Raw genomic sequence first — 103,211 nt, 5'->3', positions numbered from 1 at the left:
ATTATTGTAGTTGTTGTTGTTTTTATTCATGATTACATGTCCATCAGTTACCAAGTTTGTGTCTTCCAATATGAGGTGCATCATCCTTACTGACAAATAACTATTATAATTCATCATTAATCCATGACTGATCCTTCCAGTATTTACCATTTCACCTTTATGGACACTGTTATTACTGGTAATCCATCATTACCTCGTGATTAGTTTACCAAAACATCTCATTTGAGTCCACCCCTTATGTTAATTAGTGCATAACCTTATAAAATAAAAAGGAACCTACCTGTCCTCACCATTAACAATACAATTAAATTCTGTTAAATGTGAGCTGACTATAATTGGGACTACTTGGCTACTAAATGATTACTATACAACAGCAATTGTGATGTGTAACTGAACAGACAAAGACACAAGTAATCCAAAGTATAGGTATCATTGGTGACACATCACATCAATATGACCAACCACTCAATATGAGTAACCATTCAGTATGATGCACCGCTTTACTTGAGGGACACAAAATGGGTAAATCGGTAACTACTCAAAAGTTTGTGTACCGTATTGTAAAGACTTACTATTGATCCCTTTTAACACCCCACCCTCTGTCATATCGTCATATTCATTCACAGTCACAGGCAGCTTTCTATCTCTCCAAATTAGGATTCCATCCTAATGAAGAAGCATAAACAGAGAGCAGAGTGAGTCATGGATGAAACTTGATTTCCTGCTGCAGTCAGTACATCTGTCAACACTGCACCAGCTGGGTTAACACACAGAAACCACACTTAATCCTTCACTCATATAATATTTCACATTATAAATGGACTCCTCTTTAAACTTTTAATGTTTATTTGTTTGTGTTCTCTGCAGCAGTTTAGTGTTTGATTGAATGCAGCTGATAAAAGTAAAGCTGCTTGCAAACGATCAAAATAAAAGAAGAGAGTGACTCAGTTGTTTATTTGAAGCTGTCAAACAAAAGTGGCATAGATGAATTTGTCATAAAAAGGTATAACAGTGATGATGATGATGATGATGATGATGATGATGATGATGATGATGATGATGATGAAGGCTGTCAGTGAGGTGTGTCATGTTGAAAGTGATGCTGGTCTATGTTGCCCTCTTCTGTTCTCTGTTGTCATGGCAACACAGCTGTCCAGTTCTGGGGAGCTCATGTGCTATGTCTGCAATACAGAGTTTAAATTTCACCTTGTTGTTGATTTCATGTCTAGGATCTTGAGCTGTGTTGAAAATCACTAGAAATTTAAATCTTTTCTCAAGCAAAAGTCCAGCATTGTTTATTTTTCTTTGAATGTTGTACTGCACCTGCTTTGCCATTATGAAAATTATCTTGTTTTGGAAAGCTGAACTCAAGTATTTAACAGAACATTGTGGTCGCCCAACAAGTTCTTTCAGAACCAGATCGTAACATGCTAAGACTTGTATTGTATGATAAAGTTCCCACTGTTGGGCTGTCCAAGGATCTCCCTATGTCCTCTAAAGGCCAAGTTGCAAGTCGCCAGAGTGATTGTAACATTGACATTACATTCAAGTACGTGTATCCAGTATTGGCAACGTTTCTTGTATCCCTCTCCATGTTTGTATCAATTCTCCTGTTTCTCTTCCACTGTTCATATATGACACACACTCCAACATGAACCTGAGACTGTGCATGTGAGTCAGCTTTAATATAGCTCTGTAGATCTTGGCGTCAGGTGGCACAGTACTGTCATAGAGTCCACTATCTTCCTTCCTTCACAGGATCCAGGTCCTGAACTGGGACATAGTCCGTGTTACTGTGTAATTTTCTATGGACTCATGTCATACCAAATCTGACCACTGAGTGTCCCCAATGAGCCTCTCTCCTCTGCAAATCACCTGTCAGGAACATCAGGAGAAGAGTTTTATTTGCTGTGGTTTGAAGTTGTTCCTACATATTACCTGTTGGTAAGCATTGTTCCAAATGTCTGTTTCCATGTTGATTTTCCAATTTCTCAGTTTTCAATGTCTCTCTGTGGTGAAGCTGCAGACAGAAAGGTTCTTATAACTGACCTGTATACCAGTGACTATGCTATGACACAGCAGTGTGCCCTCAAACCTTCCCAGGTGTACTGTAAAAATTGAAATCAAAGTATGAAATCCTGGGGAAAAAACAGGAAATTATGTAGTTTCCACCTTTCTCAAGGCTGTCTCACAAAAAAAAATGGAGAAAAAAAACCCTATACATGGTAGGGGAGTGGTACAACTATTGGCAGAGAATAAGACTGAAAACAATGCATGTTAAAACGATCGAAGTGACAGAGAGGTTTAAAGACTCACCAAAAAAACTGCACAACAGTTTTTGTAATATTCTTATACACATGTTAATGTGCGTGATATGGTTTTTATTTTTTTTGTAAAGTATAATTGCCAGGTTAAAATCCTTAAAATGGCATCTTCTCCTTCTCCCTCAAACATTTCAGAATCTATAAATATGTAAATACTGTATATTTTATTTAAAAGTTGAACTGCTGCGCACATGTCTCCTACTTCATTGTAAAGTCCATTCTCTGTATGTGCACTGGAGACACATTAAAATCAGATTTTTGATGAGCTCAGAAAAGATGTCCATAAAACAATGTGAAAACAGCCCTCTAGTGTCAAACTCTGCACATACATCATTCTGCACAATGAAGCTCAAACATCCAACTGTTTGAACAAGAAGAAAAACATATTTTTGAGTGAATGGGGACTTTAATCTTTTGTTATGATGATTGCATGGTAAACAGTAGAAAAACAGTGTTCACATTACAATCTACCAGAAATGTGGGCTTTCATGTATGATTGGCCAGCGCAGAACCTGGCTGGATGATGTCATGTTGCAGCAAATATGAGCCTCGTTCAACATCACATACACACAAAAATGTTTGTGTATTTCTTTGTTTAAAGGACCTAAAAGCCTGTTTTCTCAATCAGCTTCTTACTATGACCCATTATGTCTTACATGAAAACACAATTTTCTGGTTTTATAGTTTCACATGAGAGATTTCTGTATGTGTTTTTGTCATTGTGTTTCTCACCGTTTGTGAGTGGGTGGAGCTCACCAATCAGTTACATTTGAATCAAAACATGACAGTTGTTGGATTAATTACTGAGGCTGCCAATCAAATCTCAAACCACACTCACCCAATCCTGATTAAGCAGATTTGCTGAGTTCTCATTCTTACACTCTTAATAAATAATAACTAAGGATGTTTTTTCCAAACTTGAGCTTTCAGTGTTATTAATTTAGTTATGGATATTCAATGTTATTTTTTTTAGGTATGTTTAAGTAAGATTATGAAAATCATTTGCATTAATACATGTCCATTTTTATTTGTTTGTTTTTTTAATCAATAATATTCTGACATGACTGTATTTTGCTGGTAGAGTGAAGAAGTACACACTACACATGCAAATGTTTAATACCCTTTAATCAAAATACAGCAAATGGGATTAAACTCACTTTCATTAACACAAGACTGTACTTCCATTGGTCCTCCCATTTTCTACTAAAATTCCCAAACTTTTCAACATCACAGTTCAAACCTCAACATACAGTTGCCCTCTTCAAACAGTCTCATCTTATTTTTTGTTTTATTTTCCTTAGATCATCAGTAACAATTCTGATTATTACAGTAACAGCAACCAGCAGGTTTAAATCTTACATCAGTCAGAGTGTGATGTAAGAGTATCGTAGCACTCTTTTAAACCTTTAAACTCAGAGGAATATCTTTACTCATTATGTTCCAAATGATGATGGTTGCCTTTGAGTGTTAAATTGAACATTAGCACTCAAAATGTACATGATGATTTTGAATGTACATTTAACTGGCTTGAGGCACTAGACAGGATGTTTACTTTTTCAATATTTGGCCAAAACCACAATCTTTCCCAATGTGTTTAAGTAGCCTAAACCCCAGGGTGCAAACTCCAGTCTGGTATCAATAGTCCCCACAACTAGTGTACGATGCAACAATATCACACTTCTCAGACTGGAAAAAATGTCGCCAATTAACATAATCTGAGCAGAAATTACATTTACTTCTCAATTTGTTTGACAAAACCATTTAGTAGTATATAAAGGATATTTTAGGAAACACGGTTGCATATTGTCTGAAAAAAAGGTCTTTCCAAATCAGACGTTAGATTAAAATCGCAAAGCTGTTATGCCAACTCATAACTGTTGCATACCAGGCCGTGCCATTTATATTATCAACCTATGGGGAATGCTGGTACTTAGTAGAAGAAAAACAACAAGAAGTAAAGCATGCAATTTTTTATTTGTTGGCAGATTTGTATGTGCTCAGCTTGGCCTTGGGTGATTCAGAGTCTAGTAAGGTGGAAGGAGGAACTTCCATGACTCATCCCAACCTAAAAGTGACTTGATAGTCATCTGCTTTTTCAGACCATTGGGCTGGACCGAAAACCTCCAAGATTCTTCCCACTCTTCAAAGAACTTGTCTTGGGTTTCATCCTCTATGTTAATCTTCTTTACTGAGGCAGAGCCTTTCTTTGGACGTGGTTGAGTTTTACCCAACAAGTGGCATCCTGCCCATGTCCTCTCTGATTGTTTCTCCTTCTCGATGTTGGAGTACAAATGCCTTCTTATGTTGGTCTTTTTCGTTATAATCACCCTAGGGTCAACAGGATTCTTAGACTTACTTTTGTCTTTGATATGTGCACTGGTGTCCTGCAGGAACTGATGGGATTTTTCCCAAAGCTTTAAGGTCATAGGGTTGTTGCTAAAGTTGGTGTTGATGTTATGTTGTATGTTCTTTCCTCTTGACCATGTGATTGCATAGTGACATGGGCTGGGAGAGGACTCCACCCAGGGTTGTTCCACATGGGGCATGGGGTTGGCGAGCCTGAATGACATTCCCCACTTAGATCCATGCTCATTGACAGTGGTATGTTGCTGAGGAGCAGTGCTGCTCTCTGACGGTCCATAATGACTTGGTTGATGGTTCAGAAGTGGCCCAGCTCTCCATGAATCACTCCACTCTTTCTCAGGGTATCTTTCCCTAAAGATCAGGTTGTCAAAAGAGCAGCTCATTTTAGCTTTGGCTCTTTGTGAGGAAATCTTCTCTCTCTGGGACTTAATTTCCATACAGTTCTCCCTAGACACCTGCTCAGTGCAGTGCTCTGTGTGGAAGGCAAACCTCCAGGCTTCCATCCACTGGGTTAGGGAGGGTTTGTCATGGTGGAACTCAGTTTCTGAGACCATCCAGGCTACCTGCCAGTCAGAAAGAGACCTAAAGTACTTCTTGTGTGCCTGTGAAGCTTCAGGATGGTGCGAAGCTGCTGTTTGTGCTTTACCCTGCCCATGTTCTGATTTTTCCTGGTTTCTTGAGAACCTCCAGGATTCTCCCCAACTCTGCTCCCCCGTTTGCCCAGTCTGAAGGAGTTCTACAGATGCAAAGTGATTCTGGTCCCTCACCCGATCTGCTCTGATTTGGGGTGTGGTTGACCAACCCTGCTGCCAAAGTTCAGGCTCCTGATGCATGGGCTGGCAGGTGAATTTCCATGAGTCTTTCCACTCTGAGGCCTCAGGCTTCATGTCTCCTCCCTTCTCTGACTCTCTGAAAGTCCTTGAAGGGTCAGGTCTCATTCTTCTCCTTTCCATCCTCATTCTATGTTTCAGTGTCTTCCAGGATTCCCTCCATTCTGGGGCATCCTGGACATTTTCCAAGTGTTTCTCATGAAGTAACTTATAGTGGATGAATTCTCTCTTTGGGTGGTAAATCACAGTATGTTTTAGTTGCTCATAGCATGGGTCTGCCTTCTCTGATGTTGAATATGGCCCCTTTAGGTTCTCCTCCACCTTCTGAGTCTTCATCTTTGATGGTAATGTCTTTAGGACTTTCTCTATTTCTTCACATGGTTTGGAGTTGTTTTTGGTTACCTGCCAAGACTCGTTCCACTCATCAAGAGCCTTAAATTCATTGTAGAGATGCAAGTACAGATCTCTGCATTTCTGCTCATAAGACACAAGCGTGACATTATGGAGATTTGACTCTTTCTGTGGGCTCCGATCATCATAGGTATCACTGTGATCTTGCCTCATAGACAGATCAGAATTCTTGTGGTTGTTGGAGACCACCATGGCTGCTCTCCATGCATTGGCCCACTCTGGACTATGATATTTTTGTGACGACTTAGATTTGTTGCAATCATGGTGGTTGATAAACTTCCAAGATTCTTCCCACTTTGAACTTATCTCTTTATCCTTATCCTGCTTTTTAGCAATGGACTCATTCATAAGCACATCATCTGGAACAGTAGAATGATCCTGCTGATCTGCTGGTTTGGTGGATCTCCATGACTCGCTCCACTCTGATGAGCACAAGGCTTCATTGTGGCGCTGAGTCTCCACCAAGAAGGTAAATAATCCAGATTTGAGGACATTCTCTCCATTTACAGAAGATGTATCCTCCTTCTTATTCTTTTTGTCAGGCTTTCTCCAGGACATCTGCCACTCCTCAGTGCGAAGACACAAGTCTAGCTCTTGTGATTCCACCACCCTGTAGTCAGGTTTCTTCCAGAGATGAAGGTTGTGAGGATCCACCATGTTGGGCTCATTTGGCCAAGGCTTGCCTGCCTCAGTGTAGGGCTGCTGAGTAGCAAACATCCAGCACTGGCCCCAGTTTGTTGTAGCTGTGGAGCCCTCTGCTGATGATGGCAAGGATTTGTTGTACTTCCATGACTTCCCCCACGCCATAGCAGAAGGTTGAGTCTGGGTGATGCACATGAGCAATTGTAGCCTGTTAAACTTCTTGTCCTGCCCCTTTTTGTCCTTGAAGTTGGGGACTGGAGTGGAGAAGCCTCTGCTCTGGCTTCCTGTTTTGCCCAGTGGAGCTGAACCTGCACCACGAGGAAGATCAGGAGGAATCTGTGGTTGCTTGCTCTTCAAAAGGTTGTAGTTTTCCATCTGAGTCTCAGCGGGTTTAGTTTTCCTCTCCACTTTTTTGTAGGTTCCCAGTCTAGCAGATAAACGGTCCTCCCAGTCCTGCTTAATACTGAGGAAGCAAATAAATAGGAAAAATATAATGTATATATAAGGAAAAAAAATGCCATGCAGAAAATATGACTACATACAAAGACAATATGGCAAATAGAAATCTTTTAAAGATGGAATGAAACAGACACTTTAACTTCCTGGAAAACTGTAAATATTTAAAGGTGACCTAATTCTTCCAGTAATAACAACACTTCTCTCCTTAAAGGACAGGTTCACAATTTTTCAAGTCTGTCTTAAAACAATAGTCAGGTGCCCAAATGAAAATTTAAATAGGTTTCTTGCCATAATCATTCCTCCTGTTCATACTGGCCATTAAAATATCCTTTAATAATGCATTTACATCACTGAGTGATTGGGGCCAAAATCCACAAGCCTTCTTCTGTGCAAAAATGCATTGAAAAGTTTATCTGAAGCTAACATTCAATTAGATATCTTTCAGTGTTAGTCTTTTTTGTGTCAAAGTCCCTCTTTTTGTTACTGTACTTCCACCGCAGTTCAACAGGGAAACACTGTCCGAGGAAACACAAAGAGTGAATTTGATGCTAAAAAGACTAAATGTGGCAGATATCCAGCTGATTTGACTAACTCAGACTGATTAAGCCACATATTACCTTCAGATAAACTTTTTTTCAATACTTTACTATTATTATCATCATAGCATTTTGTACACCTTACCCATGTTATATAACCTCTGTAGCGATGACAACATTTTTTGTGACATACATAAATGACGTGGGTAGGTGTGTCACCAAGTGATACATTATAATAATCAATATGACATTAAATTAAGATAGATAATGACTATATTTACAGTACAGGTTTAAATTATACAGTATGTTAGAGTAATTCTGAATTCATACAAAAACATCTTGGATCCTATTTCATATTTGAAAATCTGCCTGCAGTATTCCATAAATCCATAAGTTTTTCTTCTATCAACATTTCCCACCCTCCTCCTTAAAAGAGGAGGGAGAAGAAAAAAAAATCCAAAACAAAATACACAGTGACAGAAAGCTTCAGATAAACTTTTAAACGCATTTTTCCACAAAATGACTGTGAGGACACACTGTGGATTTAGGCCCCCATCACTTACTTTGAAAGTACTTTTGAAGGGGATCGTTTGATAGTCGGTATGGAGGAATGAATTCAGCGAGGAAACCCTCTTTCAGTGTTTATATGGGCAAATGACTGTGTTTTAAGACAGACATGAAAAACTGTGAACCTACCTCCAAGTGATTATCATCTCATCTTAAGGTCACATCACCAATGGAAAATATATTGGGTTCAGTCTTGGCTTTCATTTGTTATTATTGGTCACACCGTCATATATCATGATGTTGGGTGATGTAACAGCTGTACAATAAAGTAGGGGTGGGAATCACAGATGAACTCACAATACAATACTATCACGATATTTTCCCATGATAACGATATCTGTAACTGAAGAAAAAAGAAAAAATATTTCAAAGAGCAGGAACTAGTCAGATAATGTACGATGTTTATTAACAGTACATTAGTTTCACAGTAAAGAAATGCCGCCAAGTATAAATATCAGAACACTGCTAACTGTAGTTTGTGCCACTCACACAGAGCTGCTGAGAGCATTAACAAGTCTGATAAGAGACAACAAAGAGACAACGTTGTGCTTCTGTGGCAGTAAACACGACACATGACCTGCAGATACCTAACTGTGTTAACTAGAGCTTTATAATATATTCAGGGCTGACGAGTGATGATGACGGTAGGCTAAACGTTGACATGATAAACAGCAGTGTCACAGCTATGTACTGACACTCCTCCACAGATACACACACCATAGAGCGTCTCATAGTATAGCCGTTAGCTGAGCTACAACAAAGGTACCACACAGAGACTTTTACAAAAGGGCCATGAATGTGCTTCTAGTGACTGTCAAAGCTCCAGCAGACTCTCTATGTTTGCAGCACAGACATGTACAGTCTGACAGCAGTTGCTCATGGCTGATTATTTTGCTTGCATTTCATCATCGTTGTCACCTATGATTGCCATCCTTCTCAGTGTCACTAGTCTGTTCAGTGCCTCCATAATGAAGCGGAAGGTAGTGGTGCGCTGGTAGTGGTAAGCCAATGTAGCTGAATCAATTCTGAGCGGTCCTGTGTTTAAAAAAATGTAGCAATACTTGGCGCCAGTATATCGATAATGTATTGCAAGTGGAATATGTTGCAATATCAATTTTTTTGTGAAGTCTAAAGGTGTAAGGATAGCAGTATATCTGACTGTACTGTTAAGATTTAGACCTGTAGAGAAACTCTGTGCAGGATGAGATGATGTGACTGAGTGATGCACAGATACTCCACAGGGAAAAAATACTAGCTGCCAGCCCCTCAATAAAACTACAGTTTATATACAGGAAACAGGGACTGTTGTGCTGTTAGGTTATTGGACCATGTTGTGAAGAATGTAATACCACTACTCATGTAGATGTAATATTACCGTACTGATATTTTACTCAAGCAGATGTAAAAGTACTAGTTTAAACTTATGTAAATAAAAGTATGAACTTCTCATTTAAAATGTACCATAAAATATATGTGATTTGATATTTTCAACTTCATATCACTGAGAGGAAACTTATTTTAACTTTTTTGGCAGGGAACCTTGTATTGGCTCTCTGGTGTGCAGTAACTCCCTCCCTCAGTGTTCAGTTTCGACTGTAAAAACACTATTCGTGTCACTTTGTTCAGGTATTCATTACTCCTCCCAGTAAATCTGTTTAAGTGCCTAAAGAGCATTGACATACAATCCATTTTAGTACATGTAGCTACTGTCTGAGCTCTGGTGTCGCAGTCAGCTGCTAACCTTTAAGTGTGCTAATGGATCAAATTTTCCTCACAGGATGCCTTAATTTTTACATTTTTTGAGTGTAAGACAGTTATTTGTTAGCAGAATAAAGCAATTGTGGAGATATTTCCATTCTTATATGATGAAGGTTAGATCAGTCAATAACCTCTTCTGTCATTTCAGAACCTGCCATTACCTTCCTGCCCAGCAGATTGTTGCCTGTATGCTGGATTTTTCCCCTTTTGACTTGGTTGCCTGTTTTGATTGCCTGCCTGTTGAGTAAACTTTGCTCCTGCGTCTCAGTTGTTCATTTGAGTCTGCACCTTGCTTACCTTAATTGTTGCATGTCTACATAAATTAGGGGTGGACCAAACCCAGGTTCAGCGTTCAATCTGTACAGTTTATCAGTCAAGCTCACAAAGACAGTCATCAGATAGTTGAATTACTTTAATATAGATTATTAGTAGTTAGTAGTTGGTGGTTTTTACCCTTTCAAGACCAATATAATATGTAGTGTGATAAATTGCATTAGCTTACATTTGCACACATGCAATTAAATATTTGGATTGCTTTGTATTTATCTCTGCAGGACAGGACAATATAAAGAGATCTGGGTTCATCTTTTAACACATCAGGTAAATATATAAATGTCAGTATCAAGTTCAGTCTAATTGGAAGTGTTAGGTCTATCATAAAAATGTACTCTGCTGCTGAAAATATTCAATCATTCTGAATCACTATATAAATAGTAGATTGAAATAAATAAAGTATGATAAAAATGTTTATGCTGCGGCATCATGTTGGTGTCAGGGTATGAGACACAGACAATATAAAAACATGATCTCTCTCCACATTTCCTGTCCTCTACTAGTACTACTGGTTACTATCCCATTAAGGCAAAATGCCAAAAAAAATCTTTATGTGGAAATTAGACGCCATAAATACCATGTATTTCTTTTTATAGACTTTTTAAGGACCTGCAGACAGCCTGTGAAGAGACAGACAAACAGTTTCAATCCTTACGAGATCAAAGCGCTCTTCTCCACTCGTTCCTGCTCCAGCTGCATCTTCTGCCCATACTCTCGTTCTCTGATCTCCCAGACGTTCTTCATGATGGAGGCATCGCAGGCGACCACCTCAGGGTTCCTGTCACTAGACATCTTCAAACTGCTTCAAACTCCCTGCAAACAGAGAGAAAAGGGTGAATAAACCTCTGAAGAATCATTATTATATCCACATTTTTTCTCTTTTTTTATAATAATTGTGGCATCCTGAGCCCTGCAGAGGTGGAGGTGATGTACCTTATAGTGCTGATCTTCTGTTTACTATTCTGTGCAAAGAAGCTGCAGACAGCTCTCCTATATACTGTCACTCTGCGAGCCATTAACCTGCTGTTAGATGTTTTAGGGGCTGTCCTGACTAAAAATAACACCCTCCAACACACACACGCAGAAGATTCACTGCCCTGATACATTCTTGGAATAATACAGTAAAATATTGCTTACACGTTGAGGCATCAGTATTGATAATGTACTTTATTGTAAGATATAGTTTATATATCAGTCACAGCGGCTGATTTTCTGCAAAAGAAATACTTTTAATACTTAAATAAGTAAATTCAGCTGATAATATATAAAATATTTACTTTACTTTTACATTGCAATATTGATTATTTTATTTTAAGTAAAACATCCAAGGATTTCTTCCACCACTGGAGACACTTTTATCATTCAGTGGGGGTTTAAAGTGGATACATGTTCCTGACAAATTATCTTTACATCATAAAAAGGTACAAATACTGTAAAAATATGACGTGAAAGCAAAAATAGCTGTAAAAGACTTAAGACTTATCACTTATGGTAAGGATAATACCTTTATCTTGATAGTGGTTCTTGAGAAAAAGGGGCTGTCAACAAAATCATCAGAATTCATCCAAATCAGCAAGGAAATCTGATCAGCAGTTTTTTCTGAACAAAATTGAAACAGACATCTTTATTCTAGGGCTTTACTGCCAGCATCACTGCACAGGTCTAAAATCAGCATCGCTATGTGCCATATCATGTGTTATTTGTGGTTTAAGTTTTATGGAGCACATATCCAGCTCAAACCCTATAGCCTACACTTCCTACATGTGCAGTACGGTATGTGCAGTACATGCTTACCATACCAGTGTGTCCCACAGAATGATGTGGTAAGCCGGGGGGTTTGGTTGGGTCTTGATTGAGAAAAAAATAAATAAATTGAAAAATTGAATTCTTTCACCTACCTGGGAGGGTCTTAATCTACCTGGGTGGGCCGCCCCAGTAATGCCTATTTATGGGAAATTCTGCGTACATACTGTACTGTACATACTGTACTGTACTGTACATACATGTACAGACTATACATACATGTACAGTAAGTCCTGCAGAATGGTATGCTGGGAATGTCAACCCTCCTGAAACACAGACACGCTCAGCTCTGCCAAAAACATTTACTGCAAACATGCATTTGTTTCATTAAAAGAAAATAAATTTGGAACATTCTTTTTTGGGCTGCTTATAAGCAAATGTGCACAAGTGTTTGGAAACAGACAGATGACTGTATCTGTGTTAACAGAGATTTGAATTGTCCTTTCTGGTTGTTCCGTGTGTCTCTGAGGGATCGCAAAAACATTTGTTCCACCTCCTGTCAGGGTGCTGTGACCCTGACCCCCTCCACCCCCAACCCCCCATTGCAAATACATAAGTACAGCTTTCAGATTCAGATTCAGATTCAGACCACTTTATTTCTCCCGAAAGGGCAATTCAGTTTGGCAGTGTACCCAGACCATGCATAAGAAAAACAAAAAACAAACAAACAAAAAACAGACAGATCTATGCCAGAGACAGTCAGTACACAGATTCTCACAGACATGTAAATAAATGAACAATAAATGTTTTTTTAAAATGTTCAAGTGGAATTAGAGAGTGTAACTTCACATTTTTTTCTAGCTCATTATGTTTGTATGCATAATATTTAAATCCACTTTTTCCAAGTTCAGTATGAACAAGAGGTTCATGTTAAAATGTCCTGTGATCTAACATTGTCAGTACTGTAGTTAAATGTAACCAGAGAGCAGAGGTAATGAGGCACTTTTGCAGGAGGGTATTATAAATAAACAACATACAATGCTTGTGTTTGTTAAGGAGGATAATCCCCCCTTTTCATATAAAATGCAATGGGGAGTGAGGAATTTCTCACCTGTGATGAAATGCAGTGTGCACTGTGTTACACAGAGTAAAGAGGCTTTAAGGTGGGAGGAGAAGCATTGCTTTCCCAATTATCACTGCCTGGATTATATTCACGGACAACATTTTTTTTTAATGAAAGAAGCAGTACATTAGATATCGCTCTGAAGTCTGAGAGAGGAGGTAGGAGTGGATAGGGGGGCATACAAGATGCAGGACTCTGGCACCAGAGAGAGACTAGGGGTTGCATTCTGATTGGTAAGGTTTAGGCAACAAAATCATTTTGGTTAAGGTTATACTATGCTTTAAACTTTCTTCTGTATTAAACCAAGACCATGATTTCCCTAGCTTTATCCAAATGCTGCCAGTACCTAAATATACTCAGAAAAAAGAAAGGGAGCCATGAAATGCAAAAAAGTGAGAGAATGCTGCAGGAAATCAATGCGAGGTACACAGTCACCTATCCAGCTGTTCTACACTTTACATGGAAAAGAAAAAACAAGATCTTTTGGTGACTGATGTTGCTCTCTCTGATCATTTCTGTGTTTTCTTTGAGAGTGCTATCTCCATGCACACAAATGTTCAAACAGAGGTAATCACAAAATAGTATATCACTGAAAACACCAGTGAAATATTTATTCAGGCCTTCTCTGTCATACCCGCCCTCTATTGGGTCTCGGTCAATGAGCTTGTAGATAATTTCAGTTCTAAAATTACAAATGTTATTGATGCCATTGCACCCACTAAGGTGAAGGCTGTCACTGGTAAGAAAAGATCTCCATGGAGAAATGCCATGTTGGTCAGAATGGAAAAAAGAGAGGAAAAGCTGAGCCCCCGTGGCGAAAAACAAATCTCCAGGTTCATTATGACATCTATAAAGAGAGACTTCACATTTATAATTTAGAAATGAGAAATGCAAGGTGGTCCTTCTTCTCTGACATCATTGCCAAAAATAATAATAATGCATGTGCCTTATTTGCAACTGTCGACAGGCTAACAAACCCTCCTGTGTCAGTAGCCCCTGAACCTCTATCCACCAAGGCTTGCAATGAATTTGCCTCCTTCTTCACTGACAAAATTCAGAAAATTAGACAAGCAGTCAGTGCTTCCATATCATTTGCAGGATATGCGTTGTCCCTGTGTCCACTTAAAATCAATTTGAGTAATATGACACTATTCCAATCAACCATAAAAACCTGGAGGACATTATACAATATCTGAAATCCTCCTCTTGCTGCCTTGATATTCTGCCTACAGGCTTTTTCAAAATTGTTTCAAACTGCATGGCCTCAGATCTTCTACAGATTGTCAATGCATCTCTTCTCTCAGGTGTCTTCCCACAGGCCCTGAAAACTGCCGTCATCAAGCCAATCTTAAAAAAGAACAATCTAGACACATCACTAAGGTGTACACAGTGCAGGATGACCTCAGTGTATTGTACAGGTTCCACTAATAAGCACATTATTAATAAATTAAAAACCAATTAAATGATATAACCACACAAGGTACGTGTCTGTACAGTACAAGACACGTACAATCATATACAATAGAGGAGCACAGTGGATATAAGCTTTTAGCTTTAATATGTTTTTATCCTCCATTATTGAATTGTATATCAGGACTGGGTGACTTGTAGTGTTGTATGCTTTTATACTTTTATTTTTGTCAAATAAATCTATCTACAGTATCTATCTTCACTCTGCGGTCTAACTATATATCAGTAAGCAGGCTGTGCAAGTAGTTTCTACTCTGTCTTTCCCCTGTGGTAAATGAAAGAGTATTCATTGATTTTATTTAGATTTATCCAGAAACTGTGGGACCTAGTGTGAGTGCTGATGACAAATGATTGTCCTCCATGGACATGGACATAGTGTTGCCTCTCAGTAAGGAAGTTATATATGCATCTTATGAAGTGATGATTTGAACCCATGCTACCCAGCTTCACTGTCAATAGATATGCCAGGACAGTATTAATGGCAGTGTGAGGTTTAAGTTAATTTTGGACCCACAAACAGGACTCGGACACACAGCTTGCAGTAGTTCAATTGCAGTTTTATTAAGAAGTTGTAAAGATGTAGGTTTGGAGAGCTGAGCCAGAATAACAGTGGAGTGGAGCAGGCAGAGAGAGCTGAGCTGTCAAAGACTTCAGATGGATATGAAGATAAGGCACAGGAAAACACAGGGTAAACAGAATTCAGGCACACATTCGAAATATACTGACTAGGGGTAAGTCTCAAGTCTTTTATTTTATGTCTCCTCGCTCCTCACCTGAACCGGAAGTTGTTCCTGATGCGCCATTTTGACAAAACAATGGACAGACAATGCATGCATATTTAATTGACATGATGGCTCTGAGGCCAGGATGTCACATTTACTTAAATGCCTGTTGCCTCGACTCCTCTCCTCATGTCTCGTCCTTGCCTGCTCCGCTGGCATCTCAGGTGGGAGGGACTAAGACGCGAGGAGAGGAGGCGAGGAAAGGAATCGAGGATGTACAAACAGAAATGAGAAGAGGGGACAGACAGAGAGAGAACAAACAGGGAACCAACAAGAAACACAAGGTAGGGGTAAACAGCAGAAAGACTAGGAATGAGGGAGAGGCACAGCTGGACCATGACAGGAAGATGAGAAATCAGCAAACAATATGCGCACATAAGATGATGGGGTTTGCAGGTGTTTGTAAGCTTGGTTCAGAGGTGTTACTGTTGCATCTTCCTCACCCCTCTTTGCTCTATATGCAAATTGTAAAGCATCCATGTGACCGCTGGTTTCAGCCTTTTAAGTGAGATGAAACAATTCAATCAAGACATTTTACTGAAGTTAAAGCTTACGGTCTAAAATCGTTTAATTCAGAGGGATTTGTCTTTTTAGGTAGTGGTATTATTTTAGACATTTTCCATGATCTTGGAATTATTTATGAGTCCAGTGATGCTGTAAAGAGTTTACTGAATATAGGACCTCACTGCTCACAACACTTCTGTAGCATATTCCCATCCATTTCATCAGGACTGGTGGATTTCCTAATATTTATCTGGGAGAGGGTGCACCACGCTTCTTCCAGTGTTATATGTATTAGTGTGCCACCCTCTCTGCAGTCCCCATGGGCTTGAATTGGGATGGTCTATCATTCTCATAATGTGCAAAATCACATTATCTACACAGAAGTTAATATAGGATGTGACCACCTCTGTATATTCTTCTATACTTGGGCATTCAAACACCTCCCAGTATTTACATTCAAAGCAACCTTTTAAAGTCATTAGACTGTCCTCATCCCACACTTTCACTGATCTTGATTTGGTTTTTCAGTTTTTAATTTTTGTCTGTGGGATGGTAGCAAAAACACATAGATCAATAGTTTTTGATCCTCTAATATAACATTTGACATATTGCTGATAGTGTGGCAGCACCAATGCTAATGAACAAACATTAAAGTCACCCAATATTATTTTTGTTGCATCTGAGATAGCTTCCAGATCCTGGATATGTTGATAAATAGTCTCTGTGGCCACATTATCATTTGCATCTGGGGGGATATAAATCAGGGTCACTAAAAGTCTGTCGTTGCAGAGCAGCGTCACACTGAACGATCTGAGCTTTTTGAGGACATGTCTGAGGTCAGTAACATCAGTCCGATCAGTAAACACATTATTTAGATATTATTTATTTAGTTAGTTTAACACTCAAAAACTCAGCTGATTAGCTTAGTCATGATCTATCCCAGATAGCATACGCAAGTGGGCCACTTCAGGCAATGATGTGGCAGTGCTGGCCTTCTTCTGGCCCGGACAAGATGGATGTGAGCCTGAAATGGCCCACATGTAAAATAGCAAATATGGCCCAAATATCCCAAATGTGGGCCTTTTGTGGTAAAGATGCAGCGCTCTCAGGTATGTGTATTCTGGATGTGAGCCAGTTCTGGTTTATCTAGTTTGTTCTTGGTTAACATATGACTTGGTTGTGGCCCAGATCTGGGAAACAGGAGCGGACCGCCCAAATGCCATCATTCCAGGCGGTATGTGGGTCAGATGAAAGTGCCAAAAGTGTCAGGTGTAGGCCGGATCTGGGCCGCAGCAATTTTGCTATCTGGGATGCCACACCCACTTAAAAGAGCACAGAGAAAAAGAGACATAGAGATATCTGTTATATGAAATAATACATTTGTTTTGACTCATAGTAAGAAGCTGATTGTGTAAATACATTTTCAGGGCCTTTAAAAAAACTGATATCTGGTTATCATACCTGGTTTTCACCTGACAACAGCACATTCTGTGTATGGTGCAACAGTGTTCTGATGACTCACAGTGATGTCACTGGAGGAACATTTGGACATTTTTGTTGGAAATTAACCCAGCTGACCCTGATAAATAATATTAGTAGGTTACCACCATCTTATATAAGCCACTGTACTGTGCATGATAGATCTCACTGTTTTCTCTGTAAAATAATATCACAATAAGTTCAACCTAAAGTAAAACCCAAATAAAGTTTCTTAATAAGGTATTGCATTTTAATGCTGTCATTTTTTCTGCAAGGACGGTCTCTGAAATTCAGATTAAATAAGGCTGCATTTCTCTGACAGCCCTTGCTAGCTTGATCTGATATATTTGGTCTACAAATGTATCCTTCACAGGATCCAGGCCGTGAGCTAGGACATAGTCTGTGTTTACTGTGCAATTTTCTATGGACTCATGTCATACCAAACATGGCCACTGGGTGTCCCCAGTGAGCCTCCCTCCTCTGTGAATCGCCTGCCAGAAACATCAGGAGGAGAGTTTTATTTGCTGGAGTTTGAAGTTGTTCCTACCTATTACCTGTTGTGAAGCATTATTCCAAACGTCTGTTTTGATGTAGATTTTCTCAGTTTCTTGGTTTTCACAGTCTCTCTGCAGTGAAGCTGTGGACCAGTCTCTTTAATCTGTGTACAAATAATACAATTTACCACTTTCAAATTGCATGCAGTGCATATGCCAAAGTCCAATTTTGCATGCAGGTAATACGCCAATCCTTCCCAGGGAAGTGACATCAATATAATGTGACTTTTTTTATTTTATAAGGTTATTTTTTGCTTATTAAGAGGAGGCGAGGATGGCTAGATATTTTGTTGGCAAAAAAATGCAAAAGTAGCAGAAGAGCACTGTTGGAGACCACATCAGGCATTTTCACTGAAGAAAAACTGGTCTTTGGCGTATGCACTGCACACAATTTGAAAAGTTGTAAAGTCATGTTATTTGTATGTAAATTGTGAGACTGGGTTGGAAAGGTTCTTATAACTGACCTGTATACCAATGACTATGCTATGACACAGCAGTGTGCCCTCAAAGCTACCCAGGTGTAATGTAAAAATTAAAAATCAAACTATGAAATCCTGGAAAAAAACACAGGAAATTATGTAGATTCAACCTTTTTCAAGGCTGTCTCACAAAAAAGAAAGAAAAAACCTACAAATGGTAGGGGAGTGGTACAACTATTAGCAGAGATTTAGACTGAAAATAATGCATATGTTTAAACAATGCAGGGAGCTGCGTTTGATGGAGGTGTGTTGTTTAGGTACCAGTGAAATACAATCCAGGAAGTCCAGTTGAAGTAACAGATGCGTTTAAAGACTTACCAAAAAAACTGCACAACAGTTTATAACATTATAATACACACAATAATGTACGTGTGATGTGGTTTTTACAAAAAAGTATAATTATCACATTAAAATCCTTAAATGGCATCTACTCCTTCTCCCTCATTAAAAATTTAAGAATCTATGAATATGCAAATATATTTCATTTCAAAAGTTGAACTGCTGGACACAAGATGTCTCCTACTTCACTGTAAATTCCATTCTCTGTATGTGCACTGGAGGCCTCAAGATTCCATATCGCATTTGTGTAAGTTGCATACTCAACCAGTATTGACTTCAAAACTAGTTGTGATGTCACAAATCATACTCGCAGGCCCACCCCTTAAAATCTGATTTTTGATATACTCTGAGAAAATTTCCACTTTCAGCAGATGAATCTGAAAACAGCCTACTAGTGTCAAACTCTGCATATACATCATTCTGCGCAATGAAGCTCAAATATCCAACTGTTGGAACAAGAAGAAAAACATATGTTTGAGTGAAGGGGGATTTTAATCTTTTGTCATGACTATTGCATGATAAACAGTAGAAATATGGTGTCCATGTTACAATCTACCAGAAATGTGCACTTTGGTGTGAGATTGGCCAACACAGCACCTGCTGGATAACATCACATTGCAGCAATTCAGTGTATTTCTTAGTCTAAAGGACCTAAAAGTCTGTTTTCTCAATCAGCTTCTTACTATGAGCCATCATGTCTTACATGAACACACAATTTTCTGGTTTTATAGTTTCACATAAGAGATTTCTGTATGTGTTTTTGTCATTGCTTTTCTCACCATTTGTGAGTGGGTGGTGCTCGCTTGGGAAAAGGTGAAGTCACATATTTCTGGGCACCAATAAGTTACATTTGAATCAAAAGATGACAGTTGTTGAGTTAATTACCTAGGCTGCCAATCAAATCTCAAGCCATACCAACCCAATCTTGACGAAGCAGATTAGCTGAGTTCTCAGACTTACACTCTTGATAAATAATAACTAAGGATGTTTTTTTTTCATTTAACTTTCATTGTTGTTAATTTAGTTATGGATATTCAATGTTACAGAGAAATACTTGAAACAATTTTTTTAGGCATGTTTTTAAAGTAAAATCATTTGCAGTAATGTAGTAGTCTGCTTTTTTTATTTTATCCATAATATTCTGACATGACTGTATTTTGCTGATACAGTGAAGAAGTACACACTACACATGCAAATGTTTAATACCCTTTAATCAAAACAGATCAAATGGGATTACACCCACTTTCATTAACACAAGACTGTACTTCCATTTGTTCTCCCATTTTCTACTAAAACTCCCAAAATTTTCAACATCACAGTTCAAACCTCAACATACAGTTGCCCTCTTTAAACAGTCTTATCAACAAAACAATTGTGATTATTACATAAACAGCAACTATTAGGTTTAAATCTTACAGCAATTAGAGTGTGTTGTAAGAGTACCGTAGCATTCTTGACTTTAAACCTTTGAACTGACAGGAATATATTTACTCATTATGTTCCCAATGATGATAGTTGCCTTTGAGTGTTAAATTGAACATTAGTACTCAAGATGTACAGGATGATTTTATATGTACATTTAACACACAAAAGAGTAAACATAGTGGTGATTCTCACTTTTATGTTTCTTTTTAGGGAACTTAAAGTGCGTGTATAAGGTTTGGTGATCTTGGTTAAATAGTAACTTAAAGCACTAGACAGGACGTGTTTACTTTTTCAACATTTGGCCAAATCCACAGTCTTTAACAATGTGTTTCAGTAGCCTTAACCCCAGGGTTCAAACCCCAGTCTGGTATCAAAAGTCCCTACAACTAGTGTATGATGCAACAATATCACACTTCTCAGACTGGAAAAAATGTTGCCAATTAACATAATCTGAGCAGAAAGTACATTTCCTTCTCAATTTATTTGGCAAAACCATTTAGTATATAAAGGATTTTTTTTCAGAAACAATGTTGCATATTGTCTGAAAGAGGGTCTTTCCAAATCTGATGTTAGCTTATAATCGCAAAGCTGTTTTGCCCCATAACTGTTGCATACCAGGCCATTCCATTTAATTTATCAACCTATGGGGATCGCTGATACTTAATAGAAGAAAAACAACAAGAAGTAAAGCATTCAGTTTTTTTTTTTGTTGGCAGATTTGTATGTGCCCAGTTTTAATCCTTGTATGTGATATTTGTATTATGAAAAAAATATTCTGTTGGATTTGACTGAGCTAAAACTTGAGTGAGACATTACTTTTATTTGGCCTTGGGGTGATTCAGAGTCTAGTAAGGTGGAAGGAGGAACTTCCATGACTCATCCCAACCTAAAAGTGACTTGAAAGTCATCTGCTTTTTCAGACCAGTAGGCTGGTCCAAGAGCCTCCAAGATTCTGCCCATTCTTCCAAGAACTTTTGTTTGGCTTCATCCACCGGCTTAATCTTCTTTACTGAGGCAGAGCTTCTCTTGGGACGTGGTTGAGTTTTACCTAACAAGTGGCATCCTGTCCACTTTCTCTCTGATTGTTTCTCCTTCTCAATGTTGGAGTACAAATGCCTTCTTGTGTTGGTCTTTTTTGTTATAATCACCCTAGGGTCAACAGGATTCTTAGACTTACTTTTGTCTTTGATATGTGCACTGGTGTCCTGCAGGAACTGATGGGATTTTTCCCAAAGCTTTGATGTCATAGGGTTGTTGCTAAAGCTGGTGTTGATGTTATGTTGTATGTTCTTTCCTCTTGACCATATGATTGCATAGTGACATGGGCTGGGAGAGGACTCCACCCAGGGTTGTTCCACATGGGGCATGGGGTTGGCGAGCCTGAATGACATTCCCCACTTAGATCCATGCTCATTGACAGTAGTAAGTTGCTGAGGAGCAGTGCTGCTCTCTGACGGTCCGTAATGACTTGGTTGATGGTTCAGAAGTGGCCCAGCTCTCCATGAATCACTCCACTCTTTCTCAGGGTATCTTTCCCTGAAGATCAGGTTGTCAAAAGAGTGACTCATTTTAGCTTTGGCTCTTTGCAAGGAAATCCTAGACACCTGCTCAGTGCAGTGCTCTGTGTGGAAGGCAAACCTCCAGGCTTCCATCCACTGGGTTAGGGAGGGTTTGTCATGGTGGAACTCAGTTTCTGAGACCATCCAGGCTACCTGCCAGTCAGAAAGAGACCTTAAGTACTTCTTGTGTGCCCATGAAGCTTCAGGATGGTGCGAAGCTGCTGTTTGTGCTTTACCCTGCCCATGTTCTGATTTTTCCTGGTTTCTTGAGAACCTCCAGGATTCTCCCCAACTCTGCTCCCCCGTTTGCCCATTCTGAAGGAGTTCTACAGATGCAAAGTGATTCTGGTCCCTCACCCGATCTGCTCTGATTTTGGGTGTGGTTGACCAACCCTGCTGCCAAAGTTCAGGCTCCTGATGCATGGGCTGACAGGTGAATTTCCATGAGTCTTTCCACTCTGAGGCCTCAGGCTTCATGTCTCCTCCCTTCTCTGACTCTCTAAAAGGCCTTGAAGGGTCAGGTCTCATTCTTCTCCTCTCCATCCTCATTCTATGTTTCAGTGTCTTCCAGGATTCCCTCCACTCTGGGGCATCCTGGACATTTTCCAGGTGTTTCTCATGAAGTAACTTATAGTGCGTGAATTCTCTCTTTGGGTGATAAATCACAGTATGTTTTAGTTGCTCATAGCATGGGTCTGCCTTCTCTGATGTTGAATATTGCTCTTTTAGGTTTTCCTCCACCTTCTGAGCCTCCATCTTTGATGGTGATGTCTTTAGGACTTTCTCTATTTCTTCACATGGTTTGGAGTTGTTTTTGGTCACCTGCCAAGACTCATTCCACTCATCAAGAGCCTCAAATTCATTGCAGAGATGCAAGTACAGATCTCTGCATTTCTGTTCATAAGACACAAGCGTGACATTATGGAGATTTGACTCTTTCTGTGGGCTCCGATCATCATGGGTATCACTGTGATCTTGCCTCATAGACAGATCAGAATTCTTGTGGTTGTTGGAGACCACCATGGCTGCTCTCCATGCATTGGCCCACTCTGGACTATGATATTTTTGTGACGACTTAGATTTGTTGCAATCATGGTGTTTGATAAACTTCCAAGATTCTTCCCACTTTGAACTTATCTCTTTACCCTTATCCTGCTTTTTAGCAATAGACTCATTCATAAGCACATCATCTGGAACAGTAGAATGATCCTGCTGATCTGCTGGTTTGGTGGATCTCCATGACTCACTCCACTCTGATGAGCACAAGGCTTCATTGTGGCGCTGAGTCTCCACCAAGAAGGTAAATAATCCAAATTTGAGGACATTCTCTCCATTTACAGAAGATGTGTCTTCCTTCTTATTCTTTTTGTCAGGCTTTCTCCAGGACATCTGCCACTCCTCAGTGGAAAGACACAAGTCTAGCTCTTGTGATTCCACCACCCTGTAGTCAGGTTTCTTCCAGAGATGAAGGTTATGAGGATCCATCGTGTTGGGCCCATTTGGCCAAGGCTTGCCTGCTTCAGTGTAGGGCTGCTGAGTAGCAAACATCCAGCACTGGCCCCAGTTTGTTGTAGCTGTGGAGCCCTCTGCTGGTATTGGCAGGGATTTGTTGTACTGCCATGACTTCCCCCACAGCATAGCAGAAGGTTGAGTCTGGGTGATAAACATGAGAGACTGTAGCCTGTTAAACATCTTGTCCTGCCCCTTTTGTCCTTGTCCTCTGCTCTGGCTTCCTGGTCTGCCCAGTGGAGCTGAACCTACACCACGAGGAAGAGCAGGAGGAATCTGAGGTTGCTTGCCCTTCCAGAAGTTGTTGTCCATCTGAGTCTCAGCAGGTTTAGGTTTCCTCTCCTTTCTTTTGTAGGGTCCCAATTTGGAAGATGCGCGGTTTGCCCAGTCCTGGTTAATACTGTGAAAACACATATATAGGAAAAATATAACATATATAAGAAAAAATGCCCTGCAGAAAATATGACTACATAGGACAATATGCCAAACATGAATCTCGTAAAGATGGAATGGAATTAACTTCCTGGAAAACTGTAAATCTTGAAAAGTGACCTAATTCTTGCAGTAGTAACAGCATTTCTCTCCTTAAAGGAAGGGCTCGCAATTTTTAAGTCTGTTTTAAAACAATATTCAGGTGTCCAAATGAAAATTTAAATGGGTTTCTTGCCATAATCATCCCCCCTGTTCATACTGGCCACTAAAATATCCCTTCATAATGCACTCACAATGTGAGTGATGGGGGCCAAAATCCACAAGCCTCCTTCTGTGCAAAATGTATTTAAAGGTTAACTAGAAGCTAATATGAAGCTTGTGCCATCCAGGTTTGTATAATCAAGTAGATATCTTTCAACGTTACAGTGTTGTTAGTGCTAAAGTCCCTCTTTTTGTTACTATACTTCCACCACAGCTCAACAGGGAAATACTGACCGAGGAAATAGGGAATTAGGGAAATAGGAAAGAGGGAATTTGATGATAAAAAGACTGTAAATGTGATAGATATCTGCTTGATATGGCTAACTCAGACTACTAAAGCCTCATATAAGATTCAGATAAGCTTCTAAATGCATTTTTGCACAAAATGACCCCCATCAAAGTACATTTGAATGGGACCTTTTAATAGCCAGTATGAACAGGAGGAATAATTACAGCAAGGAAACCCTTTTTCAGTGTTCATATGGGCACCTGATTGTTGTTTTAAGACAGACTTGAAAAAGTGTTAATCTATCCTTCAAGTGATTATCATCACACCTTAAGGTCATGCCACTCACAGAAAAATATATCAGGGTTAGTCTGGGCTTTCAGTGGCTATTATTGGTCACACCATCATTAATCTCTATTAACAGGTATCTGTATATGAATACAGAATCTGTATGCAAGGGACAAGATTTTGATATCGGAGGAGTTCTGTTTTTGTTTTTTTACAAGTAAACAGTCTGTGAGGGGAGCAAAAGAGGCAGAACAAAAAATTGGCCAAAATCTTGTCTGGACCTAAGACACCTACAATAAGTATCAATGTTTGTGTATTGTGTGGAGAAACGTTCGACTCCTGTAATAAAAGAAATAAAGTCAGATTAAGTTTTGATTTAGTGACAAGGTTCTTGCATCTCCAGTTGCTAATCGGACTGTAAATAATGATCGGCGCATGGAAGCGGAAGTCTTTGTGTAAATGTGACCAGAAATAATGTACGGGGATATATTCTATTATTTTGTGCTATCCCTCAGAGTAGATGATGCCAATATAAAAAACTACAAGAGCACTAACCTACCAGTACCTACACAGTAGTAAAGTGCGCTGTGTATTACTCCACCAAGTAAAAGATCTGGTATTATGGCTGATGTTCAGCCCAGTCAGTCCAGCAGTCCAGTACACTTGGCCTAGTTACTGGTGACAAGCCTGGGAGCAGTAGAGTCAGCAAGGTGCTCTTGCATCACTGACCTTGCCAAGTCATGCAGCATGCAGTTTCAATTTTGTGGAAAGTAAGAAAGTAGGATGTTTTTTTGTTTTGTTTTGTTTTTATGTAAAATGATTTTCAAGCATACAAGGGCATAGCGCTCTATTTGAAAGTATAAACTCAAGTCACATTAGCTGATAATCTCTCATGCTCTACAATTATGTGGTTAAAGTAGGTTAAAAAAGTATCAGCTGTTTTCTTTGTCTTGTCTTACCAGAAAATAGAATATTACAGGAAGACTATTGACCCATGTGATGTAGCATATGAATTGTTTGCAGCTACTCCAATTTGAATAGCCACACAAAACTGAAACTGTGTGATAATGTACAATTTATACCAATTTTATAAAAAAAAAAAAAATGTTCATATTAAATGCACAATATGTAATTTCTGCTGCTAGGGGTCACTCAATCAAAACAATATTGTTATTCATTGTTATCAACCAGGAGTACTTCAGTGTTCATCATTCAGGATGTTTTTACTGGGAGCCAAATTATCCGCAGAGGTGTCCTCTCCAGAACAAACGGAACCTGTGATTAAAACGCGTAGAAAACACTGAATAAAGCAGTTTCACATAAAAAAATAGTGTTTCCCTGACACTGTTTGGTGAGCACAGGGTGTCTGGGAGGGGCTGCTAGCCGAGCTGCTGCTAACGTTTGCTCAGCTTGTTTCTCCAATGACTAAAATCCCTCATCAAGTTAAAAGACAAGTTAAAATGACCAAGATCTAAAAAATGTGGCTTAAAACTGAATAAAAGTCAATTCATGGCAGTTTCAGGTGGACAACCACAACACCGACATATCAGCTAGTATGCGTACTCTTTGGTAGATGCCATTGTGGCAAACAGCCACAACACCAAAGTATTACGTATACTTGTGTACTCTTTGGTAGACGCCATTGTGGCGGAAAACCACAAGGTTGACATATTATCTTGTGCGCGTATACTTTTTGGTAGAGGGGTATGACGCCATTGACAGGTGACCAAATGAAACAGATCGATACCTTGATTAAATTACAGATTTCTCTGGGTTTGAAAACTTTTGGAAACATTTGGGATAATGTAATTACACAACTCAACAAAATATATAACATAGGTATAGTCATTTTTAGACATTTTAATGCGGAATAGTTACATATTATAGCTTTAAAACAGTAGAATAAAATTAACTTGTAATGTGAGTAATGCTAACATGCTATTTGTATATCACAATGCTGCAAGAATGAGAATCATGGAGAATCTATGAGGGGCCATTAGGGACATTATTCAGGATTACCATGCATATACATGTGCTTTTCCTTTCACATACACATATGAAACCAAACTCATTCATATACTACATATAGATACTGAAATATATATCATACTGAAAACCACACACGCAAGATTTCAATATTTCACATACAAGTGAAATGCTTTTACATACACAACTGAAATGCTCTCATGAAAACTACCGAAAAGCTTTCACATATACCAGTAAAATGTGCTCATATACAGTTAAAATGCTCTCATATAGTATTGTGAAAACCTTTTATATAAACTACTGAAAAGTGTTCACAGTTACTATTGAAAAAATAATTTTGTATGATGGCATTTCAGTATGTTGTATGAGAGGATTACAATATGTTGTATGAGAGGATTGTAGTATGTTGTATGAAAGGATTTCAGTTGAAACAGAAAGCATTTCAGTTGAACCGGAAGGCATTTCTGTTGAACAGGGTTCACAGTTTTCAGTATAGTATGTGAATGATATGATAATAATGTCCCTGATTGCCCCTCATAGAAATCTCTAAGTAACCACTCAAATCTCATACTGGCAGAGAAGGTAAGGTAAGTACATAGTATGGAGTATCAAGGTAAGTGAGCTACGTCAAATCAAAACATGATATATCCCATATGAAAGAACTCTATGCACAAAGACTGAATTGCAATACACCATGTTTAGTAGTCGCTCACAAAGTTTTACATGATAAAAAATGCAATTTCAGCTCTTCGACTCATTCAGGACAATCTGTAATATTCAGTAATATCTCTTGACTTGTCACTTTCTAATTGATAGTGGGCTAATCAGTTGCACAGGTTTGGGGTCCATTTCTCCAGCCCAACAGAAATAGGCTGGAAATGTCGCCGTAAGTATAAGTCTAATCATATCACTTGAATCAAAAGTAAGTTATTATTAGGTTACTGTATTCAAATGCCTGCCTTTTTTAATCTAAAAGGTTTAGAATTGCTGTATATTGATCCAACCATTCCATTGTTGCTTGAAATAAATGTCTTTATTCTATTCTGACTGTAATAGTCTCTGTCTCAGGTCCAGAATGCTGTGTTCCAGGAACAGCACCTCTGGAGAGTTGAAAGGAATTAACAGGTGATAATTTCATCTTCATTTATGTGTGAATGCTCGCATCATCAATTTAAAAAGAAAAAAATCAACACACACCAATGTCCTCGTTTGGTGCTGGTAATGGCAAAATAACTACAGAAAAAGAGGAAAAAACAGCATCACAGAGAAAGATAATAATGTAACGCTCATACCAACATTCCAGCCATGTTGCCTTTGACCATCACCTTGAGGTTGGTATGAGCATTACATCTTTTTCTGTGGTGCTGTTTTTTGAGTGTGCGGTATTTTCTCCTTTTCATTAGTTATTTTACCACTACCAGCACTAAACTACATCTCTGATGTGTATTGATTTTTCTTTCAACTGATAATTTGAGCATTCACACGTGAATTAAGATCAAATCACTGCTGTTGTTTTTTAACCCCTTTTCTAATGCTCGACTTAAATCCAATCGAGTGGCTAGTAATATGTATTCCAAGAGTTAAAAAAGCAATTTAATTTTTGAATGCTGTTGAAATTAGTATCTGTATTTAATAAACTTTGTTACAATGTTAAAATTTGACTAAGTCTTGTATGTGTTTTGAAAATAACAAGAAAACGCATTTTAACATTTTACTGTACATGTCTTGTTTGTTTGTTGAGTCGAGCTGGAAGCTACCTTTGTAGAGAGGTTTAAGGTGTTCCCTTACTTAATAAAAGGCAGCAAGCGACAAGCCACTATGGAGCAAAAAGAGTACTTCGGTTCTAAGCAGAGTTTTTTGAAGAGGTTCGGCTCATTGTGTTCCCTGGTCAGCAGTGGTGAGAGACGGCATCAGGGGAGACTTGTACTGTCTATGAACTGTAGTTACTGTATGGTCTCCAAGTGTGCAGTCCTCCCACAGGCTCCCAACATCTCTCTGGCAGTTTGGCCCATCTGGTCGGTCCATGACCTCATGCTCCATGCTGGGTGTTGCAATGTCATCTAGTAAAATAGTATATTGTATTTCTTTTAACAATATGTAGCCTATAAACAAATATAATAATTTTGCCACTGTAGACTACTGTAAATGAGACATTTTCATTAACTATCAAATTATCCACAATAATTGCAAGTGACAAATGATCTGATCTGTACTTTGACAGATTATGTGGTCATTATTAGCCTATATTTGGTCCTACAGACAGCAGTAGATATGGAAGGTTTTTCAAAAGGAAGTATACATTAGTAGGTATATGTTATTTCCTGGTGTTAACATTTCATAAGTATAATTTGTAGTATTAGCTACTGAATGCTGAAATTCAATGCTGAATTAATTTGGTGACAAATTTTACATGATACATGATAAAGCAAAGGCTTTTCACCATTATCACTATTATTATTGTTACAAATTGTACACATACTTTTTAAAAATCACTGTAATCAAAGGAGCCTGAAAATTGATAATTTGACGTACCTGACTGCCTGACTAGCACCCGGCGTGGTTTCTTCAACAGAGCTTCATAGCCAAGCCACTTCTCTGGGTTGGGATGCTCTTTTGTAGGGATGCTCTTTTTATCCACAAAGTGGAAGGAAGAGGGAGTTTAGAAGATGGGTAGGTTTTTCAGATTCAAAGTCTTCATCCTCCTTTGGAGGTGGGGGCAGGTCATATGGGGCTCCACAGCTACACTGAGACCAAAGTTGAGGTCGATGTTCAAAACATTCCTACAGTAAAACTACTGTCGTTTTTTCCAATTATGGAACCCTATTACTGAACATATAATACTCATCATTTTTCGATCGATAACGCTATAGCTTAAATTGATAGCTAGCTAACAGTACAGACCATTGGCAGCTGGTGACTCAAAAAAATGAGGAGGACAGGAGGAAAATCAACATGGAATCTTACAACAAACCGCATCATACTATATCATTGTCCCCCACCCGATGAAATCAAAGGTGAAAAGGCTGCTTATTTAAAGACATTTAGCATATACATATTATTTCTAAACAAAGAAGTGCTCATTTTAGCCGTGGAGTGGTTCAAGATGTGTTATTTTACCAACAACGTGAAATTCAAATTCATAGTATTGTTCTATTGTGACAACAGATTAATGTTCTCATCAAAAACAGACAACATATCACATGGTTTACATATGTTTCCTATGTATTTTCTTAGTAAACAGAAAAATATAAAGTAGCACAAAGCTTATAATGTGATACAGGTACAGATCAGTGCTGAATACAAGAAAGATCTCAAGAAAGAATAGATCTAAAAGTGTAGGTTCACAAAAAGTATTAATGCATGTATCAAATATATGACTTACACACTCTTATCTATATGCACGACATACAAAATATAGTCTACAAAGCTGACATGTTAACACTTGTTATTTTAGTTACTTTAAGCTTATTAGTCAATATAGACTCAGCTTAAAAACGAACTGAAGAAAATGTCTTAAGCCAATCACACAACATCAACAGGTGACTGAACAACCACTCAATTAAAAACCAGATCAATTCCAAATGAATGAATGAGTCTGTTACAGCTCACTGTAACTTCAACAAGGAAACTGCCCACAGCACATTATATGATCTCTGCTGCATTCTTTTTAAGGAGATAAATTCACACAACAACCACAGAGAGACATTTAACCATCAGAGATGAAATTAGCAACCAAAGAGACAGAGAGAGAGAAGCTATATCTGACTCAAGTTGTCTTCTTTCTTTCATGGAGATGAAGTATCCATGTCATAACGTCCATCTGTGGCTGTTGGTCATCTTATTTGTTAGTTAACAGAACTTTGTGGCTGTTGGTTAACTAGTCTCATATCATTAGCAACGATGACAAACAAGCTAACTCTCCTGGTTGTTTCTCCAGTTGGTTCTCTCTCCAGCCTCCCCGGCAGCATCCTGCCGCTGCTGTGCCACACAGTCCAGATCCATTCTCCCGTTACTTTAACAACAGTCCTTAACAGTCCTTCCATGGATGTACAAAGAGTCCTTCAGGCTGCTGTGTTTGCTAACGTAAGGAGCTATCTACTGCTCGTTATCTACTGCTGCTACACTGCCTTACAGTGGAGAGAATTGATGATGAAATCTGGAAACTATCATTGGACCAACATGATGTCAATATTGCATTCTAGTTGTTGATTGGTTAGGGAGGACATCCTCCCTTGGAACATCATTTTACGTGTCTTGGCCAATCATAGATAAGCATTAAAAAAAAATGAAGTACATTAAATTGATGTAAGAGATCCCGCCCCGAGGAGGACAGCAGGCGCCTGTCCTCCTCTGTCACCCACTCCCCCGACTCTCCTCCACTGCCCACCACCACTTCACACAAGCTGCTCTTTGTCCTCCTGCCCTGCAGGTGTAGCTGTTGAAGCATTTTAACCAGAATTTCAATAATGGATTTTTCCAAAGAAGAGAGAAAAACTATTTTATAAATAATACTGAGATTTGGTAATTGTTTATTTCAACCAAATATTCTTTTTTATATTTTGATCTCCTTCTTGCCTCTCAAAAAATAGAGGAGGAGCAACCTCCTCTGCCTCTAAGGACCAGCCTCCACTGGTACAGACTCATGTAAGTAGGTCTATCTGCAGACTCGCAGACCTACATGGCCTTGCAGCCAATTTTTCCCAGTGGTCACTCATAGTATTACAGCGAAGAATCCCCCTGCAGCCTAAAAAGCATTATCCCCATAGACCACCGCTGTAAAAGAGACATCTATAAAACTGTTAATAGGACACTTTGAACTGCAGACAAGGTCAATTAAGACTCTTTCTATTATGAATTTTTGATCCATGGACGTTTTATATTATATACAAGTTTCCTTGAGCCGAGAAAAGCGATTTAAAAGTCAGTGACATTATCACAATATAAAGTCTATGGGCCAGGCGGGAACTCGTGGGTGGGGCCAGCAGGGGAAACACCACTGAGCATATTCAGTGGGCCGCACAATGCAGAAGCAAACCCAGAAGGTAGAAACTCTTTTTGGCATATGCACATACGCACCAGGCAAGCAATTCTTACTGGACTGAATAGGCACCATTTTCAGTCTGTTGTCCAGCTCTTATAATACATCCATGGTCCGCAGATAGACTACTACTAAACAACTTCCATTGATTCTCCTCAACCACCAGAAGTTCAAACACAATCAGTGTTTGAACTCAGTGCTCCGCTGACACCTTTGGGTGCGATATATAGCTCTCATTTCAGCTCCTCCCAGCAAGGATGTGAGAGAGAGATGCAAGGACGGAAGAATTTAATTCACCAACCGGGATGTCCTTGCTCACTCCAGCATCATTTTGAGGAGACGGCAACTATTGGTGGCACACAACACCTCAACTGTCAAATATGAAGAAGTCAGCTATCAATATGTAGAAATTATTAAGTAACTGTTTAAACTTAAAATTCATATACAATTAATTAACACTTCAAACTGTTACTTAATAGTAAATGGGCTAAAACATGACGTTGGTATTGTTGTTAAAATATTGTAGTTGGGTTAGGGTTAGTCGCTTTTAAAGTGGGCTTAAAATATCTTGTGTCTCGTGTCTTGTGTATACAGATTACAGATTGACATTTGTACCCAGAACATCATGAGGGAACCTTGTATTGGCTCTCTGGTGTGCAGTAAGTCCCTCCCTCACTGTTTAGTGTCGACTGTAAAAACACTATTTGTGTCACTTTGTTCAGGTATTCATTACTCCCAGTAAATCTTTTCAGCTGCCAAAGCTGCCTAAAGGGTCATGACATACAATCCATTTTAGTACATTTAGCTACTGTCTGAGCTCTGGTGTCAGAGTCAGCTGCTAACCTTTCAGTGTGCTAATGGATCAAATTTTCCTCACGGGATGACTTAATTTTTACATTCTTTGAATGTAAGAATTTTATTTGTTAGCAGAATAAAGTCATAAAGTGAGATGTTTCCATTCTTACATGATGAAGGTTAGATCAAATTTTGGGCAGAAGAAACTAAAACATTTGTTGTCAGTCTATCAATCAATAACCTCTTCTGTCATTTCAGAACCTGCCATTACCTTCCTGCCCAGCAGATTGTTGCCTGTATGCTAGCTTTTCCCTTTTTGCTTGGTTGCCTGTTTTGATTGCCTGCCTGTTGAGTAAACGTTGCTCCTGCCTCTCAGTTGTTCATTTGAGTCTGCACCTTGCTTACGTTAACTATTGCATATCTATATATATTTGAGGTGGACCAAACCCAATTGTAATTCAAGGTTCAGCGTTCAATCTGTAAAGTTTATCAGTCAAGCTCACAAAGACAGTCAATCAGATAGTTGAATTACTTTAAAATTGATTATTAGTAGTTAGTAGTTGGTGGTTTTTACCTTTTTAAGACCAATATAATATGTAGTGTGATAAATTGCATTAGCCTGCGTTTGCACACATGCAAGTCAATATTAGGATTGCTTTGTATTTATCTCTGCAGGACAGTGTGACAGTGTTAGGTTTATCATACAATCATATTCTTCTGCTGAAAATATTCAATCATTCTGAATCACTATATAAATAGTAGATTGACATAAATAAAGGATGATAAAAATGTTTATGCTGCGGCATCATGCTGGTGTCAGGGTATGAGACACAGACAACATAAAAACATGATCTCTCTCCACATTGCCTGTCCTCTACTAGTACTACTGGTTACTATCCCATTAAGGCAAAATGCCAAAAAAAATCTTTATGTGGAAATTAGACGCCATAAATACCATGTATTTCTTTTTATAGACTTTTTAAGGACCTGCAGACAGCCTGTGAAGAGACAGACAAACAGTTTCAATCCTTACGAGATCAAAGCGCTCTTCTCCACTCGTTCCTGCTCCAGCTGCATCTTCTGTCCGTACTCTCGCTCTCTGATCTCCCAGACGTTCTTCATGATGGAGGCATCGCAGCCAGCCACCTCAGGGTTCTTATCACTAGACATCTTCAAACTGTTTCAGACTCCCTGCACATAGAGAGAAAGGAGTGAATAAACCTCTGAAGAATCATTATTATATCCATATTTCTCTTTTTTTATAATGATTGTGGCATCCTGAGCCCTGCAGAGGTGGAGGTGATGTACCTTATGGTGCTGATCTTCTGTGCACTAATCTGTGCAGAGAAGCTGCAGACAGCTCTCCTATATACTGTCACTCTGCGAGCCATTAACCTGCTGTTAGATGTTTTAGGGGCTGTCCTGACTAAAAATAACACCCTCCAACACACACACGCAGAAGATCCACTGCCCTGATACATGCTTGGAATAATACAGTAAAATATTGCTTACACATTGAGGCATCAGTATTAATAACGTACTTTATTGTGAGATATAGTTTATATATCAGTCACAGCGGCTGATTTTCTGCAAAAGAAATACTTTTAATGCTTCAATTAAATTCAGCCAATAATACTTCTAAACTAAAATTTCAAATGCAGGACTTTTACCTGTAATTTAGTATTTTTACATTGCAGTTTTGGTAATTTTATTCTAAGTAAAACATCCAAGGATTTCTTCCACCACTGGAGACACTTTTATCATTTGATTCATTGCTACTATAAAAATATTGATTAAGGGGGTTTAAAGTGGATACATGTTCCCGGCAAATTATCTTTGCATCATAACAAGTAGCAAATACTGTAATATGACTCAAAAGCAAAAATAGTTGTAAAAGACTTAAGACTTATCACTTATGGTAAGTATAATACCTTTATCTTGATAGTGGTTCTTGAGAAAAAGGGAGCCGTCAACAAAATCATCAGAATTCATCCAAATGGTACCATGAATATCCACAGCAAGGAAATCTGATCAGCAATTTTGAGATATGTCACTCTGAACAAAAGTGAAACAGACATCTTTATTCTGGGGCTTCACTGCCAGCATCACTGCTTAGGTCTAAAATCAGCACCACTGTCATGTGTCAAGTCATGTGTTATTTGCGGTTTAAGTTTTATGGAGCATATATCCGGCTCACACCAGGGGCGCCAGATTCATTTCAGAAATACGGCAGCCAAAAAATATGTGTGTATGTTGTGTGTGTGTGACAGTAGATAGACCAGAGTTTACAGGACAGTGATCGTTCTGCAGCTGAGTGACAGCAAGCAAGCAATAAGAATGTTATCGTTGTTGTAAGCAGCCATGACCCAAATACATATATTTAACGATAAATCAGAAAAAAATATTACTTTCCTACTGCTTCCCCTTCACAAATTATCAACATGCCATGCTGTTGTGAAAATGTCATTCATAGCCTACAATAGCCTAAATAAACTTATGGAGAACCTCAGTTGCGTTTACTCAAAAAGGAAATGCTTTGGACCTGTCATTTCAATGTGATATGAATTAACCAATTCATGTGAACTTTCACATGAACAAGTTAACAGCTCAAACAGACTTAAACAATGTAACACACAGCATTGAAACAATTTTATTGGTTGCAATGTGCACTGTATGCATTTGAGTTGTGTGAAAATGTCCTCTTTGATTGGATTAAAATGTAAATATTCTTCCCGTTTTATGTTTGCCTGCTTTATTTTACCTAATGTCTTAGAGTGTTGCAATATAAGGGCATTTGCAGGGACACAGTGATTCGTGACTTAAAAAGAATGTGGGAGGAGGGTAAAGTGGAGGGACCAATGGCCCCTTGGACCCCCTACCCCTATGACCTTGGCTCACACCCTGAAACTCACTCTTCCTGCCATACATGTACAGTAACTCCTGCAGAATGGTATGCTGGGAATGTCAGCCCTCTTGACACACAGACACACTCAGCTCTGCCAAAAACATTTACTGCAAACGTGCATTTGACTCTACCACAAGTCTTGTTTTGTAACAATAAAATAAATTTGGAACATTCTTTTTTGGGCTGCTTATAAGCAAATGTGCACAGGTGTTTGGAGACGTGCAGATGACTGTATCTGTGTTGACAGAGATATGAATTGTCCTTTCTGGCTGTTCCATGTGTCTCTGAGGGAACACAAAAACATTTGTTCCACCTCCTGTCCGGGTGCTCTTTTTCAAGAGTGACCAGTGTACAAGAATAAACATAAAACAGTCAAAGCATAGATACACAGATAATTCACAGACACAGTTAGACATTATTTTCACATTTGGAAAAGCAATTACAAATGGGATTGTGATACATAAATATAAAATGTTCAAGAGAAATTAGAGTCACATTTTTTGCAGCTTGTTACATTTGTAGCGGTGTAGTATTTGGAACCACTTTTTCCAAGTTCAGTGTGAATAAGAGGTATGGTTCATGTTAAAATGTCCTGTGATCTAACATTGTCAGTACTGTATTTAAGTGTAACCAGAGAGCAGAGGTAATGAGGCACTTTTTGCAGTAGAGCCTTATAAATAAATCATATAATGCTGCTCCCTTGTGTTTGTTATGGAGGACAATCCCACCTTTTCATATAAGATGCAATGGTGAGTGAGGACTTTATCACCTGTGATGAAGCACAGTGCACTGTGTTAGACAGAGTCGCAGACAGAACTGTAGATTATACAATGGTCTTCCAACAAGCAGAAGAGAAACATGATTTGTTTCTTTACATACACATAATATACATATACAAAAATCCAATTTCGACCTTCAGTTTGCGTGATATGTGTTCCACATGGGTCTTAAAAGTGAGTCTGGCATCCAGCCAGAGTCCCAAGTTTTATGGGCAATTGGATACTCTTCGGTGACCTAGAGAATAGCATACATTTAGTTTTGCCAGAATTTAAAACAAACTTATGTTTGATGAGTGAGATCTGAAATGTGTCAAAAGCAGACTGTCGACTTGCAATGACCAGATTAAAAGAAGAGCCAGTGGCATATAAAATAGTGTTATCTGGATAAAAATGTACATTACAATTTGGGGTGACAGATATATACACAAATACAAATACGGTATTCAGAAAAGTGCAAATATTGGGTTAATACAAATATTTTTTTAGTGAAAATATTTTTAAAATTATTCATGTTCAGGAAGAAAAGAAACATGTCAAATAAGAGTGCGCAGGTTGAGACTTGTAGCATAGCAAGGTTACATCACTGTCTTCGTCTCTCTCCTCTGCTCTGCTCTTCCGTTTATCTCGTGTCATATATAAATAGCTGCAGGTCTGCATGTCTGGTGAAGCTGAGCTGTATACATACATATATATATATATATAACATGAAGGGGACTTGACTTGGAACGGTTGTAAACTAGTGTCTGAGCTCTACCTGAGAGATAGTCATAAAACCATTTAATGGGCTGTTCATTTAGTCCTATCAAGCATAGTTTTTTAAGTAAAATACTATGATCAGCTGAATCAGATGCTTTAGATAGGTCTATGAAAAGTGCAGCACAGTGTTGATGATTGTCCAAGGCTTCAATAATATTGTTAATTACACATAATGCAGCTGTTGTTGTGCTATGACTAGATCTAAATCCTGTCTCCTCAGGCTGTAATACGTTTTTTGTCTCTAGAAAAACTCTCAGTTGAGAATTCACTCGGGACACTGGGTTTTTACTAAGCAGGACAATTCTGAGATCGGACAGTAGTTATTTAAGTCACTAGGTTCACCACCTTTATGTAACAGAATAACCTGTGCAACGTTCCAGATTTTCAGAATTTTACCTGATTCAAATGATAAGTTAACCAACTAAATAAAAACACGAGCTAGAGGTGCTGCAAGTAAATTAGCAAAAAGACGCAGGAGGGAAGGATCTAAATTATCTGCACCCTTAGATTTGTTAGGGTTTAAACTGACCAGTTTACTGTTAACCTAATAAATAAAATAAATAATGAAATAGAAAAAAAAAATGTTGATGGTGGAAGCAAGCAAGAATAATTTTATTTAACCTCAACCTAATTTAATGCTAGCACTGTGGTTCTTGGATTGTCTGCCTGTTGGTTTGTTAGTCCATTGGTCTAACATTTAGTCCAGAGTGTAGCATGTTGAACATTATTTGATTGATTGACAGGAAATTAGATTCATTTAATCATAATGACTTTGGTCATCTTCTGTCTTTTCTTCTAGCGCCACCAACAGATCACAATTACAGATGAGCTACTTTTACAGTGTTGTTTATTTGTAGATTGTTGTCTATTTGCAGAGGTTCAGATGAATCTGTCTGTCAAATTTTCTGCCAATTCTTAGTTTTATGTTTTTCTTGTCTGCTTTTTCTCCATTGCCATAATACTAACTTTCCTGTCATTTCAGATCCTGCCACTCCCACCTGCCCTGCAGTAACCCCTGTGTTCCCGCCATTCCCCATCGTCTGACTTCCCTGCCCACCTGTTCAGTCAGCCTGGCAGTACACAGTAAATCCAGTTCCATTCATTCCCTGCCAGATTGTCTACTGTGCTTCTTTTCTGTACCTGCCTGCATTCCGTCTATTATGACCCTCTGCCTGCCTTTTAGACTGTAACTCTCTAGATTGATCACTTTTGGACAGATTTGCCTGATCTCCCCTGCTTGCCTGGTTTTGAGTTTTGCCTGTTTTTTGATTCCCAGTAAACTCGAACTTTGTATTTTACCTGCCTGGTCTGAGTGTCATGCTTATGGGTCCATATCAGTTTTTGTTGAGCCTTTACACCCTCAGCTATTTGGCTTCAAAGTTGCTATTGCTGCCATGACTGGCATTTTTTTTAGTAATTTACATAATTGCGTCATATTATTATTTATAATATGATGCAATTATTGCATAAATGTGACATGCTACATGCTACATGCTCCATGCAAACTTTCTACCTGCAACATGTTACATATCATTATATATTTGCAATTTAGATCAATGACATTATGAATGTTAAGTGTTGCTCTGTACTAATCAAACAAACAAAAAAAACTAAAAGATAAGAGATTTGAGAAGTTAGACTCAGAGATGATAAATCTGCATTTACCAACATGAAACCTGACCCATATGTTCTTCATGTTGCTGTTCATCTTCTGCAACCTGATGTTGGTCTTTTTGCTATTATACAGACTTCCCCAGTAATGCCTTTAATATGGTGGATATAGAACTGTTTCATCCATAGCATTTTACAAGGAGCCCTTCCTGTGTGCTGATCAAAGCTGGAATCTATGACGACACCATCTAATGGAAATCATTGCACTTCGATTATATACTATTGATATTCTTCAGTAGTTAATGTTTATTAAATAAAGATTGTAATTGTGCAAATAAATCATTTCACCAGGCAAATCTATGGAAGCCCACCAGTAAAAGAAAAACTAGGTGAAACGTTAGGAAGAACAAAATAAAAGATACTGATGGTGAATCATACGTTAAATTTATGAGATATTAAGTGAATTGCAATTGTGAGAAAGTAAATAAATTTAAATTTTGAAGCAACAGGTAAATCACAATTTCCATCTAGTGAGTAGATCAGAATTATGAGACAGTAAGTTGTTGTAAATAAGTTGTTCTACTGTCTCCTACTGAACAAGGACTTCAGCAACAGCTGGATATAGGAGGAAAGTATTGTCAGAACAGAGTCCTGGCAGTAAATATGAATAGAACTAATATCATGGTTTTTCAAAAACATCCCAGATATCAGGAGAACAAATACCAGTTTACCATAATTAATCATATCATTGAACATGGTATGAGTTATACCCACCTTGGTATAACCATAACATGGAGTTTCAACATGGCAGTGAATGCGCTAAAAGAAAAAGCTTGAAGACTTCTAAATGCAATTAAGAGAAAATATTATGTCCAAATTCCAATTAAAATCTGCCTTAAAGTGTTTGATAGTGTCATCCAGCCCATTGCACTGTATGGTAGTGAAGTATGGGGTCCACTCAGTCTAAATCTTTACATACAGAATTCTGCAGATACATTTTACACATACACAGAAAAACACCAACAAATACATGTAGAGCAGAATTAGGCAGATACCCACCAATAATTAACATTCAAAAGAATTTCAAAAGAATGTTAATTATCACTTTAAATCCAGTTGCCTTGCGAGGCAGTATTTTTTTGAAAGTGCATGCCCTTTTCCAAACAGTTTCAATGGACTACTTCTCACATGGTTCACAAACCATCTGGCACGTTAGGTTATAAATCCAGCCCCCTAGACATCCTCCATTCCAACACCCTCCAAACTCAGGAGCTGAGCCCAGAAAAGAGTCCCCTGTGTCAGTTGGTGCTAAGACTAACACCCACTTATCAGACACACTCTGACCAGTCTCACACCAGCACTGCTTTCCAAACAGAGTAAACTAAATTATGACGCAATGTAAAGAAACCTATTTGCAACACTCAAAAGAAGAAAGTAAAAGCCAAAGTAGATTAGGATCAGTGGTGGACAAAGTACACAACTCCATTACTTGACTCAAAGTATAGATACTGCTCAAATATTACTCCAATACAAGTTGTTCAGTCAAATTTTTACTTGAGTTAAAGTAAAAGTTCTGGAGTACTTGCTTTTAAAAATACATAAGTATTCAAAAGTACATTTTCTTTTTAATGTTAACACATTGTTGTATTGTTGCCACAAAGCATTTACAGATCCTAATGACTCTGAAACAACTTACTAAATACATTGACTTGCCCGTAGAACCTGTAGAACAAAAATCTTCTAGAATATACTACAAAGCCTATATAAATGCCTATAGAAACACAATTGAATCAACAAAAGGACAGCCATTGTCTTTTTCATTTTTTTATTAAACACCCCCCACCCCACCCCCACAGAACAGCATGGCAGTGTTCTGATACAGCTCTGGCAGTGTGTGTGTGTGTGCAAGTGCACATGCATGTGCATTCATGCACATGTGTGCATCAGGCACAGATTGCTGTAGATGCAGCTTCCTCAGAAAATAAAAAATAATTAAAACAACCTACCTACCTTAAAATCCCAGTTACAAACCTCTAGCTTTATAACTGCCCAACAGTAACATTGCTTTCATTTCAAAAATCTGAAACATGGACTTCAGATATGGCCATGGGTGCTCTGGTAAGGAATTGTCATCTTTATCTGCTGTAGCCATCATTATCACCGCCAAGTTCAAATTGAACTGTTCAAAAAGCACTTTGAACGTGACTGACAGTGTAGCAGAACTTTACTGTGATTGATTTTTCTCCTGTAATGAACACAGCATATGGCCTATTGCATTTTAGAAAAGGAAAGAAATGCTTCTGAGTAACGAGTAACAGGAACCTTCATAGAAATGTAGTGGAGTCAAAAGTACAATATTTGGCTTTAAAAGGTAGCGGAGTAAAGGTCATAAGTTTCCAAAAAAATTAATATTCAAGTAAAATACGGATACTCAAAAAATGTATTTAAGTACGGTACTCAAGTAAATGTACCTAGTTACAGTCCACCTTTGATTAGGATGTTATCTCACCCTAAAAAGAGATTATAAATAGTTTGAAATTCTGATATGACACCCACTGAGACAAATGTCAGCACATGTAACGCCTCTTTAGTGAACTGTTTGTCTTAGTCAGTAACCTGTATCCTCAAGGCCCAGGGTAGAAGATGAGGTAAGTGGGCCAAGAATCTAAAATTAGAGACTGAAAAGTATGTACAACTGTATGACCCACATGTTCATTCATTTGATATCCTGAGCTGGGACTGATTTACAGCAGATATTTGTGTGATAGGCAGATACACTGACTGCATATGGTACTGGTGGTAAAAATAGAGCTGCACAGTCTGTCCCCATGTCTCATCTGTGACATACACACTGATCGTACTATACATCACATGCTATATTTCACATGTAACTTATCCTTCGTGAACAAAAATATAACATGATTTCCTCCTGGATCCATTGGTATTTTCAAAATATTACATCATTTAAAAGTTCCTCAAACAGAAATTTCAAAGTAAAAGTATTCAAAGGATATATTCCACTGATGACTAACTTGACTTTTTCCCTTTTGTATGTAAGAGACAGTTAAGCATATATTTGTATTTAGTGAATTGCATGTTATTGACATTGTAGAAGCTCATATGATAGTTTGTATATTTGTGGCTTGTGAATGTGTGTGTGTTTTGGTCAAATACTGAAAAAGTCAACACTGACTTGAAGCCCGAGAAAGGACATGTTTATTCAATTAACATTTAAATGAAACCGCGGCCTTTCCCAAACCTCAAAGGGGAACTCCATCAGTTTCACACATCGGAGTGTGTTTTCACGTGTCAGGGAGTGAAAAAGTAGTATAAAGCCTTCTGTGTCTCCAGAAGGAGCTGTGTGAAATCTGATTTTAAAAAATTGCCTCAAGTGATGTCACTTGAGTCAGCATCTGTTGGCGCTGAAAACTACAATTTAGAAAACTTAAAAAAAAATCTGGGAGTGTTGAGTTAGAAAGAAGTGAGGTTACCAGACTTCTGTAGCCAGCTCCTCATCTCTGCTGGAGGCAAGCAGCTCCAAGCAACATTGGTCGCTACTAGCATAACACACCCGACTCTCCGACTGAACTGTCTGCGATCAAGATCAAGGCACCAGGTTTTGACAAGGAAGACAAATGCATGTGTTGGAGCCATTTTTGTATTGTGTTCATTCGTATGTGTGTATATGCAGTAGTATGTGTTCACCTGTGGTGATTCCTTTTTTTGCAAAGTAGGTGGTATGTTGAGTATGAGGAAGGTACACATGTGAGGCAGTAATCACAGAGCAGGTGTGTTGTTTGCCAGCAGAGGTACACAGTTTTTACACCCTATGGGTGTAGCGTGCCACTGAGTCATATGTTGTTTGCACGCAAATTATTACTTGGTATTAAATGCATGTGGAGTGCCGTCTACACTGTGGATGGACCTGATTGTGTACAATAAATACATGAATTATTTAAACCTCATGCTACACAAAGGCAATGTGTCAATTAGACAAGTACCTTAGCTTGTAGGTTTTTCCTGGTTTTGTCGAGTCAAGTCACTATATTCAAGTCAAAAAACTTTGCTTCACATGGGAAATTGGAATTGGCACAACACTGCGAATGTAATCCCAATGCGTTGGTCGCTGAACAAGGGTAGGCTTTCCAATCAGTTGTGACTTTGGTATTAGACCTACATTAATTGTGGATCATCAAAAGGTGAACGAGAACAATATGGATCGTAAATCAGTTTTGCTTGAAGTCTGCCATGGCTGATGAGACGATGACTGAGCCTAATGAAGGGAGTAATGTTGATGAAACAAAATCTGCCAGAAGTAAAAGGGTTGTTCATCACTACAAAGCTAAAAAAATAAATAAAATAAAAAAATCTACAAAAAGCTACAAAATACAAGGAAAGATAAATTAAAGGAAAATGACACAAGGGCTTATGCAAAACAGGGATGTAACAGAGGTGCATTGCTCTCTTGAAAATCCTGTCAGTCTGTGTGGGGAAGCAAATGTGTATGATTCTGTAGTGTCTTTAATGCCCACTGAGGAAAGGGATAAACATGGCATATGGTTTGGGGCAAAAGTGGTTGTAGGTTTCATTACTGATTTGAAACAATGGTTAACAAATACTGACGACAATGATGGTTACGGTGATGTGATTGATGATGTTAACCCTGATGACAGGATATCAAATGTTGCCAGTAAAGGCTCTAATAGAAAGAATACATGCAGTAATAAAGGTAGTAAAATTATATCCTCTGCATGCATTAAAGTAGAGACAGACAGACCTGCACTTCTTGCTTGTGCTGCAGTCTTAAAGGAAAAGTATGCTCTGTAGGCACAGGAGGAACAGCTGAGAAGAAATAGGGAGTAGCTGGAGCTGGATGCCAAAATAGCTACATCTGGTGCCAAATTAGCCGTTCTACTAGCTGCCTCAGACTGTCTGAGTGACTCACAAGCACCATCACATGGGATGAATTCCTATCTGGAAAAGAATATTGGACAAAGAACAACTTCCTAAATGCTCAGCCCAGTGGCAAAGTCTTATGAACCCTTAGGAAGAAGTGTATTGCCACAAAGCAATAGTTTGCCAGGAAAGTGTAAGGACCCATTGGCACAGGGGGCACAGCTCAACAGAACTAGGCAACAATTCACCATTGGACCAAGACAAGCGACAAAGGTCAACATACAGGACTATTATCACAGGACTGAAATGTGTGGAGCAACACAACACCAAACTCTCTCTATACCAGCCAACTGTGTGCAGCCTGCACTGGAGGATGAACAACTGCATATGCACCCTCTACAAATGCCAGGAGACATATGCATTATATTGCACCAACAGAATGAAATAACAGCCAACCTTATTGAAAAACAACGTTCCGTGTCTTTACCATAGACATCCCAGTATTTGACGGGGATCCGCTTCAGTACAGAAACTTCATTAGAGTATTTGAGCATGGTGTGAAAAGTAAAAGCTATCAAAGCAAATTGCTTATAACTTTTGAAGCCGTTTACAAGAGGACAGCCTCCTCAAGTGTATGGTATACAAGAGATGATATATATCTAGTTTTGCTGCATTTATTTTGATTAAAAAGAAATAAACTGTCTGACAAAGTTATAGGAGTGCAATGTTAAAATCTGGGGAGAACTTTTGTTGCCTAAACCTGAGGAAGTGAACTCTCATCTCTGATGTCAAAGTCCTTAGGTTTCCATCAAAACCTATGCAAAACATAGCAAAACAAAGGTGAGGTTTATGCTTTATCAGAGTTGTTTTAAAACTGTTTTGTTTTTTTCTTCAGGTGAGAAAAGATTTTTAGGGTGGAGACTAATTGGTGAATTTGGCGTCTGGTTAACTTGCCCACCTCTGATAAAGAGCAGTACACAGATGCTTTCCTAAGTTTTTCTATGAAGTCCATTCATCCCAAACGAGGCTAGCTGTTGCCTGATTGATGGATGGAATAAGTGACTGCTCCCAGGACCTGTTTTTGAACATCCTTCTCTGCTCTGTTTGTGCTTAGTTGAATCAGCACTGACAGTCCATAGTAATGTGGGACCTGTGTGTTTTAAATGTATATAACAATGACTTGCAGGTGTTGGAGGTTTTTTATGCACATTAAGACCTAAAAAAATTTGCAGGAAAAGGGTTTGATTAAATTTGTGAATTGTCCCAAAATCACCCTGCCGCAGTTCCTTTCCTGTATACTTTAATGCCAAGGCTTCTGTCCTCTTCTCGGTGCCCTGCACAGTCTGAGAAAGCCAAACTATTGTCTCTGATGTCCTCAGAGACAATAGTTTGATGATGTTGCTGTTGATGTGTTCTGGTGGCGAAGGCTTTCACTTCCTGGGTTTTTTATCTTAATCCAGTTGTCGTCCACGTGTCTGAACCAGTGTCTAGGTTCTGTTTCTTGAAAGAATCTTGGCGCTCTGCTCTCTCCTTCCTCCATGCAGGGGTTAGTCATTGTATTCCTATTAGTTGTGGAGAGAAAACTCAGGCAGAGTTTGGGGGGTGGGGGGGACAAGGACTAATAAATACCGCAAAAGTACTCTCCAAGGTGCCCTCACAGTAAAGCAAACTATGATAGAATGCCCTCTAAAGTGCCTGCACAAAGGAGAAAACATACCAAACTTCTGTAATTGCTGTCTTAGTTATGGTAAATCAGGATGAAGTACCCTACAGAGTGCCTCTATATTTGACAATCTGGAATGATGTGCCCTCAGTGGTGCCCCTCAGTGGAAGAAAATGTGATAGTGCCCTGTAAAGTACCCCCACCAGATGTAATGCAGTGCCCTATGAGTTGCTGTTGTAATGGGGTGAGCTGGAGGTTCTTTATGGGTGCCCCTCTAGTGAAATAAAAAAGTGAAAAAAGTGCCATTTAGGGTTCCCCCAAGTATAACATATGGAAGTGCAGAATTGGGTGCCCTTTCAATGAAAGAAAAAACATGGTGAAGTGTCCTATAGGGTGCCCTGTATGTGAGGAAAACATTGTGAAGTGCGCTTCCAGTGAAGAACATGATATACTTGCTGTATAAGATGGCCTTATGATGGAGTAAACTGGCCTTTATGGTAGAAATGAATGTATCCTTTATGCAGGCTGACCATTAAGAACATACAGCACCCTTAAAAACATATTGTAGTTGTTGTAGCTGACATTATTCCATTCAGTTAATTTTGGTACATTATTACTCACGAGTTTGCTTCAATGCTTCAATGCCTTCTGTCCTCTTCTCGGTGCAATGCACAGTCTGAGAAAGTCAAACTATTGTCTCTGATGTCCTCATGTGTGAACTCAATGTTGCTGTCCACTAAGTGGACAGCTCAGGAAGTAAAGGAAGTCACAACCCCTTTAGAAGAAATCAAATAGGAGCAGGAAATCAAATAGGAGAGCACCAACGCTCACTCCAACACCAGAACTCTCTTTATACAACAGGTATGATCCACTGACTTGGAATACTGGAATAATACTGGAATACTAACTGTGTTGAACCCAGGGAAGGTATTCATACCATTAGCACTAAAGCTAATCAGAGCCTAAGCCACTGAACACAGGAAGCTAACCCATGGGTGAGAAAAAGCACTGCTAACTCAGGCACTATTTTGACTGGGGACTCTGTAACTAACCTTGTAAAAATGGCAAAGACTGAGAATCAAACTATGGATGACACATCTGTCAAGGAACTGACTGGGCTGTTGCCAGCTATCCTCACTGCAAGTCCAAGTAATATCAAAGTTATTATCCACCCTGGGTCTTTCAACATACTGCGAAATCCTGAAAAATGATTTTTTCCTGCTACTGGAAAAACTGAGCAACTATAAATTGCAAGATATATTAATTTCTGGACCAATCCTGCCCTGAAAGAAAGGAATCGATTCTTTTAACAGACTCCTTGGCCTGAATACATGGCTGACATTGGCATGCTTCACCCATGGGATAAAGTTTATTGGCAGTTTCAATATTTTTTGGAACTGTAAAGACCACTTTAAACCTGATGGGGTTCATCCAAATATCACTGGGTCAAAACTACTGGGTGGCAACCTTCGTCATGCCCTTGGGATGTCATACCCAAACAAGAATGTGTTGATAACCGTGAAGGACAGCACACTCAACCAGACAGTTTTCTCCCTCCCTCCCCGCCAGGATCCCCCCCCACAGCATATACAGAACGTGCACACAGGCGGACAGCCTGCTCCCCCCTTCCCCGTCAGGATCTCTCCCCCTCCCCACCGGGATCTCTCCCCCCCTCACAGTGCTCCCACTTCACCAGATCCTCTGCTTCAAATTACCCAAGGCATCGAGAGGTTGTCTCTGTCCCAATCAAAGACTCAACGACCCCCCTGCAACACACACCCAATCCAAAGAGTAAGTTGAAACTCTTAGTCAAATTGATGAACTATTAAACAGCAAGAACCACAGACATCACCACTCAGGTGTCTACCGAAGATGAGACAGACCTCATGCCGCTCCTTTTAACATAGCAGTGATCTTAAATAGCTGGTGGCATGGTCAAACACATCATAGCAATCACAGACCATCTGGTACTTGTCTCAGTAACCTTAAATTAGTCAATGTTCAGCCACAACCAGTCTCCTCTCCTGTCACAGAATCCCTACAGCTGAAATGGCTGAAACAGGTATAGCAACACTGATAGAGGCTTGTCCTCCAAACTATCATTTCTATCAGTCAGTCAGACAAAACAGGAAAGGTGGAGGAATTGCAGCCATTTTCTCTACACAGTTTGTGTGTGATGACATAGACTTGGGTAATTTTTCATCATCGGAATATCTTGCTCTTGAGCTCAAAGCTGAATTGTCAGTGCTCATCATTACATTATATCGGCCACCAAAATATTTACCACTATTTCTACATGAATTCTCAGAATTGATCTCACTTGGTATCACTACACATGGTGAGGTTAATCCTGAATGGAGTCCTGAATATTCATATTAATACAATCACAAGACTCCAAAGCGTTGGAACTTGTGAATTTACTGGATAGCTTTGAACTCACCCAACATGTAAATGAAGCCACTCATCAGCATGGTAACACTCTAGAGTTAGTAATAACAACAGGGTTAAACATCGATAATGTTTCAGTATTGGAATGACCTGTTTCTGAACATTGTGTTTTATGATGCCATCATAATCTTAACAAAGACTAAGTGGGGTTTTTTGGTTAAAAAGTGATTCCTAGATGACAAAGCTGGAGCAATGTTTTCTAATATGATGAGATCACTTGAGCCATACAGCTGTGACTGCCCTTTAAATAACATGGTTGAAAATTTCAACAACATATTGATATATTGTCATCTGCTTTAAATACTGTTGCTCCACTAAAAGTTAAAAAGAAGTCGACTGACAGAATCTCCTCATGGTTAAACAATAACAGTGTTAATGAGATCAAGACAATCTGTCGGGCAGCTGAAAGAAAATGGAGGAAAACTAGACTCACAGTTCACTGGAATGTATACAAAGAAGCCATGACTGTCTATAACAAAGCAATATGTCTGGCAAGAAAGGACTACTTTTCCAAGATTATTACAGGGAATACTGGGAACTCTAGAACATTATTCTCCACTATTGACCAGCTACTCAACACTGCCCCCTCCCCCCACAGTTCTCTGCATAAAAAATTTCAATAACAAAATAACTTCAATTAGAACCAGTACTGATGCTGATGTAAACACAGAGGATCTCAGCATATCCTGTAAAGATGATTAAACCATGGGAAAATTCACCTGTACTACATTAACTGAGCTTTCCAAGACAGTCACTGAGTGTAACCTCCTCCACCTCATGTGTTGACCCTGTACCTAAGTGGGTGTTCAACAGTGTTTCAGGTCATGTCCTGAACATTATAAATACATCTCTTCAAACAGGAATCTTCCCAGATGCCTTCAAAACAGCTGTCATTAAACTCCTACAAAGAAGAAGAAACCCAACCTAGATGGTAATGCACTGACCAGCCATAGGCCGATATCCACCCTTCCTTTCAATAGTAGGATACTTGAAAAGATGGTTTCAGTGCAAATAAACTCCTTTCTTGAAGAAAACAATACCGTGGGGGAATTTCAGTCAGGCTTTAGAACAAACCACAGCACTGAAACTGCTATGACTACAAAGAGCAGCTAATTATACTGATAGGGATTATTGTATGTGGTCAAATATTTGGTAATTTGCATACTGTATATATACAGTACTCTATCCCCATTTTATAAGATCACATAAAAAAAGAATTTCATAAGGGTCATAGGCAGCAGTTTGACCTTCAATTCTGAGAGAGACTGACAAACACTGGGGGACAATAGAGACATTGTAAAAAGTTTTCTTTCATTCCTTTGCATTGATAATCTACTAATTGTCATTTAGTTAGATCAATGTCAAAAATAATGGCAAAAGACCATCTTGAGTTTATTCAAACTGCATAGTTTGACCAACAGTCCAAAAACCATAAGAGATTCACTTTACTAAGATATGAAACAGGGAAAACAAGCAATTCCTCCCTCTGAATAACCAGGAAGCAAATATCATGTTGACTAACTTATCACAAATACAATCACAGTTTTTACGATTTATTTCAAAAACACGATAAAAAGTAGCCCATTTGACAGATTTCCTGCAGCCTCTTTCATCAATTGTGCAAAAAGTTAACTTCCCAACCAGATTTTAAACTAATTGAGCTGTTTTCTAACAGATGATGGGAAGGATCTGAAGGCTGTTCACATCAGGCAGAGGGCCTCATGTTGAGGTAGCAGGCATTAAAAGAGTGGTCCTGGTTGCTGGCGTTGTCCTGTGCAGTGGCAGCCAGCATAGCCTGAAACAAAATGGCTTTTTGCAACAAGTCAGACATGAAGAAGGAGTTGTAAACCTGCTGCTGTGCTGTGTTACAGTCATGAATCTGCTGCTGCAGATTCCGCTCAGCCTCCTCATACATTTCTCCACTGAAATGTTGTCCCCCATTTGCCCCCACCATCTCATCAATCTTCTTGATCAGCTGACCCACCTGAGCTCTGTTCCACCTCTTCTTGTTGTTGAAGACATGGTAGCGGGCACTTCATCTGTTTATCACCTCTTGGCTTTGGGTGGCCAGTTTGCACCACGTGTGAACAGAACAATCATGTATGTACTTAGACGCCTCGGGCCAAAAGATTTTCTCCAGGGCCTGCATACAGTTTTCATCTTCTTTGGTGAACCTGCCAATCTGGGTGACCAGCAGAAAGGCGTGAGGGCCGTGAGAGGACACCTAGATGCATTTTGCAATCTCGTTCTTTATGCTCTCTGAACATTTGGTTGTATCCAGAATGCCGGGTGTATCGACCACATGGATTTTTTTGCGATCTTTGACCCATTCTTTCTCACAGCCCTCTGTCACTGACTGAGCACTTGCTGAAGACAAAAAAAACGTTCTACCCGCAATGGTGTTACCAATGGGACTCTTCCTGACTCCAGTTTTCCCAATCATTACAATCCTCAGTGGAGGACCTGCAAACAGAGATATAATCTGTTATACTGTATGAATTCCCATTGACAAAAATATTTGTTGACTGCAAAAAGCTGACAGGAGCTGACAAAGTCTGAGAAAGTTCCAACTTCACCTTGAGGGATTGAGGAGTCTATTTGTCATTATGGACAGAAACACAGCTCGCTATTATTTTTGTGTGGCAGTGTTCAGCACCTCCCACAGGGTGGATCTTGTCTACCTATATCAGTGAGATCCATTTTGACAGATTTCAAAGCTCCAGAGACTTTGGCGAAACCTGCTGTACTAAGCAGCTAAAATGGTTCACAGCAAAGCTACTGTGATTACATCAGAATCTTAAATCTCTGGATATAATATATTTTTACAACATTTATAAACATGTAATAAATGTTTCACTCTTGGATAGTGGCTCTGATATACTGAAAAATTGCAACAGATAACTGCTGTAATAACTGCTGTCAAACGGATTTAAACTTTAAAAATAATTTCAGAAATAAAAAAATGCACATGCACAATGCAGATAAGTAATTACCCAGTCAATGACAGCACATTACACAGTTTAAAAACCTGACCAAAAATGTCATCTCGGTCATTATAGAAGTTAATCTCTTAATTACCTCTGTTGATGATCAGCTGAAACTCCTGAACAGTGGCTGAAAGTAAAAGGAGCATTTCTGATATTTTCCAAAATATTTTTTTTTCTTCCTACCAGTGTGTAGGATTTAGTGGCATCTAGTGGTGAGGTTGCAGATTGCAACCGACTGAATACCCCTCCCCTTCCCCTTCCAAAAGTGTAGGAGAATCTATGGTGGCGAAACGTGTGAAAAACATGAAAGACCCTCTCTAGAGCCACTGTTTGGTTTGCCCATTCTGGGTTACTGTAGAAACATAGTGGTGTAACATGGCGGCCTCCATGGAAGGGGACCTGCTCCTTATGGAGATGAGGTCTCATTCTAAGGTAATGAAAACACAACGATTCTTATTTTCAGGTGATTATACACTAAATAAAACATACTTATGAATATTATATTCCATTTCTGCCAAGTCTGTTTCACTAGATGCCACTAAATTCTAGCCGCTGCACCTTTAAGTAACAAAAAAACCTATTAATAATCAATTTAAAAATTAAGTTCATGTTATTTTTGCCTGCAAAAGGGATGACTAAATGTGATTTTAGTTGGACTCTAAAGGAAGATTTTGCAGTGTAGAGCCTGGTTTAACAAACACCACCATCTTTGTCTGTGACTGGAATCAGAAAATTATTATTTGGTTTAAAAAGAGCAGACCCTGGGAGAAGTTGAAAGCCTGCAGTTTACATTGAGTGACAGTGGGCTTCATTTATAATATGCACAGATTTGATCTTAACTTGTGCTTATTAAGAAGCCAAGTCCATTTTATTTATACTGCCCAAAATCACAAATCTCATAATTTCCATAAAGGGCTTTACAATCTGCACAAGACACCATCTATCTATAGACCCTCAGATAAGAAAAAAAAGCAAATAAACCCCTTTCAAGGGATAAAAGGGAGTAACCTCAGGAGGATGACATGCATTAGATGTCATATCCACTGATGCTGCTCATAGTTATTACCCCACAAGATTCACTCAACTCTGCAGCTCCCCTCTGCTTTACGGAGCTTTATAGTGAGCTTCAGCTCATTGTTTAGCTGTCCGCCTGCAATTTTACTGTTTTGGTTCACTCTCAGCATTTTTTCGGCTGCAGCAGTCAGCTGTTTTCAGAGAAAAAGCTCTAAAAACCCACTGAACACTACTTGCACAGCACCAAATGGCAAACAGACACAGTTGGCAGCTACCTGGTGAACACAGTGGAGCATTTAGCAGTTAAAGAGCCAGATATTTTCTCAGTTTTTGACATAAACCAAAAACAGAGCTAAAAGCAGAGTGGATATTGGACTTACATTCACTAGATAAACAAAAAACAACTCCAAATCAGTGCTAATGTTGCTTGGTATCTGCTGGTTGTGTAACTAGGCAACTGTTTCTGCTGCTCCCAAGTGGACAAAAAAATCAGTTATTGCAGGTGTAATGTCTTTTTTTATATTCAACTACTGGCCTCTTGAAGTGTAACTGAAGGTGATACTCAACCAAAAATGTATCTTTTGAGTATCAAATAAAAAAGGTTTTTGTCTGCTTCTTCAGGGAAGAAAATTAGCTCCTAGCTCAAATTAGCCACAAACTAGCTTGACACCTATACAGAAGGAAATCAAATCTCAAGAATGCTGGGAGCTGTTCAAGTAAGGGATAATGCCCGAGGAGGTGTCCATTATCAGGAATTAATGGACGACAAAGAAAAAATATTCAGACCATTAATTTATATTTTCATGCGTTTTGCGATCAAAATCTAAAGTTTTGCACCAGCCATGACTCAGTTTCCCTGGAAACACCTAAGGGTTTGACTAATACCCGGAACAATCATTACCATCCCATAAGGTTCTTATGCAATGGAAACATTGTTCACTACTCCAGTAAATAGAAAGAAGCTTAGATAAGACTTGACAAGGGGAGCTATTTCTAGTCCACTCAGCTCATGGAGCCCTTTGGCTCATCTATGAGCTTGAAAGCTAACGTTATGATAGCAAGATTCAAAGTCAATTAAATTGCAAGGTTGACAAACAATAAATATAATTTGACAGTATTTTTAACAATAAGACTAGCTAGCTATCCAGCCATGTAATTGTCCCAAAATCAATATCAAGATTTTCACAAACAAATGATAGGCCATGTGTATGGTCAGCTGTAGCCTGAAGTAGCGAGTTGAACAGCAAATGGGATTAAGATGATTGCTTTAAAGTATCAGTTAGTTCAAAGGGGCAGTGTACTTCTTACAGTTTGTGTGTTACAGTCGCCATCCTGTGGTGGTCAGAGGATGGGACACTGAAAGACTACACTCAGTGGTGTAAATAAGATATTTAGATTTTTTTTTCATTGACTTTATTTCTACTGTTGAGGTGTCAGAATGCCTCGTTAAATAATTCTCCTGGTGTTAGGGTTACTCCTTGTGCTGTTTCAGCTTCACCCCAGTCATCAAAGTTGTCAAATAGGTTCAAAGAAATGTTGAAGTCACTCATTGTTTTAATCAGCTTGTTAACATGTTGCAATAAATTGTAAATGGAGGCTTTGACTGTGTACCTGTTGCTATAGTTACTCATTTTAGCCAGCGCATTAATTTAGAATGATGAACAGACAGTTTCACTGGAACTACTTAGAAGGTGTCAATTATCAGGAATTAATGGACACCCTGCAGCCATATTCACCTAGACCATGGTATAATGGCAGGTTAACTAACTCTACTTCTCCTAAAATCATATCACCAGAAAACTAATATGTATTTTCCAGATTGTGCATTAAAACATATTGTTGTTTGTTTTTTTTTGTTGTGCCTACAGCGTATCCTGAAAAGTTAACCATTGCACTGTTTGGAAAGAGAATGCAGTTAAAGAACATCATTGGAAATATGATCCTGAATAGTAACAATGTCTTTGTAACAATGTCAAACAACTTTGTTGTGGCAGAGGGCAGCTCATTCAAAATCATCAGTACTCCTGATTTCTTTGATAAAGAATGTCTATACCCAGACCAGCGGATTATTGACTTCATGGCACTTTCTCACCCTGGCCCTGATCTGTTCATTCTAGTGATAGATTAGATAGATTAGGACAATTTTTCAAATCTGAGCCAAAGCTCCATGCCAGTCACCACCCAGTGTGAGGTCAAAGTAATATAGAAGCCATTTGGGATGCAGGTGAGGGTGGTCGACACTCCAGACTTCTTTCATGAACAACTAGAGAGGTAGAGGAGTGTAAAAATTACTGCCAGCCAGGGCGATGCATGATGTTGCTTGTGTTTCAGCTGGGACGCTCAACAAAACAATTGAAAGGGTGCCCACATGACCCTGTAGACTTGCCTGCACTCTTACACTCATACACAGATTCATAGTAAGACAAATCAAGGGATATAATTCAAGAAAAGTTTGCCATACCAGAGTTGTTGCTAATTAGTGGCTATTGGTAAAGCTAGTGGAACCAGATACACAGAGATGATGGTTGGACAACTAAGCAGGCCATGACATTCAGATGAAATTGCCTACCAAGCCAGTTGGGCCAGCCACTTTTTGGCCTGAGCAGATACAATATAAGGCCAGGGCATGCTGCCAATTATCAGCTCTTTGCTACAATAGGATTCAATACAAGGACACTTTAAAGAGAGAAATACACAAGAGGTTTTCTGATATAACTGTTTGTAAGACGAGTGGAGCTGGATAAGTAGGGATAACGGCTGGATCACTGAGCAGGCCACGGCATTCAGATGATACTGCCTATCAAGCCAAAGGGGCCAACTATGGCAGTTTAGCCAATAGAGATATAAGCCTCTGAGTATCTGCTCTTTGCTTGGGTGAGAGTAGGATTTAAAGGCAGCTTAAAGGTAAATTGAGTCAAGGCTAGGAAATGGTGTCGCCTGTCAGACAGGCCAGTAAATTCATGACAGCACAGCCTGATACCCACTGCAGGGCTGAATGACGGGTCAAAACATCATTTACCATGAAAACTAGACTTCCACAGGAATGTTCACCCAACTGTTGGCACATTTTTACTGTATATTGATAGCAGTTTTCTCTGCTGATGATAATATATACACACTTAGTTCAATCTTTATATTTATTCTTATTTTACTAATTTGTGTCTATTCCATGCTACATTAAGTGTTCAGAAAATTAGAGAAGTATTTGTGACTCTGTGAGTGAGAGAACTGATTAAAAAATTCCTGTTCAGAGTAGTGAACATGCTGTTTTTAAAAGAAGTTCATCTGTGATCATCTGTCAACATGTGCGTGACTGTTTCATGTGACAGCTGCCTCTGACATGTCTTTCACTATTAGGAGAACACTTAAGCATTCAGCAGGTTATTCCATATTGTTCAGCTGTCAGTGTGGCAAAGCTCATGATAACATGTCACTGGGTCTCTTCTTATTTCTACAAGGATCTGGTTCAGGATCTAACTTAAATGTCCCTGTAATGTCCTCCTCCCATCTTAGCAGAAGTATTTAGTAGCAGCGTCCTGCAATACTGTTAATGCTCCCTCTGTAGCTCCTGTTGTATTAACTCTTCTTTAAAATTCTATTTTTGTTGATCTGTGAGGTTACAGGCAACATTAGAAAGAGCCCCATTCAGGATCCCCTGTGTGGGTCTTTTATTCTACTATTAACAGTTTGGGGTAACATTAGTGACTCAGTCTTGCTCTTGGATTCGGGAGGTTTACCTGAGATACAGTTACATTTACCAAACTAATTGGGTAGTCCTCATCCTAGTTACCTTCCCAGAACTGTGGCTCTGAAAGGTGGTCAAGACCTCTTATTTTGAGTTACTTTAGCCTAGCTCCTGACTGGTATTAATTCTTAAAAGAATTGTTCGACATATTGGGAAATTAAGTTTAAGAGTCTAAAGCCATGCTAGTGGCTTTGCGAGGCATTTAGGCACAGTGTGCTTTGAGCTTAATGCTAACATCAACATACTAATATGCTCACGAAGACTATGGTAGCATGCTAATGTTAAGCAAGTATAATGTTTACCATGTTCACCATCTTAGTTTATGTTAGCATGCTAATGTGCTTAAAATACATACTTCTAAAGCTCTCTAATGAAAACCTTGCATCTCATTTGTTTAATCTGTACACAAACACAAAATATAGAAATTAATATTTGTGATTTTTGATCAGTTACTTTATTAATCAATAAAGCATTTGTGATTTTAGGGAGAATGTAACTATTTCTTGACCAACAACAACTTCTCAATAAGTTGTTGTCACAGTGAGATTAATAATTAATGCCTCTGACTCAAATATCAACTCTAATATCATATCTTGAGTTTTTTCTGGATATTACAGTCAGGGAAAAACATCAGTATGTATGACTGTAACTGACAGTGTATGGTTTATGATCCCTGTGGCATCATTCACTACTTACTATGGGATATTTCATAAGTGTTTTAATTAGTTATATTTATTCTATTCCCTAACTCTAAGTTTTTTAGTTCTCTCCTTCTCCCTCTTTTTTACTTTGTTGTAATCATTATGTAAAATTCTAAATTTTACTCAAGTAACACAAAACTAGTATGTGCTACAAAGAGGCTGCATTTGTTTAAAATTATTAAAATATTCCTGACACAACAAGTGCAGAAAGGCCTGAAAGGAACCATTAGTTCATTGTGTGACTGTTATTCAAAGCTGTCATTTAACACATTGAAATGTTTCGAATTCAACCCAAGCTTTAATAAGAAGTGGGATAATGCAGTTCAAGTGTCATGCCATTTTACAACAGAAAAATCCTTTTACCAGATCTGCGTATTTACACAAACAACGCATAAAAAGGGTTACCATCTGCACATGAGCCCTCCTTCCATTAATTAGTTTGACAGCAGGTAAAATCCAGTATTCAGCAGAGGAAATTTTAAGTCCATCTCCATTTATTTCCTTCACTCCAGTCTCTGCTAATTTACTTGATAATTTTGGAGACTTCATACTTTTCCACCACCACATTTCACATGTTTCATTATGTACTTTTCTCCACCAATTTGACCTTGTAGCCTGCTAGCCTGCTGTTAGATAAAAAAATATTGTATATTCAGAATGTCAACATTTTAATATTTTTTTTATCTCATCTGGATGACACAAAGTTGTTAGATAAGAGTTTTGGATCATTTACAAATCCTGGACCAAGAGCCAAAATTCAAGAGTTTATGTCCGTCCTTGGCTGATATGAATATGAAAACCCCCAAAATGGAAGATACAAGTTTAACTCTGACAATGAGTTAAACTCCACCAGTACTGATACCTGAGTACATTTCACTGCTTAAGTAAGAATTTGAATCTGAATGGAGGACTTTACATGTATTGTGGTACTTTTACTTCATTATTGAAAACTCGATTTTTTTTAAAAAAAAATTTTACACTTGTTTGTGTCTTATATTATCAACTACACAAAGTATGTGACTCGCTCAACAAGAGGGGACCAAACCGGAGATGTCAAGGTGCAAAATCAGCCCTGTGTGAAACAACACAGATACAGAACACACACTCTGGAACTCTGAGATTTTTTTCTAAATAATAAATAATGTGTTTATTAACGTTTTACTTTCTTCATCTGCAACGGCAGGTTTGAAATTAACCAGCAGGGGGAGACAGAGAGAGTCTGCAGCTGCGAGCACGTCATCACTCGGTCCCGGATATAAAGATCGTGTATATATATACCAGACTGCTTACTCCGTACTCATAACACTGGCCCCGTGTTTTTGCAACCAGTCCGTGTTTTCTTTTTTGAGAATAAACATTAAAATGATGTTAATAGCTATATCGCGTTCCCATTGCACTCCACGGATTTGAAGTGAGTCTAATCAGTAGCAAGAGTCTGTTGTCCTCAAATATTAAAGGAATATTTCAACATTTTAGGAAATAGTCCTACATCTATTCACTTTTTGCCAAGATAAAAGGATTGATGCCACCAACCAGCGGCTCACTGACACCCTGGAACTTTTTGAGTCACCGTAAGGTTGTCAGACAACCAGATTCCAGTAAATCACTGTGCCAGGACATTGGTTGCCAAGAAATAGTTAGGCCTACAGCATGTAATCTCCGTAAAAACTACAGATTTTAATTTGTATATGGATTAAAAAACGAGATACAATTTGTGTTAATTTGAGTTTAAGAGGTTCTGGTGGATTTTTTAAATTTTATTTTATATGATGATGATGAAATGAAAATAAATAAATGTGTGCTATGCTCGCGACTTTTTGAAAAATGAATAATTAATCAATTTATAATAAATAATTATACAAAAAACCTCTGCGGGAGATATAAAATTGTTTATTGTTGTGTGGAGACAATTCAGATCATAGAGTCAGATACATAATATTCCTTGTTTATTATCAAAGAGACACAGAAAAGGAGGAAAATGGGTCTCACTCTGAATCCCAGTCTGAATGAATGAATGAATGAATTAATGAATGAATGAGGACCAAAAAGACGACATAAGAGTTGCTCTCTCAAAGGTGTGAAGCAGAGGAAAAATGATATGAAAAAACAAAACCGTAAAAACAACTACACGTAAGACAATCTTTGATGCTTCGTCAGCTTTCCGTCCCGCCGCGTCCTGATGATGTAAGCAGTGTGCGACCGGACAGGCTAGGCTCCGGTTGTCAGCAGGCTGCGGTGCGGATGGAGATGGCTGCCGTCACGCAGCGGAGCCGCGGCGGCGGTGGAGGGTTTGCTGTGTGTCAGCGGTCGGTGACGCCGTGGTGGCGGCTTGCGGTGCTCCTGTTCTCCGTGTCCTCGCTGCCGGTGGCCGCAGCGCTAGTGGAGGGCCTGTACTGCGGCACGGAAGTCTGTTACGATGTGCTCGGCGTCACCCGGGAGGCCTCCAAAGCGGAGATCGCCCGGGCTTACCGGCAGCTGGCTCGCCGGTATCATCCGGATCGGTTCCGGCCGGGAGAGCCCGGCTCAGAGGGAGAGACCCAGGAGTCCGCCCAGAAGAAGTTCCTGCTCATCGTGACCGCGTACGAGACGTTAAAGGTCGGTCCAAGTCTGTCCAACTCTGTAAAGTTTGTGTATTTATCCAACTGCTCCCTCATGACTCAGTGCAGCACTGCTGTCCTCTTTCTCCCTCATCAAGCTCTCCTATAGTATCTCTACAGGGATGTATTGTGTGCTCACATCCTAGTAATGTTCTTTTAATAACGATATCACTCATATTCTTTTATATCCCCATTATCAGAGGTATTTCTTGCTGTACTTCGTCTCAGCAACATTTATGAAGAGACTGATCTGATCGTATCTATAATACCCTTTTAAGTTTGGACTTGCGTTGTCTACGGTAATTTTCTTCCACAGCGGTTACTTACCTGCTATGTAATGGTATAATGTTCCTCCAATATCTGTAAACTTACTTGTGATACCAGCATAATAACCTGCAGAGATGCAGATACACATTTTACTGTATTTTTGTGGTTTAAGTAATTTTGGTGCCACTTTCTCTTGCCTCCACACAGTAAATATAAAACATCTTTGAGATGCTCTCAGGTCAATGAGTCCAGGCGAAAACATGGTTTCACTCTGACAGAGACATTTAATTGTCATCAGTATAACTGCAGGACTGAGGAACATGCAGAAGCTCAAATGACTGTTTGGCTTCAGTTTCGCTGTCTAATGGGAGAGTGCCACATAGACAGAACAGCTTACATGTGGCTCCACAAAAGTCTTTCCTGAACAACATTTGGACCTGGAAGCTGAAACAAGAGCAAACCGTGTGGCTCTGTGGGAGAGGAACAAAACCTGCAGGCCTTCAAAAAAAACAAACGAAAAGAGATTAAACAGAAAAACCCATTAAGCATTCAAAAAAAGACATGTGTGTTTAGTGAACAATCATGGTTGCTGGGAACCAGTGGAGGTATGAAGAATGTAAAACTGAACACTGCAAACTGCAGACACAACTACATGTTTAGTTAACCTCACAATTCAGTTTAAGTGTCTGAATTACAGATTTCCTGTTCTTAGTTCTATCCAGTATTTCCAGATTGGATGTCTTTTCATCCAATTTGGTTGCTTTTCTGTAGAAAAAAAGTAAGGCTGTTTCCCATTAAAGTGGCCTCGTCCTTCCCTGAATTCAGCTGACTCTCACACGCAATGACTGATAACTGATAACTGATGACCATCACAACCAAGTGATCAGTTTATTACAACTGAGTTGAAACTCTTATTCCAATTATTATTCTGTCATACTTCTGTGATCAATTCTGATAAAACACTTGTAAGATCTGTTCACATAAGTGAGACTTTAAACATTTAATATAACATCTAAAAAAAACCTTTAATTTTGCGATTTCTATTATATATTTTTCATTGTTGTAACTGTGGTTTTGAGTTTGCCTAATTATACTGATTAAAAAAAGAAGACCAATCATTATACATATAAAATAAACCTTTCCTAAATTAATTTTTTTTAAAAATGGGCTTCTTTGATGAAGATGGAGCAGGTTCTAGGCTTTGATTGGTTACTTTTTGTCAGTCCAATCTAGCAACACTGGTTCTGCCAGAGCAACAACTTAAGTTTCATCTTAACCGACATGTAAACTGTCCAATAAGAAACGCTGTGATTTGGAGACTTTGACTGTCGGTTTTTATTAGATAACAGTGAGATCAAATGTTTAATTATACCTGTTATTAAATAGCATCATGTAAAAAGCTTTTGAAGAGCAGTTTGTGTCACTGAAATGATTAATATGAAAAAGTAAAAATCTCACTCAGCAAAATAAATACATGATATACTGTTTAAATGCATAGAAAATGAAACCAGTTCATGAAAAAGGAAACCTTAAATGTTAACATTATGAAAATTATTTTGTTTTTTGTTTTTTTTGGGGTTCATTTGGGATGAAACCAGGTTTGGCTGAGCTGCTGTCTTCTGTATTTCTTCAGCTAATGTGTGTGTGTGTGTGTGTGTGTGTGTGTGTGTGTGTGTGTAGGATGAGGACACCCGGCGAGACTACGACTACATGCTGGACCATCCTGAGGAGTACTACCAACACTACTATGCCTACTACCGCCGACAGCTCACCCCCAAAGTGGACGTCAGAGTCGTTATCCTGGTCACCATCTGTGCCATCTCCATCTTCCAGGTACGACCGCAGACGTGATGTGTTGTCATCGACTTGGCCAATCAGAAGCCACGGAGAGATGTTTTTAGAGCCTGTCTGTCGGGAGTTTCTGACCCTGCTAGACAGACGAGTCTTCCTCTTGTCTCTCTCCATATTTGCTGTTTTTGGTCAGAAACTAAGATCTTTGACCCCTGACTCTTGGTCCATAAATGGTACTGGAGCCTTGTTTTTATAGACACCATCCTGTTGCTGTAAATACTCACTAGAAAACATGTATTGTATGTATTATTCCGCGGTTGTAAATAGTCCCCAACAAATAGATTATCTCCTCCCATTTGAGTAAATGTTGCTAAAAAATACAGTGTCCAGCTGTTTTAGGAAATTACTGAGCTGAAAAACTAAAAAAAAGAACAAAAAAGCATCAGTGAATTTCCTGGTGCAGTTTATTTACAGTCAAAACCAAACATCTGCAGCTAAAGCACTGTGTGATTGTGAGTATTTATTTTTACACACTTAATTTGACAGGGACATCATTTTTCGTATAAGTACCAAAAGAGAGAATAGATAAAGCCTTAAAGTCTCCCTCCAGTCAAAAATGTGTTTTTCTTCTTGTTCCTTCAGTTGGATGTTGTTGTCTTCTCTGTGCAGAATGATGTATGTGCAGAGTTTGTTTTCACATTTATCTGCTGAAGGAGGAAAGCTTCTCTGCACTCACCCTCGATCTCAGTTTAACACGTGTACCTATGAGTATGATTTGTGACAACACAACTAGTTTGGATCCAACTGTGGTCCAGTATGCAACTTACACAAGTGTGATGTGGAAACTTGAAGCCTCCAGTGCACAAACACTGAGAATGGATTTTACAGTGAAGTAGGAGACATCTTGTGCTCAGCAGTTAAAATCTGAAATGAAATGAACAATATTTACATGTTCATAGATTCTGGATTTTTCAATGAGGGAGACAGAGGTGATTTGGTTTTAAGAATTTGACTGATTGTACAATCTGCATATTAAATCAGCAAGTATGGTGCCAGATTTTGTTCTCCAATGCAACAACGGAGCGTTCTGAATTCGCTACCTGATTCACGCCTCTAACTGGCTTCTTCTCCATAGCAACGGTGGCCAAGGCTCATGGGTACTGTACTATTTAGAGCCGTCTGTCATGCCAAAATGACGAACAAAATATAGTTTCTCAGAAACAAAGTTGAAATCATCGAAACTTGTGGTCATAACATAAATATATAGGATTGTTACATTATCCAGGAGAGTCCTGTGTTTTATGTTGAGTAATATGGAGGATATTGTTTAAAGGAAAATTTGCAAATAAATACTGAATGGAGGGAAAAACACTTTGAAGACCAACAGCCCCTCACACTTTTTGTTGAAAACCAAAGTAAGAAACATAATTATGTATAAGAACAAAATGAGGAAGCAACTGTATGCAGCAGTGATGCAGGCATCAACTGTCTAATGAGTAAGGGAAAATTCTTGGTTCATTTGTGGTTAGTCAGCATGAATAGAAGACCTGAAAGACAATGAAACAGAGCTGGCTGATACTGTTAAAAACATTATTTAAAGAACATTTTTCAGGTCTATATATATATATATATATATACATATATACATATATATATATTACCATATGGAAAATGCTAATCGGTCCCTCCAGGATTCTGCAGAGTTTTTCCTTATTATGGCGGCCAAAAATTTTGCAGCAGCTTTTCTCAAAAATTGCAATACAATTTGTGGTATTTTATGTGCTCTTATTGTGGTACAACTGTGGGAATTGGGAAAAATTGCAAGCAAAGGAAAAGTTGCAGTAATTTAGGAAAATTGCAAGCTCTGGCAAAATTTTGTGGAGATTTCTTGAATTTGAGTTAATTATTGCAATTACAATTTCCTGGAGGGACTGTCAAATAAAAAAAAATCACATAATAAAACAGTCAAACAAAAACTTTTGTAACAAGTTTGTTTTTCTGTTAATTACATCTTCCTTAAACTCAATTCTCTGAACAGCAGAGTTAAGATCATATCATTATTAGGGCTGAAGTATGATCTAAAGTCACAATATTATTTCTGTGATAAATAATGATCGATGAATGTAGTGCTAAATATTTTTGTTTAAGGCTGGAGTGCAGAACTTTTACATATAAATAAATATTTGTTACATTCAAGCCATTGCCAAACAAGCTCACACAATGCTGATTAAACCTATCACTGCCAGCTAAATCTCTCTGTATTTCACAGTGTACTGGAGTTTCAAATCTGGTGTGTATGATGACTTTCCCATGCTGGCGCACCGGTAGTGATGCATTTTATGTCACCCAGCAATGATTGGTTTGCCAGAGCTGAAGGCTGCTCATAGAGCACCAGAGATTCCGCCAGCTGGGGCAGGTAACTTCCCATTTAGTCCTCCACTTACTTGAGGGATAAAATAATTTAATAATGCGGCTCTTCTAGACTTTCCAAATACTATTGGTATGAATGGATGAAATTCGGAAAGTGAATTGAGTCATTTCGTGAGAGTTGTAACGCTGAAAACAATTTATCCACCGTTTTACAGCCGCAACAGTAGCAACAGGGACCAACTCAAGCATGTACTCATAGAACTGTAGTTACATCCAGGTAACTGCTATTTACTCTCACCTTACTTTCTTTAAAATCGTTTTGTTCAGTTATGGAGTAACAGGTCAAATCAGCAGGGTTTTAATTGCTGAAAGTATGGAAACCTAATCACTGTACTCTCAAAAATATTAACTTGATCAGCTCTCTAAGATGCTGATCCTGCTGCTGCTAGAAGCTGTGCAGATTTATTTCCTTCTTTAGTTTAATCATTGTTTTCACCTCATTTATTTCCTCATGTGTTCCTCATGTCATCATGTATTGATGCAGCAGGAAAGTCGATCTGTGTCTGATCCCTTGTTGTCCGTCTGTTTACCTCCGTGTATTGCCACGATTTGGTCAAATAATTAAACAATTTAATTCATCATTACTGTGATGAGTTAATTCTGATAAATTTTATGACTAAGCATTATGACATGTATTTTTTAAAATATGTTAATGTACACAATAATCTTTCACATTGTAATCCTTTTATTTGTCATCTTTTGCATGTTTGTGCACTGCTGCACGTCCTGTGTGTGTAACAAGCAGAGTGTATATTGTGCACCCGTCAGTGTAAGTGCATATTACTGTCTTGATAATGCGCCCTTAAAATAATAGTGAAACACTGCGCCATTGACTTCAGACCAGGTTTTTGTTGGTCAATCGCACAATCACTTTCCACTGCCTCAAGATAGCAATGTGCCAACAATGTGCCTGACCACACCTCACTTTAAGACCAACACACCCATGAGCGCTTTGATGGGCGCAAGTGCATTTGCTATTTTAACAACGTGGGCGCTGGACGGGAAAACGACAACTGCATCGGTCTTAAACTAACAAAGACAATTGCGTCACGCTTGGTGCTGCTTTGCACCGGGCGTAAGATAGGGCCCACTGTGTCTGTGATAAATATGGTGAATTATTGCCCAAACTTAGAAACAGTAGATCTTGCTGGTCTATAGTTGAGGCAGGCAGTCTCACCTCCCTCTCTCTCCTCCAGTACTACAGCTGGCACAGCAGCTACAACGAGGCCATTAATTACCTGGCAACGGTCCCCAAGTACCGGATCCAGGCCACCGAGATCGCCAAGCAGCAGGGCCTCCTCAACCGCACCAAGGAGAAGGGCAAGAACCGCCGCTCCAAAGAGGAGATCCGGGAGCAGGAGGAGGAGGTGATCCGTGACATCATCAAAACCAAAATCGACATCAAAGGAGGCTACCAGAAGCCCAACCTGTCAGACATCCTGCTGTGTCAGATCGTGCTCTTCCCTTACTACATGACCAACTACGTTACCTGGTACGTCTCCTGGATTTACCGCTTCACCATCTGCAGGGAGGAGTACGGAAACGAAGAGAAGCTTTACTTAATCAGGTCAGTTCTTAGGGAACGTTTAGTATAGATATGGTGTTCTACTAGATCTTCTGGATGAATGTGATGAACCTATACATCTTTCCATGTTTCTTACCTCAGCACCAGGTCACTTCACAACAGACTTTCTGTGTTTTAATCCTCAGGAGGTACATGAAGATGTCTCAGTCTCAGTTTGACAGTCTGGATGAAAACAACAGACAGTCCTTCCTGGATAAACAGCTCTGGATCAAAGAAAACTACGAGGTTTGTGACTTAAAATTCTCTCTCCGTAGGTTTTTTTTGCATCTCTTTTCTTTTGATTTGTCCTTATTGGTTTTCAGTCCTTTCTTCTTTACTTTCTCCTCCTTTCTTTCAACCTGTCTTCAATTTATTAGTATGTTCCTTTTAGTTTCCTTCTCTCCTCCATCCATTTACACATCCTTTAAACAAAAGCTAACTGGAACAATTTTTTAATTTTTTTATAGTCATGTCAATTTTCTCAGTTTAACCAAATTTCACGCAGAACTTGGGATGCATCTGTCTGTAGTGTATCAATTCAATAGAACCTCTGACTCTGATCAACCAATAAGTATTAGAAAACCAATACCAATCGGTTTATCTTTACACACCTAGTTACCAACCCAACACCAGGTGTCCGTTGTTTGTTGCATCTTTTCTGGTAAGATTTTGATGTAAAAAATCTGCTGGAAGTCTGCAGGAAGTCTCAAATTTCAACATTAACTGAAATGTGGTTAAAAAAGCGAAGTGAGTTAGTGAATGAAAATGGTATTCATCTTAAAAAGAGAAACTGAAATCAGCAGGGTGGTGAGTATGACATGACTCAGTTGTTGTACTGATGGAAGTAGTGGCGTGGAAAAGTACGTTACACTGAATGTTCCGTGTGAACCATTATAGTTCAGGTAATTCAAACACCCCTCAATGTGTCGAGTGTAAACATTCCTCATGTGTGTCTTTCAGGTGTACAAAAAAGAGCAGGAGGAGGAGATGAAGATTAAGATGGCGACCGACCCAAGGATGAAGAGGTACCGGCGCTGGATGAAGAACGAGGGACCAGGCCGGCTGACCTTCATCGACGACTGACGACCACAAGCTCCGTCTGTATCATACACATCTGCCTCAGTGCCAACATCCACGGACAACACATGCCGTGCTGTGTGGAGAAATACCTGTACAGAAAGATTAACTATGCCTGTTTATATAGTGAGAGATATTTTCATAGCGTTCAGGCCTCATACAAGGGGATGACTGAGTGGAATAAACTGTGGGCTGGAGCTTCATATTTTTGAGTAATTTTTTTTACATCATGCTTTTTGTTTCAAACCAAGTCAGTTTCATTTTTAATGAAGTTTAATGATTTTCTTCTAAAAAAAACAAAAAAAACCCAAAAAAACTAACTTTCTCCAGCCATTTTTTGTCTCCTGCTGGTAAAATCAGATGGATGAGTGAGTTTTGATGTAATTATATTCATTATCTGGGTGCAAGATGATGATGAACAGACCGTCCAGTAACCAGAACATTTGACCAACAGCCAACAGTATTGTTAAACAGTCCTTGGGTAAGGCGTTGGACCACAACCTTCTTACTCTAAATGTCCAAAATGTAAAATGAGTGAAAAGTATTTGCTTTTATAATGAATAAAGGGCCAGAGTGTATATTTTTACGAACAGTGATGAGAAGAGGTGTATTAATTTGAACTCTGTGTGTCCAGAACAGAGATAGGTTTAGGACGTATTTAGCCTAGCTTAGCACAAAGACAGTAAAAACAGGGGAACTTTTATCCTAGCTCCATCAAAGGTTTCTTTTTAAAATCCACCTTCCAACGACAGAAAAAGCTGTCTGGTTTACATGTTGTATCTCATTTATTGAACGGGTAAAAAATAGAAATGTAAAAAAGAGGCATTTTGTGACTGGCTTGCTAGCTAACAAGAAAGACATGGCCAACAGATGAAACTGATCTTCTCATCTGACTCTGGGGAAGTCGACAGTTTCCTTTGCTAACCAGGAGAACACATCAATGTAAAGAAGAAAGCAAACTGAGGACATTGATAAATTGGTTGGTACATACAGTAACAGATGGTTTAAACAGGTTTTTTTCCTCCAGTGTGTTTCTAACTGTCCCTTCTGATCTGATCTGATCTGTCGTGAAAGCTTTTTAAACAGGACACTCAAAACACACAGAAAAGGATAAAGGCACAGACATTTCAGATGTTTATGTGAATCAAACAGTCTTATTGTTTAAGTGGAAGCCAAAGTCACTGCTGCAATATCTGTACATTGTGCAACAATAGATCATTATCTCACAAGGAGCCTGTTATCGTGGTTTCTGCTCTATTCACAAGTTCAGATGGCTGCTTACTGTTTACTGCATTTTAAAACTTGGTTTTACTTATTTATTGTTTCACATTTCATTTGTCTTTTTGTTGTAAGTTTGGTGTTGAGGTGGCATTAAAGTTATACTGTAACGTTAACTATAAGTCATGAATTTGTTTGAACACATTTTGGGTTTTTTTCTTTCTCCTTAGTGACTCGTCTGTTTCTGCGGGTCAACTGACAGTTTCCCATTATATCAACTGTAAAGCCATGAAACACATATTTAAGACTTTTTTATATTACATTATTTAAGATTTTACAAGATTCTCTTTTTACGAGTCAGACTGGAAAAAAGTTAGCCGCAGACAACATTCCTAAGCAACTCATGGAGCTAACATTAGCTTAATTAACTAGCTAGCAACAGTTTTCATTTCAGCCGGTAAATGCTTTTGTCTACCTCTGTCAGAAATCAAGGACACATTGTTTGAAAAATTACTATTAATTTCAAGTGGTAAATCTCCCACAGTTATCATTACTGCATATACACGTGAAAATAGCTTGACAGGTGAGCAACAATAACCAAGAGGGCGTGGGGTTAAGCAAAAGGTCAGTGCACTGGATCTCAAACTTATCATAGCCTTAAAAGCCAAGTTAAAGTGTTCATACCTTTTCTGAATGGCCATACTTGAAGGTGAGGTGAAAAGCCAGCTGTCACAGATAGTGGTGAGAATCCATGAATCGTAGAAATGGAGATAATGATTGACACTTTCAGACAGTCTCTCCTTGAATGCATTTTGTGCTCAGTTTTACAGGTGAAAAATTACAGGCACAAGGCTGATAAGTGCATAAAGTGGCTGTGATTAAGGTTTTTTCACATTAAGATAGTTTGTCAAGTTTCTGTCGCCATAAATCTTGCATGCTTAAAAAATGTATTCTCTTCCATTACCAATATACCCACTTTGGCATCAGTTAAGGAAAAATTTTGTTCAGGCTTTGCCTCATCACATACAAAATTTGAAGGGCTATATCTCCCACACAGTTCTTTCTATATTGATGTAAACCTTCTCAAATTAAGGCTGAGACTTTGCACTTTAATGTAGTATCCATTACTTTATTTCATATTAAATGTGCTGAAGCACAGAGCTTGAATAACAAAAACTGTGGACTGTCCAAATTCTTGCTCTCTGGACTGTATGTGGTTTGAAATGTTACAGAAGAAGTAAGTATGCTGACTCATCTGACAAAAAGAAAACCCAACAATCACTCAGTGTGATGCAAGAGTGACTTTTTAAAAACGTCTATTTCTAACTAGTTTACTCTGAAACACACCATGGCGTACAAGTTTTGAAAAGACGGGACATGTAATGTACATACAATGTATTTTTGATAATTGATTAATTGTTTAAAGTCATCTATGAAGCTCAAATGGAAAATTGCTCTCTACTGGCTGGAACATGCTTCTTTGTCCACACGTAAGCCAGTGTGAACCGTTGTTTGTTCAGAGGTGTGTGTGGCTGTTTTATACTTTTTACAGATGTACACAACCATGTTGTTAAGATTTAGGAGAACCAAACTGATGCTGGGATTTTGAGTCTGACACCAATATCTGTATTCCAGAGTTTAAAAGAAAAACAGACAATATATCAACTGATTTTCATTTTTCATTTTTGATCAGGATGCCTTGAATTAATAATTTGGGGATTTTGGGGGGAAATGTGCTTATTCACTTTCCTTTACTTTCTGAGAATGCAATGAGTAGATCAATATCCATCTTCTGTCTATACAGAACAGGAGTGGTTAGCATATCTTAGCATCAAAACTAGAAGCAGGGGGAAGCAGCTGGCCTGGATCTGTCCAAAGTTCAAACATACACATACACACACATCTAAAGCTCACTAATGAACTAGCTTGCATATGTTCAATTTGTACACAAAAAGAAATGTAAAAATAATTTTACATAACACAAAATAAGTTTTATGAGTTACATGTTGGAACTCTTTCTTGACAAAGACTAGTGTGTCCATCTGCCCAGCGTCGCTGGTTATTGGGCAGGTTGCCAGATATGGTTGGTGTGTTTTACTGTTCCGTACTTAAAGCACAGACATGAAATTGATATGATTTTCATCTCAATCTTGGAAAAAAAAGCAAATAAACTAATTTCACAAAATGTTGAACATATCAGCCAGTTTTAGCGCATAAACATTTTAAGAATCCCTTAATTTTTGATTATTAAAGACTTGTGACAAAGGTACATAATGAGCAGGAAATTTTACAGTTTTTAACTTGTCAGGACCTCTGGGGAGAAAATATGTAGTGATGCCATTTCAGAACTACCACAAACATATACTGAGTTTCTTACTTATCAACATAAACACACTGGTATATCTGTTTCAAGATAAAATTGGCCCTGCTGATGTATTAGTTGCACTCTATTTGAAAAGCTCATTGGCGCCACCTTGAGCTTTGGTGACCAACAATTACCCATAACACCCTTAAGAACCCACAAAGCCAGTATATTTTTGCTGAAGTCTAATGTAATTCCAGCTTCAATCAACAGCTGCAGCATGTTGCTGAAGTTCTCTTGGGCAAATTAATATAACTGTAGAATTACATGGATTTCCGTGTTAATCATGTGAGATAATAAAAATGTTTTTAGACAACCATGCGTCCACTCTGGGTTTAAAGGATAGGTTCACATTTTTTCTAGTCTGTCTTAAAACAATAGTCAGATGCCTATATGTTCATTGACACAGTTTTTGCTTTCTGTAATCATTCCTCTTGTTCATTCTGGCCATTAAGAGATCACTTCCTAATGAGCCTCAAATGTAAGTGATACTAGCCCAAATCTACAGTCCTTGTTCTGTGCAAAAATGTGTTTCAAAGATCATCTGAAGCTAGTATGAGGCTTCAGCAGTCTGAATTACATAAATCAAGGTAGTATATTACAAAGTTACAGTCTTTTTAGTATGAAATTCCCTTAATTTTATGCTCAGTGAAGTCAAAGTGAACCAGACCAGAAAAGCATGTAGGATTTGTTTTGTGATACAGGCTCCTGAAAGTGAACCATGCTGGAAAGAAAACAAAACACACCATGTCAGGTTTTCCATTAACAATAAAAATTATTAACATACATTTTTAAAACATACAAAAACAAATACAAGGCATAAGGATGATAGAAGGCCCATGTCATTCCAACATCAACAACAATAATCTGTTATCATTATAATAGCAAAATGGACTGACTGAATTGGACATAACCTCGCTGCAAACCAAGTCTTTGTAAACGACACATTATTTCGTTAACTAATTAAAATAGTGCCTGTTGAGATGATAACAATCATACTTCTCTTTAATGAAAACAAAACAGATACACAAGTGCAGAAGACCTACAGATCTCTGGGAGTCTGTTTTTCTTTTTTTTGTGCAGTTATAGTAAGAGCTGTAATCTGCCTCGGCAACTAACTACATCACAGGAAGAACACAGACTGAAGGTTTTACATACACAACTCTGTTCTGTACATGTACTCAGCCAAGCCATCTGATTGGTTGAAGTTATATGTCCCCCCATAATGAACACCTCATTAACCTTTACTGGTTTCTTTTTCTGTTTTCTGTTCTCTATTGTCTGTGAGGAAAATCACCAGTAACTGTTGCATTAGTGCAATCCATCTTTTTTTTTAACCCCCCAAAACTTGACATATACTGACATTCACAACTGAACGGTCTCAATTACAAATGAATATCTTTGTGCAATTGAAAATATTGTCCAGTTTTCCTGATTTGTTTACAGATGCAAACAAAGTTTTATCATCAGAAAAAAATAATCTCTCAAACTGTCGTCATTTTCAACATTCTTTTGCTCTGATAAAGGCTCTTTTTACTAATCTAAAAATGCAGCTGGCTGATGAAACACTTACAGAGGCAACTTCATTTGAGATATCAGTCACTGGCTAGTAAAAAAAAAGCTTAATTCTAACCTGACAGTATATTCAAATTGCAAATTTCGCTAAAATACTTTACCTATAGTTATAAGTTCAAATCAAAACAGCCTTTATGGAAAACCTTCAGTCTCCAGTAAATCCAAATAAATTGAAACATACATTTGTGGAAAAGGAAATCTAAACCTTCACTGGTTGTTAATCTCTTCATATACTTAACACAACAGACTGTGTCCTCTCTTACTGCATACATGCTGTGGAACAGGCCGGATCCTCTCATGGGCGTCTGACAGAAACTTTTCTCATTCTTTAGACGGCCAGAAGGAAATCTGACCTACACCACGAGGAGTCTGTAATTTTTTTTTGTTTTGTGTGTAAATACAAACTGGGATACTTTTATTCAATAATAATTTAATCAGTCAAGTAAGTGAACTGGAATCAGGCTTTCAACACTTTACCTCTTGAAAAAGTGTCTCACTGGTGCCTTTGAAACTGAAAACCTCATTGTTACTTTATTGTAATACAACAGCAGATTTGTTTATCTTGTCAACACACTCATGAACTGTCCAGGAAATGTTCTTCTTATCTCTTCTCCCGGAATTTAAGGTGCATTAAACCACATTTTCCACTCCTTAAAGACTTTCCAATTATTTCTGCGAATTGTGACATTTAAAAATGCATCACTGTTTTCGAATGAGTCCAAACAAAGGAGGAACCGAAGAAATTGCAGATCCAGGTGTTTGTCCAACTGTAACAAACTATTTAACATTAAAAACAAACTGCCAAGGACAGAAAGGGCTTTGGCCAAGTTTTAGTTTCATTTCTCTGTCGCTTAACTCCTTCATTGACACTTTAGAAAAGACAACACGAGAGCAAATCCAAAGGCTTTAGTGAAATCACGAGAAAAAGCTGTCCAAAAGTCTTTAACATCAAACAACTTCACAACAGGAAGCGGTTTTGGCAATGATGAAAGCAAAAAGAAAAAAAAGCCCCCATTTTTTTTTGAGCGCAGTTTTTAACTGCAGATGATTCCAGAGGAGTCCTAGAACCTCTTCATGAATATTCAGTTGAAGGTGGAGCGAAATGGAGCCTGTGGAAGTAACACACTATAATGAAGAAATCGGTCTTGTTTTGTTCTGTACAACAATTGGAGGAACAGAAATCCCACTTCAATCAACCTCCAATTGGGTTTCTGGAATTCCTAAAGACAATTTTTATACTTTCAATGGATTAGGGTTTTATTTTTTATTATTGTTTTTTCCCCCGCAAGTTTTATAAAGTCTCTTGAGTCCAACTTAGTGGTTTCTTTTGTTTCCTGTTTTATGGATCTCAGTTATATGGAAGCCCATTTCCACTAGGAAAAGAAAAAAATACATGTCATATTAGGAATGGCAAACATATTATACTCATGATGAGTCAAAATCAAAGTTAAGTTAATTTCTATGGTCAAAATTATGATATAAGTAAAGATTTTGCCTTGCTAAGTCAAAATTGTAAGATTTACTAAGTCAAAACTGTGAGATAGTGTGTATAATTTTTTAAAGCCAAAATTATGACAGGAGTTAACATTTTGACATACTAATGCAAAATTACGCATAAAGTATTTTAGAAGTCAAAAATGACACATAAATATTTAAATAAAAATAAAATTACTTTATTTTATAAATAAAATTAAATATTAAAAACAAAATTTGTATCATTTACCAAGTAAAATTAAAGGATTTTTAAAGGACCAGTGTGTAAGATTTATGGGGCTCTAGTGGCAGAAATGGAATATAATATTCATAAGTATGTTTTAATTAGTGTATAATCCCATGAAAATAAAAATCACTGTGTTTTCGTTTAGAATGAGCCCTTTATATCTACATAGGGAGTGGGTCCTTTTCCATGGAGTCCACCATGTTGCACTACCATGTTTCTACAGTAGCCCAGAACGGACAAACCAAACACTGGTTCTAGTTTTTTGGAAGTTTCATGGCCACCGTAGGTTCTCCTACACACTTGGAAGGGGAGGGTGAAGGGAGGGGTATTCAATTGATTGCAATCAGCAACCTCAACACTAGATGCCACAACTGGTCCTTTAAGTCAAAATCACAATACAAAGTTACTTACAAAGACAAAATGATGAGATTTATTGTCAAAATTATAAAATATGATGTCAAAATTACAAGATAGTGCATTAAAATTTAGTACAAACTTTGACTTGCTAAATCATAATTATGACATCTAAGTCAAAATTATGAGATAATGAGTAAAATTATTTTGGACTTGGTATCTAACCATAATGACTTAGTGCTGTGTGCCGGAACTGTGCCAGAAATAAGTATTTTTGTTTTTAATCATTCCTAACTATCCATTCTTTCTTTTAGTGGCAAAAATGGGCTTCCATCAAGGTGAGGCCAGTCCTAACTGTATGTGAAAGATAAGAAGGATTAAAGAGATCATCAAGAACACTGTGCTGTGTTGTTTGTTCCTGTCTTTAAAAGTCCTGGAAACACAAGCTCATTTTCCATTGTGATTGCAATTGTTTGTTTTTACGGTCTGAAAATTCTGTTTCTAATAATCATCTTTTTTGACTCACAGATTTCAATTGGAGCCCCTTCCACCAACTAGCTCCAAACTACACCTCTTTGCTGGGAGTCTGTCCATTTTTCTGTGGCCAGAAGGGTTGGTTGACGTAGCATTAAATTTGCTGGCAGCTATCAGTGCAGTGTGCAGATCTTTTGTCTGACTTAGTTGACAAAGAAAATATGACAAGAAATCTTTTTGCAAACTTTCAGTTTTCCCATGTTTCAACACTGCCAGCTAATCCAGAAATCCATCTATGGAAATCAATTAAGTTTTCTAGGAGTACAATGACCAGATTTCCTCATATTGTTTCCTTGTTTTTTAGCATAGAGGGGTTTTGGTAATCTCTAATTAGCATTGCTGTATCCCACAAATCAACAAGACCAAAACTTTTCTCTGCAACAAGCACTCTGGATGAAATCAGACACTGAAAACCAGCATATGAATCTGATCACCAGAGTGCATTAATTTTGAAGAGTCTTTGAAGAGTTTGGTCTAAGGAGGTTTTGAGAAATCATGAAAGGATATTTAGGGGGCATTGTTCGGAATGTGAGATTGTCTGTCTCACTTCAACATAAAGTTGTATCCTTTCGAAATCCTTTTCTAGAGTTAAACAGAATTTCAGACGACTTTGTTGACTTGTGCTGTCCCTCGGGGTGTTTTCAGAAAAGTATTCAGGAGCTTCAGAAGGTTTTGGACCTTGTAAAACCAATGCCATTTTTTTCTATTGTAAGAGTTGGGTCAAAGAAGGTCATATATGAGATTCTTCAACTTCACCGACCAGTTTTTCCCCATCTTTAACCTTTGCGGACCAAAAAACAAGCCCATCATCCAGAAGTATCGATCCTGTGTTTCTCTGTAGTGAGAATTTCTTTTTTTTAAGTCTTGATTCTTGTCTTTGATGGTCTGAGGAACAAGTGCTTCAGATGTTTCAACATGTGTTGCATTTTGTTTCTGTCCTGGGGGAGGGGCTCAGGATGTCAGCAAAATCTTACGAAGTTTTGACCAGATCGTAGACATAAATGAGGAAGTCATCATCGAACTTGATGAAGTAGACGGAGGGCTTGGCCTCCACCTGGTGGATGACCATGCCTGTTCGCTTGCCCCCGTCCTCTTTGGCGTACTCGACCTGTTTACCCACCAGACTGTCCACCACTTCGCCAGGCTCCCTCTCTGCCGGGACGCTGTCATCTACAGAAAGATGAAGTGAGAGATGTTTGCACTTATTGGTATTAACATCCTCATGCTTACCTGTTTTTTTTTTTCTTTTTGTCAAACACAGAAAAAAAAATGTATCTGACAAATTAAAAAAAAGATATATAATATTTTGGAAAATACCTGTTTGATCTTATTTATCTCTGTGTAAGATAGCAATCACAGACAAAATGAGTAACCTAAACAGTAATGGATTGGTAAATTTCCAACATGCAGTATAAGCACAGTAAGAAAAACTGTTAACTGTTGTCCTAGAGTGTCTGTCCTGCCAATCCAAATCAACACAAAATAAAAATTAAAAATCAAAAAATTAAAGTGAATATAAATGTAATCCCTACCCAGATATAATCTATATACTCAAGACACATAAAGGGACAAGGTGGTTTCAGGTAGGTTGCTCTTTAAAATCTCCACCTGTTTAAATAAAGGTTGAATAAAATAAGTTCACTCACTGGAGTCAGGCATAATGCGAAGGTCTCCCTCTTTGTAGTCGTCCAGCAGCTGGTACATATATAGGACAGGGTCTTTCTCGTACGTAATGTAAAACCAGGTGGTCATGATGGGAGCCCGGGCCAGCACCATCCCCCTCCACTCCTCCTTCGGACCCTCCTCTGTCTCAAACATGTGCTCCACCGCTTTACCTATCATGGTGTCCGCCAGGTTGACATCTGTCAGACGGGATTTAGCTGCCGGGATAAAAATTCAAAATAAGACAAGAGTCACTTTCCAGACAGTTATATATACATTTTAGAAAAAAAATACCACAGCCATGTTTGCAGCCCTGTGATGCTGTGATTAATGTTTATCCTCACGGTGGCGCCACAGGAAAATCTCAGACTCAGCTTGTCAGACAACTTTACACTGCCAAACACTGCTAAGTTTTAATCATTGTAACCTGGACTTGGTCAGCCTCAGCTGTACTTTGAGCTTAATGCTCATCTCAGCATGTTGGCATACTAATACTAGCACATTAGTATGTCAACATGCCCACAGTTATCTATTAAATGTTATCATGCTGACTTTTAGCATGTAACATAGCATTTTAATATGCTAATATACTACCTATTAGCAGGACATTAATTAAAAAATGTTAGCATGTTATGTTATGATGCCAAAATTAACATACTACTATGCTAAATTAAATGTTAGCATATTACACTAACATGCTGAATATTAGCATGGTATCATGTTTTGCCAACATTAACATGCAAATTTATTAAATACTAGCAATACTGCACTATAAGTTAGCATGTTTTGTTTGCAAAATGCAAAATTAACATGTTAATATACTAAACATTTCCATGTTACACATGCTTAATGTGAGTATGTATCCTTTTATGCCAATATTATTATTAGTAGAAAACATTAGCATGTTACAATGACAGGCTAGCATAAGTTCTGCTAACATTAACCGGCTACTACAGTAAACATTAGTATCTTACACTATGCTAAATGCTAGCATGTTATGTTTTGCCTACAGCAGTGTAATGTGTTAAATAAATGCAATAACATTTACATTTTTTGCTGGTAGGAAATGTTCAAAAATCTTTATTGTTTTGTTTTCAAGTTGCAAAACTGTAAGAATAAATACTTGCTTCCTAAAACTAGTAAACTAATTGTGCAGCCCTCTTCTTACCCAGTCTGTCAGGGAGCACCTCCAGCCCCTGAACCCTCTCGTCTTTATGGAGCTCCAGACCGTAAACACAGTCAAAACCATCATATTTTATCAGATAGAGAGACGGGTTCACTGGCACCTGGTGGACACACATAAATTTGAAAAAGTTTTGGTTCTCCATCGTTTTTGTGCTTCTATCCACATATTGTCAGTCAACAGTAATCAACAGTAATACACATCTTGGTTTGCTGGAAGCAAGCAGCAGTGATGGTGTATGCAGACAGAATGAGCACTTTATGTTTAATATGCACTGACAAGTGTTAGGAATAGGTGATAGACATATGAATGGACTTTATATGGAACGACTTCTGTGCCTGCCGGAGCTGCCGCACAGCTCAATTAGATCCTAATTCAGTCAGTAACTACTCAACTCTCTAGTTACCTGGTCGAGCACAGTTCCTTTCCAGATCACGTGTCCTCCTCCTTCCTTCCACACATGTTGGATCCTGCAGCCGACGATGTTGCGTCGTGGCTGTGACAGAACTTTGGTGGTTGGACCCAGACTGCTCTTATGTTTTCTTTCAGGAGACATGAAACAATGAAGTCAACATTAACTGCTATGAGATAGTGTATAGTGTTTGTACTTTGAGTTGAATGTGTTGAATGCCCTACAGTGGAACATCTTTTTTAATGTCATGTTTCCTGCTCCAGGAAATTTGAGGACAATTATTTTTTCCATGACAAATATAAATGAGCTGCAAATGGTTTTAACTCACTTATGGGGATTCTTTTTCTTCATCATATTTGCAGAAACACCTGCCTGCCCTGAGTTGAAAAATAAATCACAGCACATTCATAAAACACTGCCATCCACAAATTACAAATTACGGTTTTATGTGTTTTAGCCCATTACATATATATCTTGGTAAAAAAAAAAAACTTCCAGAGAACTGAAACCTGCTCGTGATTCAATAACCCATCACAATCAATGTTGAGTCAACTTTATTTTTCTGTTATTATTGTGCAGTAATACAGTTATGAGTTGGGACTGTAATGAATGTGTTCATGGACGATCTAACATCCAAATTTTTGAGAGTCAGCTCCTGAAATTTATTGCATTGACAAGCTCTGTTGTGTGAAAAATCAATCTAGGAGACAAACAATAATCCTGCTGTATGCTGTATCCTTGAACTCATCAACAGGGTTTTCCAGGATTTTTCCAAAACAAAATAAAAGTTGACCCAACACAGACTGGGTTTATCTCTTTGCAGCTTGTTTCAAATCTCTGCAAGCTACTATTTTTTATAGTTATTTGTTCTTAATTAGGCATCTATAGGCTTGCTCCAAAGGTCATTTCATTATACTTGTACAGTGACTATTAAGTTATCTTATCTTATCTAACTAGCACCATGAAGTGTCTGCGTGTTTAATTTTAATAGCTGTGTGTTTCCTGGCAGAGAGAGTGACCTCTGACCTGTATCAGCTGTGTCTCTGTGTCCCGGAGGGCTCTTCATTCATCTGGAGGCAGGGAGGCAGCCAGGCTGCCCAGCCACACAGCTACAACACAAACCTGTCCAGGGCTGAAACAACAGGAGGAGAAAGACAAAAACACATTATCTCCAGTGAGGAATTACAGAATGACTACCAGTGACAACTTGCAGCCAAAATGTCCAAAGATCCATACACCATCCTGCTGGGCTCGGATCAGATCATCTATGAACTTTACTGACATCTACTGGTGACAAGCAGGAATTACAACAACAACAATAGACCTCATGTAGTGTCTGACAACTGTTGCCTAGGCTGACAGAGATCAACATGGCATATGATGTTGGCTGCTCTTCCCCAGTCATGACTAACTGGGTCACAAACATTCAGTGTGATGTTAAATATCATGACGTTGGTGACTGATGTTGATTTGTCTAAGTTGCATGCTGGAAATTTTACATTATCAAATCAGTTTGGTGACCAAAAAATCTACTCAGAGGAATATTTTGGGGAATTCTCTTGTTTGATATACATCTAGGACGTGTTTAGCCTAGCTTAGCACAAAGACTGGAAGCCAGGGGAAACTGCTAGCCTACCTCCATCAAAAGTGACACCACTCCTGTCAGATTTATAATTCTTGTGTAGAAACCCTTTGCTACACACTTTTCAGTACGATTAGATATCGAACCTCAATTCTTCTTTGGTACCAACTGAAACGTATCCATAGCACTACTGAAAGCCAGGTCAAGGAGTGAAAGCTGGCATCAAATGTCTGGTCAGACTTTTTTTTATTGTTTACTTATTCTTCATTCAGACAGTTTCCAATTTAAATAATAATTTTGCCAATTTTAACTGTATTTTATTTAGTCAATGTTCTCGTGTACAGCTGCTTGTGTTTAGACAACATGTAACATTTGAGAACTGGCAAGCTAACATGCCTTACAGTTAGCATGTTAACATACGTGTAAAATACTGCTGAATGTTCTCATGCAGACTTTTGCCATGATATATTAAGCATGTTAGCATACTAATATACTAACCATTAGCATGTTACACTACCATGCTAAATGTTGCATGTTATTATAGTCTGCCAACATTAACATGCCAATATACAAAACATTAGCATGTTACTATCATGCTAAATGTAAAAAAGTAAAGTTTGGTATTAGTACCAACAACAAATTACAATGGCAATGGGTTAATTAGTGATAAGTTAATTTAATATTTGATGATACTAAAAAGGCACTCAGTGTTGCTCAGTCTGGCTGTGACCGAAATCACTCCTTACTATATAGTGCACGACATTTACCCTTTGCCATTTCATTTGAGAGTCTGAATGCTGATATATCCACTATTCCACAATGGAACAAAAAAAGTAGTGTCCATGCTAACAATCCCACAATGCAATACTCCACATTTTATAGACATGAAAATAGCCATCGTGCAACTCTACAGCTGATGGTGATGACGCAAAATGATGATGATTAGAAAGTGTCCAAAGTCGTGATTTGCTGCTCACTATTGAGTGAACTATTTGTGTCTGTTATACAGGGAGTAGTGAATAAGTGGATAAGGGAATGATTTCGGACACAGCCTCTGTGTCTATCCATTGCTAAATTTAAACTACAACAGATGACTGCAGGTTTGGTATTATTTACCCCGTCTCCAGTATATAGCAGTGTTGAGATGTTTAGCAGTTTTCTGGGTTTTCAGGCTTCAGGCTTCAAGGCTTTAAACACATAGTTATTACTTTAACGAAATTGCCAGACGATCACGCAGTCATGGTTATGTTTTTATATGACGGTGTCTTTCAGTGACTGATAACAGGAGAATAACTTTAAAATTATAGATGCAACAATGACAACTAAGAGAACTCAATTCGCTGAGGAAGACCATGAGATGCAGTTGAAAGCCCTGGAAAAGCTAGTATTTTGGGTTAAGACGTTTTTTGGTCAAAGTAAATCTCTTATCAAACCATTCTGGTTGGTAATCTGGTTGTGAACAGCAGGGGGCAACATGATGCGTGTCAGCTACAGTCAGCCAGTCTGCTTATATATAGTCAATGGCTCTGGCAGTGAGGGTCTCTGATGCATTTTGATTGTGTAGCCTCTGGTAGACATTTCTGCATTCTGCCCTGAACTCTGACTGCAGGCTGCATTAGTCATCATTAGGAAAGAGACCCTCTGTGTATTATTAATCACAGCAGCGCTTTGGAATGAAGCTTCACTCAACACCTCAGCACTGTTTAGGCCAGCACAACCAGGAGGTAGGTGTTAAATGCCTACCTCATTGGAACTTCAGATTACTTACTGATTGAGGGAAATGTGTTACTGACTGTCTATCCCTGTTGGACTATGACTGGTTAGTGGATCGACTGAAAATAAAGCTGTATTATGGGACATGTAGTATCCAGTGTTTTTGCAGCTTAGCCCATAAAATAGTCAAAAAGTCAGGATGTCTTGGCCTCTGCTGCTTCCTTGATAGCCTACTACAAATCGTTGGGGCAGCCCTACTACTTACTGTCACTTGTTATGGAGGAAACGATTCATGAGTTAAAAAAAAAATAAAAAAATCAACAGCCTCCTCACATGAAAATGAAAATAATGTGAACTTTTACTGAATATAAAATGTGAAATCTACACCAGCTAGTAACAATTTTGTTAAAAAAAAAAAAAACATAAAATGTGGATTGGTGGGTGAGGAAGATAGCAGTGTCAGATCAGCCTCCGAAAGGTTTCATGTCCTGAACATAAGACTTTAATTATTGATCAGTGGAGCTTGTGAGGAAGGCTTGCAGTGTATATTTATCTGCAGGCAGGCTGTCATGTAACACATTTGACCCTCTAACAGTTCACTGTAACCTTCAATGTCTGCTCTGCTCAAGACCTTTACCCCACCATAAAATCTTCAACTACACTTACTGAAGGAAAACTGAAAATAAAAAAATACTTTGTGGAAAAACTCGAACAGAGCTAGTTTTATTGACGGATCCACAGATGTTTGTTTGTTTGCCCAGTATCTGGTATCAGAGCAGCTGTGGTGGGTTTGTCTGACCTCTCAGTGATGATATGAAAAGTTATATCACATGAAAACAGACATAAGTTTATACTCTCTACACCAAACAGAAATAGAGTTCTGACCAGGCCTTAAACTGAGACCCAACCCCTGCATGTACCCACGTCCTTAAGACCAAACCTGACTGAGCCGAGCTAGCATTAAGCCCAAATTAAACAACACAAATTTGGCTTTCTGCCCAACCTGAGGCTATATTTTTGCTTTATGTCTTTCACTGCTGACTGTTAGCTCACCAACTAAATGCAACACATTGGTTAGTACAGTCAAAGGGTGAAAAGGGGAAATTTCTTAATGAAATGAATTACAAAATAACCAAACATGAACCTGACCTGAGAACAAACTCTCACGCAACAAAACTGCTACCTGAAACTCAATACTTTGTTTGGACACGTCGGATTCAGGTCAAGTAGAAAAATTCTATATTGAAAAGATATTTTTAATCACTGTCCACATGGACCAATAAAACAATGTATTTGCCAGCTCAGAGTTTTGACAAAACAGAATTATGCTGAAATGATTAGTCGATTGATCAATTAGTCTATCAAAAAAAAGAGAAAATCAACTGGCAACTATGTCAATTGGTGATTTATCATTGTTTTATGCTAAAAATGTATTGTTTCCACCTTCTTCAAAGGGAATATTTGCTGGCTTTCAATCTATCTAATACTTTGATTTATGACTGAAAACTTGCTTTAAGTTTAGCAGTAATTTGCACCAGTTAGTCACTAAACTAAGATGGTGGACATGGTAAACATTATCATATTATTATATATTATGCCATTATACAGCCTGACAGGGCCGCTAACGAGGCTGTAGACTCTTCGTCTTGCTTTCAATTCTCAAATACTGAGATCAGTATCGGCCTCTAAAAATTCAGAATCAGTCCAACTAGTAACAATCCCTTATTTCAGTTTATACAACAAATACTTTTGAGTAGAATCTGATGTAGTCTTACCTACAGAGGAAAGTAACTACCAGAAACATAAGAGACATTTAGCAGAGTTTGGCTACAGCTGGTGGTGATTTCCCTCCCGTTGCCCTGAGCAACGCATGATTAGTCATCTGTTGTCATGAGGGGCCGAGCAGTGCTGGACAGGAACGACTCAACGTCATTCTGCCCAGCACCTAACTTCAACATACTGAAACCAGAGAGGTTGAGCCCAGACACACACACACACACACACACACACACACACACACACACACACTGTACTGGAACTGTAAGGATCTCCTGAGTGAAAAACCTACTAAACACTGAACATTTCACTCTGTTCTCAGCCAAAACATCTGGATCACATCAAGTCCCAGCACTGCACAAACCAAGACATTCATTTCAGCTCCGTGATTCCACAAGTAAAAAGAAGCGGTCGATCGATTACTCGGGCTGACATCTGGCATTTTTAGATGATCAGCATCAGTTGGTGACTGCGCTCATGAGGCCAATAAACAAGACCGCTAGAGGGCTTTTAATTTGAAACAGATATAGGAAGTGGCGGCATTTGGCCAAGCAATGGTGTAACTTCATCACTCAGTCAGTCCCCATCAGTCAGTCGGTCAGTCAGTCCTGGACTTTGGTGTTTATAGGACTGGCCCTGCTGTTGCAGTCCAGCCAAAAAAATGTCTGCAGACACATCTGTTGGCAGCCTTACAGAGTTGCAAAGTTTACTTTTTTGATTACTTGTGGACATTTTTTAAATTTAAAATAACAAGTAGAGTGCAGATCTACATAAGCAAACAGAGACCAGGCAAATTTTTAATTTTCAAATATTTTTTTAAGTGAATATTACATTAGTGTTAAATAAATGTTCATTGCGACCAAAAAAAGAGATGCTACTGGGTGCTACTGTGTGCACCAGCATTGTTTATTTATTTTTTATTTATTTATTTATGTAGGTATGAAAATTTTCATTCTCTCTCAGAAGCAGGGAGATGCTATCTGCTGATAAATGTTGTTGTTAGGTGCACTGAAACTTTGTTTATTTTTCATTCATAAGTTGTTGTTTGTTTGGGGGTTTTTTTTGTTTTTTTTACAATGTTTAGTCTTTTGATTACCTGTGGACATTTATTTAGTTGACAGATGTTTTTTTAATTTAAAATAAGTGCACTGCAGACAGAGCGCAGATCTACTTCAGCAAACAGAGACAATGCAGTGTGAGAGAGATTTAAAGTGGTTATATGATTTATTTCTTATGTATATTATATATGTTTCATATGTTGTTTTCAAACTAAGGGGCCAATGTTTGTTCTCAATTTGGATCATGAGGTACCTATTATTTTTGTATTTGGACATTTGTATAATTGTTATTAATTGTGTAATGTATAGTACAACTGCTTCTACAAGTAACAATGTTTGATGCTCTTTCATGTCTTTGTGTTCTTGAGTGAGAAACATTTTCACGTCAGCAGACAATTATATTAGTGTTAAATAAATGTTCATTTAAGTTCAGAAATTTTGTGTCTCATTTGTTATTATTATTAAATTGTTGTATTTCATCAGATGCAAAAAAACCCAACATGATATTAGCTCGGCCATCGACTGCCCTGCTCTCTAAATATCTGCATTGGCCATCGAAAAACCCATGATGGTCCACCACTAGTAAAAAGTTTTTTCACACACACACATATCTTTAAAGTTATAATACTTAGTAATACTGTATTAAAAAAAGAAAACTTCAGTGTTTACATCCCAGCTTGTTTTCTCTGAGATAACAGTCAAGTAGAAACTTGATTAAAAAACACTTGCCTGAAGCATCATTTCAGGGTTTAAATTCAGCCTGTTGAAAACAATCTTGCAGTAATGATTAGTTCACTGTACAACAGAGCTCATATGCATGGCAGAAATTTAAATTATTTGACATAAAATTACAAGTAAACTGAAAGCTAGCAAACTGAAACAATAAGACAATCAACAAAATCTTAACATTTTCTACTGTCTTCTGTAGAATTTGAGGTGAGCCCGAGCAATAAAGTGCTACTAAGTGGCAAGAAATGTCAATACAGAGATATCCTTATTAGAAATATGTATGTTATCTGTGACCAATATATATCATTACCAGCTTTTTTCATCCTTTACGCAACTATTTCTATCACTTTTCATGTGTACGAGTGAGTCCAACACAATAAATGCCTTCTGAGAGAGATCGTCTAAAAATGTGCACTGGTATCCCCACACTGAAACAATTATCACCTCTCATCCTTTGCTATGACGACCTGCTTTTCACCTCGCCTTCAAGCATTGTTCATTTGGAACAGCTACAAACACGTTGTGCAAACTAGTTCTTTTCAAGCATAATCCAGCCTGTTGACTCAAGGGACCGTTACAACCTCCAACCCTAGGGTCACATGACTGACAGAGACAAACGAAGAAATACGCAACTACTTTTTGTTAGCCTTACAAGGTAATAAAAAAGTAACATATCTGCACATTGTAGCAATCCCTCGAGAGACTCCAGAGAGGAGAGGACTGGTAACATATGTGTTGACGTCATCAAGAAGGGGGGGGGTTTCAAGAATGGCAAGTCAAATGATCATCCAAACACTCTCAATTCGCTCAATTTCCTAACAACGAAAGTAGAACTCCTATTGTAAAAATAATTAATGTTGAGTTATTCCCAATGTGTTTTCAATGCTCTGAGCACTCTAAACAAAACCCCATTAATTTCCATTGTATTGGAGTAGTGGCGGATATGTGTAAACCTGGTTCAATAAAAAACAAAACTATGAGATGCCACTAATGCTGTTTTTCCATTACCAAGACTTAACGCACCATAGCCTGGATCATCCAGTCCTGAACCTTTGAGGACTTGCAGGGCAAAGGTGGTTGGCTCTGCATTTCCGTTGTATTTTACAAACCAAGAAGGACTGGGACTACGTCATTGAAAAGGTGACGTCGCTTTGCACACATGTAATTGATAAGGTCATGAAAAGGACGTTGTCAATTGTCCAGAATGTGCTCTCCATTGTTCTTCATTACGATAAATTTTAAATCTTCGCTAATATACACAGAAGCAGAATGGTGGTTACTGCTATGTTGTTGTGTTTGTTGAAGCTGAGATGTCGTGGCACATCTGCTTCACCAATCACAAGTAACAGCCATGAAAGCCAAGCCCGTTCCCCATCAGTACCTGGACTTTGATTTAGTTGCACCTCCTGAAGGGTGCCAACATTTAGCTCCCAGAATATGGACAAAACAACAAAACGACAGGACAACAGCTAGAGGTTCTGTTACGGGTCCCTAAGTCCTGGTACTGGAAAAACACCATATGTGTAAGTGGGATAGCATGATTTTATTTGGGTGAACTGAGTCTTTAAATATAAATAACAACTGTGGTGGCAGATTTTCCTCTTAATGTGGGAAGACAGATGTGCTGCAGATGTGTTCAAAATATCTTTTTAGGTTTCCACAAACAGTCTAAAATGTCGAAAAAATAGACAAAAACACACTACCATAATCTACCCACATCCTAATGTTCTTTGTTGTTCAGAGGGAGATGAGCATCAGCAGGTCAGCAGCTGGTTGCTGTTCAGAGTTCAGGTTGACCTTTGCTTTGATTTGGTTACAAGTTGGAAAAAGGGGCGTAGCTATCAGCAGACTGGAGCATTCAAATCAGCTTACAACAGCTTCAACAAAAAGTGTCAAATGGGCTGTAAATGCTTTCAATACTTTATTTACTGCATTAGATTTAGAAAATGCTGCAAATGCATCAGTGAAAGACTGTGCCAAACCAGATCCTGTGTTAAAAATAAAGGTTTTTACAGCTTTCAGCCCACAGTTTGACAGTTGTTTCAGACCGTTTCCTTTTGTGTCTTTCCTTTTTTTTCAATCAAAGGTTGGTAGTTTGACCACCACATAGCTAACTGGCTTGGGAAATTAATAAATATACAGTCATCCTCTGCACTGACAAACGACCAAGCAGGTTCTGCAGGGCCAACGTCAGCCATGTTGCTCGCTTATTTCACTCATAATTATTTACATCCCCAGATCAGGAGAAAAGGGGGGCGGACAGGGGCCCCAGACCAGGGTACTGTCTGGCGGTATTTCTGCAGAAAAGGCAGAAATCTCCCAGACAGAAAGAAAGCAGCAGACTGGGTCTCTGTCTGTCTGCTGCTTCCCCCGCCCCTCCCCCGCCAGACCAACCGTCGGCGGGAGAACGCCACCGATAAAACGAGCGCTCAGTGTGTTGTTCGCGGCTGCTTACCTGCGGGCTGACTAGCTGGCTAACAGACAGGTGCGTGTTTGTTTCTGTCTTACCGTTATTAATTTTTACAAACGGAGGTCGAAGCGGACTGCGGTGGGTATTCTCGCCTTCTGCTGTCTGTCCACAGAGCCCGTTTCGACTTCACAGGAACCAGCAGAGACTCCACAGCCATCTCACCGCGGAGAGTTAAGCAACACGCGACAAAGCAATACACGTCCGGTCGAGCCTTTCACAATAAAAGTGTTACTGACTGAAACAGCTCAGAAAGGATAAACTGACGAGAGGTGATAGTACATGTGACAAAATATATTTTATTACATTCAAAGAAAAGGCAGCTGGGCCATATGCAAACTAATGTTAGGTTTATGGAAAGGAGCATTTAGGAGCATTAATATTGTATCATATCATCTCCTGTCTGCCTTCCCAGTCAGATTCCTATCATTGACTGTATATTGAAAGTGGACATTTTAAATAATTTCAGTATTTGAGTACTCTCATTAAATTATTATAGAGTACTCAAGTACTCCCAAAAAAGGTCTAACATAAGAATAGGGTCCAAAATGAACACCCAAGCAAAAATATGGGTACGCAAGTTTAACGTCACGCAGCTTGCACTGCACATTCATTTGGAAGTATTTCAACAATACTTCCAAACATATATAGATGGGGTTTTTTACAAATCAAACAAAATGGGATTACTCTATATGTTGAACAAATACTGACATCCCAATCAAGTACTCGAGTACTCATGCCCATCCCTATTGTATATAAATATGGATGACACGTCTCCACTACCTACTGCTCCTTTCCAGGTGCTGCCATCTTGCTTGTGTGGCGTCATTTGGAGCCAGAATCTGCGCAGTACAGACAAGAAGGGTCTGTCTGCAGTCTTGCAGACATACACGGCACACCCACTTTACTACACGACACACCCACTTTACTACACGACACGCCTACTTCACTACATGACATTGTAATAGCATGTTACATGACACACACCCCTGACCCCTAGAGCTGAAATTATACTTTCTGTGTCCGCAAGGGTCCGCGTGACATAAATTTTGTCATCAGAGGGTGTACACGTAAGCTCTGTGTGGACATGCGCATCCCTAATTTGTTGTGACTGGTCTGCACAGTTACAACGCTGTCTTCCTGTAGACACCGATCTACTGAGCATGTGTGGAACGCGTCCTCCAAGCAGACTCCAGAAAGTAGTATAAACAGAACTATAACGCGTCCATGGTTTACGCAGCTGTCTGTGTATGCTTCTGCTCGGGAGTATATCTGTTGCTTAACCTTTACCCTAAACATCTCACTGCTCTTGCCTAAACCTAGTTTTTTAATTTTGTTTGACTTTTTTTTTGTTGTTGTTGTTGTTTGGCTCATGCCGCATCCACTAAGGGGGCGGGATTTATGACATGTACTGCAGCCAGCCACTAGGGGGCAATCAAGATGTTTTGGCTTCACTTTTAGGAGCCCTCATGACGTCCATCTTTATATACAGTGAATGCTTCCAATACAGCGTTAAGTTAATGTTTGTGCTAGCCTAGTTAAGCACAAAGACTGGAAGCAGGAGAGAACGGTGAACATAACTCCATCAAAAGCAAATATTTAAACTTTCCAACAACTCCAAAACAGTCTGATTTAAATGTTATATATTGTGAACAGGTGTGGAGATGTGAAACAAGACATACTGTGGTTTTAGCAGCACTTAGCATTGGAGATATTTGCTCATATAACAACCTAATAACACACCAAGCACATAATCTATCATTAGCTAGGAGAAGCTGACACTGGCAATCCCATTAAGAAATGTTTTTCTTCTTTTTAGAGATGAGATCGAGAGAGGTAGTGCAGAGGCAAATATGAAAGGAGTGTAAGAAATGTCATTTTGAATATACAGATGATATCCTTTGAACATGAATGTATTTTCTGCTAAATAGACACAAATCACATAATAACAAAGAAAGAAAAAGGCCCCTCAACAACTCACACTTATGAAATCATTTTTAGTTATGTCCAAGTTATACTCCTTTTGCAATGTTTTAATTTGTTTTTTGGTGGAGTTTTGTCTTTGTTATTTACATTTTATTTATCTATCAATAAGTACATTTAAACTAATGTTTTATATGGAATTTGTATTTACTTGTATTTGTATAATCGCATTCTGAACTAGTTTGACCTCAATGACATACTAATAAATCTAACAGCAGACTATACAGTAAATCAAAACCAAATACAAAAGAGGTAAAAAAGAATTGGATTGTAACAGTGTAAAAATTCCAGCTTTTATTTTACTTTAACGCCACACCTCCGGTCTCATTGCCGCAAACTTGACGTTCCTCACTTTCTCTCCCCGCCCCTGCCTCGCTCTGCCAAATAGTGCGACCGAGAAGAAATACAAGAACACTGACTGCTGCATTACGCTGTTTTTCCTTGCTTAATAGTGATCCGTCCTGCTGTTGAATGCGACAGTGGAGAAGACCGACAGAAAGAGAGATAAATACAGACAGACAGACAGATAAATAGATACAGACAGACAGAATAAGACAAGGAGACAAACAGGCAGACAAACAGAAGGAACAGTCAGACTGACATAGTTCAGACGGTTGATTAATTAATAAAATTAATTATTATAAGGTCTGTATCTTGACAGTTATGAAAGCTGAATGTTCTTATTTGTCCTGGCAGAGCTGTGATGTGGTTGAAAGCGAGCTCCTGAGTTTACAGTTGGTCAGTGTTCACTTCTGAGTGAACAGACCTCACTTTCAAGTCTCCTCACACAACATTTTTATACTCGTTTCTTTACTTTGTTTCATTACAAATATTGAAAAAAGTGCTCCATCCTCAGTATATTAGTACTACAGTGGTAACCATGGCAACAACCATCTATGCTGTTTGCCATGGTACACTGCAAAACATCTTATCTTGACATTTAGTCAATTATGGAGTCTTAAAATATGATTGTCTTATTTTTTCATCACATTACCGCGCTCAGTGGTGAACATGGTAACCATTATACCCAATAAAGATCAGGATGTTGGCACTGTCATTGTGAGCAGTAAGTGCAACCTCACACAGTCTCTAGCATGGCTGCAGACTGTTAGTCTTGCTTTTTTGTTTTTGTTTTTTTCCTTTTTTAGCAGCTTATTTGCACCATGACAGCATTTATTATGCAGCGTTTATTCTGAGGTTCTCCCTCGCACACTCTCTCATCAATCAGTCAGCTGTCACACACTCAACTATACAAGATACACACTTTTAACTTTCTTTTTTGCAATACATTTTTATAGAAGAAAAGTTTAATACATAAAAAGCAAATCCTTTGAGCATTTTTCCCCCTTTATCTCTCATTTTCCCCCCTCAAGTAATCTCCTTATCACTCAGATTACTTTCTGATCTAAACATCAATGTCCAAATTAAACAAACATGAAAAAGAAAAAAAGAGTAGGGGACGGGAACAAAAGGAAAAAGATTAATATCAGTGACATCTCTTTACTGGCTTATGTAATGGGGTGTATCCCAGAACTGCAATTTTTTAACACATTTCTCTAACTCTATCTATCTACAGTATCTGTTTCACATTCCTTTAAACTGCTGCATGATGGACAGAAGATGTTCACTGCGTTTCTGGATGCTGCTCTGTTCCTCCTTCAGCCTCTCCTGCTCCTGCAACACCTCCTCCTGAGAAGAGACCCATCAGACAGACAAACAGATAGAAGAGAGAGGTCATTTAAACATAATGCTCCCATATCACAAACAGTGAGTCTCTGATGACTGGTGCTAAGTCTCACTGTGCAATACGTTTGGTGTGTTCAGTCTCAGCACACTTCAGTTCTGAGGGTTAAAAAGCCTTAAAAATGTACGTTTGTTTCCCGAAAACAAGTTCAGGAAAGAGGCAGCGCTCCAGTGAAAAGTTGAGGAATCACCTCATGTCTTAATACTTTTGAGCATAAAAAATGCTGGATGAGTTTTTCTTAACTGCAATAAGGTGACACAAAATTGACATAAATTTCACATGAGTTCATGAGAAATTTGCCTCTGGAGAATTAGGGAGTAAAGAACATGGCAGGCCTGTCGTCTTGTGTTGAGATTTACAGTTCAAGTTGTTGGCCAGGCCTGATGCTCCAGATAGCCTGCTGAGGACTCCATGAGTCATATTACTGCTTCAGGTGGCCTTCGGTAATAACATCTTCTTACAAACTATTGTGTGTGCCTGTAGAGAAACCAGACACATCATGTTTTCAACATGAAATGGAAGCTCATGTGAAGAAGTGTGGATGTGTTAACTGACTCTGAGTCTGCAGAGCTCCCTCCTCTCTCGGTCATTCTCCTCAGCTCTGGCTCGGAGCCACGCCTCATTCTGGGAGCGATGTCTGTCCAGCATCTCCTGCAGCTCCTGACACACACACACACATATACACACACACACACAGGTCAGATTTATCTCACAATACAACAAAACAACACAAAAAATATGTCCAGATGTTTTGTTTTCCTAATATAGTATGATAAAATGGTGAATTAGCATTGGCATGTTATCATGGTAACATGTTATTTTTTTGCTAATGTTAGCATTAAACAAGGAGATTAAATTAAACAAGATTAGACTACATAGATAAAAGAGACTAGATTATATTAGAATATCTTAGAATATACTATACTATATTAGATTAGATTAGATTAGACATAATGGATTTGGTTTGATAGATTATATTACATTAGTTGAGATAAATTAGTTGAGATTAGAATAGGTCAAATGATTATAGATTAGATTAGGTAGTTTTACATTAGATTAGATGAGATTAGACCAATAGAATGGATTGAATTAAATATATTTGACTCACTTAGAGTAGATTACATTAGATTAGAAAAAATTGATTGTTTGATGTTAGATTAGTTTAGTTAGGGTTTGAATAGATCTAATTAGGTTAGATTACATTACATTACATCTGTTTTGATTACATTTGATTACATCAATTGAGATTAGATTAGATTTGTCGAGATTAGTTGTGATTAGATTAGATTAGGTTAGAATGGACTGGATTAAGGCAGTGATGAACCTGTTGCTGTTGTTGTCTGTGGGCATCATGAGCTTCTTTCTCTCTCTGCAGGGCAGCAGCAGCTTTAGACAACTCTGACTTTTCTCTGGAAAAAATTAATTCAGCTGTGAAAAGATCAATTCAAATCTGGTAGTTCTAAGGATTTTACATGGAGAGAGTTAATCAATGAATCGGTCAAACAGATGATCTCTTCAAAGTACTGCATCCGTTTTTCCACTTAACTGTGGGTACATCCATAAGAAACATTCTTGTTATTTGTATTAACATTTATATTCTAATGTAAAGATGTGACACAAACTAAATAAAGGTAAACAAACATGTAGGCTACATGTACCGATCTAGTTTCTGGAACTCCTGGTCCAGCAGAGTGAAGGCTGTCTGGATCATTTTCATGGCCTGATCTCTGACTGCACTGAAGTCTCTGTGGACAAACACCTGCAGGAGGTTATCTGTGTTATTAGTAGTGTGAGCAGACAGCATGCTCCAACTGCTACAACTCCTGTTAGAACTTCTGCATCTGTTATGGGCCGTTCACACATACACACTCAAAAGCTGGGACAGCAATGGCTGCTATACATTGTGAATGAAACCTGGCTAGAGATTCAGAAAGCGCAGAGCGACCCTACATGGGAAAGTTGTCTGGTCAGAGAGAGGTCAAAAAACTGACCTGTCAGAGCAGAAAATGTAAATTACGTACTTATTGTTACACACACTATGTTATTGCTTCAACTAGTAGTGCTACAACTGCTGAAACAACTGCTACTACTACTATTGGTACAACTACTACAACTCCTACTGCTACTGCTACAGCTAAATTCTGCTGCTACTATACTTCTAATGTTACTACAGTGACTACCACTGTTATTTTGCTACTGCTACAACTACTCCTGCCACTGCTGCTACAAGTACTACTACTGCTTCTAGCAACAACTACTGATATTGCTGCTGCTCAAGTACAGTATCTGTAGTTCTGTTTGTGTTGCATTGAGCATGCAATTTACATGCTCCAACTGGTCCGTTGTTTTGTGACATAGCCAGCATACTAATGAACCACCCATGTTGATTTGTTTCCGCACATTGTCGTTCTTTTAACAGCCTGTCTCAGGGGGATTTACAATCTGTACAACAATACAACATCCTCTTTAGACCCCTAGACCCTTCAAGATCTCTGCACTTTCTTAAATTGTTTTTATTTTGTTAATTATTTTACTGCATTTGTTCTTTTAATCTCATAAATTGAATTACCATCATACCTTACCTTAAAAATATTTTATATTTTATCTGTTGGTTTCATGTCTTTTGAGAAGCACTTTGTGACTCTTGTTATTCAAAGGTGCGTGCATCTGTTGTCATCACCTGTGCATTAGCTGCTGGGTTCCTGGACTGGTTGGATGGTGAAGACTCGCCCAGCTCATAGCGTACATTGGGAACCTTTGTGGGTGTGAAGCTGTTAATAGTCAAAACCAGAATGAAACCAAAGTGTCAAAACTGAAAGATGAGACTCCAACAGAGCGTGTCATGAGTCTGAAACTACAGACACACACTAACACAGGGAACAGAAACACAGGTCTGTACAGCAGCTGCTGACCTGTGGCTGACTCCCTGAAGACCAAACTCAGTCAGAATCTCCTTCATCACTGTGGAGAAAAAAGTTCTCTTTTTATTCACATTTCTTCACACAACTACTTCCGTCTTTTTCATGAGTACAACTGAGTGCAACACCATAAATCACTTGAAGTGATATTGTATGAAAATGTGCATCATTATCCACATTTGTACATTAATAAATCACTGAAGCCTCTGGACATTTATGTTAGTGTTATTTAATCAAATAAATATGAATAATTTACCTGGCTGTCTTTCTGAGGGGTTGATCAGTTTCATCACCTTCAGGTCATTAAACTCCTGCTCTTCATTCTTCCCTCCAAATACATACAGCTGTCAACCCCACAAACAGAAAAAGTATATTATACAATATGTATAATACATTATAAAATATGACAGTCATTAACATAAATGATTTAATGTTACACTACTCTGTGGTACACTGACGTGGCTGTGGAGGATGAAGGCAGTGTGTCCATGGCGACGGGCTGGGGGAATCCCAACATACAGAGGAACTTTCCACTTCATTTTAGCTGGAGGGACACATAGATTATGTGGATTATTTGACGAATATAAATCATTCATCTGACTTTCTCTAGAATAGTTTATTGATTTATGTGTAAGTCAACCCGCAGCGTCTCACTCACCAATACTGAGTTTATGAATGTCATTGGATGACATCCCTGAGCCGTCCTCGTTTGTACTTTTGCCACCAAACAGGTAGATATCCTCCATGGGATTTAACATGGAGAACACACACACACACACAATAGATATTTTTATGCTTCTGTCTGGATGTTTTTATTTTTTGTTGGTTTATACTCTGGTCCTGTGAGAAACAATATTTCATTCAACTTTACTTCTCATGGTTGAAATGACAAAATAAACTACAAAGTACAGTGATATACAACTCTATGGAGGCTTAAGGATGCCAATGGAATAATTATAGACCTTTTCAGTTGCTATATAAAATGGACTAAATAATTATTCCACTTTTTAAATTATGAATGAACTGCTTTCTGTGTTTACGAACATATTCAGCATAATCTAAATAAATCAACAAATGAAGTAATAATAAATTAGTAATATCAATAAATAATTTTATTTCTCATGATTATAAATGTATTTTTCTGTAGATAACTGTTTATAACAGCACATGTGTGTGCGTGTGTACTTTATCATGGTGTGCAGTCAGTGTTTGTCCGCTGCTGGCTGTGGGCGATTCTCCCTTAACCTCCCATTTCTGCCACACCAAGTTCTCTAAAAGCCAGGACAGACACAAAGGTCAGAGGTCAGAGACTAAAGAAGAATCTGAGGAGATCAAAAATTGTTAAATGTTAGAGTTTGTTAAACTTTTAAAGAGCTAGACTTCTGTATGGAAGCCCAGGACTGATTATGTTAAACAGAAATTATTCCATAAAATATATATGTATCATATTTCATTTTAATTTCTATGTTTAAAGAATGATTACTAGATTTTAAAATTTAAATGAAGCTTCTGTTGATTCCCATTCCAAAGCATTTGTACTTCAGAGTAGACTGTGGCAAACTGTGTGCTATCTAAACACACTTTGTGTCATATAAAATCACTTCTCACACTTGATTTATTTTGCCTGTATGTGGATGATTGAACAAAGTTTGTTTAGTTGTATTGTTACATTGCAACACAAGCACTGAGGTTACATAAATAAATATTTCAAAGATAAGCTGAATCAGTGTTTACCTATGTTGAGGACATAGAGGTCTTTACATAAGTCTCCACTTGCTCCGTAACCTCCAAACATAAAGACCTGATCACCAACCAGAGCAGAACTCTGACCACACCTACTCACACACACACACACACACACACACACACACACATTAATATCAGTGTAAGATGCAACCAATGTCAGATTTTATAAGCTCATATTACACACAGAGTGACCAAAAAAACAGAGAGCCTGAAGTTTATGATATTCAGTTTGTTTCAACACTGTGTCAAGTGTCTCACAGGGCAGGAGGCAGTGATCCACTTGTTTTAACCGGTGTCCAGGTGAGAGACACTGAAACACAGCAGCGAGGAAGTCAGTGAGTTTGAGAGGACAATACAGAAACTTGTTGACATACACAAACTTTTAACTGGCCAAATGTTTTAAATAGCAGAACGTTTTCAGTCTAGTTCATTATTGTAGAAAATAAGAAAGAAAAGATAACAACCAAGATAATGATGAAAATGTAAGTGTATTTTTATTTCTGGACCTGTGTTGAAGACCATGAGGTCATCAGTTGGATTTCCCTCCAGCATGCCTCCATACACATAGATGTTGTCTCCCACGGCGACAGAGCTGTGTCCGAGGGTTTTGAGGGTCACACCCCCAGTTGTTAAGCATTCCCAGGTCAGAGACACTGTTAGAAAATGGAAGTACTGTCACAGCCCCGTTTAACTCTATTTTCTCTTCACTCTTCCTTAATGAAAGACTAAAGCAACAACAAAGTGTAAACCAGGCTGGAGGTGTTTCTGTTTTCCTCCACCTGCTGTGTAAAATCCTCACCTATATCAAAACTGTAGACTCCTGGGAGACATTCAGTGGCATCATGACGGGACACTCCTCCAAACAGATACAGCTTCCCTTTAACAACACTGAGAAGGAACAGGAGCTGTTACAGTAAAATTCATTAGTGTATTTTTTATACATTATCATTGCCAGTACTGCTGATCTCATCGAGAATCAACAGCTCTACACAGCTTTTAGCTCACTAGTTTGCTTTTCTGAGCCAAGAAAAGCAAAACAGTGGTGCTTAATATGAAATCAGGGGCAGCCACTGCTATTACAGGACCTAACACAAGCTGTACTTGTAACTGTAACTGTAGGCTACTATTATGGACCAAAACTGTGACATAGCCTGCACATAAATACCCAACATGCAAAATCCTTCAAGAGACATGTTTATACTAATGTTCTAATATTTCTTTCAAGTAGTCTGTTTGATATTTCAATTTTTGTAGCCTTGGCATTTTTATTGAATCTTACTGGAATGTCTTTCATGTTCTACTATCTTCTACTGCTTTATTGTTGTTTTTTTTCAATTGTTTGCGATATTTTAATGTGTTTAAAGGAGTTAATAATATAACTGGAAGTAATGGATGAAGAATAATAATGTAAAACTTTCTCCGAACTACTGTCAAATACTAATTCATTCAAACAACTCATAGTATATAAAATATGAATGAATAATTGAAGTTGTAAGCCAGTGACGTGGTTTACCAGAGAGTGTGTCCTTCCCTGGCTGAGGGAACTTCTCCATTCTGAGGAATCTCCTCCCACATCACATCATCAGGAGAAACTACAAACAACAACACCTCTGATTACTGTTCATTCCTCTCAGCCACAGGAGTTCAGCTTCATAACAGTGTTTACAGCAGGAGCCTCTGAGCAGAGTTTCTCTTGTCAGTAAATCTGCTGATGTGAACTAGCTGTGATGGTCTGTGGAGAATCAGATCTGACTTACAGAGGAATTTGAAAATGAGTGACTGAATTCATTAAGAGATACACAAACAAACAAATTAGGTAAAAATCAATTTAGAAATAAAACAGATGCATTCATAGACCTGAAATATTACAGAACTGAGAAAATAAATCTATAAGTTTGTGATAGATTCATTTCACCTCAGGATTTATTAAATTTTTTTATATGTAAATTACACTGTGGCCAAAATTGTAGTGTCTATTTTAACTTCAAACTAGGTTTAGCTGACAGATTAGATTAGTTTACAGATTAACCCAGTGAAATAAGATGCTGTGACCAACAAGGAATCTGGGACAGACCGTGGCGTTTTCTTTGGCAGCTATAACTTACATAAAATTGTCAAAAAAATTGACTCTGCCATTACCCATGAATTTGGTCATAATATTATCAACATGTAATGATTATTCCAAACACATTTTCTTAATTTCTTGGCATGAAACATATTTTACCATTACACCTGGTTTCCTCTACAAATATTACAGAGTACCCAGAGACCAGAAAAAAAGATTTTTGTAACTTTATGTGCATAAGTTGAAGGTGCCCTGTGGAGTTTTCTTGTAAACAAAGTTCTGTTTTGATTTAGTATTTTGTAGAGTATACTTGAGGTCTACAAGGTACAAGGTGACACAGACAATGAGGAGGTGGAGCACCTGGCGAGCTGGTGCAAAGAGAACCACCTGGACCTGAACATCAACAAGGCCAAAGATCTATTTGTACACTATATAAGGAATAAAGCCTGCACACACGCCCCCATCCACATCCATGTGTCCAAGGTGGAACGTGTTTCCAGCTTCAAGTTCCTGGGCGTCCACATCTCGGCAGACCTCTCTTGGTCCATCACCTCATCTAGACTCATCAAGAAAGCACAACACCGACTGTACTTTCTGAGAACACTTAACATATTTTGGTTAACTTCTATTGGTGCTCCATTGAGAGCATACTGACACACAGCATCACAGTTTGGTATGGGAACTGCTCTGTCACTGATTGAAAACTGCCCAACACATCACCGCTTTGAGGACATCCATCGGAAATTATGTTTGCAGAGGTCAAAGGGCATCATCATAGACATTTCACACCCAAACCATGGCCTGTTTACTCCACTTCCATCAGGGAGTCAATACAGAAGCATCCACTCAGCTTTTTTCCTACTGTTGTGTCTCTGCTGAACTGTGATAAACCCTATCAAACTGAACTATTTACTCACCACTATGTCACTTTATATAACATACCTCATCACTGCACAAGTGCATGTCTGTATATCTATATCTTGTACATCTTGCAAGCTGCTCATAATAATTTACATCCTGCACATCAGCACTTTATGCCTAAAATGCACTCTGCTTAGATGCCAACTGCATCTCGTTGTTAAATACTTTTATTGGTTCAATGACAATAAAGTTGAATCTAATCTAATCTAAAATATGTTGAATGTATTTCCTTCCTCATAAAGTATTTGCAAAGCCAATTAAGCAATTTTAGCCAATTAAACTCTGCATTGTTTACATCCATGTTTGTGAGCAAGCAGTCTTCCTCTTCACTGCCTTTTGCTGACAAATTGCTACGTTTCTTGGCTGCCATCAAGTGTTAATCAATGGAATAACATGAAGCCTTCAGCAGAAATTGTATTATGTTGTCAACAAACCAAACATACAAACCAAACTGGGACATGCTTGTAAAAACAACACTTCTAGTGGTCAAAAAAACTCAACAGGGTACCTTAAATACCCTCTGACTACAAGATGACACTGTTCTCCAAAGAAAAACAACAGCATCAGTCGTGCCTGCAAATGCCCAATAATGACATTCCTTTCTGATCAAGTGACAAAGCCAGCTAGAGTAATTATGACTCTTGTCCATCAGGAGCAAATGAGAAAGTTGGGAGACATCATTATAGAGCCACAAAGTCTGCAGAGGAAGAACAGGGTAGATGAGTGGGTCAACAAACCTAAATCTAACCAAACAGCATTGTCAGATCATAAAACTGATTTATTTTCCAGTACTGATTTGTAACAGTTTTGGAATTCACTGACAAATGATGTGTCGTCTCTATGTGTCTTCCTTGAGAGCAGTTACAAACAATGTATATTTAAAGGGGACATATCATGCACATTTCCAGGTCTATATTTTTAATCTGGGGCTCTACTCTACATGATTTACAGTTCAAAAATCTCCTTATTTATTTTACACTGGCCCTTTATGCAGCCCCTCAGTTCAGCCTCTGTCTGAAACAGGTAATTTTAACTCCTGTCTCTTTAAGACATATGTTAGATTTGACCATGTTTAGTAGGGGCACAACGGATCATAGTTGATCCATGATCCGTACGGATCACCACCCACGGTTCGGCATGTATGTGAACCGCGGATTAATTGCAAAATTTAATATCTCATTTAAAATAAAGTAAACAAACTGCTGTAAGTACAGACAGACAGCGCATTGCTAACAGGGATTTTGAAGAGCAACGACCAAACCAGCATTTAACGGGTCCGTAGTGACATATGCAGGTATGCTGACATGCTGTTTAATGTGCTGCAGCTGAGCAGCTAATTAGCTACGTAGCTGCTAACTGATGTTAGCGGAGCACTTTTCCCTGGTTAATGTTTGTTTGGTGGCTCGTTCAACAAACTAAGCTGCAGGACAAGACTTGTGTTCATGTTTCTAAGTTATGAAGTTTTGATGATGTGGACACAGGCTGTTGTTTCATTCACTACTATGTTTAAAGGAAGGAGGTATCATGCTTCATATTGTAATTTAATTTAACAATTGAGCTTTGAATATTTTATACATTTTAAGATTTTATTTAAACATTGGACAACTTGAACGTTGTTTTCACTTAAGACCATGGGCAAAAGTTCCATGCTGTAAGTGTTTTTCAGAATATATGGAATACAAAGTTTTGTTTCCCCCCCTTTTTTTTCGCTGATCCGAAAAATGATCTGATCTGTGACTCAAATCTGTGATATGATCCAAACCGTGAGTTCTGTGATCTGTTGCACCCCTAATGTTTAGCATAAATATCCAACATCATAACAGTATATAAATAACAAAAGAAACCAATATATGTCCCCTTTAAGGGCTTGTTGGACTATCAGGACTCCATGGGTTTACAGGTCTGCATCTGTAGCCTTGTACCTGTTAGCATGTAGAAGTTGTTGAAGTAAACAGGGTTGTCCTCCTAAATAAATCACAGGAGACAGATCAGCAGAAAAATATACTATCCAGATTCTTCCATGTAAATGTGAAGCAGTCTGCTATTTGTCCTGTCGCCCAGACTGAGAAAGCTTTTCAAAAGTTAAAGTCACCTCTGGGTTGATGCTGGAGGCTCCTCCAAACAGAAAGGCAACATTTCCTGCCACAGCTAAAGCGTGACCATGTCTGTGACAAAAGATATAATGGAAAGATGTCTGTCAGTCAAACAATGAGCAACCACCACACACAACATGAGACAGTTTCATCTCAGCATCACTCCACTTAAAACCCTGAATGAGTTTAAATCACCACATGGCTCTAAAGTATCCTGTAGAGGAGCTGATTTAGATTGTCACACACTTTGTTATGGTAGGAAAACTATGTGACCCACCTGGGACTCGGGGCTTCTCCCCTCATCTCTTTCTCCAGCCAATGACCGCTGGCTAATGCCATCTTCACATCTGCTTTCTCACACACACACAAGGTTCAGCCACTGATCAAGTAACAAGTGATTAGTTGTCTGTACCATATTAACAGAACTTCACATGGTTTGTTTGGCTCATAATAAAATAGAATAGAATCAAAATTTTTATGAAACATTTTTTACCTCTCTTCCTACAAATGTCAACCAATCTTTACCAAGTTGGTGCTTATTGTATTTTGACAATTTTTTAAAAATGTGTTCTTTTCTCTCTTGATATTTCACACTGTGTTCTCTAACTGGTAGCCAGACTCTTGTAGATGTGGCCTGTTTGACATAAACAACCATAACTCTTACACACATTGTGCAGGTGAAGCTAAATGTAGACGACAGGTAGACAAATACCAACTCCTGAGTGTGAGTGAACCTCCAAATTTTAATGGCATTTCACCAATAGATGGCACTACAGCAACATGATGAATTTAAATGGCCATGTCCAAATGCAGATAAATAAATTCTCTACATTTTCTGTCATTAATAGAACACATTTAGAGGATTGTGTAGCCTTGTCAGAGGTGTTTGCTCTCTGAATGTTTTCTATTTACAAAAACAACATCAGCAGGGTGAAACCTACCTGTTCAGGTCAGTGTCTGTCAGGATGCTGACTTCTCCTTGGTCTTATAATTCTATCGTCGTTTTGTTAAAGCTGAACTAAGCAGATGAGTCATCTCACAGGTCCAACAACTGTCCTCTGCATCTCAGCTTACAGGTGAGATACACTTTCCTCTGCAGGTACACTGTTGCCTAGCAACGCCTCCAAACACACTGTGGGAGCAGGTCATCATTTAACAAGGCAGAGTGAGAACGTTGTGAAAAAAAAGGAAGATAAATCGTGGTTGCTGTTCTTGCTGCTTTAGCTCTTGCTGCTTAGTTACAACAATTAATATACAGCATATCACGAAGGAGGTGATGATGTAAAAACAGAACATTCATTAATATACAGGTATAAAGGGTCAATAAAACTTAAACTGTGACCTTGAAGCAGTGGTCATGATGAAGAACAATTTTACAATTTACAATTACAATTTTACATTCTCTGATGCTGTTTTAGTTTCTTTGTCTGCCCAGCCATTATTTCTGCTGCTTATACCAGCTGTGTGAAGACAGTTAGTTCATAAAACCCCATACAGTTTATTTTATTTTATTTCATTGTAAAACCATGGTATATGTATATTCTGAGCTGATATTTTAAGTAATAATGAATGTCTTGTTTCGTTTTAAACTATTTTTTGTGCTCCAGGCTCCTGTACACAGGCATACTACACTTTAAGACAAGAGTTGAGAAAATGTTTTTACCAACTTTCACCACAAGAGGGAGTGTACTGCTATCCAGCGCCTCTATGGAGGGTTACTGTGGGCATTAAAAGACTTAAAGGTTCACAATTTTTCAAGTCTGCTTTAAATCAACAGTTAGGTGTCAAATGAACATTGAAACATGTTTTTCTTGCTGTAATCATTCATCCTGTTCATACTAACATTAGAAGATCCTTTCATAATGTACTTACAATGTGAGTGATGGGGTCAAAATCCACAGTCCTTCTTCTGTGCAGAAATATATTTAAAAGTTTATCTGAAGCTAATATGAAGCTTTAGTCGTCCAAATGAGTCCATTCAAGTAGATATCTTTCAATGTTACAGTCTTCTTAGTGCCAAAGTCCCTCTTTTTGTTACTTTACTTCCACCACAGTTCAACAGGGAAACACTGTCCAAGGAAACATGAAGAGGGAATTTGATTCTAAAAAGACTGTAAATGTGTCAGATATCCACTTGATGTGACTAACTCAGACTGCTGAAGCCTCATATAAGCTTCAGATAAACCTCTAAATGCAATTATGCACAAAATGACTGTGTGGACACACTGAGGATTTTGGCATATTTGAAGGAGATCTTTTAATAACCAGTATGAACAGGAGGAATGATTACAGCGAGGAAAACCTCTTTCACTGTTCATATGGACACCTGACTGTTGTTTTAAGACAGATGTGAAAAATTGTGAACCTGTTCTTTAAGGTGGGAATTAAACAAGCACAGTGCTACCACGAAAGGCCAGAGAGAAACAACAATACTGTGCTGATATATCTGTGTATTTTTGCAGGTAAATGTGTAATTAATGTACATATGTGTAGCTTTAATGTAGAGGCTCTTGGTTAGACTGGGAATGTGAGTTCATTCAACTGTATTTTGGAATTGTTGTTGTTGTTGTTGTTGTTGTTGTTGTTGTTGTTGTTGTTGTTGTTGTTGTTGTTGTTGTTAGCCATGACAGCTTTGCAGCTAAGCTAACACAGGACTCTGGGGCAGTTCATTTGAATAGTCTGCTTGAATTGCTTTGTATATCACAGTGAATACTGTAGCTATGAAAAACAGGGGCAATAATATTTTATTTGTGTTGTTTTGTGTAGTCAACAGACAAATAGTTGAAAGAAAATTGTTAACAGACATTTATACACATATTGTACAGATTACAGATACACAGATCTGTAAAATGCCAATCAAAGGCACATTTATAAACTTGACTCATTATTTTTGTGTGATTAATTTGATCATTCTTTTAATTTACATGGAAGCCACATCTGTCACATCAGCAGACCATCTTTGGACAGAGACAAGGTGCTAACAAGAAATAATAGTGATTCATTCCTGTGTTTGAAACAAATGAGTTAAAAAAAAAAGCACATTGGTTAAGGTTAGCAAAAGGTTGTGGTTTTGTTTAAATGTTAATAAAGTTAACATGCCCTCTCCTGTTTCAATTCACTGTTGACTTTTTCAATATTTAGCTGATACCACCATCTTTCCCAAATCTGACCATCACAACCCAACCAGCACCACCAGCACCACCGGTGCTGTGAGTGCCAGAACACACAAAAGTTTATCCTGCTTTAGTGGCTACGAGCTGAGATGTTGTAGGAAAACAAATTAAACACATTGCCATGTTCTGCATCAATATCTTGCAACTTGCCAGACACTTTTATTAACAGATGTTTCCTCATTATGTTGATAAGAAACATAATCTGGATGGCATTACGTTTTTCTCAAAAATGACTAGGAGGCAAGGTTGAAAATACACTGCATCAGTATTGTGCACATGTAAAAATCTTGTGTCTCCACAGAAACCTACCAAAACCAGTCAAAACCTCTATGGGCCCCCTGACTAAATAATGTAAATTCCCCAAAAAGTTGACAGGGCCTTTATTTATCCCACATGCAGGTAAATAAAGCCTTGCAAACAAAACAATTGCTCCACAAACATGCCTTTACAGGTGTTGAATCACTTGTTCTTATTTGTGGATTTGAAATAACATTTTACATTTATGTGCTGATGGAAGTGTCCAACATTTGGCTTTTGAGCGCTTATTTGTTCTGCTCATGTGGAATCTTTTTCCAGTACATCTGACAGGATGCAGTGTTGGGTGAACACACCAGTAAGCACAGAATCACAGAGAAGAGCTGTGGACATGAACACTGTAATGCTCTCATCTCTGGTGACACAGTGTCACATCTTGTTTGTTTATTCAAATATGATTGCAGCTCATTTATGCTATCGAAGCTACAAAAAAGTATGTGACTGCTTCCCTCCTCATAGCA

General features: G+C 38.4%; 5 protein-coding genes, 2 long non-coding RNA genes and 1 pseudogene across 11 annotated transcripts; 3 read left to right on the top strand and 5 right to left on the bottom strand.

Annotated features, from left to right (window-relative positions):
• Positions 1–3,432: 3,432 nt before the first annotated feature.
• Positions 3,433–11,221, bottom strand: LOC137171061 (uncharacterized). 2 transcript variants are annotated; one of them, XM_067574796.1, is made up of 4 exons: positions 11,158–11,221; positions 10,880–11,037; positions 5,142–7,034; positions 3,433–5,105 (listed from the first exon to the last, which is right to left on the bottom strand). In XM_067574796.1, exons 2-4 carry the CDS (start codon positions 11,014–11,016, stop codon positions 4,349–4,351), a joined length of 2,787 nt encoding a protein of 928 aa, XP_067430897.1. In that variant the 5' UTR covers positions 11,017–11,037; positions 11,158–11,221; the 3' UTR covers positions 3,433–4,348. The 2 variants fall into 2 exon arrangements, with proteins under 2 accessions (XP_067430897.1, XP_067430896.1); XM_067574795.1 differs by having other exon boundaries at positions 3,433–7,034.
• A 3,889-nt stretch (positions 11,222–15,110) lies between these two features.
• Positions 15,111–20,484, top strand: LOC137170404 (uncharacterized). Its single transcript, XR_010924606.1, has 2 exons — positions 15,111–18,026; positions 19,784–20,484. It is a non-coding gene; the product is annotated as an uncharacterized lncRNA (long non-coding RNA).
• On the bottom strand, positions 19,892–34,301 carry LOC137170403 (uncharacterized). 4 transcript variants are annotated; one of them, XM_067573757.1, is made up of 4 exons: positions 33,250–33,390; positions 28,916–29,009; positions 28,172–28,443; positions 19,892–23,590 (listed from the first exon to the last, which is right to left on the bottom strand). In XM_067573757.1, exon 4 carries the CDS (start codon positions 23,500–23,502, stop codon positions 20,968–20,970), a length of 2,535 nt encoding a protein of 844 aa, XP_067429858.1. In that variant the 5' UTR covers positions 23,503–23,590; positions 28,172–28,443; positions 28,916–29,009; positions 33,250–33,390; the 3' UTR covers positions 19,892–20,967. The 4 variants fall into 4 exon arrangements, with proteins under 4 accessions (XP_067429858.1, XP_067429859.1, XP_067429857.1 ...); XM_067573758.1 differs by having other exon boundaries at positions 28,916–29,127; positions 33,250–33,387; XM_067573756.1 differs by lacking the exons at positions 28,172–28,443; positions 28,916–29,009 and adding an exon at positions 34,148–34,301 and having other exon boundaries at positions 33,250–33,407.
• A 14,678-nt stretch (positions 34,302–48,979) lies between these two features.
• Positions 48,980–49,974, bottom strand: LOC137171320 (GTPase IMAP family member 4-like; annotated as a pseudogene).
• Positions 49,975–57,851: 7,877 nt separating this feature from the next.
• dnajc25 (DnaJ (Hsp40) homolog, subfamily C, member 25) lies at positions 57,852–66,841 on the top strand. The gene is made up of 5 exons (XM_067575179.1): positions 57,852–58,316; positions 60,266–60,418; positions 64,003–64,373; positions 64,517–64,616; positions 65,331–66,841. The coding sequence occupies exons 1-5, from the start codon at positions 57,867–57,869 to the stop codon at positions 65,451–65,453; spliced, it is 1,197 nt and encodes a 398-aa protein (XP_067431280.1). The 5' UTR covers positions 57,852–57,866; the 3' UTR covers positions 65,454–66,841.
• A 2,936-nt stretch (positions 66,842–69,777) lies between these two features.
• On the bottom strand, positions 69,778–85,982 carry LOC137171270 (spindlin-1). Its single transcript, XM_067575180.1, has 7 exons — positions 85,834–85,982; positions 77,494–77,599; positions 76,796–76,844; positions 76,462–76,597; positions 76,041–76,158; positions 74,857–75,090; positions 69,778–74,380 (listed from the first exon to the last, which is right to left on the bottom strand). The coding sequence occupies exons 2-7, from the start codon at positions 77,531–77,533 to the stop codon at positions 74,181–74,183; spliced, it is 777 nt and encodes a 258-aa protein (XP_067431281.1). The 5' UTR covers positions 77,534–77,599; positions 85,834–85,982; the 3' UTR covers positions 69,778–74,180.
• Positions 85,974–91,158, top strand: LOC137171271 (uncharacterized). The gene is made up of 3 exons (XR_010924741.1): positions 85,974–86,064; positions 89,352–89,542; positions 90,895–91,158. It is a non-coding gene; the product is annotated as an uncharacterized lncRNA (long non-coding RNA).
• zmp:0000001301 (uncharacterized) lies at positions 87,950–99,624 on the bottom strand. Its single transcript, XM_067575177.1, has 18 exons — positions 99,540–99,624; positions 99,262–99,334; positions 99,092–99,134; positions 95,697–95,775; positions 94,983–95,071; positions 94,690–94,836; positions 94,442–94,493; positions 94,172–94,272; positions 93,623–93,708; positions 93,096–93,177; positions 92,896–92,981; positions 92,694–92,781; positions 92,432–92,480; positions 92,200–92,290; positions 91,178–91,278; positions 90,844–90,928; positions 90,075–90,179; positions 87,950–89,464 (listed from the first exon to the last, which is right to left on the bottom strand). The coding sequence occupies exons 1-18, from the start codon at positions 99,599–99,601 to the stop codon at positions 89,360–89,362; spliced, it is 1,524 nt and encodes a 507-aa protein (XP_067431278.1). The 5' UTR covers positions 99,602–99,624; the 3' UTR covers positions 87,950–89,359.
• Positions 99,625–103,211: the final 3,587 nt, after the last annotated feature.

The sequence above is a fragment of the Thunnus thynnus genome, chromosome 19 (assembly GCF_963924715.1).
Source record: "Thunnus thynnus chromosome 19, fThuThy2.1, whole genome shotgun sequence".
Taxonomy (NCBI): Eukaryota; Metazoa; Chordata; class Actinopteri; order Scombriformes; family Scombridae; genus Thunnus; species Thunnus thynnus.
Note: the sequence above shows the minus strand (reverse complement) of the source record. Positions and strands in the feature narration are given on the sequence as shown.

What these genes read in the sequence shown, in the direction of transcription:
- LOC137171061 (XM_067574795.1), bottom strand. Translation starts at nt 11,016, where the DNA reads ATGTCTAGTGACAGGAACCCTGAGGTGGTCGCCTGCGATGCCTCCATC. An exon ending in GAGAAGAGCGCTTTGATCTC is followed by an intron (nt 7,035 to 10,879) that starts GTAAGGATTGAA and finishes TTGCTTCCTCAG; the next exon opens with TATTAAGCAGGACTGGGAGG.
- LOC137170403 (XM_067573756.1), bottom strand. Translation starts at nt 33,386, where the DNA reads ATGTCTAGTGATAAGAACCCTGAGGTGGCTGGCTGCGATGCCTCCATC. An exon ending in GAGAAGAGCGCTTTGATCTC is followed by an intron (nt 23,591 to 33,249) that starts GTAAGGATTGAA and finishes GTGTTTTCACAG; the next exon opens with TATTAACCAGGACTGGGCAA.
- dnajc25 (XM_067575179.1), top strand. Translation starts at nt 57,867, where the DNA reads ATGCTTCGTCAGCTTTCCGTCCCGCCGCGTCCTGATGATGTAAGCAGT. An exon ending in GAGAAGCTTTACTTAATCAG is followed by an intron (nt 64,374 to 64,516) that starts GTCAGTTCTTAG and finishes TTTAATCCTCAG; the next exon opens with GAGGTACATGAAGATGTCTC. An exon ending in GGATCAAAGAAAACTACGAG is followed by an intron (nt 64,617 to 65,330) that starts GTTTGTGACTTA and finishes TGTGTCTTTCAG; the next exon opens with GTGTACAAAAAAGAGCAGGA.
- LOC137171270 (XM_067575180.1), bottom strand. Translation starts at nt 77,533, where the DNA reads ATGAAGAGCCCTCCGGGACACAGAGACACAGCTGATACAG. An exon ending in AAGGAACTGTGCTCGACCAG is followed by an intron (nt 76,159 to 76,461) that starts GTAACTAGAGAG and finishes TGTGTCCACCAG; the next exon opens with GTGCCAGTGAACCCGTCTCT. An exon ending in GGTGCTCCCTGACAGACTGG is followed by an intron (nt 75,091 to 76,040) that starts GTAAGAAGAGGG and finishes TTATCCCGGCAG; the next exon opens with CTAAATCCCGTCTGACAGAT.
- zmp:0000001301 (XM_067575177.1), bottom strand. Translation starts at nt 99,601, where the DNA reads ATGGCATTAGCCAGCGGTCATTGGCTGGAGAAAGAGATGAGGGGAGAA. An exon ending in TGACTGCACACCATGATAAA is followed by an intron (nt 93,178 to 93,622) that starts GTACACACGCAC and finishes AATCCCATGGAG; the next exon opens with GATATCTACCTGTTTGGTGG. An exon ending in CATTCATAAACTCAGTATTG is followed by an intron (nt 92,982 to 93,095) that starts GTGAGTGAGACG and finishes GTGTCCCTCCAG; the next exon opens with CTAAAATGAAGTGGAAAGTT.